Source organism: Giraffa tippelskirchi, chromosome 6 (assembly GCF_054371585.1).
Source record: "Giraffa tippelskirchi isolate mGirTip1 chromosome 6, T2T-mGirTip1v1.2.pri, whole genome shotgun sequence".
NCBI classification, from domain to species: domain Eukaryota; kingdom Metazoa; phylum Chordata; class Mammalia; order Artiodactyla; family Giraffidae; genus Giraffa; species Giraffa tippelskirchi.
This window is the reverse complement of record NC_137280.1, coordinates 82,085,317-82,204,829: the sequence shown is the minus strand read 5'-3', so window position 1 is coordinate 82,204,829 and position 119,513 is coordinate 82,085,317. Positions and strand designations below refer to the sequence as shown.

Sequence of the window (119,513 nt, the reverse complement as noted above, 5' to 3'; positions counted from 1 at the left end):
CTCATCTCACACGCTAGCAAACTAATGCTCAAAATTCTCCAATCCATGCTTCAACAGTATGTGAACCGTGAACTTCCAGATGTTCAAGCTGGATTCAGAAAAGGCAGAGGAACCAGAGATCAAATGGCAAACATCCGTTGGTTCATCGAAAAAGCAAGAGAGTTCCAGAAAAACATCTACTTTTGCTTTATTGACTATGCCAAAGCCTTTGACTGTGTGGATCACAACAAACTGTGGAAAATTCTTCAAGAGATGGGAATACCAGACCACCTGACCTGCCTCCTGAGAAATCTGTATGCAGGTCAAGAAGCAACTGTTAGAACTGGACATGGAACAACAGACTGGTTCCAAATAGGAAAAGGAGTACGTCAAGGCTGTATATTGTCACCCTACTTATTTAACTTATATGCAGAGTACATCATGAGAAACCCTGGGCTGGATGAAGCACAGGTTGGAATCAAGATTGCCGGGAGAAATATCAATAACCTCAGATATGCAGATGACACCACCCTTATGGTGGAAAGGAAAGAAGGACTAAAGTGCCTCTTGATGAAAGTGAAAGAGGAGAGTGAAAAAGTTGGCTTAAAACTCAATATTCAGAAAACTAAGTTCATTGCATCTGGTCCCATCACTTCATGGCAAATAGATGGGGAAACCATGGAAACAGTGACAGACTTTATTTTTTGGGCTCCAAAATCATTGCAGATGGTGACTGAAGCCATGAAATTAAAAGACGCTTGCTCCTTGGAAGAAAAGTTGTGACCAATATAGACAGCATTTTAAAAAGCAGAGAGATTACTTTGCCAACAAAGGTCCGTCTAGTCAAACCTATGGTTTTTCCAGTAGTCATGTACATGATGTGCGAGTTGGACTATAAAGAAAGCTGAGCACCGAAGAATTGATGCTTTTGAACTGTGGTGTTGGAGAAGACTCTTGAGAGTCCCTTGGACTGCAAGGAGATCCAACCAGTCCATCCTAAAGGAGATCAGTCCTGGGTGTTCATTGGAAGGACTGATGTTGAAGCTGAAACTCCAATACTTTGGACACCTGATGTGAAGAGCTGGCTCATTTGAAAAGACCCTGATGCTGGGAAAGATTGAAGGCAGGAGGAGAAGGGGACGACAGAGGATGAGATTGTTGGATGGCATCACCAACTCAATGGACATGAGTTTGGGTAAACTCTGGAAGTTGGTGATGGACAGGGAGGCCTGGTGTGCCAGTTTGTCCATAGGGTCACAAAGAGTCGGACACAACTGAGTGACTGAATTGAACTGAACTGAACCGCTTCAAATATTTTCTCGGGTCCTTTCTTTCTCTCTTCACCTTCTGGGACCCCTATAATGTGAATATTGGTGCATTTAATGTTGTCCCAGAGGTCTCTTAGGCTGTCTTAATTTTTTTTCATTCTTTTTTCTATATTCTGTTCTGTGACAGTGATTTCCTCCATTCTGTCCTCCAGGTCACTTTTCCATTCTTCTGACTCAGTTATTCTATTGATCCCTTCTACTGTATTGTTCATCTTAGTTTGTTTGTTCTTTGGTTCTTCTAGGTCTTTAGTAAACATTTCTTGCATCTCCTCCATTCTGTTTCTAAGATCCTGGGTCATCTTCACTATCACTATTCTGAATTCTTTTTCTGAAAGATTGCCTATCTCCACTTCATTTAGTTGTTTTTCTGGGATTTTGTGTTGGCCCTTCATCTGAGATATAACTCTCTGCTTTTCCATCCTGATTACTGTAATGTGGTTTTTTGTTCTAGCTGCTGTAGGATTGTGGTTCTCCTTGCTTCTGTCTGCCCACTGGTGAATGAAGCTAAGAGGCTTCTGTAAGCTTCTTGATGGGAGGGACAGGGTGTTAAAAATAAGTCTTTGCTCAGATTCATGTCCATTGAGTCAGTGATTTTATTTAACCATCTCATCCTCTGTCGCCCCCTTCTTCTTTTACCTTCAATCTTTCCCAGCGTCAGAGTCTTTTCCAGTAAGTTGGCTCTTTGCATCAGGTGGCCAAAGTATTGGAATTTCAGCTTCAGCATCAGTCCTTTCAATGAATGAATATTCAGGATTGATTCCCTTTAGGATTGACTGGTTTGATCTCCATGCAGTCCAAGGGACTCTCAAGAGTCTCCTCCAGCACCACAATTAGAAAGCATCAATTCTTTGACACACAGCTTTCTTAGATGATTTAACTATATACAGCTACCAATTTAAATCTAAAAATCAAGAACTGAAAATACTCCAGGAGACAATAAAAGACAGGGGAGCCTGGGCCTGCTGCAGTCCATGGAGTTGCAAAGAGTTGGACACAACTTAGTGACTGAAAAGCAACAACATTCAGCTACTAGTTGACCAAAAGTGCTAAAGTCATAAACATGCTTACTTTTTTAAATTCTTACATTAATATTTTCCTTTTTTTTGCTTTTACAAAAATAGACCTCAACATTAAAATATAGTGAAGTCGCTCAGTTGTGTCCGACTCTTTGCGACCCCACGGACTGTAAGCTACCACGCTCCTCCATCCATGGGATTTTCCAGGCAAGAGTACTGGAGTGGGTTGCCATTTCCTTCTCCAGAGGATCTTCCCAACCCGGGGATTGAACCCAGATCTCCCACATTGTAGGCAGTCGCTTTACCATCTGAGCCACCAGGGAAGCCCAACATTGCATCATATGAAAAAAAAAATAAGTATTGTTCTGGTGGGTAGAGCCTTGCTCAGTAAAGCTTTAATCCAGTTATCTGCTGATGGGTAGGTTTGCACTCCCTCCTTGTTTTTGGCCTGAGGTCGCCCAGCCCTGGGGTCTATGGGTTATATGGTAGGGTTAGTGGCAACCTCCAAGAGCACTTACACCAAGCAGCCTCTTTCAGGACTGCTGCTACCAGTGCATCCATCTCCACTGTTGAGCTGTGCCTCCACAGGAGGCCCTCCAATACTAGCAGGTAGTTTTGTTCAGTCTCCTGTGGGGTCACTGTTCCTTTACCCTGCATCTTAGTGGATGCAAGATTTTCTTGTGTCCTCCAAGACTGGAGTCTCTACCTCCCCCAGTCATATGGCATTCCTATAATCAAGTCCTGCTGGCCTTCAAAGTCATATTCCCTTGGGATTCCCGCTCCCTTTGTCAGAACCCCACGCTGGGAAGCCTGGCACAGGGTTCAGAACCTTAACAACACTGGGAGAACTTCTTTGGTATTATTGTTTTCTAGTTTGTGGGTCACCCATCTGGCAGGTATAGGATTTGATTTTATCATGATTGCACCCCTCCAACCATCTCACTGTGGTTTCTTCATCTTTGGATGGGCAACATCTTTTTTGGTGGGTCCAGCATCCTCCTGTCCATGGTCAACAGCTAGTTGCAGTTTTGGTGCTCTCACAGGAGGAGATGAGTGCATCTTCTACTCTCCCATCTTGAACCAGAACTTCTATTTCTTTTTCACTTCTTAAGGATAGTTTTCAGGGCACAGAATTCTAGGTTGGTGGGTTTGTTCTTAACACTCTAAATATTTCACTCCTCTCTCTTTTTGCTTGCATGGTTTCTGAAAATATGTTGGGTGTATTCTTTGTTCCTCTACAGGTGAGATATTTTTCACCATAAATGTTGCAGGGGGTAATCCTGAAGTGGCCATCCACTAGCATGTGGGGCCCTATGGCTTTTAACTACCATAAGAGATGTCTTAAATCTCTTACATTTCATCCCTAACTTGAACGGAGGGTACCTGTTTGCAGACTCGGTGACAGTGGTGACCTCACTTTTTAATGAGTCTGATTACTGGATCTGCAGTGAGATGCCGTAGAAAATTGATCTGGTTAATGTGACCATGTGGGGAAAACTGGAGAATTCCCTTCCTCCGGTCTTGCATGCCAAGCACCTGGCTCAAAATTTGCCCACTTCTTAATGAATCACAATTTTTATCATACCAAGTAACTTAGTCTTGATACTGTTTGGGTGCTATTGTTATATTGCATCCATGACACTTGGTTGCAGTGCTTCTCTACATACCTGGTTCCAGAGATATGGCAGAGGAGACCAAGATAGTAAGAGTCGTGCAGGGTTTATAGGGGTGGAGTGAGTGTATGGTCAAATCATTCAAGATGTCTGTTCTCTTGCTCTCTCTAATTCCTTGTTTGACCAGTACCTGCTTCACTCACATGACTATTCAATCCTCTTAATTATAGGGCTTAATCTGTAACTGTCTACATGCTTGTCCCCTGCCCAAATGCTGCTTTCCTTGGTAACTGATGAACCCACTTGACGCAGTTCCACCTAAAAATTGTAGCCTCCTTCTCTTCCACTAGTAAAGATTGCTGCTATCTGCTGTATACAGTGAGGTTTTGCTCCAGGACTTTTTGCTTCAGACTTATATGATTTCCTATTATGTAAAATGCTGATGTCTCTGTCAATGTTTCCAGGCTGTTTCTTCTGTCTCAAGGCTGGGCAGCTGCAAGACTTGCAGGCCTGCAGGGTGCAGTGCAGCAATATTATTAATCAAAGTTGTTTTAAATACCTGGTTTTATATTTCCAACATCCCTGACACATCTGGTTCTGATGCTTTTTCTCACTCTTCAAATTGTTTTTTTGCCTTTTGGCATGCCTCATATTTTAAAGTTGATAGCCAGAAATTATGTATGTACTGTAAAAGGCTGTATAGGGCCTATATAATGTGGGGTGAATTGTGGGTGAAGGAGAAGTATTCTGTAATCCTATAATTAGGTGTCAGTCTCAGTAAGCCTATGCCTTTTGTCTGTAAACTTCACAAGTAGTGTTCAATCTTTTTCTTTCACTATTTATGTGGGACAGGATGGCTAGGGTTTGCTAGAATTGGGTATTTTCTTTCTCCAACCTGGAAGACTAGGTCTGAGAAGAGTTAGGTATATCCCTTCCTCCAGATCCTTTTAGTCTCTGGTTGACTATTTTCCACTAAGGGCAGACCTTGTTTAGAAGAATGATTGCTCTGGTATATTTCGGAATGGATCTTTCCCACCACCCTCCTTGGAAGCATGAAAAGATTTCCTCCAGTATTTATTGAGGGAACTTTGTGGAGCTCTTGAGATAAATCTCACAAAATTTTGGCATCTCTTTTATAATTGGGTCTCCCTGGAGTTTTAAACTATCTCTACTGAGCCTCTGATGTCAATTACAGTTGTGGTTTTCCTACCCCAGTATTGGTTCCTGCAGAAGTTTCCACCAGTGAGTCTCTGCTCCAATAAATTATTTTCTGTAATTGCCTGTTGGTCTCTCAATCTGGTTGCCCTGTATTCTTACCTTTCTTCAACACTCTAGCAGAACTGTTGATTTTTATGTCTGTTCAGCTTTTTACTTGTTGTTAGGATGCAGGGGTGACTCCCAAGCTCTTTTCATGTAGAACTGAAAACCATATATCCAGGTGACTGTTTTTACAAATTCCCAATTTTCAGTTAACAACATAAAATCACAAGGGATATAAAGGAATAGGAAAACATGGACTTTCCAAAAGAAAAAAATAAACTGGCAGTGTTATCAGAGTGAATGTTGTGTGCCACCCCACCCCCCAAATGTATGTGTTGAAGCACTAATGCTCAATGTGAAGGTGATGGAGCATTTGGGCAATAATGAGGTGTATATGAGTTCATAAATTAGTGTCTTTATAAGAAAAAAAAGGGAGCTCAGAGGTCTCTCTTCACCGTATGAAAATGCAGTAAGAAGGTAACTGCCTGCAAATCACAAGGAGGGCCCTCATCAGTAACTGAATCTGCTGGCACCTTGACCTTGGACTTTCTAGCCTCCACAAATATGAGAAATATATGTTTTTTGTTTAAGCCACTCAGTCTATGGACTTTTGTTAGAATATCCTGAGCAGAATAAGACTGAAGAAACCAATCTAGAAGAAACAGACATCAGACAAAGGCTTTTAAAATGCAAGAGACACAGGTTCGATCCCTAGGTCAGGAAGATCCCCTGAAGAAAGAAATGGCAACCCACTCCAGTATTCTTGGGCTTCCCTGGTGATTCAGACAGTAAAGAATCCATGTGCAAAACGGGAGATCTGGATTCCATCCCTGGGTTGTGAAGTTTCCTGGAGAAAGTAATGGCTACCCACTCCAGTATTCTTGCCTGGAGAATTCCATGGACAGAGGAGCCTGGCGGGCTGCGATCCATGGGGTTATGATATGATAGAACGACTTTCACTTTTCACTTAGGAATACACTGGATCTTCATAACATTTGTACTTTTGGAATAAAATATTCATTGCCCTTAAAAAAAAAAAAACTGTCTTAAATATGCTAATGGAAAACATGGGTGAAAATTAAAGGACATAAGGAAAATGATATAATTCAAATAGAATATCAAATAGAAATTACATTATTTTAAATTTTATTTTTCATTTTAATATATTTTAAATAAATCTAATTTTAATTTATTTTTTCATTTTTTGAGTCATATAATTGATGTATAACATTATATTAGTCTCAGATATACAATATGATGATTTAATATTTGCTGTACACTGCAAAATGATCACCACAGTAAGTCTAGTTACCATCTGTCACCATACAAAGTTATGAAATGTCCTCAGTTTTTTGTTTTGTTTTGTTTTTTTAGCCCTGCCATGTGGTTTTTGGGATCTTAGTTTCCCAACCAAGGATCAAACTCAGGCCCTCAGAAGTGAAATCATGGAGTCTTAACCTCTGGACCCCCAGAGAATTCCCCATCCTCAGATTTTTAACAACTTTATTTTGTAAAACAATAGTTCCTTTTTGGTTATCCATTTTACATATAGCAGTGATTTGGGGTTTTGAAAATAACTGAATTGAAAAATTCTCTAGACGGTTTTAACACCATACTTCAGCAGGCAGAAGAAAGTATTAGTAAACGTGAAGATGGGACACTTGAAATTGAATCTGAGGTGCAAGAAGGGAAAAGAATGAAGTGGACAGAACCTGAAGGATTTAGGAAGTGGACCAGTATATGCATTATGGGAGTCTTAGAAGGACAAGAAAGAGACAGAGAGATTATTTGAAGAAATAATGGCTGAAAATATCCCCAATTCAGTGAAAGACATGAATTTGCAAATCCATGAAACTCAGGAAACTCCAAGTAGAACAAACACAAGTTGACCCAAATCAACATACATTATAATTACTGCATGTCAGAATCTTGAAAGCAGCAAGAGTGAAGAGATGTGTCAAACAAGAGAGATTGTCAATAAGATCATAAGCTAGAAATCTTGGAGGCCAGAAGGCAGGGATGAGATATTTAAAGTGCTGAAAGAAAAACTTAAAAAAAAACAAAACAAAAAAACCCTGCCTATTGAGATTTCTATATGCTGCAAAACAGTCCTTCAAAATTGGAAAAATCAAGACATTCCAAGATAAACAAAAGGTGACATAGTTCATCACAACCAGACTTGCTCTACAAGAAATGCTAGATGATCAGAGAAATTGATAGCTACAAATGGTTATATTCAAAAAGAAAAGAATGGGAATATAAAGGTCACAAATCAACAAACTAACTTTTCCTTTTAAGGAAAGCTCCTCTGTGCATGGGATTTTTCAGGCAAGAATACTGGAGTGAGTGGGTTACCGTTTCCTCCTCCAAGTGATTTTTCCCAATGTAGGAATGAAACCTGCATTGCAGGCAGATTCTTTACCATCCGAGCCATCTGGGAAGCCCCTTAATGAAAGCAGAACAATAAATCCACGGTTAACACAGATAGCACTAGTGGTAAATAATCTGCCTACCAATGCAGAAGACATAAGAGATGGAGGTTTGATCCCAGGGTTGGGAAGATACCCTGGAGGAGAGCATGGCAACTCACACCAGTATTCTTTCCTGGAGAATCCCATGGACAGAGGAGCCTGGTGGGCTATAGTCCATAGGGTCCAAAGAATTGGACATGACTGAAGCAACTGAGCATGCACAGACTGGAGATAAATGAAAGAGAATAGAAAAACAATAGAGAAAATAAATGCAGCCAAAAGTTGATTTTTTGAAAAGATCAACAAAATTGACAAACCTTTAGCTAGATTGATTATATAGAAAAAGAAGACACAAATTATTAAAATCAGAAATGAGAGTGGGGCCATTACTACTGACTTTACTGAAATAAAAAGGATTATAAGAAAGTACTATGAATAATTGTTCACCATTAAGTTGGATAACTTAGTGAAATGAACCAATCCTTAGAAAGATACAACTACCAAGACTGAATCATATAAGAATAAAAAATCTGAAGAGACCTGTAACTAAGAAGGATATTGAATTGGTAATCAAAAATCCCCAACAAAGAAAAGCCTTGGACCAAATGGACTCACTGGTGAATACTACTAGTAATAAAAAGGAATTAACACCAATCCTTCTCAAACTCTTAACAAATGAAAAGGAGGAATACTTCCAAGCTCATTTTATAAAGACAGCATCTCCCTGATACCAAAGCTAGACAAAGACACTATAAGAAAAGAAAGTTATAAGCCAATATCCCTTATGAGAATAGATGCATAACCTCAATAAAATAGTAGTAGACAAAATTCAGCAGCATATTAAGTGGATTAGACCATGACTGAGTGGGACTAATTTGCCAGGATGATTTGTTATATGAAAATCATTCACTGTACTACACTACATTAATAGAACAAGGTTAAAATTCCACATGATCATCACAATTGATAGAGATAAAACATTTAACAAAATTCAATACCATTCATGGTAAAAAAAGAAAGAAAGAAAGAAAGAAATGAAAAACAAATAGTGAACAAAGTAGAAATAGAAGAAAACTCCTGTGATGAAATAAAGACTGTAAATGAAAACCCCAGAGATAATATGCTCAATGGTGGGAGACTGAGAGTTTTTCTCCTGTGACTAGAAACAAGATGAGAATGCCCACTTTTGCCACGTCTATTCAACATAGTACTAAAATTCCTAGCCAGAGCAATTAGGTAAGAAAAAGAAATAAAGATCCCTAAATTGGAAAGCAAGAAGTAAACTTTTCTTTGTTCACAGATGAGACTATCTTAAACGTAGAAAAACCCTAATGATTCCACCAGAACTGTTAGAACTAACTTTAAAAGTTAAGCAGTGTTGCAGTGCACAAAAGCATGCAAAAATCAGTTGAATTTCTATACACTAACAATGCTGCTAAGTCGCTTCAGTCGTGTCCGACTTTGTGCGACCCCATAGACGGCAGCCCACCAGGATCCGCCGTCCCTGGGATTCTCCAGGCAAGAATACTGGAGTGGGTTGCCATTTCCTTCTCCAGTGCATGAAAGGGAAAAGTGAAAGTGAAGTCGCTCAGTCGTGTCCGACTCTTAGCGACTCCATGGGCTGCAGCCTACCAGGCCCCTCTGTCCATGGGATTTTCCAGGCAAGAGTACTGGAGTGGGGTGCCATTGCCTTCTTCAATACACTAACAATGAACAATCCACAAATAAAATTAGAAACCAATTTATGGACTTTCCTGATAGTCCAGTGGCTAAGACTCCATGCTCCCAATGCAGGAGGCCCAGGTTTTATCCGTGGTCTGGGAACTAGATCCCATATGCTAAAACAAAGACCCAGTACAGCCAAACAAATAGAATTTTAAAATACTCATTTATAATATGATAAAAAATGATAAACTAATTAGAAATAAATTTAGCCAAGGAGGACTAAACTCCAATGACTTTTAAAATGAAAACTACAAAATATTAGTGAAAGTAATTAGTTGTTCAGTCACTCAGCCCTGTCCAACTCTTTGCGTGACCCCATGGACTGCATGCAGCACACCAGCCTTCTCTGTCCTTCACTATCTCCTGGAGTTTGCTCAAACTCATATCCATTGAGTTGGTGATGCCATCCAACCATATCATCCTCTCTCATTCCCTTCTCCTCCTGCCTTCAATCTTTCCCAGGATCAGGGTCTTTTCCAATGAGTCAGTTCTTCACATCAGGTGACCAAAGTATTTATTGGAGCTTCAGCACCAGTGCTCCCAATGAATATTCAGGGTTGATTTCCTTTAAAGTTGACTGTTTTGATTTCCTTGCAGTCCAAGAGACTCTCAAGAGTCTTCTCCAGCACCACACTTCGAAACCATCAATTATTAAGCACTCAGCCTTCTTTATGGTCCAACTCTCACATCCATACATTTCTACTGGAAAACCCACAGCTTTGACTGGATGGACCTTTGTCGGCAAAGTAATGTCCCTGTTTTTAATATGCTGTCTAGGTTTGTCATAAGTTTCCTTCCAAGGAGCGTCTTTTTAATTTCATGGCTGCAGTCAGCATCTGCAGTGATTTTGGAGCCCAAGAAAATAAAGACTCTCGCTGTTTCCATTGTTTCCCCATCTATTTGCCATAAAGTCATGGGACCAGATGCCATGATCTTAGCTTTTTGAATGTTGAGTTTTAAGCCAGCTTTTTCACTCTCCTCTCTTATCTTCATCAAGAGGCTCTTTAATTCCTCTTATCTTTCTGCCATTAGGGTGGTGTCATCTGCATATGTGAAGTTGTTGATATTTCTCCTTGCAATCTTGATCCCAGCTTGAGCTTCATCCAACCTGGCATCTCGGATGATGTACTCTAAATAGAAATTAAATAAGCAGGGTGACAATATACATCCTTGACATACTCCTTTTCCAATTTTGAACCAATCTGTTGTTCCATTTCCAGTTCTAACTGTTGCTTCTTGACCTGCAAACAGGTTTCTCAGGAGGCAGGTAAGGTAGTCTGGTATTCCTATCTCTTTAAAGAATTTTCCACAGTTTGATGTGATCTACATAGTCAAAGGCTAAGTCCTGTTGGACGTGGTCACCATTAGCCCTACCATAGAGGTTATAGCCCTACCATAGAGCTGCTGGGTGGGCAATCCACAAACTGGAGGACAATAATACCAAAGAAGTTAACCTCCCTACTAGCATTTTAAGTGATTGGTTTATTACGTTTACCTTTACCAATGGTCTTTTTCCTTTCATAATTTTCATGTTTCTAGTTGTGCCCTTTCTTTTTCACTCAGAGGAATTTCTTTAACATTTTTTAAAGCTGGTTTGGTGGTGCTTTCTTTAAGCTTTTGTGTGTAAAACATTTGGCTTCTCTTTAAATCTGAATGAGAGCCTTGACAGGTAGAGCATTCTTAAGTTTCCCCCTTTCATCATTTTAATTATATTGTGCCTCTTCTTTTTGGCCTGCAGAATTTCTTCTCAGAAATCAGCTGACAGCTTTATGGGAGTTCCCTTGTATGTGACTTGTTTCTTTTTCCCTTGTTGCTTTTAATATTCTCTTTTTATTTAATATTTTGCCATTTTAATTACAGTGTGTCTTGGTGTGGTCCTCTTTGAGATGATCCTGCTTTGGATTTTCTGTATCTCCTGGACCAGATATCTGTTTCCTTTCCCAGGTTACAGAAGTTTTCAGCTATTATGTCTTGAAATATGCTCTTTACCCCCTTCACTTTCTCTCTTCTCCTTCTAGGACCTTTATCATGTGAATGTTAGTATGTTTGATGTTGTCTTAGAGGTCTCTTTAAACTGTCCTCATTTCTTTTTTATTTTCTCTGTTCAGTTTCAGTGATTTCCATTACCCTGTCTCCAAGCTTACTCATCTATTCCTCTGTATTGCCTGTTCTCCTGTTGATAACTTCAGTTATTGTATTTTTTCAGCTCTACTTGAATCTTTTTGTATCTTCCATGTCTTTTTAACTTCCGTGTTTATCCATTCTTCTCTTGAGTTCTTTGATCATGTTTACAATCATTACTGGCTTTTATCTTGTTAGTGGTGCCACTAGGGGTAAAGAACCCACCTGCCAATGCAGGAGATATAGAGAGGTGGGTTCTATCCCTGGGTCAGGAAGATCCCCTGGAGGTAGACGTGGCAACGGACATAGAATTCTTGCCTGGAGAATCCCATACAGAGTAGCCTAGCAGGCTATTGTCCATAGGGTCACAAAGACTTGAACATGACCAATAAAACTTAGCACAGAGCACACCTCCGTCACCTTTTCCCCTAATTTGCGGTTTATTTCTGTATGTTTGGTAGGTTGATACATTTCCCAACCACAGGGAAGTGGCCTATTGTAGGAGATGTCTTGTGCATGCAAACAGCTCACTCTCCTATCAATACAGCTAATGCTCTAGGGGTGCCCCCTATGAGGGCTGCATGAGTCCTTCTATTGTGGTGGGCAGATTATGTGGGTTCTCTGGTAGGTGTGATTGGCCTCTGCTCCAATTGGTTGCCAGGACTTGCCTTGTGTGGAGGTTGCTTGCCACTGGTTGGTGGGGTCGGGTCATGAAGCAGGTGGGTGTGGAACCCCAGGGAATTCCAGGGCTAGGGCTGACCCACTGGTGGACAGAGCTGGGTTCTGGAATGGTAGTTAGGGATGGATTCCTGTATCTAGCATTGGCTTGCTGGTGGGTGAGGCCAGTTCCTGACACAGTTGGCTGTGGCTTCTGGGTGCCTTAAAGCTAGTGCTGATCCACTGGTGAGCGGAGGTCTATCCAATATTGGCTGGATGAGAGGTCTAAGGTATCTAGGAGATGGTATTGGCCTGCTTGTGGACTAAACCCAGGGCCCAGTGGGTCCCCAGGCTAGTGCCAGCTCATTGGTGGGTAGAGCTAGGTCCTAGAGTCATTGGCTTCAGGTTCCTGGGGGTCTCAAAGCTGGTCTTAGCTGACTGGTTGGGTGGGGCTGGATTCTGCGCTACTGTTTGAGGGGTCCAAGGTGTTTTGGAGCTGTTGATGGCCTGCTGTGTGGGTAGATCCAGGGCTTAGGGGTTTCCAGGCCTCTTGTCAGCCTGCTGGTGAGCAGGAGCAGGGCACAGGAATACCAAGGTTGGTGCTGCCCTGCTAGAGGTTTGTCTGTGTCCTGACATGGTAAGCTGTGGATTGCAGTAGCCTTGGGCTTGTTTTCACCTGCTGGCTAACAGGGTTAGTGGCTTAGGAATTTCTTTTTTTAAACTTTTGGCCACACTTCATAGCATGCAGGATCTTAATTCCCTGACCAGAGATCAAACCTGTGTCCCTTGCAGTGGAAGCACAGGCTCTTAACCACTCCACCAGGGAAGTCCCAGTGGTTAGGGATTCTGGGGCTGGTGCCAACTCACCAGTGGGTGAAACTGGGTCCTGGGGCTGGTGCTGGCCTACTGATGGGAAGAGTTGGGTTCTGGGCTCTTTGTCTGCAGGAACCTGGAATCTCAGAGCTGGTGCTGGACTTCTGGTTTGTAGGGCCTAGACCCATAGTGTCCTGAGGTTAGTACTAGCTCAACCTTTGTTGAATTGGTTGGGACAGTTCTTCCATGGCAAGACAATGCCAATGACAAATGCTTAATGTAAAAGAGACCAATCCAGTCAAGAATGGCTGCAAAGGAGAGCTCTAGGCCATTTAGTGAATTACCCCTATGTGGGTGGGAGGTCTGAGGTCTCTGCCACACCCTTTCTAAGGACAATAAAGCCCCTCCCTGAGCTGACCACACAGACTTGGGAAAGTAAGTGTTTTCACAGAGGGGCAGAGGTCAGAATAGTCATAAACACATCCACTGAGTACCAGAAGAAAAGCTGAGGGGGAAACAAACACAGTAAAAGTTGTCTGGTGAACGCAGAGCTGGAATTTTGAATCTCTGGCTGTACTCCTCCCCTCTTGCCTGTATTGTTGTGATTCCTTTGTTACACATTCAGTTGTAGAAAATCTTTTCTGCTAAATTTCAATCTTTATCTTCAATAGTTGCTTGGTAATGACTTGTAATTTTGGTGTGCCTACGGGAGGAGTTGAGCTTAGGCTCTTCCTACTTTGCCATGTTGGCCAAACTTTTGCCAATAATTTTATTAGGATTGTTGTATCTGTGTTCATGAATAAAATTGGTCTATATTTTTCCTTTGTCACATTGTCTTGATAGGATTTTGATACCCAAATTTTGTAATCATAAAATTAATTGGGATATGCCCTCTTTTTCCATTCCTAGAAAAATTTTTGTTGGTCAGATTTATATTTTTTCCTTGTGTTTAGTTTACTGTTAAAGCTCTCTAGACCTGGGGTTTTCTTTACAGTAAAATTTTAAATTAAGGAATTTTTAAAAATTCATTATTCAGTCAGTTCAGTTTAGTTGCTCAGTTGTGTCTGACTCTTTGTGAAGCCATGGACTGCAGCACACCAGGATTCCCTGTCCATCACCAACTCCTGGAGCTTGCTCAAACTCATGTCCATTGAGTCAGTGATGCCATCCAGGCATCTCATCCTCTGTTGTCCCCTTCTACTCCTGCCTTCAATCTTCCCTAGGATCAGGGTCTTTTCCAATGAGTCAGTTCTTCACATCAGGTGGCCAAAGTATTGGAGTTTCAGCTTCAGCATCAGTCCTTCCAATGAATATTCAGGATTGATTTCCTTTAGGATTGACTGGTTGGATCTCCTTGCAGTCCAAGGGACTTTCAAGAGTCTTCTCCAACACCCCAGTTCAAAAGCATCAATTCTTCGGCACTCAGCTTTCTTTATGGTCCAGCTCTCACATCCTTACATGACTACTAGAAAAATGATAGCTTTGACCAGACGGACCTTTGTCAGCAAAGTAATGTCTCTGGTTTTTAATATGCTGTCTAGGTGGAGCTGCTGTTGGGCTTCCTTTGTAGCTCAGTTGGTAAAGAATTGGCCTGCAATGCAGGAGACCTGGGTTTGATCCCTGGATCAGGAAAATCCCCTGGAGATGGAAATGGCAACCCACTCCAGTATTCTTGCCTGGAAAAATCCCATGGACAGAGGAGCCTGGTGAGCTACAGTCCATGGGGTTGCAAGAGTCGGACATGACTTAGCTACTTAGACTAAACTAGACTATGTTGGTCATAGCTTTTCTTCCAAGGAGCAAGCTTCTTTTAATTTGATGGCTGTAGTCAGCATCTGCAGTGATTTAGGAGCCCTAGAAAATAAAGTCTGTCACTGTTTCCATTATTTCTCCTTTTATTTGCCATGACATGATGGGATTGGATGCCATGATGGAAAAAATTCATTTTTTTGGTAACAACTTTGATAAATTTTTAAAATAACTTGCCCATTTATAATAATTTTCACAATTTTAGTAAGTTGTTTATAGCCATCATTTTTTAAGGACTCCTGCTGCTGCTGCTGCTGCTGCTGCTGCTAAGTCGCTGCAGTCGTGTCCGACTCTGTGCGACCCCATAGACGGCAGCCCACCAGGCTCCCTCATCCCTGGGATTCTCCAGGCAAGAACACTGGAGTGGGTTGCCATTTCCTTCTCCAATGCATGAAAGTGAAAAGTGAAAGTGAAGTCGCCCAGTCGTGTCCGACTCTTCGCGACCCCATGGACTGCAGCCTACCAGGCTCCTCTGTCCATGGGATTTTCCAGGCAAGAGTACTGGAGTGGGTTGCCATTGCCTTCTCCGATTTTAAGGACTTAATGGTTTAATGATTTAATGGTTTTCCTTTCTGATTTCCTTTATTGATTAGTTGCTCTCTTTTTCTTTGGCCTTGTTTCCTATAAATTAATCAAATTTGTTATCCTTTCCAAGGCCCTATTTATAGTTCTATTTATTCTCTCAACGATGGGTTTGCTTCAGTAATTTCTAATTTTTTACTAGAATCATCTTCCTTTTTTCCCCTCAAAAGCAGAACACTATACAAGGAGACAAGACTGAGGGAACAGGGAGATTGAGACTGAGAAAGCATGAAGGCAATGAAGCATATACTATTTTGTTATTTACTTCTGTAGTCACTATGGGCTAAGTGCTACTGGGGACCCTCTAACATGTGGAATACACCTCAGAATTGTCCCCTCAGTGAAGGGAAACTATTTGTCTACTCCTACCCATTGCTTGCTACAGTCCATGGGGTCACAAAGAGTCAGACATGACTTAGTGAATAAGCACAGCACAGCACCTGTTGGGTGATGGTTGTCCCTTGGGCATTAACTCTCCTGCAGTACAGCAGTTGTAGTTTGGTTAGGTCTTGGGGGTTCATAAAGAGTCCTAAATTAGGAAAACTAAAAGATGCAGCAGATGTTTGAAGTGGAAAGACCATAAGATAGGTAGAAACTATCACAGCTGTAGCTGCAGTGAAAGATGGACCGATGAATTTAGAACTGGTCATGGATAGCGCCTGCTATTGTTACTGAAGCCAAGCTTGCTGTGCTCACCAACAGTAGGCCAATAAATGTGAGAGACATAGTGTTGAGGCAAGGAACATGACTTTATTCAGAAAGCTGACAGACTGAAAAGATGACAGACTAATGTTTCAAAATAACCATCTTATCAGGGTCTGGAGGCCAGGCTCTTTTATAGAACAGAAAAGGGGGGAGGTGAGGAAATAAAGTAAAAAGACCATTAATCTTTTTTTTTTTTTTAGTTTTTTTTTTTTTAATAAATTTATTTATTTTAGTTGGGGGCTAATTACTTTACAATATTGTAATAGTTTTTGCCATACATTGACATGAATCAGCCATGGGTTTACATGTGTTCCCCTTCCCGGACCCCCCACCCACCTCCCTCCCCATCCCATCCTTCTGGATCATCCCATTGCCCCGGCCCTGAGCCCTTGTCACATGCATCGAACATGGAATGGTGCTCTGTTTCACATATGACAATACACATGTAAAAAGACCATTAATCTTTAAATATCTCCTGGAATGGCCAGGTTTGGGCAGGGGATGTGTTAATTTCTTCCCTTCTGGAGCCATCCACACGTGGACAGGGTCCTAAACGAAGGCATTCTGGTTTAACATTCAGGCAGAGGGGCAGGGTTCCCTGAGGCAGTTATGTACACGGACAGTATCCTTGTAGTGAACAAAAGCAATGGGAAGCAAACATTAAAGAAAAAGAAACGGATCCAACATGGTGTCAAAATTGGCTCTTCCCTATAATAAACCCACCATTCTTCTGGGGTATCCTTGTCATGGTCTCCAGTATTAGGCTACCAGACCAGCTGTTCACACTGGGTATTGTGAGTGTTCTGAAGTTGGTCTTGGGTGCCAGACTACTTGGTTGACAAGCTGTCTGTCCTTTCTGACCCCAAAGTGGCCTTGGGTATTGAGCTGCTAAATTGATCAATTGTCCATCCCAGGCTTTTTGGGTTTCTTAGACTTGGTCTTGGGTGCCTGGATGTTGGGTTGAGAAGCTTCTGTTCCAAGCACCCCAGATATGATCTTGTCCACTGGGGTGCTGGGACCTGGACTTGGTTTCCAGTATCATGCTGCCAGGTTGGCTGGCTGTCCAGCCCATGCAACTGGGCCTCCAAAGTCAACCATCTGTGACAACTTGGCCTCCAGTGTCAAGCTGCTGCAACCAGCTGTGCATCCTATGGCATTTCTGACTTGGCTTCAGGCATCAGGCTTCCAGGTTGACCAACTGTCCATCCCAGAGCTCCTAGACTTAACCTTTGGAGTTGGGCTTCTGGGTCAACCTGATATTAGTCTAGGGTGTCCCAATTTCCCAGACTTGGCCTTGGTTGCTGGGATTTCAGGTTGACCACTTATTAGTCTTGGGGTATTATGAAACTTGGCATTGTCCACCAGGTCTTAGGGTTCGCCAGCTGTCAATCTCTGGCATCCTAGACTTGGCTTTGGGTGGCAAGAGTATTGAGTTGACTAGCTTACTCTCCAAGGCATCCAAGAATTGGCTACCAGCACTGAGTTACTGAATCCATCGGCTGTTCATCCCAAACATTCCAGCCTTTTTATATCTGTTTTCCAGTGTCAGGTTGCTGTGTCAACTAACTGTGTCCTAGGCATCTTGGTTGTCTCAGACTTGGCCATGAAGAGTGGGTCAACAAGCTATCTGTTCAGAGGATCCTGGATTTGGTTGCTCACTGGGCTGCCAGGTCAACCAGCTGTCCATCTGGGGGTTCCCAAACGTGGCATTTGGCATCTATCTGGCAGGTCAACCAACTGTCTATCCCTAGATGACTTGGCCTCTGGCACTGGCTGTCAGGTTGACCAACTGTCCCTCCAGGGATCCCAAACTTGGCCTCTAGCATTGGTCTGCCACATCATCCAACTATCTGACCCAAGGTGTCACAGACTTAGCCTCATACATCAGGCCTCTGGGTCTACAAGCTGTTAATTTGTGGCACCCCAGACATGGCCTGCTGGGTCAAACAGCTGTCTGTCCAGGGTTTCCCAGTCTTGGTCTTGAATGCCAGGGTGCTGGGGTGACCAACTGTTCATCTCAGGCATCCTTGACATGGCCTTTAGCATCAAGCTTGTGGGTTGAACATCTGTCCAACGTAGTGATGTCCATGCATCGCTGGCCTCAAACACTGAGCTGCCAAGTCAACCTGCTGTTTATTTGTAAGGTCCCAGCCTTGGCCAATATTTTGGTCACCTGATGTGAACAGCCATCTTATTGGAAAAGACTCTGATGCTGGGAAAGATTGAAGGAAGAAGAAGAGGGCATCAGAGGATGTGATGGTTGGATGGCATCACTGATGTCATGGACATGAACTTGGGCAAACTAGGAGATGGTGAGGGACAGGGAGTGCTGCAGTCCATGGAGTCATGAATAGTTTGACTTAACTGGGCAACTGAGCAACAACAAGCCTTGGCTTAGGGTGTTGACCTACTATGTTGACTAGCTGTCTATTACAAAGGTCCCTGATTTGATCTCCATGGTTGCAATGCTGGGTCAACCAACTGTCAGTCCAAGGTTTTCTGGACTATGCCTCAAGCACTGAGCTTCTGGGTTGACCAGCTGTCTGTTTGGGATGGCCCAGAGTTGGCTTTGGTTGCCAGACTGCCTGACCAACAAGTTGTTTATTTCAGGCATTCCAGATGTCCCAGATTTAGTCTTAAGGGTCCAGGTTGCAGAGTCAATCAGCTGTCCTTTTCAGACATCCCAGAATTTGCCTTGGGTGCTGGGGTGACCAAATATTCATCCTAGAAGAGCCAGGCTTGACCTTGGGGGGTGGTAGCCAAGTCAACTAGCTGTTCATTCAGGAACTTGGCACCAGGCTACTGAACTGTCCAATTATTCATCCCAGGTGTCCTGAGCTTGGCCTTGAGTTCCAAGCTTCCAGGTGAATCAAGTGTCCATTTCAGACTTTCCAGAATGACCTCTGGTGCCAGGCTGGCAGGCCCACCTTCTCTGACCCAGGTATCCCAAAATTGGTCTGAGGTACCACTCTGCCAAGTAACTAGCTGTCTTGTTGGGCATCCTGGATTTGGCCTCAAGTGTCAAGTTTCTGGATCAACTACATATGAATCCCAGGTATCCCGTGTCTAGTACTCAGACTTGGCCTAGTGTACTAGACTGTCAAGTAAACCAGCTGACAATCCTAGGAATCCCAGACTTGACATCAAGCACTGGGCTGCTGGGTTGACTTGTTATTCATCTTGAATGTCCCAAGTGTCTTGCAGGGTGCCAGACTTTGCCTTGGGCACTGACCTGCCAGGTCAAGCTATCACTGGTATCTCAGGTTTCCTGAACTTACCCTTGGACATTGTACTGTTGGTCAACCAGTGTCCTGGATTTGGCCTCTAGTGCCAGATTTTAGTTGATCTTCTGTATGTCTTGGGCCTCTCAGACTTGATCTTGGGTCCTGGATCATCCAGCTCTTTGTCCTAAGTGTTCTAGACTTGGCCTTGGGCACTGAGCTGCTGTGTCTACCACTTGTTTTCCCCAGGCCTCCCAGACTTGGATTTGGGTGTTAGTCTTCTGGTTTGAAGAGCTGTTCATCCTGGGCACCCCAAACTTAGCTTTGGCCACCAGGTTGCTGGGTTGGCCAGCCCTTCCCAGGGTGCCCCAGACTTGGTCTTTTGTGTCAGGCTGCCATGTCAACAACCTATCTATAGTCTTGGGCATCCTGAACTTGACCTCTAATACTAATGTGCCAGACCAGCTGTCCTTCACAGGAGTCCTGGAGTTGACCTTTTGTCTGACCCAATCATCCTAGACTTGGCCTCAAGAACCTGGCTACCAGCTCAGTCACCTGTCTTTCCAAAGTGTTTCAGCCTTGGCCTTGGCCTAGGATGTCTACCTTCTGGGTTGACTAGCTGTCTGTCCGAGGTATCAGTGACTTGTCCTCAGGTTCTGAGTTGCCATTTGATTAACTTCTGTAACAGTGGTCTCAGATTGACCCTGGCTGCCTGGAAATAAAGATGTTTCTTACAAGCTACTTGCAAGGTGCCTTCAGCACAGTGTTCTTCAATGAATTAAATAATACCCATTTTGTAATGCATGTGGTGAAATGTTTGAGACTTGAAATGGTTTTTAAACAGTCACTGAAACCTGCAATTGGTATAGTGTTCCATCAGTAAATGGAAGTGTTACCCATTCTATACTGCCTGTAGTGAAGTATTTAAGGGGCTTGAAATAAAGGTGTTTCTAGAAGCTACTTATAAGCTGTGTTCCAAACAGTGTTTTGTTAATGGAAGTGATATTCTGTAATGTGTGAAGTGTTTATAGAGACTTAAAATTGTTTCTAAACCTAACCTTGACCCTAATTCAAATCCCTAAACATAACCCTAACCCCCAATCCATCCCCAAATCTAAAACCTAATCCAAACTTTGACTCTTATCCTGATCCTAACCCTAGGCTCAAAGCCAAAATCTGACCCTGACCTTGACCTTTACCCTATTCTTAATTCTGACCCTAACCTACATCCTGACCCTGACCCACTAACCCAATTACAAACCCAAACCCAAGTACAAACACAAACGCAAATTTTAATCTCAGATCTCAATCTTGATCCAGATTTCAATACTGACCCTGACCTTAATGTCCTACACTTGATCCCTAATCCCAACCTCTTACCTCTTATGCCTAACTCTTATCCTGATATCCTTAGTCAACCACTCCCATGGGTTATGTTTTAAGAATGAAATTCCATAGAAATCTGGTGGATGCCTGTTCACCTTCTCCTTATTGGGCCATATTCCTTCAAGTATCCTTCCAATACACACATAGCGACTTCCAGGTGGGCACCATAGGTATGGGGCCCAGAGGAAGAGTAGACATCTGAAGGTGGTAAGAGGAAAAAGAGGTTGGGAGACGCTCTCTCATGGAGTAGGGACATTTAATCTCCTAGTAGCATGTCCACAGGCCCTCAGCATGGGGAGGGGGGAGTGATACCAGGCTGATAGGCAGAGGTCCCCCAGGGTTCTGGAACGGGACACCTATAGAACATCCTGGCGGAGAAGGCAATGGCAACCCACTCCAGTACTCTTTCCTGGAAAATCCCATGGACGGAGGAGCCTGGTAGGCTGCAGTCCATGGGGTCGCGAAGAGTCGGACACGACTGAGCAACTTCACTTTCACTTTTCACTTTCATGCACTGGAGAAGGAAATGGCAACCTACTCCAGTGTTCTTGCCTGGAGAATCCCAGGGACTGGGGAGCCTGGTGGGCTGCTGTCTATGGGGTCGCAGAGTCGGACATGACTGAAGTGACTTAGCAGCAGCAGCAGAGCATCCTGGACAGGACAGTGCCTGGGGTCTTGTGTCTACTGATACAGGCATCTGGGCAAAATCCCTTAGTGTGGAAGGGGCTACAGAAATCTTTAGTTTCCTCCTCTATAGGTTGGGTGCATGGACTGACCCCAAGTGTTCCACTTCCAAGAGAAGTTATCTTTTGGACTTGGTCCTCCATTGATGGCTTACTGTGCTGAGGACACTGGCAATCCTCCAAGTAGAATAGCTTCAGGGCATGGGTGACTGAGGACCAGATGTAATTCATAACACAGTTAACTCCAGAGACATGACCACCTTTGCTGGAGGCTTGGGGTCCTCATTTGGAAGTGGACCTAGGTTTATTGTCCAGGCTCAGTGAGGTCTCATGAGTGAACTGGACATCCGAGGCCAGAGGAAGGTAGGATTGAGGTCCTTCTCACCACTCCTGGAGTCTGCACGTCCCACTCCTCTTCCCCATGAAGGGCCCAGGAAACCACTGTCTGATGACATCCAAAATTGTTTTGTTCTCTGGTTTCTTGTCTGGATTATAGTTAGAGCACTGACTTCACCAGTGGGATGGGCTGTACCCACTGCACTCAACATAGCAACAGCACCAGGGATGGGACACCCAGGGTCATTCTGGGTAACCCCAACTTTGTTTCTGACTTTAGTTGAGTCTTCTCTACATTTTTCTTAGTCAATTTATCTAAATGTTTGTCAATTTTTTCATTTCTCCAGAGAAACAATTTTTAGTTTGTTGATTTTCTCCATTGTTATGTTGTTCTCTTATTATATTCATCTCTGCTCTTAGTTTTAGCCTTACTTTGCTCTTTCTCTGGTTCACAAAGGACATCTTCTGACTCCTGACAGTAGCCAGCCTCAGGATCACCCTCTCCAGAGTGAGTTAAAAACTTCCAGACTGAAGTGGCCCCGGTCAACCAGACACTGTGCTCCCAACCTGACAGCCCAAGCCACCTCCAGGCTTGTTTCACCACTGAACCTCTTTTCTGGCTGGGCAGTTCACAGGCTAACCTGGACTCCCATGGACTTTACTGCCTTAGGTGCATTCTGCTCTCTGGGAACCAGGCTAGTTAACTTTAGCTGAACACTGCCAATGGGCACAGTGCTCTGCCTGCTGCCAGATACTGCCCTCTGTACAGTGCCTTTCACAGGTACCACTCACTGCCAGCTGTGCCCACAGGCTCCCCAGAACTTCACTCACCCACTGGGTCAGACAACTGCAGTTCTCTCCTGTTTCACAGCACCTGCCTACGACCTTCCCAGGGATCCTGGTCCTACCTCCCACCACTTTCTCAGGCTAGATGGAATCTCAGAGATTCTATCATCAAGGCCAACTGAGAGGTGACAGTCTTACCCACTCCCCTCCCCCAGTAGAGGAGAGACCCCACTTCACATACCTTGCTCTTAATCTTCATCCCACTGATGTTGTCTGCTGCCACTGCAAGTGCCAAGCACCAAGGACTTATGAGACCACAGGAGAAGGGGTCAGTGGGAAGATTTCAGAGGAGGTGAGAGAGTAATTGCTTTTTTTGTATAAAAGGTGGGGAAAAAAAAGTTTACTATTATTGTAAATAGCCAAAGCTGCACCTGAATATTATACTAAAATCCCATTTCTACTATAGCTTAGGAGTTGTGATTCTGTTCTTTCATTTTTTGTATTTAAAAAGAGACAGACACTCTCACTCCTCATTCATTAAGTCTTGCAGGGCCATCAGTTTATTGTAAGTGGAAGAAGTATCAGTTATCCTTCTCTGAAGGACATGCCCACATCCATCTTTCACAGAGATGTTTGTTTCAGTATCATTAAACTGGACAAGGAGCTGAGAAAGCTGCTCAGAACTTGGGGGATTTGGAAGCTGAAGGTATTTTCACAGGCATAGCAACAACCACTGAAATGCGGACATCTTTAAAAATTAACTCTTGCCAGGATCATTTCCTACCCCAGGACAATGGCTGATTTCTACACTATGGAGGGAGAGCTTTCTGCTTCTGTTATTGAGGTATCTTTTGACCACCAATTAGGAAACTGTTGGTCAAACTCTGCAATTCTGTAAGCCCTAAGTGGAGAAACTTGTGAAAAAGAAAAAACATACAACATGGAAAAGAAAAAGGCAGAGGAAGATTATTAGCAAACAAACTGAGGGCAGGCAAGATTTTCCATCACCCCACTTTCCCAAGGTCAGTACTTCACATAAAATGGAATACTCCTCCGACCTCAGGATTCCTTTTCCTGCTTATTTCTTATCCAGGGAAAGATTTGTGATGTCATTCTACCAGCACTCCTGCTGCCTGTGTACAAGGATTCCCAGCATCCCTGCATAACTCTTTTAACGCAGAAATGTCCTAGATGGTCCCCAGTCCCATATCAGGTACACCATGGCCACTCTTCTCTGTGTGGGGCTTGGTTATGTCATGGAGATGTCAACCTTTCCTGTAGAAAGGGCTGAAAGTTGCAGCCTGATAGGCAGGGAGGAGGTATACCAACAGAACCAACAACCCATGGACAGCACAGACACAGCTCTACCAATTAAACACTAGACTGCTTCCAACCTGGATGGGAAACACACATTGCCCTGTTCTCACCTGAGTGCCCTCCTGAGGCTTCTCCCAGGATTGGAAACTAAAGGGTTAATGTCAGGCACAGTGAGGAAGCCCCTGGCATCCTACACAGCCTTCATACTATACTGTCACGTATTTTCAATAGCCTCCCCTGAATATATAGCTTTTAAAGGCAAGAAACAGATGAATTGTGGGGCAATTCTGACTTACCCTTTCCTTCCTGATGGTTCTGTCACTCAGACACACAGTAGGGCTCACCTCTGCCAGGCCCTAAATGATTTGTGCAAGTGACTGTTGAATACAAGTGGGAGTGCAAGACATAGGATGAGCAAGATAGAGCAAATGATGAACTATACATAATGACCATAACAGAGATGATTATTGATGAATCTGGATGGTGCAGAATTAATGTGCAAGGAAAGACTGCTAAATTGACAGAAATGTGCAGAGTAGTTGTTTTGCAGTGAGTGTGCAAGCATTGTTAAATGGCACACAGTGGCTGTGTAGGAGGGGAAGCTGGAAGAGTGAGGGGCATGAGGGGCAGTTGATAACTTGGCCCCAGTGTGTGTGCAGTCTTGCACAGTGTGTGTGCAATAAGACTTTATAGACTAGCACACAGTAGTGTGAGAATAGAAAATTTGATGATGAGCATGGGAGGAGTGATTGTTAAATGCTACAATAGTGTGCTAGAGTGAAAGTGGAATGCACACGCATAGACTGGTTGGTGAACTGCACATGGAGAGTATGCAGTGACTCCAGATGACAAATAGATGTGCAAAGTGACCTGGAAATGACAGTCACTGGCTTTTTAATTACACAGTGAGTGTGCAAGGAGATATTGGTGAATGTCAGAGTGGGCATGTAAGAACTGGGCACTGGATGAAGCAGAGTGACCAGTGAATATGTGAGGAGTGATTACAATGGTCCATTTTATGTGCCAGTGTGGTCAGGCCACGGTATAGTTATTTGGCTAAATGTCAGTGTCTGGATGTTGCTGTGAAGGCATTTTTAAAATGTGATTAACATTCAACTCAAGAGACTTTAAGCAGATTACCCTCCAAAATGTGGGTAGACCTCATCAAATCAGTTTAAGATCTTAACAGCAAAGGACCTAGGTTTCCCAAAGAAGCAATTCTGCCTCTAGATTGATCACAGAAGCCCTGCCTGAGTTTCCAGCCTCTACACTCAAGACTGCAGTATCAGCTCTTCCCTGGGTCTGCAGCCTATCATGAAGACTTCATACTCACTAGCCCTTAACACCTCTCTCTCTACATATATTCTATTGGTTCCATTTCTCTGGAGAATCCTGAAACTGTGACTACTGCATATAATATAGGTGTGCAACAAGTGGAAACTGGATGGTACAGACAAGGTGTGAAGAGTGCAATGATAAATTCTGGACAGGGCAGAATGAGTGCACAAAGAGTGGTTGTTGAATCAGACCCAGGTTCCAGCTGGCCTTTGGGCCCTACCTGGCCCGCAGGGAGACCTCAGACAAGGCATTCTCCCTCACTGGGTGTGCAGCTGCAAGGGTGGGCTCAGAGTCTCTGCAGGGGAAAGGTATTGCTATAGCAAGCAGGAGGGGGACAGACTTTGCCTTGCTCTATTGCCAGGGCCCAAAGAGCACCTTAATGATGTATCTATGACATCTGGGAGACCTGCATGTAGGATAGCACATGAGGCCTGGAGCTCTGACTATTAATAGATATCTCAGGATCCTGCTGGGGAGGACAGGGTCATAGGCCGGAAGACGGAAGGAACGCTCTATTTAAACAGTGATTCCAATGTGGGATGGAGACACAGACCTTGGGTCTTGGGTCTGCCTTGGGTCCCAGTCTCTAGCCTACACTAAGGGCCCTCTTCTAGTGGGAGATGTGTGGACTCATGCAGGCATGTGGTGCTACTGCAGAGGAGGCCCTGCACTGCTGAGGATGGGAGGCTGTCAGCATGGGTGCTAGCCTTTGCTGAGGGAAGGCCAGTTGGGGGGAAGAGGTGGGAAGAAGACCTGGCCACATGCCACCCCCACTCCTGAGTCCCCAGCACATTCCTAGCCTCCTTGCTCTGGGTCAAATGACCAACACTTCCCCATGCACCCCCTCACAAGATCCAGTTCCCAGTCCTGGCTGAGCCTCACAAGGACAAGGAGCCTGGACTTTCTGGACAGGCATCAGGGCTCCAGGGATACCAAAAGAGAGCCAGGACATACCAGACCCTTAAGAGTGGGAACTGTGCCTGGGACACTGAAGTGAGTTCAACGGGGAGATGACAGGTCCCTGGCCACACAGGAGGGTGGAGCTTTATTTCCAGAAGTATTTACAGAAGGGATCCTGGAGCAGGATGACCGCCTTCCACACTGGTGCCTCCAGCGTCCCCCAAAGACGTGCTTCACAGTCCTCAGAGCACGCACTAAAGGAATGTGGTGGCAGCTACAGCCTCTTCCAGCTGCCGCAGTAGTACCTCTGGCCGTGGTGAGAATGTACTAGTATCCACCCTCTGGAAGTCAGGGTGGACCACCACGGACTCCAGCACCTCAGCTATGCGGCCAATGTCAAATGCGGCCTGCTGGGGGCCCAACCCAGTGTCCTCGCCACCCTCTACCTGGCCAGGGCTCATCCCCTTCGCAAGGAGGAGAAGCCTCCTTTCGGCAATGATCTTCAGGAAGTGATAAAATTCTTCGAAATTAATCCCAGAGCAGGACTTCATGATGACCTGGGTCAGAAAGAAACAGCCAGTGAGCTGCTGCTCACTCATAGCTCTGGGAAAGCTCTGTTGACCCTATACCAAGTCTAGGCTACAAAGGGCCCTGACACACAGTCCAATCCTTGAGGACGTAGAGATACACCTGGGGGTCGGCCAATGATCAAATGGGTCTGAGTCCTGCAGCCTGGAAGCCCCACACCCTCACTCACATAGGTAGGCCTAGTTGCCACTGGACCCCTAAGACTGCAGCTCTGACCTCAAAGACCACACCTCTCTTTAGATTGCAGACTCCTGGGGTTTTTTCCACACCTTTCCCTGACTGAGGCCCTGGCCTAGTGAGCATATTCTTGCGCCGACTGTAGTCCTGGCCCAGGCAGGCCTCCTACCCACCTCCTACTCCTACATAGCTGTGGTGAGCCTCACTCACCCTGTGCCCCACTACAGCTCAGACTAGTTGTCCCACCTGGCAGTGGTGATGCCAGTCAGGCATGGTGTCCCTCCACTCAATGACCTCTTGCTGCACAGCACTGAGCTCCTGCTGCAGGAAGTGCCACATATTGGCCAGGTTACAGCCGTTGACCCAGTTGTGGTTGATGGAGATGGTGTCCTCCTGGAAGGGGCAGGGTACAGGCTGTCCTCATGATCCCACAGGGGGCACTATCCCCTCCCCCTGTCCTGAGATCTGCTCAGACTTCCTCAGCTGGGAAGATCCACTCCTATCTCCCAGTGGGAGCCAGCAGAGAAGAGGGAGCTGGGGCTGAGATCATCCTAATCCACAATTATTAACCCACAGTGGGGCTCCCCAAAGGCTGGGACAACTCCACGTGTGTGGATCCCTTGCCCACTGTCACCCAAGAAAGTAACATGTAAGGGAGACAAAGAGGCTCGGGGCTGTCAGCAGTGCTGCGTGCAGGAACCAACATGGCTACATGTAGCACCAGTCTTGCCCATGGCCTGCCCCATCCCATACCCAGGCTCTCCCAGAGGGACAGCCTGCCCACTCTGCGGGAACGCACTCAGGAAGGTGCTGAAGGCAAGGAGAGCTGCTGGGCAGGCCAAAGTACCCAGCTGAACAGGGGTCAGAGTCAGCCCAGCGTAGCACCACGGCCTGTTTCCCTGACCCATCCGGGCCACAGCTCATGGGGTGTGGAGTGCCAGCCTACCAGGTTGTGGACTTGGTGGTGCCACCCACTGGGCACAAACACCATCTCGCCTGCCTCCTGTGTGACCTCCAGTGGTGGGCTACAGTGATCTCGCATGGGGTGTATGCGGCTATCCAGAAGGGTGGGGGAGGTCACGTCGTAGGGCAGGCCACCATGGCAATCCCGCAGGGCTTCTTCTTGCCCTGGTGGGAAGAAGAACCACTTTTTTCTCCCGCAGATGTTGACGGACCAGCTGAAGGAGCGGAAAATGTCGGCATGGAACGGCGACCTGCGCAAGAGCTCTTGTTGGTGCCATGAGGCTCGGACGTGGGCTATGCTTCTTCTGAACAGACTGGCCAGGCTCAGAGGCCTCACTGGTCCCCAGCTCTCACACCTGGCCTGGGAGCCAGATGGGAGGGCCAAACATCCCCAACCCCAGAACATCACAAAGGAGGTGCAGGAGCTATTTCCATTTGGCTAACAGGGATCTCTGAGAGGCTTTGGGCAAGAGCCAACAGACCAACAAGAAAGTTCAGGAGAGTGACCGGGGACAGGGGTGTAGGACAGTAGATGGGAGCAGACAGGCAGTTACCAAGTGCCGGTGGGCCCCATGTAAACGAAGCGGTAGTCATCCACGTCTAGGGCATCCCAGTACTCGTTGAGCCAGTCAGATGAGAAGTATATGGGCAGGGTGAACACGCCTTCTGCCGCGAAGTCCCTTTAGAAAGTGGCATGAAGCTGCAGCAGAAGTGGCTATAAGCCAACCTCCCAGCACCCGCATCCTGAGTGCATGAAACATCATGAGAGTTTTGAAATTATGTGAATGACCCTGACCTGCCTTCTGGAGTCAGCACCAACCACCAGGAGTGGGGCCACCTCAGACCATCCAGCCATAGCCCAGCCACCAGATGACTACAGCCCCAAGTGACCCTAGCTGATCCCTGCCCAAATGACTGAACCAGAGATGTAAGCAGATAAAATGGCTTTGGAGGTGCTATGAGACAACCTAGACAACTTGTGCAGGCAGGGACCTAGATGTTTAGCACCCCTTCCACACCCATTCCAAGAGTTCAGCCTCTGGCTGGGCTGGGGTTATAAATGCATCATTTGCATCATGATGGCTTCCCGAATTTGGGAGCTTCCACTTTTTTACCCATACCAGTGACCCTGACTGTCAAGCAGATTCAAGCCATAAGCCCAGACATGAGGACAGCCCAGGTACACCAAGGTCCTTTTTGCCTTGTCTCTCAACCCCTCACTCTCCTGGTTCACCCCTACAACCCAACCAATGGGATCCCAAATAGAGGAACATTCTAAACCAGCCCAAGGGAGAGTGCACATCTATCTACGCAGTCGTACAACACTGTCGGTCAGAGGCCATGCTAGGGTGCAGCCTTAGTAGTACCAAACCACTGGTAGTTTCCCTAACACCATGCAGATTCCTCTGCTGCCATGCCTTTGTACACTAACAGACACCTGCTTACCCTCCAAAACCCTGCTCAGTTATTATCTCCCCTGTGGCTACCCCTGCCTACCTCATGCAGGTCTTCCCCTGCCCTTTTTATTTTTGGGTTGCCCAGGAAAATGCAAGACATTCTGTCAAAACTGAATTTCAAATAAACAATGAACAAGTTTCTAGGATAAGTATGTAAAAAACACTCATTGCTTATCTGAAGCACAATTCACAGGATATGAGCGTCTGAGTCTATGAGTCCATGTGGGCTGCTGGAATATGAATCCCTGAGACCAAGGCCAGAGTTTGGTTGCATCTTAGCTTCTGTCTGCCAGGTAAGAAACTGTGTGGCAGGTAGTACCAAGGCAAGCTGTGAGCAGGATGCTGCTGATGCCTTTCATGTACTCTTGGATTGCTCTTGGAAATCACAAGGGCCTGAATTCATTTTTTTTTTTTTTTGGAGTCTTAATTCCTACAGCAGTGAAACAAGAACTCGATTGTTCACTCATTTATTAAATGGGCACCTACCTACTCTGTGCCAAGGCCCTGTGCCAGAGAGTAGGGGTCTGGGTAGGACTGCTTCTCTGCTTGAGAAAAGAATAACCCTGGCAGGGGAAATGGCTACAAAACCCGAGGACCACCTCACAGAGTGGGAACACCACAGAAGGGGTGGGGTTGCCCACATGAGCGAGATGTTTCTCAGGACAATATCCTCCGAGCTCTCCAGCTGGAAGAAGTGTGTGGTGGGTGGGGACAGACCTTGGAAGGCCTCATTAAACAGTTGCCATTGCTTGTTAGTGATGGAGATTTTTAAACAGGAGGGACACAGTCCTGCTGGAAAGCTCATTTGGACTTTAGTGAGCCCAGCAGTGGGGTGCAGGACCTGAGGCAGGGCAGTCTGGAGACTGGCAGCAACCAAGGTGAATGATAAGAGGCCTGACTTGCAGAAGTAGGTTTGGACATGGGAGGCTGGTCCCAGGGGTGCCTGAGAGGACAGGCAAAGGCTGGGTGCTGCCAGTTAGATGGAGGTGAAGCTGACAAGGAAGGTTCTGGGCAAAACTGACAACGAAGAGGTGGGTAACCACAGCCATATGCGCCTCTGCCAGGCCCACATTCTTCACAGCAGCCAAGCCTGTGATGGCATAGTGAAATGGCCATGACTGGAGAGAATGACACTTTCAACCAGGTTGAAGAGATCACGTTAAATTCCTAAATGGGTTAAAGCCCAGTTCCTCTGTGTGCAGCCAGGGCTCACTCAGAACTGAGAAGTAGTGCTGTGGCCAGTATTCCAGGCCCCTTTACCTGCACAGATGCCAGTCTTTGAGATATAAACAGCCCCGTGAAGAGGAGTAGTTTCCCTGAATGTACTCTTTCCAGTAGCTGATGTAGTCTCTGAGGGGCATGTGTTCTTTGGGGTTGGAGTTGTATTCCTGGACCCCACAGTTTGCAACAGGTACAACCACGTCTCCTGAAAGGAAAGGGTCAGGCACAAGACTTTTCTTAGAGTCCTCCAGCCTGTCCATCCTCCCTGACCCTGTCCGCCCTCCAATTCACTGCTACACCGTCTCCAGTGAATTCTTCTCATGCCCTGCCTCCCTCAAGCCCTCTGTGTCTCTCCTCATTTGCGCCCTCATAGTCTGACTTAGGTCAGAGTCTAGTCCTGTGCTTGCACTCCAAGGTGTTCCTGCCCAGTCCTTACCATAGTTCTGAAGTAGATAATCGAAGTTGGGCTTTCCGCTGGGTGTCACCCAGAGCCTCCTGCTGCCCCAGTCCTCGGTGAAGGCGCTGGAAAAAACACAGGGCAAGTTGGGGAGCAGGTAGCCCTTGAAAAAGTCGGCGTAGGAAAAGGAGTCCGGCTTCTCGATGAAGTCCACGCGGTCCAATTTCGGACAAACCCTGCTGGGGAGACGCCCCTCGAGGCTTCTGAAGTGGCTCTCGGCGAACACGCGCGTCTCCCTGTCCATCCCGGGCCAGGGTCTGCGTCCGTGGGGTGCAGGGTAACCTGGGCCGGGAGTCTGCCGCGGGGGGACGGGGAGTCTGGAGGGCTGCTGGGAACGGGGCGGGGCTCGGGGGATGTCGGAGGAGCAGCGGGGACAGAGGGGCTGGTGCAGACGGCGGAACCAGCGGTGAGGCCTCCCGGCCGCGGACCAGCGAAGAGCGGAAGCTTAGAATGCCACTCGCGCATTCCCACGTCTCTGCTCTTTCAACTGGGAGGAGAAAAAGGAAGTGTTTGCTAAAACTGCTTCCGGAGTAAACGCTCTGGGCGTCCGTGGCTCACAGCCCACAGCCGGCCAGAGAGAAACCGGCGAGGTTCAGACAGCCAAGCCCGCGGTCGTCCCAGAGCAATCAAGCGGAACCAAGAGTCTGCACTCGGAGTTCCTGCCCGAGCCTGAAACACGAAGAGCCAGGCCCTGCGCGCATGCTCTCTTCATGCTGCGGCCCGCACCCGGTACTGGAACGGCCTGCAGCGGCTTCGACCCATCTTCGGGTACCCCAGGGCTGCAAAGGTTGTCGAACGGTGCCGGCCCCGAGGCTTGCCGTTTTCTCGTCTTCCCAGCGACTCAGGTAAGCGGTGTCTCCAGTCTGCAACTGGGCTTGTGCCCTTACGGCGTGATCCCTCCAAACGTTACCAGCGAGGTAAGGACTCCTCTTCTTTCCTTCCTCAACTTTCAAGGACTGCGGAAGGTTGATGGGATGTGGGCAGAGCTAACGAAGAGGTACAAGGGCCAAAGGTGGGATCTGAAAGATGCTGGGGGTCTTTAAGGGATGCTGGGGACCTGGAGGAGATGGAGAGGCCCTGGCTGGGGAGATGGTGGAGGCCTAGGGAGATGATGGAGACTTGGAAGGAATGCTGTAATTAGCCGGTGATGGTGGGACCTGGTGGAGACGCTGGAGGTTAGCGGGGTGCTAAGGGCCTAGGGCGATGCTGGGAACATGGAGGGGATCTGTAGACCAGGATAGGATGATGGGACCTGGAGGGGGTGGTGGGAACCTGGAGGGGATGCTGGGGGAATAGGGAGGGTCTGAAGTGAAGGCGTGGGGGTTCAAGTGTGGAGATACAAGGCTGTGCACACCAGCAGACCTGAAATGAGGGACAAAAAAGGGGAACTTGAGTGGGGATGACACGTCAGGGTCTCAGCATGTTGGAGAAATACATGTCCTTCCAACTCAAATCTACCCGTATCAGTATGGAAGAGAAGAAAACAGTTTCATTACTGTGTGAGCAGATTACATACATTTAAGGCATCTGCAAGAGAGTAGAGTTGGGCAGAACTTCACACATTTCACACACAGAAAGCAGAGAAAGAATTGTGAAGACCTCTCTCATCGCCTTGAGGAAAACATAGATGCACCTGTGTAGTCTGTGCCTGACAAGAGACTCCTGCCTGGGTTCTGGAGGTTCCTGTTTATTTACAGCTCTGAGTCAGCAGGTGGTGACTGTACCCTGTAAAATCTGAACACTGAGTTTGTTTCATTCCTGACCAAAAGAAACACTCAAAGGGTAGAGAAGGGGCAACTTCTTCCCCTTTATTGAACAGTGAAGATGTAATCTTGTTTATCCTTATAGGTGGCATAAGGGAGACTCTGGGAATATTAGGGCTCTGAGCTTTGGCGAGGGGTTTGGGGGGTGGAGACTCTTTCCAAGGGATTTAAAGCTTATGCAGGAGAACAGCAAGGACCAGAAGTGGGGAAAGGCAGAGGGCAGGGCTAGGGACAAAGTGAGTTAGGGAGAGTCTGAAGTCCAGGTAGAGGAGGGGTCTAAAGTGGGAGCTGAGAACATGGGTAAGATGGGACAGGTGGTGGAGAGTTTGTGGCAAGCAGAGCAGTGTGAGAGGTTGTGTGATTCTGTGTGCACTGTGCTCTTTTCCCAGTCTGTCTTATTGTACCTCACATGGTCAAGCTGTGGAATTCTTCATTGGGCCAGTGTTGAGCAGAAAGTTAGAATGCCCTGGGAAGTTAAAATGGAGAAAAAGAGTCACCCTTAATTCCATCCAGAGATGAGCATTTTTTCGTTTCTTGATATAGAGTTATCCTTCCAGGCAAGTACTCATTCATTCTTTTTTTTCTCTATGTCCCTCTCTGTACAGACACACAAACACACAGAGTCTTTCTTTCTATTTTACGTGTAAGTGAATTTACATATGTAAGCTTTTGCTGCTTTTAATTTTTTTTCTTTTTGCTTTTAACTTTTTAAAAAAGATTTAACAGTTGTCAATTTCTTGCCACAGATTGACTGGATGTTCCTTAATTACTTGATTTTAGTTGTGGTAAGTGCAGATCATGGAAGGCAAATAGGAAAAGTATGGGAAGAAGAATGTTCATAATTGTCTAAAGATTTCAGAAATATGGTTCAAAGTTTGCCTTGTAAGGGAAATATGAAGTTCAGATAGACATTGCCTGGGAAGAATTCCAGAATTCCAGCTTCTGAAGCTCTGTGGTTGTGACTAAGTTTTATAAGTAAGGGGATGCTTTAGGGCAGCAGGTCCCCATGCTTCCCAGGATTGTTGGGGCAACTGAACCAGTAGCTCAGGGTAGGAGAGAATGTCTCCTTTCTTGAGCATTTGCCCTGGGCCAGGCATTTTGTCCTGTATTTTCTCTAGTTCGTATGAGGGCTCTCTAGTGTTGACCCTATTACCATCATTGTATGCATGAGGCTCTGACATAGCTATTGAGAACAGGATTGGGACTGGAACACAGGTCTGTGTTCCTCCAAGGCCCCTAGACAACAGCCCTGGTATCACCTGGGCACTGGTGGGGAATGCACATTCCTTGCCCCACCCAGACCTGAATCAGATCTGGGAGCATGGCATGCCTTATCACATCCCAGTGACACACCCCACAGAGGGCCAGAGGAAAAATGGCAGGAGGGGAGTTTAAAAGTTAGCATTTGTAGGAAATGCAGTGGGAATAACATAAAATCCTAGTTCTCGGCTCTGTGAAGTTAGGAAGATGGTGCATGCCTTGTGAATAGGCTATGTTATTGCAATGAAACACCCCAAACCTCCCAGGTTGAAAGTGGGAGCCTCTGAGGAGCAGGAGGTGAAGGTAATGGAAAAGACTGACCGCTGGTGCCTGGAGACACTGCTCCCACTGTTCTGACTCTAATCCTTCTTATGGTCAGGAGTTATTGGAAGGTGTGTAAAATGTTGCTTGGTCTGTTACATTGGAAATTAACTAAAAATAGGGTGTTTACTTGATACTGAGTCTACTCCAGGACACAGGTCTGATGGAAGTGCTAAAAGGGATCCATTATACTAACTGCAGTGTGTTATAAGTTCAGTCCCTGTGACCACTCATTTCTTCCCCAAGAGCACCACTGTGTGGATTAGTCTCAGACACTCTTGAGGTACCTTGCCATGACCTCCCCTCCCTAATTCAACTGTATCCGTAGGGTCAGCAGGTGTGTTGTGTTTTCACTGGGGGTGTGGGTTCCAGGTTATGGCAGGCAAGGACCAAATAAGGACTCCAGGAACTTAGCTTAGAATGGTGACCTAATTTAGCATATGGAAAGAAGAAAACTGTCCACAGTGGACACAACTGATGTTTTCGCATCATATGATTTGTAGTTCACTCATCCCATATTTACTGGGTTCCTGTGATGCATCAGTATTGTCCCCAAGGCACCCTCCTTGTAGTGTTTGCCTTCTCCAGTGTTTTGACCCAGTTGGTCAACATGTAAACACATTCACAGGCTGTTTGGAATTATTGTGAGTGCTGTGGTTGGTGAAGTGGCAAGGATGCCACTGGAACAGAGACCTGGATTGTGAGGTAGAGCTGGCCATTCAGAGTCCTAAGAGCAGCAGGTGGGGAGCCCTGAGGAACAGAGCAGAGAGAGAGGCTCTCTCTACTGGGCTGGGTGGTGTGGCTGTAGTTACTAAAGCCTGCCTGACTTAGCTGGTGACTTTGGACCTTACTCAAGGTGCACGGGGAAGGGTTTCAGCAGAAGAGTGACATTTTCTCATTTTGTTTCATGGTTGTCACATGGCTACTGGATAGACAGTGAGTGGTGGGGGCAGAGTGAAACAAGGAGGTCATTTGGGAAGTTGTCTAGAAGAGTAGTGACAGCATTGCCTAGTAGTTTGGCTGTGGGGGTGGCGAATGCAGAGGGCAGGTGTGAAATACAGCTGCCAGGACTTGCTGATGAATTGAGAGGGATAAGGAAGAGGGAATCTACGAGAACTCACCTGGCACTGCCTTCACTGAAATGCAGGAGCAGATGGAGGGGCTTGATAAGTTGGAAATGTCTATTAGATGGTCAAGTGGAAATACCCAGGCAGTACTCAAGTCTCAAGAGAGTCTGGGCTGGACAGGGAAGTTTGCCAGGCAACAGCTGGAAGGTATATTTAATGCCATGAAGCTGTGTTGACTCACTTAAGAACAGAGTATTGATTAAGAGGACCAAGGTTGTGAACTGGTGATTCCAGCATTTAGCAGTCAGGTAGAAGAGGAAGAACCAGCAGAGCAGACTGAAAACAGGCTCCAGGGAGTGGGAGACCAGGGGAACATGGTATCCAAGAATCCAAGACATGATATCTCTCAGGAGGTGGGCGGGTGTGGTGGACAGAGGTTAGAACAGATGTGTGCCTTAGATTTGGCCACCTGAAGGCCTGGGCTGAGAAGTGTCCGTGAGCAGTCGGGACAGGAGCCTGTCTGGAGGGGGAGATTCCTGGCTGGTGGCCAAGCACAGGGACGCATTTGGAGTCTCTTGGAGGAACAGCAAGTGGACTGTGGGGATTGTCTCTGGCTACTTATAGTCTGCAACAGCAGAATAGTTTAACAGAGACCATATGCCCACAAAGCCTAAAATATTTACTACTTGGCCCTTAGTGGGGGAAAAAAGCGTGCCCTCTCCTAGTGGTGAAGGGACAGAGAAGTTATTGCTGCTGGAGGGGGAGGAGGTTGGGATCAAGAGAACTAGAACCTGGTGTTTGAGGGAGTGGGGACACTGCTTCCCACAAACTGTGCATGGAGGGAGGAAAGGCAGACACCCAGGGACAGGTGTGGTATCCGAGTCCTCAGCTGAGGGAAAGGGAGGGTGTATGGGGGGTCATTCTAATGCACACGGGAATTTTGTTCCTTTGGCTCTTCCACTTAATCGTCATTTATTTTGGTCTCATTGGAAGGCTGCCATGGAAATCTGTTGTAGGAAAAGTTGTGGCCACAGGTTTCTCCTTTTGCTTTTTCCTTGGTATTCGTCAAACCTAAGTACTTTTCTCATATTTCTTCTATATACTAAAGGAAAGAGACGTGTTTTTGTTCTTCTCTTGAATTTTCTTTCCTCTTTTCTCTCTTTTTGAATTTTAGAATAGTTTAGAGCTGCTATTGTCCTTGGGTCTTTTAGTGATTTTAATGGTTAACAGAGACCCAAAAGGTGAAATAACTTTTCCACAGTCATAAAGTTTGTGATGGAGCTGGCATTGGAACTACAGCATGGTTCCTTGGATGCTGCAATGCCAGACTCAATAATTCTTTGGGGAATTTGTGCATAATCTCAGTGTTCAAGGAATACCTCCCAGAGTGCATACTCAGGAATGACAGCTCAGGTCAGGTAATTTGTTAATATAAATTCAGCTTTCGTCTTAAATCAAACTCTTAAGTATGGGGAACAGCAGTAAACAAGATATGGCCCCTCATCAACTCTCTTGGGGTTTATGGCAGGCACAGAGTGACCAAGTGGCAGGAGGCTTTTTTCAGTCAGAAGGACCAGGGTTCTGCCAGTTTCAGAGCTGCGAGCCTGACCAGAGCTGTGAGCACACTAGTGACTGAGGCCAGAGGCACCTTGTCTTGGACGTGGAAACACTGAAAAACATGGTTAAATTGTTGGGGTTAGTTGTCCCCTGATTCTCAGAGTAAAAATCTTTTCTCTTATTCACATCTGAATGACTGCCCAGCGGCCTCATGGCAAGACCGTGCCAGCAGACAGTGCAGGTGGCTTGCCAGGGTCCTCACAACTTATGAAGGACGGCAGATGTGTCAGTCATAACAAGCTGAAGGTCTGCACCTCCCTTGCTTCCCTGTGAGAGGCCCCAGTCAAGCGATGCTCTAGTCTGTTTTATGTCTGTTTCGGAGTGCTTGGATGAGTGTCCTTTCTGGGGAGAAACATCCGATGAAGACCCTTTGGCTTTACAGCTCCTTTTGTCCAGTGTGAGCCACTGTTTAAGAGGAAGGGCGCCCTCCCAGCTGCTCTGCCCCTGCATTGTGCTTCTGCACAAGCCCAGCGTGTGCCGGGAGGACCTGAGAGGGAGCTCACAGATAAAGCCCACAGAGAAGACACATCGGGCTCTGGTGCAGAAGGTCAGGAGTTTCAAACAGCTGAGGAGATCTTCGTTAGCTTTCCAGTGACATAAGAGCATGGATTTCCTGGATCATTTGAGAGTCCTGCCGAATTGGGAGTATGAGGTTGTTTGTTTGTTCAGTGTGTTTTTAGTGTTGGTCTGGCATTCATCATCATGTTGGCTAAGAAGATGGATTCTTGGGTTCATGTCTCCTTAAATATGTAGATCCTAAGGCTATTGCTTTCTCAGAATTGACACTCAGAGAAAACACTTGAAGATGCTCATAGCCCTGAAAGTATTAGCCAAGCCATCAGTGGACTTTTAATTTTTTTTTAACTTATGTATTTATTTATTTTTGGCTAAACTGAATCTTCATTTCTGTGTGTGGCTTTCCCTAGTTGTGATGGGGGGGCTACTCTTTGTTATGGTGCACAGACTTCTCATTGCAGTGGCCTCTCTTGCTGCAGAGCATGGGCTCCAGGCAGACTGTAGTTGTGGTACATAGGCTTAGTTGCTCGTGGCATGTGGGATCGTCCCAGACCAGGGATCGAACCTGTGTCCCCTGCATTGGCAGGCGGATTCTTAACTACTGGACCTCCAGGGAAGTCCTATCAGTGGACTTCTAGAGCTTTTGCCATGATAGGACTGTGCTCATTCATTTGTTGAATGAAGTGAATTGGAGATGATCTCTGTGGTCTCTCTAGCCCTGATACCTTTATATTTATTACTTCCAGGTGCCATGTCTTATTTTGTATTGATGACAAAATTCTCATCCTCAGTATGGCAGCTTTCTTCTAGGCTTGCCCTAATTGCAGGTATTAGTAATTAGTAGAGCTAGTAAACTGGACTGCTTTGTAGTTGTAACAGGGCTTGATTGGCACATATGCATATCTGGGAAGTCTGGGCCAGCCCTTGCTGTTGTGATTAAGAGAAGTTCTAGAATATTTGGAAAGTGCTTCAATTTGATTAACATAGTTAAGTTTATTTCTCTTGTAATGGAATCAAGTTGTTTTGACGCCTTAATTTTGTGTATGCTGTGCACATCCTTCTCTCTTTTCTTTTCTTCTCTTCTTTTTCACTGTCATGTGTGTTTCTCTGTTCGGGTGCTGTCTGCAGCCAGCTCTAATCAGATGGTGAAAACTAATGAGACCAAATGACAGATTCTGAGTATTGTGATGTTTTAGCGGCCATTAAAGAAATGGGATCAAGAGAAAACTGTAGGCTGTTCACACCTAGTAGATGAACTGAATTAGTTCTGTAGATACTTTGTAGTATTCATAATTACACTTATAGCATATATTAGGTGCCAAGCACTCTTCTAAGCACCCCTCACATATCGGTTCAGTTAAGTCTTACCACTGTAGTGTGAGATAGGTACAGTTACCTCCATGTACAGATCAGGAAGTGGATGCAGAAGGGCTGAGTCACACACGGAAGGGGTCATACACAGATGAGTGGGAACACGGGCCATTATTTGTATGAGAGGTTTGTGTTGCAGTCTTCCCAGATGTACTGCTACCCAAGCCAGTGATTTCAAATGTTTTTGAAATTGTAATACCCAGCTGAAATTTAGTTTTGGTACATCTCTCATATATATACATTTATTATTAATTTTTAATAAAATTTTATTTTATTAGTATATATTTGTAAATCCTTCATTGAAGTGTTAATACAGAAAAATAAGCAAATCGTAAGAACAGAAATAGAGGAAAACAATAGAATGGGAAAGACTAGAGATCTCTTCAAGAAAATTAGAGATACCAAAGGAACATTTCATGCAAAGATGGACTCAGTAAAGGACAGAAATGGTAGAGACCTAACAAGCAGAAGATATTAAGAAGAGGTGGCAAGAATACACAGAAGAATTGTACAAAAAAGATCTTCATGACCCAGATAATCATGATGGTGTGATCACTCACCTAGAGCCAGACATCCTGGAATGTGAAGTCAAGTGGGCCTTAGGAAGCATCACTACGAACAAAGCTAGTGGAGGTGATGGAATTCCAGTTGAGCTATTTCAAATCCTAAAAGATGACGCTGTGAAAGTGCTGCACTAAATATGCCAGCAAATATGGAAAACTCAGCAGTGGCCACAGGATTGGAAAAGGTCAGTTTTTATTCCAATCCCAAAGAAAGGCAATGCCAAAGAATGCTCAAACTACCGCACAATTGCACTCATCTCACACACTAGTAAAGTAATGCTTAAAATTCTCCAAGCCAGGCTTCAGCAACACGTGAACTGTGAACTTCCAGATGTTCAAGCTGGTTTTAGAAAAGGCAGAGGAACCAGAGATCAAATTGCCAACATCCGATGGATCATTGAAAAAGCAAGCGAGTACCAGAAAAGCATCTATTTCTGCTTTATTGACTATGCCAATGCCTTTGACTGTGTGGATCCCAGTAAACTGTGGAAAATTCTTCAAGAGATGGAAATACCAGACCACCTGACCTGCCTCTTGAGAAACCTGTATGCAGGTCAGGAAGCAACAGTCAGAACTGGACATGGAACAACAGACTGGTTCCAAATAGGAAATGGAGTACATCAAAGCTGTATATTGTCACCCTGCTTATTTAACTTATATGCAGAGTACATCATGAGAAAGCTGGGCTGGAGGAAGCACAAGCTGGAATCAAGATTGCCGGGAGAAATATCAATAACCTCAGATATGCAGATGACACCACCCTTATGGCAGAAAGTGAAGAAGAACTAAAAAGCCTCTTGATGAAAGTGAAAGAGGAGAGTGAAAAAGTTGGCTTAAAGCTAACCATTCAGAAAACTAAGATCATGGCATCTGGTCCCATCACTTCGTGGGAAATAGGTAGGGAAACAGTGGAAACAGTGTCAGACTTTATTTTTTTGGGCTCCAAAGTCAGTGCAAATGGTGATTGCAGCAATTAAATTAAAAGACACTTCTTGGAAGGAAAGTTATGACCAACCTAGACAGCATATTAAAAAGCAGAGACATTACTCTGCCAACAAAGGTCCGTCTAGTCAAGGCTATGGTTTTTCCAGTGGTCATGTATGGATGTGAGAGTTGGACTAGAAAGAAAGCTGAGGGCTGAAGAATTGATGCTTTTGAACTGTGGTGTTGTAGAAGACTCTTGAGAGTCCCTTGGACTGCAAGGAGATCCAGCCACTCCATCCTAAAGGAGATCAGTCTTGGGTGTTCATTGGAAGGACTGATGTTGAAGCTGAAACTCCAGTACTTTGGCCACCTGATGTGAAGAGCTGACTCATTGGAAAAGACCCTGATGCAGGGAAAGATTGAGGGCAGGAGGAGGAGGGGAAGACAGAGGATGAGATGGTTGGATGGCATCACCGACTTGATGGACATAGGTTTGGGTGGACTCAGGGAATTGGTGATGGACAGGGAGGCCTGGCGTGCTGTGGTTCATGGGGTCGCAAAGAGTCGGACACGACTGAGCGACTGAACCAAAGAACAGAAAAAACACAAATCTTGAATTATCACAAAATGAATACACCCAGGGCAAGAAACAGAACATTACCAGTACCACAGAGTCCTCCTCAAGGCCCCCCTTCTCCCCAGTTATAACTGCAATTCTGACTCCTGTTTTTGAGCTTTTTGTGTACTTATTTTTAAAATGAATTCAAGTCTGGGGAAAGTCTTGCTTCCCTTAAGTCAGATAGAAACATCTTAGGGTGTTATGAGTTGATAGAGTTGATTTGTGGAGTTTACTTCCTAAATACTTAGTTTTGATAGAGATTTTGGTATGAAGAACCTGTACCCCAAAGTAGAATGATCTTGTGGTGCACATCACTGCCGGGAATCATGAAGGGTCTGAGACTTTATTATAGGTTTAAGAGTGAGCCTGCCTTAGTTTTGCTGATGTGGAAGAAGACAGGAGGCCCTTGGTCAGAGAGAAAGGGCCTGTTGTGTGTAGCACAGCAGGATTCATGTGTACATCTGCCCCCTTTGCCCCTTAACTTTTAAGGCCCAAGTGGATGCTGCACATCCCATGGGTTTGTGTCATAACTTATGAGGGGACTGCTAGCAAACCTGTCTAACTCTTGCCTCGAAGGGGACGCTAACTTATTATCCTGGTCAGGAAACAGATCTCTTGGCCAGGAGGAAGACGCTGTCCACAGTCACAAGGAAGGTATTCTTGGACAGTTTTCATGACATAAAATATTATATCAGTTTTTGATATAATATGTGGAGAAACAGCGTGAAGAATTACCTCTTAGTCATGTCCACACCTTGCATGGAGAGTATTAAGCAGTAGGGTGAGGCCAGCCTGAGCACTGACCACAAATATACTGAGGGTCACAGCTGGACAGGCCCCATAAACCACGAGTACCTGTGCACTCATTTAGTCACAAAGTATTTCCTGAGTTAGGATTGCGAATAAAATACGATCATTGCCCTTTGAGAGCTTGCAGTCAAATAACAAGTGGTCATCCTACTGTTTAACATGTACAGGAAGTGTGCATAAGTTCTCTACGGCCCCACAAGGTAGAGAGGGGGGGAGGGGCCGAGGGTGGGCAAGGCCTCTCTTACTCTGGAAAGAAGATTTCAGTAGCAGCAGGTGGTGTTTTGGAGTACCAAAGGCAGGGAACCAATTAGATGCCACTGTAGTCCGATTATGGAGAAGGAAATGGCAACCCACTCCAGTATTCTTGCCTGGAGAATCCCAAGGACAGAGGAGCCTGGTGGGCTGCCGTCTATGGGATCTCACAGAGTCGGACACGACTGAAGTGGCTTAGCATAGTCCGATTAAGACTTCTTTACATCTCTTTTTATGCCCATAACCTATGAGCTTTGAGTTTTTTGTTTTCTCACATTAATTCCCTTCATAGTTGATGATGCTCTTCCTAATCTCAGGTCGCTTTATTCCTTTATAACTAGGACCCTCAATTCAGCGCAAGTTCTTCAGGTGCAGCTCCTCCCTTTCTTGCTGTCCAGCCTTGTGTTGTTTGATGTGGCATGTAGTACAATAATTACTCTGAAGGGTCTTGAGTCTTTAGAATATAACTCAGTGAGGAAGTTTATAAAATTCCAGTGGACTCTTAAGCTCTGTGAGCCAAGGAAGTTGTTGTTTCTTTTCTACTTGCAGCCCAGCATAGTATGTTAGGGGACTTAAAACTTGTGGTTTGACCCTGTACAAAGTCTTCATCCTTTCTTGGCCTTATATTCTTTATCTGTATGATGAGAGGGTTGGATGATGTTCCTCAAGGGCTGTTTCAGATCTGTCATTCATGACTTTTAAATGCTTTGATAATGAACTCCCTGTTGGTCCAGTGGGTAGGACTTTGCACTCTCACTGCTGAGGGCCTGAGTTCTGTCCCTGCTTGGAAAACTGAGATCCCACAAGCTGTGTTGTGTGTCCAAAAAAAGAAAAAAATGTATTGATAAGGAATTCCCTGCTGGTCCAGTGGGTGGGACTCTGTACTCTCAGTGCTGAGGGCTTGAGTTCAGTCCCTGGTTGGAGAACTAAGATCCCACAAGCTGTGCAGCATGTCCAAAAAAAGAAAAAAATGCACTGGTAAATGCAAACTGTAGATATGAATAGTATACCTTTGTTACATATAACGATATAAAACTATGTATAAATATGTACATAGAATTATATGGAACTCTATAAAATTGGTTGGGATTACACAAATGAAAAAGTTTGTAGGATTATTTTCTGTATGAAACTAAGTAAACTTGTAAAAATTTCAAAAGAAGAGTGTTAGTTTAAAAACTTGTAGAATGTATAGTGGTAGGAGTCGTCACAGCCAGAGTGGTGTTCTTGTGAAGAATCCTTGGATGGTCATTTCCAGTGATTTTCTTCTCTCGGTCACATCTAGCTGTGGATGAGCAATGGTGCTGTGGTGCAGAGCTCCTGGGGACCTTGGTGCTTTGGGACAAGTACAAGTCTGGCCCCAGCCCTTACTTCTCTTCTGAGTAGGGTGCAGTCTTCATCCTGCCTATCACAGATGGTGTAAGAGTCCTTGTAGGTGAGGGCCTGGCCACGTCTAGAGTCTCCTGTGTGCTTAGGATCCAGATCATGCCCTCAGTGTCAGTGGCCTGGTGTCTCTAGTCCAACTGTCCAAGTCCTGTTTTAGGCTTGTCCACCCACTAATGTGTGCCCTTTCCTTCAGAGGCAGAGTGACCTTGGCCGTGGTGCAAACCGACCTAGGATCCAGATGAGCAGAGACATCTGCATCCAAACCTGGCCATGCTCCTATTATTTAGAACTTGAAAAGCGATGGGTCCCTGGAAGACTTTCATTAACTTCTCTCTCACTAAAATTTATGACTGATGAAACTAGAGAAATTCTTGTCAACTTTCCCCTTTCTAGTATAATTGAGATCAAGAAAGAAGCTTCTCATTTTATCTTCAGTTCCATTACCATCCTGGAAAGGGACCACAACAAGCACTGGTTCAGTTCCTTGCAGCCTAGTCGAAATGCCGTTTTCAGCGTCATCGAGCATTTCTGGAGAGAGCTGCTGTTGTCCCAGTCAGGAGATGCCGCTGAGGCATCCTCCTCCATGACCAAGGGGAAGGAGCTGACTTGTCTCATGGCCTGTACCCAGAAGCGTCTGGAAGACACAGCCAGAGTCCTCCACCATCAGGGCGAGCAACTTGACAGTATCTCCAGAGGCCTGGACAAGATGGAATCTGACCTGGATGTGGCTGACAGGTAAGCAAACACTGTAATCCTAAGTTGACCTTTGAATGGCTGTGGTATGGTATCTTTTCCATCATCTTCTATTTATTTCACATTCAGCTTTTGAAGACACAAGCTGTACTCCTGTTCTGGACACTCGCACTGAGCTGACTGCTATGGGCACGCAAATAAATGAGGGCCAGCGTTCACTGAGTGTGCAGCGTGTACCGAATACAGGTTTAAGTGTTTATGGGGATTACCTCACTCAGTCACCAGACAAGCCAAGAAGAGCATGTTGTTCCTCATTTTGTCTGTGGGGAAACTGAGGCTGAGAAGCCAAGTAATTTGTTCAAGGTCACATATATGAAGTTTGTTAGCATAGTTTATCTTAATTTCTGTTTCATACCTGTATAGCAGCAAGGTTTGAGCTAAAGCATTTTGGCTTCAGAAACTGCCATCTTAGCCACTGCCCCAAACCACTCAAACTTTCAGTCTTGGGGACCATCTCATCCTCCTTAAAAATTGAATATCCAAAGAGCTTTTGTTTATGTGGGTTGTATATACCAATATGTACCATATTTTTAAAAAACTAAAGCATTAAATAACTATTGACTCAAAAAGTACAATGATAAATCCATGTCCTCAGTTTAGTTCAGTTGCTCAGTCATGTCTGACTCTTTGCAACCCCATGGACTGCAGCATGCCAGGCTTCTAGTAACATAAATAACATTTTTTTAATGAAAAATAACTTTTACAAAGCAAAATGTGTAGTGAGAGGAGTGTCACTGTTTAAGATTTTTTGCACCTCTCTTTAAAGTAAAGCTTAGTATAAAACAGCTGAATTCTCACGCTTGCTTCTGCAATCAGTCTGCTGTGATATCACAAGTCTCTGGAAATACCACTCTACACTTGTGATAGAATGAGAGTAAAAAGCTACATAGCATTGTGGTATTGTATGAAGTAATTTTGACCTCCTAGACTCCTTGGGAGGGTCTCAAAGACCACACTTTGAGAAGTGCTGTGCTAACTATATGACATATAAAATATGTCATGAATCTTTGAGTCTAGTAGGAGTAACCTCTCCCTCCCTGATGTCTGAAATGGTTGACTGAGAGCTCAGAATGCGGTGACAGTCTCATGATGAACCCTGATTGTGGGTCCTCCATCTCTCAGACCAGGGGTGCATGACTGCTGTTTGTGAGACCCTTGCTTCTGAGTGACCACACTCTGGAGTCACCACCTGTTGCTATTTCTAAGCACTATGTGGTAAAGGGCTTTGTGCTAGAGCTACAGGGAACTGGGCCCTGCTTCTTCTTCTTAAGAGGATTTGCTTGTGGTGAATGAGATGTAACATCATCAGACCTCTGTGAGCTTTCCTCATGGGAACAAGGCTAGACATTTTCCCACTCTTCTGGCAGTTTAGGAGTTGTACGAATGAGTTGTAACAGAAGTGATGGTGGTCACTTGCAGGCCTAGACTCTAAAAGCTCTCCTACCCAGTCTCTTAAGACTGTCTTCCCCTTTATCTGCTGGAATCCTCCAGGACTTGAAGGCGCTAAGACAGGAACATTAGTTAGATAGAGTTTAGGGCCCCAGATGGCCTCCCAGAGCAGAACCCTGATCTGAGCCCTCAGTTGGACTGCTGTGTGAACAAGCGATAGTCCTTTACTAGGGCTAGGCCCTAAAGATTCTGGGAGTTGTTTGTTGCAGCAGGCAACCCTCGTAGACTAACAAAACAATCCTGTAGGAAATATAGACACCTATTAAATAGCTTCAACATATAACAGAACATTGAGATCAGAGATTTAGAAGAATGTTCATCTACACCGGAAATCAAACAAATGTACACTAAAGGAAATCTAGGTTTTAATGATGAGGTTAATAACAACTAAAAGTAAGAATTTTGTTGTTCTTCTGTTGCTAAGTAGTGTCTGACTCTTTGCAACCCCATGGACTGTAGCAGGCTAGGCTCCTCTGTCCTCCACTATCTCCCAGAGATTGCTTAAATTCATGTCCATTGAGTTGGTGATGCTATCTGTCTATCTCATCCTCTGCCACCCCATTCTCCTATTGCCTTCCATCTTTCCCAGTATTAGGGTCTTTTCCAATGACTCGGCTCTTTGCATCAGGTAGCCAAAGTATTGGAGCTTCAGCTTCAGCAGCAGTCCTTCCGGTGAATATTCAGGGTTGATTTCCTTTAGGATTGACTGGTTTGATCTCCTTTCAGTCCAAGGGACTCACAAGAGTCTTCTACAGCACCACAATTCTCATGCATCAATTCTTCAGCACTTCCCTGGTGGCTCAGAAGGTAAAAATCTGCCTGCAATGTGGGAAACCCAGGTTTGATCCCTGGAGAAGGGAATGGCTACCCACTCTGGTATTCATGCCTGGAGAATTCCATGGACAGAAGATCTTGGCAGGCTACAGTCCATGGGATTGCAAAGAGTCAGACATGGCTGAGCAATTGACACTTTCTCACTTAGCCTTCTTTGGGCTTCCTAGGTGGCACTAATGGTAAAGAACCAACCTGCCAATGTAGGAGACATAATAAACATGTGTTCAATCCCTGAGTCGGGAAGATTCACTGGAGAAGGGCATGGCAACCCACTCCAGTATTCCTGCCTGGAAAAGCCCATGGACAGAGGAGCCTGATAGGCTATAGTCCATAGGATCGCAAACAGTCGGACACAACTGAAGCAACTTAGCACACACATGGGCAACCTTCTTTATGGTCCAGTTCTCACATCTGTACATAACTACTGGAAAAAAATCATAGCTTGACTATGTGGACCTTTGTTGGCAAAGTGATGTCTCTGCTTTTTAATATGCTATCTAGGTTTGTCATAGCTTTCCTTCTAAGGAGGAAGCACCTTTTAACTTCACAGCTGCAGTCACCATCCGCAGTGATTCTGGAGCCCAAGAAAGTAAAATCTGACACTGCTTCCACTTTTTCCTCTTCTCTTTGCCATGAAGTAATGGGACAGGCTGTGATAATATAGTTTTTTGAATGTTGAATTTCAAGCCAGCTTTTCACTCTTCCTCTTTCACCGTCATCAAGAGGCTTTTTAGAACCTCTTTGCTTTCTGCCATTAGAGTGGTATCATCTCTGTATGTGAGGTTGTTGATATTTCTCCCAGCAATCTTGATTCCAGCTTGTAATTTATCCAGCCTGGCATTTCACATGATGTACTCTGCATATAAATTAAAAAAACAGAGTGACACAGTACAGCCTTGTCATACTCCTCTTCCAATTTTGAACCAGTCCATTGTCTATGTCTGTGTTATCTCTTGACCTGCATATAGGTTTCTCAGGAGACAGGTAAAGTGGTCTGGTAGGCCCATCTCTTTGAAAATTTTCCACAGTTTGTTGTGATCCACACAGTCAAAGGATTTAGTGTAGTCAATGAAGCAGAAGTAGATGCTCTTCTGGAACTCCCTTGCTTTCTCCATGATCCAGCAAATGTTGGCAATTTGATCTCTGGTTCCTCTGCCTCTTCAAAACCCAGCTTGTACCCTTCTTTGGGATTGGAAAGAAAACTGATCTTTTCCAGTGCTATGGCCACTGCTGAGTTTTCTAAATTTGCTGACATACCGAGTGCAGCACTTTAACAGCATCATCTTTTGGGGTTTTACATAACTCCATCAGCTCTACTAGTTTTGTTCATAGTAATGCTTCCTAAGACCCACTTGACTTCACACTCCAGGATGTCCAGCTCTAGGTGAGTGACCATACCATCGTGATTATCTGGGTCATTAAGAACTTTCTTGTGTAGTTCTTCTGTGTATTGTTGCCACTTCTTCTTACTCTCTTCTGTTTCTGTTAGGTCCTTACTGTTTTTGTCCTTTATCGTGCCCATTCTTGCATGAAATGTTCCCTTGTTATCGCCCCTTTTCCTGAAGAGATCTCTAGTCTTTCAATTCTATTGTTTTCCTATGTTTCTTTGCATTGTTCATTTAAGAAGGGCTTCTTATCTCTCCTTGCTATTTTCTGGAACTCTGAATTCATTGGGTATGTCTTTCTCTTTCTTGTTTCTCTTCTTTCCTCAGCTATTTATAAAGCCTCTTCAGATTACCACTTTGTCTTCTTATATTTGTTTTTCTTGGGGATGGTTTTGGTCACTACCTCCTGTACAGTGTTCCAAATCACCATCCATAATTTTCTGGCACTCTTTCTACAGGATCTAATCCCTGTTTGTCACCTCAACTGTGTAATCATAAAGGATTTGATTTAGGTCATCCTGGAATGACCTAGTGGTATCCCCTACTTTCTTCCATTTAAGCCTGAATTTTGCCATAAGGAGCTCATGATCTAAGCCACAGTCAGCTCCAGGTCTTGTTTTTATTGATTGTATGGAGCTTCTCCATCTTTGGCTGCAAAGAAGATAATCAGAATGACAATTGGTATAATACTTTTGGAGAACAATTGGGTGGTTTGTAAATCTTCTTTTGGCAAAAGACAAAGTGAAAGGATGACCCTGAGGCTGGAAGAAAGTACCTGTGATACCTACCCATATCCCAACAAAAGATTAACATCCAGTTAGTTAAAGGCCAAATGAGAAAAAGACAGTTCAGCAGAAAAGTTAGTAAAGGTCGTTGATTGGATTTTAGACTAACAGAGATCCGAAAATATTGTGGTTGATAAAAGCTAGATGTTTAATATAATGGTCCAAAGGAAAGTAGGTATCCCAAGCAGGTATAAACCTCTGCTTTATGCCATCACTTGGGGCTGCATGTTGGCTAGAACGTCCTCCTATCTTATCACATGGCACCGTTACTACATCAGAAGTTGGTGGCATTGATCATTCCCAGCCAGTGGGAACCAGGAACAGAGAGGGAGCCCAGGGTGTACAGCCATGTCTTTAAGAAGATGACCCCAAAATCACACTTAGCAATTCTGCTCGTATCCTACTGGCAGGACTTGATCTCATAACTACACTTATGAACAAAGAAGCTGGGTAGTTGTGAGAGGTTACTCAGATATTTCACTATCAAAGGAAAAACAGGAGAATGGATAAGAGGAATCATGAGTAGTCTCTGCTACAGTGTCTCACAATTGAGAAATCCCAAAAGACCAGTGATGGCTACTCCATTTCTTCTAAGGGATTCTTGCCCACAGTAGTAGATATAATGGTCATCTGAGTTAAATTCACCCATTCCAGTCCATCTTAGTTCGCTGATTCCTAGAATGTCGACGTTCACTCTTGCCATCTCCTGTTTGACCACTTCCAGTTTGCCTTGATTCATGGACCTAACATTCCAGGTTCCTATGCAATATTGCTCTTTACAGCATCGGACTTTGCGTTTATCACCTGTCACATCCACAATTGGGTATCGTTTTTGCTTTGGCTCCATCCCATCATTCTTTCTGGAGTTATTTCTCCACTGATCTCCATTAGCATATTGGGCACCTACTGACCTGGGGAGTTCATCTTTCAGTGTCCTATCCTTTTGCCTTTTCATACTGTTCATGGGGTTCTCAAGGCAAGAATACTGAAGTGGTTTGCCATGCCCTTCTCCAGTGGACCACAGTCTGTCAGACCTCTCCACCATGACCCATCCGTCTTGGGTGGCCCCACACGGCATGGCTTAGTTTCATTGAGATAGACAAGGCTGTGGACCATGTGATCAGATTAGCTAGTTTTCTGTAATTTTAGTTTTAGTGTGTCTATCCTCTGATGCCCTCTCGCAACACTTACCCTCTTACTTGGGTTTCTCTTACCTTGGGCCTTGGGTAATTCCTCTCACCGCCACCGCCGCTTCCGGCCCCAGCCCCCGGCCCGGCCTAGGCCCTGTCGGCCACCTTCCCCGGCCCCCGGCCTGGCCTAGCCCCTCTCGGCTGCTGCCCCCAGCCCTCGGCCCCTGGCCCAGCCTAGCCCCTGTCGGCCGCCGCCCCCGGCTCCCAGGCCCCGGCCCGGCCTAGGCTCTCTCGGCCGCCGCCCCCAGCTCCCAGCCCCCGGCCCGGCCTAGCTCCTCTCGGCCACGCTTCTGCGCCGAGCCGTCACAGCCGCCTCGCTTCTGCGCCGAGCCGTCGCAGCCGCCTCGCTTCTGGCCATACTGTTGGCAATGCTGGTGTTGCTGCTCCCGCTGCTGTGTTTCTGTGCCCAGCTCAACCTCCGTGGGGGCTTTGAATGCTGCAGCCGGGGGCTCGGCACGGACGGGAACGTTGAGGCGTAGCCATGTTCACACTCTCGGTCCCGGCGCTCCAAAAACTCGGCAGCCTCCAGCAGGCGCTGCACGTTGATCATCCGCACCTGCTCCATTGACTATGCCAAAGCCTTTGACTGTGTGGATCACAATAAACTGTGGAAAATTCTGAAAGAGATGGGAATACCAGACCATCTGACCTGTCCCTTGAGAAACCTGTATGCAGGTCAGGAAGCAACAGTTAGAACTGGACATGGAACAACAGACTGGTTCCAAGTAGGAAAAGGAGTCCGTCAAGGCTGTATATTGTCACCCTGCTTATTTAACTTATATGCAGAGTACATCATGAGAAATGCTGGGCTGGAAGAAACACAAGCTGGAGTCAAGATTGCCGGGAGAAATATCAATAACCTCAGATATGCAGATGACATCACCCTTATGGCAGAGAGTGAAGAAGAACTGAAGAGCCTCTTGATGAAGGTGAAGGAGGAGAGTGAAAAAGTTGGCTTAAAGTTCAACGTTCAGAAAACTAAGATCATGGCATCTGGTCCCATCACTCCATGGGAAATAGATGGGGAAACAGTGTCACACTTTACTTTTTTGGGCTCCAGAATCACTGCTGATGGTGACTGCAGCCATGAAATTAAAAGACGCTTATTCCTTGGAAGGAAGGTTATGGCCAACCTAGATAGCATATTTAAAAGCAGAGACATTACTTTGCCAACAAAAGTCCGTCTAGTCAAGGCTATGGTTTTTCCAGTGGTCATGTGAGAGTTGGACGGTGAAGAAAGCTGAGCGCTGCAGAATTGATGCTTTTGAACTGTGGTGTTGGAGAAGACTCTTGAGAGTCCCTTGGACTGCAAGGAGATCCAATCAATCCATCCTAAAAGAGATCAATCCTGGGTGTTCATTGGAAGGTCTGATGTTGAAGCTGAAACTCCAATACTTTGGCCACCTCATGCGAAGAGTTGACTCATTGGAAAAGACCCTGATGCTGGGTAGGATTGGGGGCGGGAGGAGAAGGGGACGACAGAGGATGAGATGGTTGGATGGCATCACCGACTCGATGAACATGGGTTTGGATAGGCTCCGGGAGTTGGTGATGGACACGGAGGCCTGGCGTGCTGCAATTCATGGGGTCGCAGAGAGTCGGACACGACTGAGCGACTGAACTGAACTGAAAAGACCAGTGAAAAGGGAGTTCAGCATCTCTAGTAATAAGGAAAGGTAAATTAAACCAACAGGTATATTAGTGGGTAATACCAGCTGTTAGTTCAGATGTGGGGTGATAATAACTCTGATGTTTCTGTCAAGAATGTAAATTGGTTCAGCCACTTAGGAGAGTAATTGTCAATACCTAGTGAAGCCAGAGGTGCACAGACCCCATAACTGACCTTTCCCTTTCAGATGTGTAATCTGGGAAATGTTGGCTCTCGTGCACAGCATGTGCAGACATGAACTTTCATAAGTAGTGAGCAATTACAATCAATTGTTTCTCAACAGGATTGGGTATATAAGCTATGTTTTAGTCACAAAATAGACTAATTTTTCATATTAACTGTTATATATTAGATATCAACTTGAATAAATCCCAAAGCACTGTTTAAAAAACAAAGCAAGTTGCAAAGAGATGTGTACAGCAGGATACCGTTTATATGATTTTTTAACATGCAAAATAATACTGTAGGAAAAATATAGAATTAAAATATGAATATCTGAACAGGAAGTGTGCATGCAGGCACCATACTGTGTAGCTCTGTGGTGATTTATCCAGAGAGCAGCTGACTGGTGTTTAACTAGAGTGGTGGTCTTGTGGTTCCTGATTCTTCTTGGCATGGGTCCTTTCAAGCTGATTGTGGTAGACCCTCAGTGAGCCTATTATTTCCTGTATTATTTCTTTGAATTTTTTTTTACCTCAGTTTTTTAAATGTGTTTCTTTTGGAACTCCCCTTTTTTTGTTATCTGACTTCTTGAACTCTGAACTGATCTTCTAATATTGTTCTCATTTTTCTTTTTCCTCATTCTTTTGTTCTGCTTTTTTTTTTTTTCAGATTTTAAACTTTTTTATTTTGTGTTGGGGTATGTGTGTGCTAAGTTGCTCAGTCATGTCCAACTCTTTGTGACGCCATTGACTAGCCTCCCAGGCTCCTCTGTCCATGGGATTCTCTAGGCATAAATACTAGAGTGGGTTGCCATTTCTTTCTCCAGGGGATCTTCCCAACCCAGGGATCGAATCAGTGTCTCTCATATCTCCTGCACTGGCAGGCAGGTTCTTTACCACTACTGCCACCTGGGAAGCCCTATTGGGGTATAGCCAATTTAACAATGTTGTGGTAGTTTCAAGTGAACAGCAGAGGGACTCAGCCATACATATACATGTATCCATTGTCCCCTAAACCCCTCCCATCCAGGCTGACATATAACATTCAGTACAGTTCCATGTGTTATACAGTAGGTCTCTGTTGGTTATCCATTTTGAATATAGCAGTGTGTACATAACGTTCCCAAACTCCCTAACTACCCCTTCCCCCGGCAACCATAAGTTCCTTTTCTAAGTCTGTGAGTCTCTCTCTGTTTTATAAGTAAGCTCATTTGTGTCATTTCTTTTTTATTGTTGTTGTTTAGTCACCAAGCTGTGTCCAGCTCTTTGCAACCCCATGACCTGCAGCACACCAGGCTTCCCTGTCTTTTACCATCTTGCAGAGTTTGCTCAAGGTCACGTCCATTGAGACAGTGATGCCATCCAACCAACTCATCATCTGTCGTCCCCTTCTCCTCTTAACCTCAGTCTTTCCTGGCATCAGGGTCTTTTCCAATGAGTTGGTTCTTCTAATCAAGTGGCCAAAGTATTGGAGCTTCAGCTTCAGCATCAGTCCTTCTAATGAAGGACTTGTCTTTTTTGATTGCACATATAAGGATGTCATACAATATTTCTCCTTCTCTGACTTACTTCACTCAGTATGACCCTCTCTAGGTCCATTCATGATACTGCTAATGGCATTATTTCATTATTTTTAATGGCTGAGTAATATTCCATTGTATGTATGTACCACATCTTCTTTATCCATTCCTCTGTTGGTGGACATTTAGGTTGCTTCCAAGTCTTGGCTGTTGTAAACAGTTCTGCAATGAACATTGGAGTGTATGTATCCTTTTGAGTCATGTTTTCTCTGGATATATATGCCCAGGAGTGAGATTGCAGGGTCATGCTGCTGCTGCTAAGTTGCTTCAGTCATGTCCGTCTCTGTGCGACCCCATAGACGGCAGCCCACCAGGCTCCCCCATCCCTGGGATTCTCCAGGCAAGAACACTGGAGTGGGCTGCCATTTCCTTCTCCAATGCATGAAAGTGAAAAGTGAAAGTGAAGTCGTTCAGTCATGTCCGACTTATAGCGACCCCATGGACTGCAGCCCACCAGGCTCCTCCATCCATGGGATTTTCCAGGCAAGAGTACTGGAGTGGGGTGCCATTGCCTTCTCCGAATACGGTAGCTCTATTTTTAGTTTTTTAAGAAAGCTTCATGCTGTTTTCCATGGCGGCTGTACCAATTTATATTCCCACCAACAGGATAGGTATTTACATTCCCACTTCACTCTCCAGCATTCATTGTTTGTGGATTTTTGGATGATAGCCATTCTGACTGGTGTGAGGAGATATCTCATTGTAGTTTTGATTTGCATTTCTCTAATAACTAGTGATGTTGAAAATCTTTTCATGTGCCTTTTGGCCATCTGTGTGTCCTCTTTGGAGAAATGTCTATTCAGGTGTTCTGCCCATTTTTTGACTGGGGTGTTTGTTTTGATGCTATTAAGCATCATAAGCTCTTTGTAAATTTTGGAGACTAATCGCCCATCAGTCACATCATTTGCAAATCTGTGGGTTGTCTTTTCATTTTGTTTATTGTTTCCTTTGCCATGCAAAACTTTTGAGTTTAATTAGGTCCCATTTGTTTATTTTTGTTTTTATTTCCATTATTCTGAGAGATAGATTGGAAAAGATGTTCCCGTGATTTATGTCAGAGAGTGTTCTGCCTATGTTTTCCTCTAGGAGTTTCAGTGTCTGGTCTCACATTTAGGTATTTATCCATTTTGAGCTTATTTTTGTGTATGGAGTTAAAGAATGATCTAATTTTATTTTTTTTACTTGTGGCTGTGCAGTTTTCCCAGCACCATTTGTTGAAGAGACTGTCTTTCCAGTGTTGCATAGCCTTGCCTCCTTTGTCATAGGTTAATTGATCGTAGGTGCCTGGGCGTATTTGGGGGTTTTCTGTCCTGTTCCATTGATAAATATTTCAGTATTTCTATTTTTCTGTCAGTACCATATTGTTCTGATGACTGTAGCTTTGTAATGTAGTCTGAAGTCAGGGAGCCTGCTTCCTCCAGCTCTGTTTCTCTTTTTCAGGATTGCTTTGGCTATTTGGGATCTTCTGTGTCTCCATTAAATTTTGAGATTTTTTGTTCTAGTTCTTTGAAAAATGCCATAGATAATTTGATAGGGATTGCATTGAATCTGTAGATTGCCTTGGGTAATATAGTCATTTTGACAATGTTGATTTTTCCAATCCACAAACATGGTATTTCTTTCCATCTGTTTATGTCCTCTTTGATTTCTTTCATCAGCATCTTATGGTTTTTGGAGTATAGGTCTTTTGTCTCCTTAGGTAGATTTATTCCTAGGTATTTTATTCTTTTTGTTGTGATAGTAAATGGAATTGCTTCTTGAATTCCTCTCCCGACTCTTTCATTGTTAGTGTATAGAAATGCAACAGATTTCAGTGTATTGATTTTGTAACCTGCAGCTTTACCAGATTCATTGATGAGCTCTGGTAGTTTTCTGGTAGCATCTTTAGGATCTGCTATGTATAGTATCTGGAGAAGGCAATGGCACCCCACTCCAGTACTCTTGCCTGGAAAATCCCATGGACGGAGGAGCCTGGTGGGCTGCAGTCCATGGGGTCGCTGAGAGTCGGACACGACTGAGCGACTTCACTTCACTTTTCCCTTTCATGCACTGGAGAAGGAAATGGCAACCCACTCCAGTATTCTTGCCTGGAGAATCCCAGGGATGGCGGATCCTGGTGGGCTGCCGTCTCTGGGGTCGCACAGAGTCGGACATGACTGAAGCGACTTAGCAGCAGCAGCAGCAGCATGTATAGTATCATGTCATCTGCAGTGGTACTTTAACTTCTTCTTTTCTCATTTGGATTCCATTTACTTCTTTTTCTTCTCTGATTGCTGGAGCTAAGACTTCCAAAACTATGTTGAATAAAAGTCACCAGAATGGACATCTTCATCTTGTTCCTGATCTTAGAGGGAATGCTTTCAGCTTTTGACCATCGGGTGTGATGCTGGCTGTAGGTTTGTCATATATGGTCTTCATTATGTTGAGGTATGTATCCTCTATTCCCACTCTTTGGAGAGTTTTTGTTGTCATAAAAGGGTTCTGAATTTTATCAACAGCTTTTTCTGAATCTATTGAGATGATTATATTGTTTTTATCCTTCAGTTTGTTGATTTGGTGTTTCACATTGATTGATTTGTGGATGTTGAAAAATCCTTGCATCCCTGGAATGAATCCCTCTTGTTCATGGTATGTGATCTTTTTAATGTATGGTTGGATACACATTGCTAGTATGTTGTTGAGAATTTTTGCATCTATGTTTGTCAGTGATATTGGCCTGTAGTTTTCTTTTTTTGTGTGGTATCTTTGTTTGCTTTTGGTTAGAGTGATAGTGCTCTCATAAAATGAGTTTGGAAGCTTTCCTTCTTGTACAACTTTTTCGAACCATTTCAGAATAATAGGTATTAACTCTTCTCTAAATGTTTGATAGGAGAAGGCAATGGCACCCCACTCCAGTACTCTTGCCTGGAAAATCCCATGGACGGAGGAACCTGGTAGGCTACAGTCCATGGGGTCGCTAAGAGTCGGACACGACTGAGCGACTTCACTTTCACTTTTCCCTTTCATGCACTGGAGAAAGAAATGGCAACCCACTCCAGTATTCTTGCCTGGAGAATCCTAGGGACGGCGGAGCCTGGTGAGCTGCCGTCTTTGGGGTCGCACAGAGTCGGACATGACTGAAGCGACTTAGCATAGCATAGCATAGCATAAATGTTTAATAAAATTCACCTGTGAAGCCGTCAGGTCCTGGTCTTTTGTTTGTTGAAAGTGCAAGTGAAAATCACTCATTTGTGTCCGACTGTTTGCGACCCCAGGGACTGTATAAGTCCATGGAATTCTCCAGGCCGGAATACTGGAGTGGGTAGCGTTTCCCTTCTCCAGGGGATCTTCCCAGCCCAGGGATTGAACCCAGGTTTCCTGTATTACAGGCGGATTCTTTACCAGCTGAGCCACAGGGAAGCCCAAGAGGTTTTTAATCACAGTTTCAATTTCAGTGCTTGTGATTGGTCTGTTTATTATATGTTCTATTTCTTCCTGGTTCAGTGTAAGGAGACTACCTTTCTAAGCATTTGTCCATTTCTTCCAGGTTGTCCATTTTATTTGCAAACAATTGTTCATAGTATTCTCTTATGATCCTTGGTATTTCTGTGAAGTCAGTTGTAACTTCTTTTTCATTTCTAATTTTATTGATTTGAGTCTTCCTTTTTTTCTTGGTGAGTCTTACTTAGGGTTTATCAATTTTGTTTATCATTTTAAAGAACCAGCTTTTAGTTTCATTGATCTTTGCCATGTTTTTTGTCTCCATTTCATTTATTTCTGCTCTGATCTTTATGATTCCCTTCCTTCTACTAACTGTAGGTTTTGTTTGTTCTTTCTCTAGTTGCTTTAGGTGTGAGGTTATTTGAAATTTTTCTTATTTCTTGAGGTAAGATTGTATTGCTATAAACTTTCCTCCTAGAACTGCTTTTGTTGCATCCCATACATTTTGGACTGTTGTGCTTTTGTTTTCATTTGTCTCAGTGTGTGTGTGTGTTTAATCACTCAGTCGTGTCTGACTCTTTGTGACTCCATGGACTGTAGCCTGCCAGACTCCTTTGTGTAATTCTTTAGGCAAGAATACTGGAGTGGGTAGCCATTTTCTTCTCCGGGGGATCTTTCCAACCTAGGGATCGAACACTGGTCTCCTGCATCACAGGCACATTCTTTACCATCTGAGACACCAGGGAAGCCCTTCACTTTCTCTAGGTATTTTGTTATTTCCTCTTTGATTTCTTCAGTGATCCAGTGGTTGTTGAGTAGCATATTGTTTAGCCACCATGTGTTTGTGGTTTTTAGAGTTTTGTGTTTTTTTCTTATAATTTATTTCTAATCACATAGTGTTGTGATCAGAAAGATGCTTGATATAATTTAGATTTTCTTAAATTTACCAAGGCTCACCTTGTGGCCCAGGGTGTTGTCGGTCCTGGAGAATATTCCATGTGCATTTGAGAAGAATGCATAGTCTGCTGCTTTTGGGTGAAATGCTCTATAAGTATCAGTTAAGTCCAGCTCATCTAAAGTGTCATTTAAGGCTCGTGTTTCCTTATTGATTTTCTGTCTGGATCATCTGTCCATTGATGAAAGTGGGGTATTAAAGTCCTCCACTGTTATTGTGTTACTGTTGATTTCTTCGTTTATATTTGTTAGTATTTGCCTTACATTCTGAGGTGCTGCTACTGCTGGGTGCATATATATTTATAGTTGTTATATCTTTTTCTTAGGTTGACTCTTGATCCTTATGTAGTGTCCTTCTTTGTCTCTTACAACAGTCTTTGCTTTAAAGTCTATTTTGTCTGATATGAGTATTGCTACTCCAGCTTTCTTATGAATTCATTTGAGTGGAATACCTTCTCCTGTCCCCATACCTTCTCCTGTCCCCTAGTGTCCCTAGGTCTGAGATAGGTCTTTTGTAGACAACTATATATATGGGTTGGAGAAGGCAATGGCACCCCACTCCAGTACTCTTGCCTGGAAAACCCCATGGACAGAGGAGCCTGGTAGGCTACAGTCCATGGGGTCGCTAAGAGTTGGACACGACTGAGCGACTTCACTTCCACTTTTCCCTTTCATGCACTGGAGAAGGAAATGGCAACCCATTCCAGTATTCTTGCCTGGAGAATCCCAGGGACGGCGGAGCCTGGTGGGCTGCCGTCTGTGGGGTCTCACAGAGTCGGACACGACTGAAGTGACTTAGCAGCATATATATGGGTCTTGTTTTTGTATTCACTCAGCCAGTCTGTGTCTTTTGGTTGGTGCATTTAATTCACTTACATTTAAGGTAATTATTGATATATGTGATCCTATTACCATTTTCTTAATTGTTTGGGGTTTATTTTTTGAAGATCTTTTCTTTCTCTTTGTTTCTGGAGTAGGGAAGTTCCTTTAACATTTGTTGTAAACCTGGTTCATTGGTGCTGACTTCTCCTAACTCGAGCTTGTCTGGAAAGCTTTTGATTTCTCTGTTAGAGCTGATCAAGAGTCTTGCTGGGCAGAGTGTTCTTAGTTGTAGTATCTTCCCTTTCATCACTTGGAATACATCATGCCACTCCCTTCTGGCTTGTGGAGTTTCTTTTAAGAAATCAGCTTATAACTGTATGGGATTTCTCTTCTGTGTTATGTTGTCTTTTTCCCCTTGTTGCTTTTAATATTTTATCTTTGTCTTTAATTTTGGTCAGTTTGGTTACTATGTGTCTTGGTGGGTTCCTCCTTGGGTTTATTCTTCCTGGGACTCTCTGTGCTTCCTGGACTTGGTTAACTATTTCCTTTCCCATCTTCAGGAAGTTTTCAGCTATTATTGTCTTCATATGTTTTCTTGGGTCCTTTCTCTCTCTCTTCTTCTTCTGGGACCCCTGTAATGTGAACATTGGTGTGTTTAATATTGTCCCAGAGGTCTCTTAAGCTGCCTTCATTTCTTTTCATTCTTTTTTTCTGTATTCTGTTTTGGGGCAGTGATTTCCAGCATTTTGTCTTCCAGATCTATCCTTTCGTTTGCCTTAGTTATTCTTAGTGTATTGTATATCTCTGTTTGTTCTTTAGTTCTTCTTTGGTAAACATTTCTTGCATCTTGTCAGTCTTTACCTCCATTCTTTTTCCAAGATCCTGGATTATCTTCACTATCATTATTCTGGATTCTTTTTCTGGAAGGTTGCCTATTTCTACTTCATTTAGTTGTTTTTCTGGTAATTTATCTTTTTCCTTTATCTGAGACATAATCCTATTTCTTTTCACTTTGGTTAGCTTTCTGTGATTGTGGTTTCTGGAGGCTATGGGATTGTAGTTCTTGCTTCTTCTGTCTGCCCTCTGGTGAATGAGGATGAGTCTTGTGCAAGCTTTTAGATGGGAGGACTGGCTGTGGGGAAAACTGGGTCTTGCTCTGGTGACAAGGCCATGCTGTGCTCTGTAAATCTTTAATCCAGTTGTCTGCTGATGGATGGAACTGCACTCCCTCCCTTTTAGTTGTTTGGCCTGAGGTGACCCGGCGTTGGAGTCTACAGATTCTAAGGTAGGGCTAATAGCTACCTGTGAGAGGACTTACACCAACACGTACCTCCCAGGACTGCTGCTGCCAGTGCCCCTGTTCCCGCGGCAGGCACTGTGGACCCGTGCCTCCACAGGAGACTCTCAGACACTCACAGCTAGATCTGGCTCAGTCTCTTGTGGGGTCACTGCTCCATCCCCCTGGATCTTGGTACACTCAAGGTTGTATTTGTGCCCTCCCAAGAGTGGAGTCTGTTTGCCCCAGTCTTGTGGAAGTCTGTCTCCTTTGTCCTTGGACATAGGGTATCTTTTTTTGGTGGATTCCAGTATCCTCCTGTTGATGGTTGTTCAACAGCTAGTTGTGATTTTGATGTCCTCACAGGAGCAAATGAGCACATTTCCTTCTACTCTTCCATCTTGAAGCGGTCTCTATTCTGCTTTTGTTTCTTGAATTTTATCTTCCTACCTTTTATTTCTGTTATCATATTTTTAATTTCCAGGAATTAATTTTTGTTTTCCAAGTGTTTCTTTTGAATGGCAGCCTGTTATTACTTCATGGATGCCCTATTCTCTTTTCTTGGGTTGTTATGGATAGGCTTGTCTTATTTTTTTGTTTGGGAAGGCCTGGAGTGTACAGTGAAATTTTTGGTTCTGCTGAAAGGAGCGTGGTCACAGTGTTGGAGAGCAGTACTTTGTGGTCTGAGAATGTCGGGTCCATCTTTCCATGACAGTCCTAGATTTATGCAGTTAGAGTGTCTTCAACCATTGCAGAAGGAAATGGCAACCCACTCCAGTATTCATGCCTGGAGAATCCCATGGACAGAGGAACCTGGCGGGCTACAGTCCATGGGGTTGCAAAGAGTCAGACACGACTGAGCTCACAGGACAGTGCCTTCAACAGTCTTTCCAAAATATGGTCCCTTCCCTTTCTCTCCCCCACCACCCCCGCCACCTTTCTCTGCCCCTCTCTGCCTCCCTTTCTATCTCCCTGTTCCCCTTCCTCTTTCATTCTGTTTGTACTGAGGGAAGATGAGTTTTTGGAATTCTACAGATTTTGAAATACAATCTGATTAGATTTAAAGTGACCTTATTTCAAATGGTATAGAAGGCACTGATGATGTGGCAGTGATGATACATAAAATATCGTCATGGGATGCTCATAATCAAATATTTGTAAAAGGCTCTGAGTGACCGTGCATTTGACACCTAATAACTTTTTTTTCCTAATAACATTTGTGACACACTAATAGGTAATGAGATTGGCTGGCTGTTCTAACTCCACTGGACAAAGTATGGAAGGGATGAGTTCAGGGTGTCCCATAGTGACCTGAACACTTCTATATCTGCCCTGAGAGAAAACCTTAGCTCCCATAGCTGCACAACTGAGATTTCTGAAAGTCAGATCCAGAGTGTCATCCTGTGAGTGATTGAATCGTAATGTAAATTGAAACCCCAACTTTGCATGATGTCTGTTGTTAAACCAAGGGTATTAATAGTAATGAAATGGGATCCTGAAAATTAGAATGTGGACACATGGAAAGATCCTGATGAAACTGAAATAATAGAACCCCTAAATTCTGATGAGTCTTCTTTGCCAGTAAAAGCAGCCCTTCCATCCCTATCTGAGGTGATTAACCACACTTTGCTTGAGGAATCTGTAATGGCCTCCCCTGAGATAATTGCTTTTCAGGACAATGCAGATTCTCCTCAAGACCTACCCTCACCATCCCTCTTTGCTTCTAGGTATATTGTTAGGCTTAAGTCTCAGCAGATCCCAAAAGATGAAGCCGAAAGTATGACCTACAAAAAGAGGTGCATGACGCTTTGAAAGAACTACATGATTTTTCTAGTTTTTACAGACAGAGATCTTAAGAATATATGTGGGGATGGATATCTTGGGTATGGGTCAGTGGTGAGAGGAATATGAAGTTGGATGAGAGGAATATGAAGCTGGATGTGCCCGAGTTTACTGAAATGGGGGCTTGCTAAACAGAGATCTTGGATTTGTTGCTGCAGCTCGAGAAGTTAGAAAGGCTCTATTGGTTGGTTGGATGAGATGTGGACCGAAAGGCAGCCTACACTAAATGAAGTTTGGAATGCCAGAACTGCCTTGGTATACTCCAGAGGAAGCATCTCAGAGGACGTATAGAAAGTATACTCAGAAGAAGACTGAGGAAGATTGGAATGGTAGAGTAGATATATTATGTGAGATCTCCTCATCTACCCCGACAGGGTTCAAGAAGACACACTTTTCACCTTGACTGTGGGAAATAAATTTTTAAGAGGAGTCCCAGCATCCTTGAAGAGCTGTGTGGTTGCTCTTCTCTGCAGGCCAGAAATTACAGTGGGAACTGCTGCCACCGAACAGGGATCCTTAAATGAGCAGGGATAATTGGATTTTGGGGTGGCAGGGCTAAGTGGTAGCACTTAAATCACCAAAGACAAGTAGGGGTGGTTACCATAATGGACAGCAGAGTCAAAACAAGCAATCAGAGAATAATCTGATTCCCAGAGACCTGGGAATCAATTGGCCAATTGATCATGTGCCCCTAGAAGAGAAATAGTTGGGTGGTTGACTCAATTCTTACTCGATCTGTTAAGCAGAAGAGTTGTAGGTGATGTGAACAACATCTAAATTGAATTTTAAAAAAAAGTCATAGCTTCTTAATTGAGTTCTAGACTTGAACCACCTTGAATGATGGGGAAGGTGGGTCCGTCCCCTTGTGGAAGGATCTCTGCTGCTGCTGCTGCTAAGTCGCTTCAGTCGTGTCCGACTCTGCGTGACCCCATAGACGGCAGCCCAACAGGCTCCCCCGTCCCTGGGATTCTCCAGGCAAGAACACTGGAGTGGGTTGCCATTTCCTTCTCCAATGCATGAAAGTGAAAAGTGAAAGTGAAGTCGCTCAGTCGTCTCCGACGCCTAGCGACCCCATGGACTGCAGCCCACCAGGCTCCTCCATCCATGGGGTTTTCCAGGCAAGAGTACTGGAGTGGGGTTTCATTGCCTTCTCCGGGAAGGATCTCAGTACGCTATCAAATTTTGTACTGTTCATCTTTATCCCAGCCTTCCCCCAGAGAGACCTATGACATTTTACCAGGGTGACCGTGCACTGGAGAAAAGGAAATAATCAGATTTTCAGGGACTGCTAGACACTTGGAGAAGGAAATGACAACCCACTTCAGTACTCTTTCCTAGAGAATTCCATGGACAGAGGAGCCTGTAGTCTGTGGGGTCTCAAAGAGTCGGACATGACTGAGAGACCAAGCACTTTCACACTAGACACTAGCTCTGAACTAAAACTGATTCTCGGAGACCCGAAACATCGCTGTGGCTCATCTAGGGGCTTTTGGAGGTCAGGTAATCAGTGGAGTTTTAGCTCAGGTTTATCTCACAGTGAGATGACCCCTGACCCATTCTGTGGTAATTTTTCCTAGTTCTGAAGTATGTAATTGGAATAGACATATTCAGGAACTGGCAGAATCCCTGCACTGGTTCCATGACCTGTGGAATGAGAGATACTCTGGTGGGAAAGACCTAAGTAAAAACCAGTAGAACTGCTTCTACCTAGAAAATTAGTAAACCAAAAGCAATTTCGCTTTCCTGGAGGGATTATAGAGATGAGTACCACCGTCAAGAACTTGGATAGTAAGTCCTACCCCATCTCCATTCAGCTCACTTATTTGACTATGGAAAAGAAGTATGGGTCTTGCAGGACATCTTAAACTTAACCAGGTAGTGACTATAATTACAGTTGGCATTCCAGATGTAGTTTTACTGCTTGAGCAAATTAACAAGCATATCCTCTTGTGCCTGGTATGCAGCATCTGATCTGGAAAGTGTTTTTTTTTTTCCATCCCTGTTAGTAAAGACCACCAGAAGCAGTTTTTATCAGCTGACACGGCCAGCAGTACACCTTCACTATCCTACTTCAAGGGTATACCAACTTTTCAGCCCTGTGTCATGATTTAGTTCACAAAGGTCTTGATACCTTTCTCTTCCACAAGATGACATGATATTAATGCTGATTGTACTTACTGAGTAAGAAGTAGCAACTACTCTAGACTCATAAGACATTTGCATATCAGAGGATGGGAAGTCTGACAGAAATTCAAAGGCCTTCTACTTCAGTGACATTTTTAGAAATCCCATGGTATATGCCTCATTGAAGTATCTCCTCTATGGTGAAGGGTAGGTTGTTGCATCTGACTCTTCCTACAACCAAAAAGGAGGCACAGTGCTTCTTAGCATTTTTGAAGTGACATATTCCTCATTTGGACGTCTTACTCTGGCACATTTACCAAGTGACTGACTGAGAAGCTGCTGGTTTTGAGTAGGACCTAGAACAAGAGAAGGCTCTGAAACAGGTCCAGACTGCCACAGAGCTGCTCTGCCACTTGGGTCGTATGATCCATTGGTGTATGATGTATAAGTGGAAGACAGGTGTGCTCTTTGGAGCCTTTTGCAAACCTTTATAGGGAATTTCTGTACATACCTTTAGGATTTTGGAGCAAAGCCCTGCTATCCTCTGCAGATAACTACTTTCCTTTTGAGAATCAGCTCTTGGCCTGCTACTGGGCATTAGTAGAGACAGAACACAACCACAGGCCACCAAGCTACTATACAAGTTCAACTGCCCATCTTGAGTGGTTGTTATCTGACTTACCATTCATGAAGCTGGGCATACTTAGCAGTACCCCATCATCAAATGTATCCCACAAAAAGTGGGGTACAAAAAATTGGGCTCAAGTAGGCCCTGAAGGCACAGGTTAAGGTGCATGAGGGATTGGCCCACATGCATGCTCCCCAACCCTTTTCTGTTACACTGCCTTCTGTTTCCCAGCCATTTATAGTTCATCCCCTACTTGGGGAGTGCCCTGCGATTAGTTGACTGAGGAGGAAACACTGGGGCCTGGTTGCAAGATATGTAGGCACCACCCAGAAGTGGATAGTACTAGCATGACAGTTTCTCTCTGGGACATCCTAAAGGACAGTGGTGAAGGGAAATCCTCCCAGTGGACAGAACCACAAGCAGTTCTTCTGGTTCATTTGTGTTGGGAAATGCAGTCTTGTGTATGCAGTCTTTTTACCCCTACTTTGCCTCTTAAGAATGGGCCTTGGGGCTAGAACACTTTATCATCAAGAGGTAAAAAAAACCCCACAACCTATGCCATACTTTTGGGGGAATAACTTTCCTTGTTACAATCTCTACCAGTGATCTTTTATTCTGCTTAAGCCTGTAGATTAGTGGTTCTCAAGCACACCCAGTCTTTTAAGTTTTTCAGACTCCGTGGGGGAAGGGGAAGGTTCCTTCCACTATAGTACTGAGGGGTGTGCATGAGCCAGTTGCTCCATTGGCTGCTGGAGGGACCTGCTGGCCATGAAGGACCTATGCCCATTATTGGAACTGATCTTGCTCCGTCTCTTCTCTATGTAAATAAAGCTCAATAAGGCGTTGCTCCATCCAGTGCTTAACTGTGTTATGTTTCATGCTGACTGCAATACCACAGTGCTGTGGGGAGGTGTTTGGAGTCCTCTTCTGGGGTTAGTGACTGATAAGCAGTATTCTGGTCAACAGTTTGCTTGGAAGAAGGGATGGCCAGAGGCTGAACTGTGTACTAATTGGTTGTGGCAAAGTGGTTTGGCTGGAGGTTCAGGGACTGGAAGAAACATGATTGGAAACTTGATGATGAGGAGGTCTGGGGTAGAATTGTATGAGTAGGTCTTTCTGAATGGGCAGAAAGGTGAAGATATGTCCCACGTGAATGGTCACCAAAGCGTCTCCTCAGCAGAAGAGAATTATAGTAACCAAACGGATAGGAAGACCCATTCTCTGGACACCAGTCAGCCTGTTTCTCCAATCCATCCTGTTATTGCCCAGTGGGCCCATGAATACAACGGCCATGGCAACGGGGTGGAGGAGGCTATGTTTGGGCACTGAAGCATGAACTCCACTTATCAAGGCCAGCTTGGCGATTGCCACTGCCATGCAATCCAATAGCAGCAGAGATCAACACTGAGTCTCCAATATGGCATCTTTCTCCAGGGTGTTCAGTCAGCTACTTGGTGGGTTGATTACAGTGGACTGTTACTTATTGTGAATTCTTTGTATATGGCGAGTCACTCTTGCTGTTTTAAATTTTTGTGTTTGTCTTTAAGTTTCAGCAATTTGATCATAATGTGTTTCTGTTTTATTCTCCATGGATTTTGTTGAGCTTCCTGGATGTGTCTATTCATAGTTTTCACCAGATTTGAGAACTTTCAAATCAAATATATTTCTGCTTCTTTTCTGTCCATCTGGAATTCCTGTAATGCATGTGTTGATTTGCCTGATGGTGTCCCATAGTTCCTTTAGGTTCTGTTCATTTTTCTTCTTTTTTTCTTTCTGCTCCTCAGACTAGAAAATTTCAAATGTTTGACATTCAAATTTGCTTATCCTTTATTCTCCCTGCTCAGATCTGCTGTTGACTTCCTGTAGTTTTTTATTTCAGTTACTGTTACTTTTCAGCTCTAAAATTTGTTTGGTTTCTTTTCATAATTTCTATCTTTTTATTGAGATTCTTTGCTCATATATTGTTGTTCTGATTTCTTTCAGTTCTTTGTCCATAATTTCCTTTAGCTCTTTGAACATATATAAGACAGTTAGTGTAATGTCTTTGATAATTCAAATGTCTGGGCTTTCTTTATTTTCTGTGAATGGGCCATATTTTCCTCTTTCTTTGTATATTTTGTAATTTTCTCTGTAGAACTACACATTCTGAAGATTATGTTTTGGTAACTCTTGTGGACTGAATGTATGTGTCCCTGAAATTCGTGTATTAAGTCTAAACCACCAGTGTGATGGTGTTAGGAGGTGGGGCCTTTGGAAGGTGAAGTTTAGATGAGGTCATGAGGGTGTAGCCTCCATGATGGGATTAGTGTCTTGGAGAGAAAGTGACTGAAAGCCAGGGAAAGAGCTCTGAGCAAAAACCACATCTGTTGTAACGCTGATCTTGGACTTTTTAGCCTCCAAAACTGTAAGAAATAAATATTTGTGGCTTAAGCTACCAGTCTGTTGCAGCTCAAGCTGACTGATAACACTCTGGAAATCTAATTCTCCTATACCTCAGGGGTTGGTAGTTTTTGCTTGTTGAGGGTCGGAACTGACCTTTTTTGACTACTCCAGACTATTTTTGCAAAGCGTGTATTCCTTGTTAAGTATGGCCACTGAAGCTCCCAAGAAAGAAAAAATAAATAGGTCTTGTTTCTTTAAATTCCCTCCTGACTGGGGAGCACTTTAGCCCATGGTGGTAGAGATCTCTGTGCCAGCCTCTCAGCAATTGAAAGCCCCAGTCAAAACTCAGCAATCCCAGTTTTTGGAGGAAAGGTCATTATTGCCCACCCTGGCTCCAACAGGCCACACTAGGAATACTTGCTGCTGTTCACAGCTGCAAGCTATGGTTTTGTGGGGTGAGAGATGGTAGCTGCTACTGCTTGAAAGCAGAAGTTGCTTGAAATTTACTGTCTCTTCATCAACTTCCTGCTGGATGCTGCATATGTTCTCCTTGACCCAGAGTTCCAAGGTAGTTGCTTCAGACAGTTCTGCCAGTTTATTTGTTTTGCTGGAGGGACAGATTCCTGCAGCTTCCTATTCCACCATCTTCCCTGCACTCACTAACTATATGGCTTTTATGAATAGATGATGCCTTTCATGTGACCATTTCATTCTGGAGGAAATTTCATTGTTTTTCTGTATTTAACAGTTTTCAAAGTAATGATTTTATTCTTTATCATCATCAAAAAACGTTCAGTTGTAATTTTTAATATCATTTTGAATTCCTGGATCTAAAAGTATTTGATGAGTTTCAATCCATTGCAGTTAGTATACTACTGAACTTTAAGCTGTTCCCTCTTTAAGCATGTTGTGACATTTTTAATCCAATAATTTAGCAGGGAGTAATATCTAGGATTATAAACCTTAAATTATGTAATCTCAGGTATTCATGGACAGCTCCTGTCACCTTTTATTACCTTTTAAATATAACTGTTGGGTGAATGGTTTGCAGACAAATCCCAGGTAAAGCCCACAGTATAGAGCAGAAGCAAGGGGAGGCACAGAAGGTCAGAATCACTGGACAAAGTCTCGTCAGTGCAGTTGGCCTCCAGAGGCTTTTTTTACAGCTGCCTCTTGGGAGGGAGTTAAGAGCCCTGGTTCCCTAATACTCATTCAACAGCCATGCCATTCTTCAATCAGATCTTTACCACTTCCTCACATTCTGTGGTAATATAAGGATTACATAATGAATTTTTAGAATTCATTATGTTTTCATTGGGTTCTATGAGTAAGTAGTATTGTCTCAGTCTTCATATGTTGGAATATGCCTTTATTTTGCTGACACTCTGAATGGTAATTTGGCTCTTCACAATTAGGCCAGATTTAGCTCAACATTTTGAAGATGTTTTTCCATTGTCCTCTTTGCATGTTATTGCTAAAGAGAATTTATTGTTCTTTTGTGGCTAATGTTTTTTTCTCCCTATTCTAAATATTCTAATGTTTTACTGCTGTTTGTCTGTGTAGATGTTTTAGAACAGGTTTCTAACTTATGTACCATAAAATTCACTCACTTTATGTGAACAATTCAGTGATTTTTAGTTTCTTTACAGAGTTAAACGAATGTCACTAGAGTCCAGTTTTAGGACACTTCTGTCACCCTCACAGTTGGCTCAAGCCCAGTTGCTGTCACTCTCTGTTCTTCCCGTAGCCCAGGTCACCACTAATCTGCTCTCTGTGTATTGGATGGATTTGGCTTTCTGGAGAGCTAATATATGCCTGGTTCCTTTCAGCTAGCATTATGGTTTTTGAGATTCATTCATGTTGTAGGATGTACTTTATTACTTTGTATTTCTGAGTAATACTCTGTTTTGTAGATCTATCACATTTTGTTTACCCATTGACTAGTTTTTAGTCTTTTGCGGGGGAGGGTACCACATGGCTTGTGGAATCTCAAGTCCCCAGACTAAACCTGGCCATGGCAGTGAAAGCACCAAGTCCTAACCACTAGACTACCATGGAACTCCCTACCCAATGATACACATGTTGTTTCTACCTTGTGGTTATTATTAATAATGTTGCTATGGATACTCATGTACAAGTGTTTGTATAGGTACATATTTTTATTTCCCTTGGGAGGGAACAATTTCCCTGGGTCTTTAACATTTTTAGAAGCTGAGAAATTGTTTTCCAAAATAGTTGCACCATTTTGCATTCCTGCCAGTAATGTATAAGAGTTCCATTTTCTCCGCATCCTCACTGATACTTGTTATTGCCTTTTTTAAAATTATAGCCATCCTAGTGGGTGTGAAGTGATATCTCATTGTGGTATTCATTTATTCATTTCCTCACAATAGTGAGCATCTTTTCATGTGCTTTTTATTCATATATATATATTGTTTTCAAGTCCTTTGACCATTTGTTATTGTTATTCTAGAGTTATAAGAATTCTTTATATATTCTGGATATAAGTCCCTTTATCAAATATATGATTTACAAATATTTTCTCCCATTCTGTGGATTTTCATTTCACTTTCTTGATTGTTTTTTGAAATATGAAAATTTTTGATTTTGATGAAGTGTGATGTATCTATTTTTTTCTTAATACTGCTTCACTATTGGCATCATATCAAAAAATCTCTTGTCTAATCCAGGTTGCAAAGATTTACTCTTGTACTTTCCTCTAAGAGTTTTTATAGTTTTAGCTCTTACATTTATCTTATATATGATTAACTTGGAGTTCATTTTTGCAAATGGCATGAGAAATGGGACCAGTTTCTTTTTTTTTGCCTATGGATGTCCAGTTGTATCAGCAACATTTGTTGAAAAGACTTTTTTCCCTGTTGAATTGTCTTGTCACCCTTGTTGATAATCAATTGCCCATAAATGTCAAGGTTTTTTTCTGAACTCTGAATTCTATTTCATTCATATATATAACTTTATACCAGCACTACACCATCTTCATTTCTATAGCTTTGTAGTAAGTTTTGCAATGAGGTAATAGGAGTCTAATTTTGTTCTCCTTTTTCAAGATTGTTGGCTATTCTGGGTCCCTTGCATTTTCATGTGAATTTTAGGATCAGCTAGCCAGTTTCTACACAAAAGCCAATTGGGCTTTTGATAGAAATTGGGTTGAATGTGTCATTTTGGGAGAGTTTTGCCATCTTAACAGTGTAATAATTGACGACTATTAAATTACTTAAGCCTGTTTTATTTTTCAGGTTGTTTGTTCCCGCTCTTGTTCAATTTTTTTTCTTTATTATTTCTTGCTAGGGGTTTAATTTTTAAAATTACTTCAAAGATGTTTTGTAATTTTTCTGTTTTCCTTTTCATTGTTTCCTACTTTTCCTTCTACTTTCTCTGTGTATAATTTGTAACTTTTTGAGGTAGAGGCTTCGACCACTGATTTTAATCCTTCCTAAGAAGTTTTCATGATCTCCTGATTTCAAAATTCAGGCTTAAGTTGAAGAAAATAGGGGAAAACCACTAGGCCATTCAGGTCTGGCCTAAATCAAATCCCTTATGATTATACAGTGGAGGTGACGAATAGATTCAGGGGTTAGATCTGGTAGACAGAGTGCCTGAAGAACTATGGGTGGAGGTTCCTAGCATTGTACAGGACGTGTTGATCAAAACCATCCCAATGAAAAAGAAATGCAAGCAGGCAAAGTGGTGGTCTGAGGAGGCTTTACAAATAGCTGAGAAAAGAAGAGAGGTGAAAGGCAAGGGAGAACGGGAAAGATACACCCAACTGAATGCAGAGTTCCAGAGAATATGAAGGAGATATAAGAAAGCCTTCTTAAGTAAACAATGCAGAGAAATAGAGGAAAACAATAGAATGGGAAAGACTAGAGATCTCTTCCAAAAAGTTGACGATATCAGGGAGCATTTTGTGCAGAGATGGATAGACATGATAAAGGACAGAAACATCAAAGACCTAACAAAAACAGAGGAGACAGAAAAATTATACAAAATTGGTCTTAATGACCTGGATAACCATGGTATGATCACTCACCTAGAGCCAGACATCCTGGAGTTTTACATAAAGTCCAGTGGATCTTAGGAGGCATCACTACGAACAAAGCTAGTGGGAGTGGTGGAATTCCAGCTGAATTATTTAAAATCCTAAAAGACAATGCTGTTAAAGTGCTATCTGTACTCAATATGTCAGCAAATTTGGAAAACTCAGCAATGGCCACAGGACTAGAAAAGGTCAGTTTTTATTCCAGTCTCAAAAAAGGGCAACAGCAAAGAATGTTCAAACCATACAGTTGTGCTCATCTCACATGCTAGCAAGGTCATGCTCAAAATCCTTCAAGCTAGCCTTCAACAGTATATGACCTGGGAACTTCCAGATGTATAAGCTGGATTTAGAAAAGGCAGAGGAACCAGAGATCAAATTACCAACATTTGTTGGATCATAGAGAAAGCAAGGGAATTCCAGGCAAACTTCTGCTTCTGCTTCATTGATGATGCTAAAGCCTTTGACTGTGTGGAGGACAACAAACTGTGGAAAACTCTTAAAGAGATGAGAATACCAGGCCACCTTACCTGTCTCCTGAGAAACCTATATGCAGATCAAAAAACAATAGTCAGAACTGGACATGGAACAATAGACTGGTTCGAAATTGGGAGAGGAGTATGTCAAGGCTGTATATTGTCACCCGGCTTATTTAACTTAGATGCAGAGTACATCGTGCAAAATGCCAGGCTGGGATAAATCACAAGCTGGAACCAAGATTGCTGAGAGAATTAGCAACAACCCCAGATAGGCAGATGATACCATTCTAATGGCAGAAAGTGAAGAGGAACTAAAGAGCCTCTTGATGAGGGTGAAAGAGGAGAGTGAAACAGCTGGCTTAAAACTCAACATTCAAAAAACTAAGATCATGCCATCTGATCCCATCACTTCATGGCACATAGAAGGGGAAAAAGTGGAAACAGTGACAGATTTTCTTTCCTTGGGCTCTAAAATCACTGCAGACCATGACTGCAGCCATGAAATTAAAAGATACTTGTTCCTTGAGAGGACAGCTGTGACAAACCTAGAGAGTGAAAAGCAGAGACATCACTTTGCCAACAAAAGTCTGTATAGTCAAAGCTATGGTTTTTCCAGTAGACATCCTTGGATGTGAGAGTTGGATCATAAAGAAGGCTGAGCACCAAAGAACTGATCGTTTTTAAATGTGGAGCTGGAGAAGACTCTTGTGAGTCCCTTGGACTGCAAGGAGATCAAGTAGTCAATCCTAAAGGAAATCAACCCTGAATATTCGTTGGAAGGACTGATGCTGAAGCTTAAGCTCCAGTATTTTGGCCACCTAATGGGAAGAGTCGACTCATTGGAAAAGACCCTACTGCTCGAAAAGATTGTGGTCAGGAGGAGAAGGGGGCAGCAGAGGAAGAGATGGTTGGGTAGCATCACCGACTCAATGAACATGAGTTTGAGCAAACTCCAGGAGATAGTGAAGGACAGAGAAGCCTGGTGGTGTGCTGCAGTCCATGGGGTCTCAAAAAGCTGGACATGACTGAGCAACTGAATAACAAGAGGTTTTCAAATATATGCATTGAGAGGTATGAATTTCCCTCTCATGACTGCTTTGTTTGCATTCCACTATATTTTTGTATATCATGTTTTTAGTTTCATTCACTTCAAATATTTTAGTTTCCTGGTAGGTGGTGTCTGGTCCCAGTACAGTTGACTTTTGGGCCTACCAGCCTTGGGCTCCTGTCTGCAAGAGCTGGTGAGTCCCAATACTAGTGCTGGCTTGCTAGTATGTGAAGCAAGGACCTTGAAACTCCCAGGGCTGGAGCCTGCCTGATTATGATCGGAACCTGTTCCCATATAGTTGCCTGTAGGGCCCGGGGTCCCAGAGCTGATTCTTATCCATTGGTGGGTGATGCCAGGTTCTTGTGTGGCTGGCTACAGCTCTGTTGGTCCAGGACTGGGGTCTCTGCCTGCTGGCTGTCAGGGTCATGGCTGTGCAGTGTGGGAGGTCCCAGGACTGTTGGCCACCTGCTAGTGGGTGGAACCATGTTCCAGTGCCGATAGTCTAGACTCCAAAGAAGTGCATCCACTGATGCACTTGCCAGCATCAATATCCTCATGATAGAACCTAAATAGCTTCCATAAATGGCTGCCACCAGCATCTGTGCCCCCAGGGGGAGTTCTGGTGGCCTCCTACCTCCCTGGCAGGCTTCTCCAAGTGTAACAGGTAGGTCTGATCTAGACTCCGTTGAAATTACTCCCTCTTTGCCAGGTCTCTGAGCATGTGATACTTTGTGTCATTTAAGAGAAGCATTTCTCTTTTCCTAGAGCCCTCTAGCTTTCTCTTACACAAGACTCGCTGACCTTCCAAGTCAGTTGTTATGGAGCTTATCTTCCAGTGTAATACCCCTGGGTTGGGGAGCCAAGTATGGAGCTTGGACCCCTTACTTCTTGGGGAGAACCTCTGCAGTTGTGATTGCCCACCCTTTTGTATGTCATCTACCTGGGGATGTGGGTTTTAACTATGCTGCAACTCCACTGCTCCTACCCATCTCATTGTAGTTCCTTCTTGATATCCTTAGTTTTGGGAAATCTTTTCTGCTAGTCTTCAGGTCCTTCTCATTGATAGCTCCTCTGTAAGTAGTCATAATTTTGGTTTACCTGTGGGAGGAAGTAAAGGTGTTCATTCTGTGCCATCTTGACCACTCCATTATATAATATATTCTTTTTGTTGTTATTGTTTATGTTCTGAATATACTTCAAAGAGTGCATTCAGCATTTGGAGGTATCAGTTGAGATGGTTGAATAGTATTGTTCAAAATTTCTATTTTCTTACTAATTACCTTTGTCTTCTTGCTGTATCAGTTATGGAGAGAAATTTCTTAAAACCTGCGACTACTTTTAGTTTTGTCAGTTTTTGCTTAATGAATTTTGAAGTTCGGTTTTTAGATGCATGCATATTTACTGCCATTAAGTCTTTTTTTTTTAGATTGACTCTTTTATTATTATGCATTGTCCCTCTTTTCCCAGTAACATTTTTTGTCTTAAAGTTTATTTTTGGCATGTTATTTTTTCATTTTACTTTTCCAGTCCCTTTACTTTCAGTCTGTCGTGTGTTTTTATATTTCATGTTGCTTCTTGTCAACAAGATATAACTGTGTTTTATTTAGACTGACCATGTGCCTTTTAGTTAGAGAATTTAGTCCACTTACGTTTGGTATGATTACTAATAGGGTTGTGATAATTCTACTATCTTGTTATTTGTTTCCTGTTTATTTGATTTGCTCTTTTGTTCCTTTGCTTTTCCTTTCTTGCTTCCAGTTTTCCTTTCTTACTGACTTTTTAGATATATCTCTTGATGTATTAGTGGTTAAATTAGAGCTATGTTGTCCAATATGATAGCCACTAGCCACATTAAAATTAAGTTTAAAATTCAGTTCATCATTGCATTAGCTATATTTCAGGTGCCCAGTAGCCACGTGTCTCCATTACTGGATTAGGTAATATAGATTACTGCAGAAAGTTCTATTAGATAGCTCTCTAAAGGTTATGATCAGGATTTATTTTGGTCAAAACTACCCCCGGTCAAGTGTGAAAACAGCAGTATTCTAGTCAGAAGATGTTCTTGTTGTGTCTCTACTCCTGGTTATCTTTGTATCTGTAGACAAATGTCCCACTGCTCTTAGCCTCAGTTTTCTTTTTTAAAACATGAAGATAATAATTCCTGCTTTTGCTGCTGCTTGGAGTGCTTGTGGAAAAGAAAGCTATAAAATGGTAACATTCTTTATAAAGGTCAAAGCAATTTTCCAAAAAAAAATTAACAACTGATTGTCTACTTTCTGTGTTTTGTTTGCTTTTTTAGGTTGCTGACTGAGCTGGAGTCTCCTTCTTGGTGGCCCTTTGGCGCCAAGCTTTGGAAGATGCCATCAGAAACAAAGCCCAAGTGGGACACCCCAATGGCTAACTCCAAAGCTTTTGGAAAAGAAGGGATAGTGATCCAAGTTCCTGCTGTTATTTCCCAAAGAACAGAATCTCATGTTAAACCGGGAAGGCTCACTGTCCGTGTTTCTGGGTTGGAAATCTACAACTCAGATTCTTTGCTCATGCACAGATTCGAAAGAGAAGATGTAGATGACATCAAGGTTCACACACCTTATGAAATTAGCATCCGCCAGCGGTTCATTGGGAAGCCAGATATAACTTATCGTTTGATATCTGCCAAGATGCCAGAGGTTATCCCCATTTTGGAAGTACAGTTCAGCAAGAAGATCGAGTTATTAGAAGTTGCCATGATGCTCAGAAGCACTAGAACCTCTTCCCTAGCAGAGAAGGGCTATTCAGTCTGGCACGCAGGTGAGTGATCATCAAAACAGTCTGTGCACAAAACCTGTAAAGTCACAGTCAAACTCAGCACACCCATGGTGCATACTTACCATGATGCATCACATATGGCAACTGCTAGTTTCAGCTCACTAGCAGCTGCCCCTTTGCTTGTAAATAAAAATATTTTCAGACCATTTTTCTTAGTATTTACCCTCTGAATATCAGATCACTCAGTTTATCATTTCCTTTGGAGCTGTGGTTTCCAAGTAGGTCAGAAAGATTTTGGTGACACTTCCGAAAGAAGGAAAGCTCCCAAGTTAGATGTTTTCACCTCTTTCCTCTGATTTGAGAACCAACACTTTAGGGTCTTAACTAGCATCATCTCCACCTGCTCTGGTGTGTCTCCACCCAGACCCTGCATCACTCTTGGTTTTCTTGGCACTTAGTTGAGGTCTTCCAAGCTCACCTTCCAGATGTGTGTTTGGATATCAGAATTTTTGATAACTATGCAGCATAATTTTTGTGTGATTTTTAGCGTCTACAAAGATCATGAAACCTTTGCTTTTCTTGGCAGTGTGGCTGCAGAATCCTCTTGCAGGTCTGTGTTGGGTGTGGAGGGTGTAGCTGAGTCTGGCCCCAGGGTCCAGTGTGGGTGGCAGGACATATGGATGTGAGGGTGTCCAGTGGTATCTTGATGGTATTTTTAGTTTTTTGATTGTGAGATGAAATAATCAGACGCCTTTTAGTTGCTTTCTGGTCTCGCAGATTTTTCTCTGTGGGTTGCTCGTTCTGTTTGTTTTCGTTTTTCTACTAGGCTTTTTTCTCTCTGATACAATTATAGGGGTTCATTATTCATTCTAGATATTCATCCCTCGTTGATTTAGAAGCTACAAATACTTCTCCCAGACTGTCAGCCTCCATTACAGAAACTTCTAATTTTGCTGTGGTCAGATCCACCACTTTTCCCCTTAAGTTTATTTTTGAGCCCTGCTTAAGAAATCCCAAAGTCATAAAATATTCTTCTGTTTTCTAATACTAACATTACAGTTGACATTACTTCCTTGTTATAGTGGTTTTTCTAATAAGTAATAATCTTTGCTGATTAACTTCAGTTGTTAGAGTTTGTTTGTAACAGGTATGTTTGCTACTATTCCAGTTCCTTTCATTTCCTTTCCCTCTTAAGTAATTGATTTCAGTATGTAATCTGTTTACATAAAAGGGCCAAAGAGGGTAGACTATACCGGCCAGCATCAGATCCTGACCCGAAGGACCCTTCAGGAAAGGCCATCTGCAAGCTCAGTCTGGTTAGCTCCTCTGATAACCTAAGTCTCTGAGTCCTCATCACTACTGTTTTCCTCTGGGGGAGCCTCAGCAGTGAGAAGGAGGGCCTGGCTGGTGGGGCCAGATGCAGAGCACTGTGGGCTACTGGTTTTAACAGTGCTGTTGAAGAATCCGTCTATACCAGGCATGATGCCAGGTACCTATAGTCCTGAAAACCATCCTTCTTCTCATGGAGCTCTACCACATTCGATTCGTGGGTCTTGTTAGGGATGGTGGTTTCAGAGAGAGAACATGGCACAGAATGTTACAAATGAGATGGCAGATGGGAGCATGTCTTGTGTGGCACAGAAAGTCATACTGTACAAGTGAGAAGAGTGCAAGCTTGCTGGGCCTCACTGTCATGGAGGGCAGACCCCGAGGAAGATGGGATGATAAGCTCTGACTCTAGGCATACAGGTGGCAGGTGGGGCTAGAGAGGAGCAGGGAGTGAGTGCCAGGGACTCTGCAGCTGTGATCAGACTGTAGGAAGCTAAGCGAGTACAGATTTGCAGGGCCGCCCATCTGGAAGGGGAAAATGGACCTCTTGCTCACAAACTGAGGCTGCTGAGCAGAGGCTGAATGTCTTTCTTCTCAGGGAAGCTGCAGATATTATACCTTTAAGGTTTTTCAGCTGATTGAACCAGGCCCACCAGATTGTATAGGATAGACCCCCTCCCCTAAAGTTAACTGATTGAGAGCTTCACCACATCTACAAACACCTTCCCAGCAACAGTTAGATTAGGGTTGGGTTGAGTAACTGGGGACTGTGGCCTCACCCACCCCAGTAACGGATTGTATATATATGGGATGAGCTGAGCCACGTCCACCGTGACAGATTGGTTTTCATTTCAGTGCTGACTTTAGCTTCTGGGTGGGGTCCCTGCAGTGTGTCTGAGTCTGGACTGAGCGTGAAGTGCCATCCTCCCCTTGTGAAGCTGCCTTGCCCAGGCAGGGCAGGTGTACCTTACAGCTGTGGATTTGGAGGGGTGCAGCTGGTGAGTTTTGTTTGGAAGAAGCCGGCATGCTGAGTTCAGTAAGCAAGAGGATATCTCGTTTGCTTGGAACTTCACAGTGGTCCTGTCAAGCCCAGGAATGAGAACCTACTTCTCACTGTTACCTTTCTTGTTGTATCTGTCAGCACCTCTGTTTTTACTTTTCTGTATGGGAAACAGCAGAAACAGTGGAGATAGAAACCATGACTGTGACATCTCAGAAACGTATTTCTCTCCTCAGTTAGCTAGTTTAGTAAAATGTGTGGCCAGAAGGTGGCGATCTAGTAATAGTGGACCAGTGTTTGTTAAGAACCAGAGTCCAGAAGAACTTTCCAGAGACCTTTGTTGTAATGTATAGTGTAGACAGATTGAGGGCCCCAGTGGCCAGGCTGGGACTGGGGGAGGAGGAGAGTCTCCTGGGCTTGAAGGGCTGGAAATGATGCAGGTGGGAAGATTCCACCTTAAGAAGGAGCAGTTGCAAATTGCTGTTTGCCTGCACAGTGTCTTTAAAGTAATCTTTTAAATTTTAGAATAGTTTCAGACTTAAGGAAAAGTTGTGAGGATAGTACAGAGAGTACCCGTATCTCCTACACCCAGTTTCCCCTATTCTTGTCATCTTGCATTAGTATTGTTCATTGTCACAACTAATGAACCTATCTATATCGATACATCTTTACTCACTAATTCCATCTTTTATCCAGATTTCCTTAAGTTTTACTGTTCCAGAATCCTATCCAGGATCCCACATGATATTTTGGTGTCTCATCTCCTTGGACTCATCTTGACTATTACGAATTCTCAGACTCCCCTTGTTTTGATGATCTTGACAGTGGTCAGGTTTTGTAGCCTTTTCCCAAGCTGGACCTTGTTCCATGTTGTCTCATGATCCACTGGGGTGATGGGTTTGGGGAGGAAAACTACAGAGCTCTTATCAAAAGAGCAAGGTCCGTGCATAGCATTTTTAAAGAGTTTTTTGGTACTGAGTTTTGTTTTCACTGTTTGCTAACAGTTGCCTTCTGAGAGGGGTCTTCACTGACCATCTAATTTAAGGAGACTGGTTTCCCATTCACTGACCCTGTAGAAATCTTGCTTAGCACCTGCATCTCTGTAAAATGGTAGATAAATTCTGAGGCATTGAAGTCTCTGCACAAGGTCATTAATGTAGGACTGTCTTTTGAAGCATTGAAGTTCTGACCCTGGGACACAGCACCATGCTTAGCGCCAACAGACGCCGTGTGGTCACTAGGACACGAGCACTTCCCTGACTTCAAACAGGCCCCATGTGGTTGTTAGGACATGGTGATCCCTGACTATCGACAGACCCTCGGAGAGCTGCTTGACCCTCAACCCCTTGATCCCTTCCGAGGACCCACAGGTCCAAGCTGTATACCATGTAATTTTGTAAATTTGCAAAGTAAGTTTTTTAAAAATTGTAATTAGTTGAGACTACTATCTCTCTCCATTTCAGCTTTCTCTCCCTTATATACCTCCTGTTAACACTGAGAACATGGGGCATTTTGTGTTTTTTTTCTGAAAGGGCTTCCCACTCCAGTTATATAAGCTGCTGGATAGAGTAGGCATTTTCCTGTGTCATCAGTGGGGTATTTGGGGCCCAAGGATAGGGAGAAGGATTTGCTCATGACTAGACAGACTTGAAGCAGTTTTTCTGCTTGCAGGTCAGGCCCTGGTGGTCTTTGCTCTGAACTTGAGGTGAGGTGACCAGTCTGTGTCTGATGCACAAAGGTGACTTTTGCGTCCCAGCACTGTCCCTGCCAGTCCAGTCCTTGCTCAGGGCTCCCTTTGATGCCTCCTTGTTCTTAGAAAGTGGAATCATCTGTAAGTTCTCACGTAGCTGAACAATTTGTGCTTATTTTGTTTAATTATTAATGCTATTGATTTCTGAGACAAAACCATCTTATACTGCATCAAATTAATTTTTTTCAGAAGATAGTTCAAAGCATTAAAGTAACTGACTTAGCAACCCAGGTCTCAGCACACATTTCTGAGGGTGGCCGAGTTTTGTACTAGGCAGGATCCTGGTGATGCCACAGCTCATTGTGAGAAACATCTCTGATTAGCATATTCCAGGAAGAAAAGTCTTCAGTTGTGATTTTCTGATTGTTCAATCCCATTTGTTAAAAATTTAAAAATAATAATGTTTCTGCCTGTAATACAGCTATGGCTGTTTAAATGGAAACCAGAGTGACAGTGAAGGAGCACAGTGCTGGGCACAAGCGCACAAGTGTGAATTAGACGTGGGCCTTGCTCCTGGAGAAGCTAGTTGGGGAGATCCTAGTTCCAAAAATGCTGAAAGAGATAAATAGCAGTGCAGTACCAACCAAGCAAGTTACTGTCACTGTATAAACTGAATGGTACCAGGTGTATAAACTGAATGGTACCAGGACAGATGAGGGAAGATTGCTATAATGAAAGGGCTGAGTAGAAAACATGTCTCCAGACTTGGGCTAGGGGACATCTGTCTGCATGACATGTACAGTGGGGTGCATGGTGGGCAGAGCCAGTATGCTGGGTCAGGGTGCCAGGGTGGCAGGAACAGAAGTCTACAGGGTCAGGGAGCAGACTAGGGAGAAGGGTATAGGCTGACTGAGGAGTTCACTTTCACCCATTAGGCCAGAGAACCACTGTTAACATAGACAAATGAAGTGCACTTGATAACATTTTAAGGTCAGGTACATTAGTTAGCTTTTCCTTTAGGCTGATAATAATTGGTAGAACAACGCCGTCTGTTGTCTAGTTTAGCTCTGATGGTTCTGTTGCTAATGTGTTAGAAAAGTGCTTTTTATTAGGTAACATCTTAGTGACATTTAGGTCTTGTAAGACCAACCAACAGTGAGTTGTATGCTATGGAAAGTTCTCTATTTAATAAGCCCTTAGGATGATGGAGTAGTGGCACTTTATCTAAAGAATAGAAAAGCACACCCAAGTGCATGGTATGTCCTGGGGTTTTTGTGTTGTGACTCCCAAGGTGTATGTGATGGTGTAGCAGTTCTATGTAGGCTGCACTTCGCACAGGTGTGCACAGTTACAAGGCAAGCAGTCTCTCACAGGGCCTCCTTCCCGGAGGAGACAGGTTTGGGGAGTGCTCAGGTCTGCACTGTAGAGCCCCTGCTCTTTCCTCCGTGCAGGTTTGCTTTGTACCAACTGGTTCCTGAGCTCACTCTCTCTGACCGAGACTCTTCCTCTCTAGTATCTCAAGAAACGTGCTCTCATCCTCATGTCTTCTCTGTTCAGTTAGGAAATTTCAGGGAGTGTTAGTTTGTAAGAAACTTTTTAAGTAATAAGAATAAGGGGATGTTTGTGTATCTGTTGGAGGTGGCTCTTCTCTCCCCTGGGAGGAGGGACTTGTGCAGTTAGCATATCCTAGAGTTACCAGCTGTATTCCTACTCTTCAGGCCCAGCAAGAACTTGACCCCAAGATGAATTTCCTTTCCTAACAATGCACTTATCAGCTGCTCTAGGCCACTCTGCCAGAAGGCAGCGCTGCTTACTGCTCTGAGGGTCCTTGGAAGGAAGTGGGAGTGTCCCATCTCTGCCCTCCCATTCTGCTGAAGCAGAGCAAGCTGCTCAAAGGAGTTGGTCCTGGAATCCAGATGCTGGTTCTCAGACCAATATGCTTTCATCTCTCCAGCATCCTAATAAATAAACCAGAGAAGGAAATGGTAACCCACTCCAGTGTTCTTGCCTGGGAAATCCCATGGACAGAGGAGCCTTGTGGGCTACAAGGTCCATGGGGTCACAAAAGAGTTGGACACAACTTAGCAATTAAATAATATCCACTCCTGGATAAAAGATCTTTCTTCTCAAAGCCAGTTATAGAACAAGATCCCTAGTATTTACCGTGTTGTACACTCCGATCAGTGTTGGGTAACGAAGCAGCCCTGGGTTGGGACAGAAGGCAAGGCTCAGGCAGGTCCCACATTCAGTCAGCTCAGCAGAGGCTCAGCCAAGTGAGTTCACCACACTTACTGCTCTGGCAAGCACAGAGGCTCTACACCCATAGATGACTGTGAAAACACTCTGTCAACCTAAAGAGCTCTGACGGCCTTAAACACTACTTTTTCTAAAGTTCTGAATGCCCTTGTGTTGTTCACACCTTCTGGAAGATGCCACTCTGTTTGACTTTACATTTCAGCATCTGAACTGATGGACCAAGCCATGCACTGTGAGCCCTCCTCAGGGAGCCAGGAAGGGAGGCCACTTCAGCTACAGACAAGCGAGCCAGTAATTTCTGAGGAAGACACCCAGGAACTGGGACAGGTAACATGCATTCATGGTGTTATATCCTCCCCTGCAGGCAACTTACTTCTCTTTCTTGCCTAATAACAACTTTCCACTGATTTATGCTTGCCTCTCACCTATACAGAAATGTTGGGATATCCACTTGATTTTCTCAGCTCCCTGTGGCTTGAAAAAGAGTAAAGGCATTGCCCATTCTGATTCCTTGCATTTTGTGGCATGCAGATACACATAGCATTCCTGTGCACACACAGTAGTCTTGCCTCTTGTATGTGTGTGTGTGCACACATATGCTCTGTACATGTACATGTATGTGTGTGTGGTGTATGCACTGTGTGCATACATGTGCAGCACCTGTGTGTGGGCCATCTGTGTGTGCACTACCTGGGCATGTGTAGTTGAGGGCACTTGCCCTCAAGTGTTGAACACTGGTTCTTGAGAAGGCTTGCCACTGTTTGTCCAGGAAATTGAAATGTAAACAATATTTGAGAGAAATACTTTTCAATATACCTTCCTTTGTTAATGCTGGACAACACAGGGGCCTTTTTTTTCTCCTTTTTAAATAATTATGTAGCAAATACCTAGACATTGTGTCATTTCATTCATAAATATTTCAGTAGCTTTAAAAGAACTGTTTTAAAAAATCAGCACAATACTGTACTCACCTTAAAAAAGTAAAAGGTAGATTCCTTGGTGTCATCAGACGTCAAGCCAGTGCTCAGGTTTCCCTTAGTTCCGTCATTTAGAAAAATGTGTCACATGTTTGTTCCGATCAGGATCCTCATAAGGCCCCTGTGTTGCATTTAGTGAAGTGCCTTCAATTCACATCTTTCCTCTGTCATCTCTTCTTCTTCCTTTGCAGTTTATTTGATGAAAAAGCTGAATTGTTTCTCTATCAAAATTTTGCAACTTGCAAGATATTACTTACTTGGTTTCCCCACCTCCCAGCAGGTGGTGAGCTGTCTACTTTCTGCCTTGGTACTCCTGTAGGTCAGTTTGTAGATCTAGAGGCTCCATCAAATTCAGGCTCCATTTTAGAGAGACTATTTTGTTGGTGGCACCCCACAAATTTCATCAAAGCATATAAGAGACTGTATGTCTTTTAAACCTGTTTTTAAATAATTTTATACTATGTGTCTACATAGGCATAGACTCCTTTAAGCTCAGCTTTTTCCTTTTGGGGGAAAAAGTGTTTATCTTTTACTATGGGGTATTTTAAACATACATCATTTGTCACTTGTTCCTTCTGATCTAACTTAATCACTTTTAGTAACGATACATAGACATGCTGCTTTCTAGCTGCAACTAGCAAATTTTGCAGCTTACTAATCCCTTCTTTTGATAGGCTTATTGACTCCAGACCACTGCAGATCTTGTCTGTCTTGGGACTTGAGAAAGCTTTGCTCTGTGAAGGCAAACTTAACCTGTTCTCGTGAAAGTGAATGACAGTACATATAGGCCTCACACTGGTGGGATCTGGGTCCCTTCTCTCACCTTCCAACGAAGATGTCTATGGCTGGGATGAGCTCTTCTGTGTCCCACAGTTGTGTTGAGAGTGGAACAAGAACGTGGCTTTTTCAGGGGAAATGTAAGAATCTTACCTGTTAATTCTACTGGTTGCCATGCAGTTTGAGAGGGTCCTTCCAATTTCAGATAAACAACCTCTACTATCATGTCCAGTGTGCTCGTCCCCTAAAAGCTAGCTAGACAGAATGGGAGAGATCAGGATGAATGCACCAACAGCTAAGAGTAGAATAAGATTCCTCAGTAACCACTGAGATCACCATTCTTCCCCATGAAAGCTTGTGTCTGTGCGGTTGGTCCTGACTGTCATCAACAAGTCTCAGTGAGCCCTGTGGCGTCCGTGCTGGGAATAGCAGATGCCATGGTCATGAATCAGGATGCTGGCTTTGGGGCAGAGGACGTGGTGATCCCTGAGCGGTTGGGCTGGCAGGACCTACCCACAGGAGGGGCAGGACTTTGTGCTAGTTAGCTGTCTCATTCTCCTTCCCTGCAGGGAGAACGTAGTTTCATACGAGGTTGTCTTTTTGAGGTAAAACACATGTTTCATATTTAGAGAAGAATTTTGAGCTGTGTAGTTGAAGCTCAGGCATAGGTAGGAATGAGTTAAATTTCTAGGGAAAATGAAAATGCAAGAAAATCTCCCTCCATTCATCTGTGGTTTCTGCTGCAGATGCTATTAAAGTCATTACGTGAAAATGGATTTTGGTGACTTAGACTGCAGTTGGGGTGCTGGAGAGAAGACTCGCCGTAATTTCCTCAGGGAACAGCCATGCTCAGTGCAGTGTGCCAGCTCCCTCTGTGCTGGGCCTCTGCTGCAGGCATGTGGGCTACAATTGGGCCCCATCTGCTGCGTAGCTGTGGCTGTCCACCATCCGCTGTGGGAGGGCACGTGGTGGAGGAGGCTGGGAGAGGAATCAGAGTCCCTCAGATGGGTTTGGCAGAATCCCGTGAATCATTTCCAATGTCTGATGTGCTAACCTTTCCTGCCTCAGAACTCCTGCTCTTTTGTTACTAAATCTGTGGCTCCCATGTATTTGATACCACATTTGGAAGTGATAAGACAAAAACGGCATGGTTCTGTCCTCAGGACATTGCAATTTTATATAAAGTTTCTTCCTAACTTCTTAATCTCCACTTCTGTGTCTTGTGCTTGCTCTTTTTTCACGCTTCCTCCATCTTTCACCAAAGAAGGAATCAGAGTGGAAAGCTGACTTGGGCCTGGTCCTACGGTTTATCAGGCTCGTCAACATCCCGGCCGCAGACTTGCACTGCATGCTTCCATCATTCCCAGTGAGAAGTGCTGCACAGAGTGGGTTCATGGCAAGATTTTAGGTCACAGTTTTGAACTTTCTGTTTGATTATATTTGGGCATTTAGCCTGCCTACTGTATGTGGTATCTTTATAAACAATAAGTGCAAAACACAAAAATTAACAATTGAGGTGATTCATTCAGTTCAGTCAGAAAGTTGGTTTACTGGAAAACGTAGCTCGTCAGCTGGCATGAGGAGAAGAGTTTATTGAAAAGGCGGTCCTGTGGATGCCTGTGCTGGGGAGATGAGTGAGGGCCAGGCCTTTTGTCTCTGCGTTAATTAGCTGAGCCAAGTTCCACATGCATCTGCACTGGTAATTCACTGGATCGTTCCTGAGATAATCAAGGCCAGAAAGGATGTCGTGGCTCTCTCCTTGCTAACTATCTTAAGAAATTAATGTCCTTTTTTCTCTCTCTCTCTTTCTATATGGTGTGTGTGTGTCTATTTATATTCTTTTTCACATTGTTTTCCATTATGGTTTATTACAAGATAATCTTATTTTCTTTTTCTTTTTTCTTTCTTTTTTGTAGAAATTATAAAATACATTTCATCTTCAGTAACTCCACCATTCTGGTCTTTTTCTTTGTACTTTTTTCCCAGTTATTTAAATTTGTTCCAATTCATGTCTCCTTTCCTAGTCAGGAAAAAAAAGAATCTTTCATTTCTTGCATAACTGATCTTTAGCCTAAAATAAATGTCGGAATTAGTGGGATTGTATAGCACTGGCTTCAGTGTATTACTTATTTATTTGGAGAAGACAACACATCTGGGTTTCCTTGAATAATTGTCAGGACAAAGTCATGAGATAATGAGTGAGGAGTGATAATTCATGATGCTTCTCATCAGCTGTGGCAGTAGACTAACCCACAACTCAGAAATGCACATTCTAGAACTGATACTTCTTAGGATGAAGGTGGGAATGGCTAAAGTGGTAGGCCTTCAAAAGTAGAAAGGCAGTGGTAATACATTCCACCAGCTATAGGACCACTGGCCAGTGCTGGGAGGGCATGCCAACACCTTTGTTGGAGTGGGCTCTGTGGAGGGGTCTGGGGATGGGGAGCTGGACATGTCCACTCAAAGGAGTCTGGATTTTGTTCTATATGTAGTTTGGAATCATTGAAGATGTTTAAATAAGGAGAGATGAGATGATTTCAGATTTTTACTCATTCTCCTCAGGTTCTCTTGTTATTGTCCTCTGCTGTCTTCTGAATCTTTTTCAGACAGTTCATTTCATTTGTTAATTATGGGGTACAGTTAGAAGGTTAGTATTTTTATTTATGGCTTTGATACCAGTCTGAATATTAGAAATGAAGTAGGCTGTTTATTTAAATGTATGTTACTCTTAATTGTGAATTACTAATAAATGTTTCTGACATCATATCGCATGTCATTTCTAAATGTTAGACCATTAGCAGAGCCTTGATATCCAGGAAAAGGCACCTAGTAACTTTTGTTGTCCACATACAGGGGACATTTCAGTGAAAGGGCATATGGCCTGGGATGAGCCCTGGCTTAGGAACCTGGCATCCTGGCGCTGGCTCCAGCCCTGCCTGTTGTCTCTAGTCCTCGGAAGGCTGCCTCGCTCCCCTGGCCTCAGTCTCCACTTCTGAAAAGCAAAGGCAGTGACTTGTATACCTACCATCTAATGCAGAATCTGCCCCAATGAAAGGAAAGCTGAGTTACAGAAAAATGCCATGCCTTACTTATTCATTTCTGGTTTTCCTGTCTGGTCTGTTGGTTAGCTGGGTCACTGGTAACCATGAGCACTGCTCTGGCAGACAGACGACACGTGGTGCCCCCACCCCCTAGCCCAGCCCTGCTTGCTGTGGTTTCACATGCCTCCCACTGGTGCCCTCTGTAATTGCCTGGGACAACCAGCTCTTCTCCATAGCAGCCTTCAGGATTCCCATTATGTTGGATATGGTCACCGTTCTAGCAGAGGCCCTTGTTGTCTGCGACAGTGACTGTTCAGAATGAGAGGGCCAGTCCAGGTGTGTGGCTGTGTGTCCTCTGCAGTTGACAGAGAAAGCTATGTGGGTGCACTGGACCTCCTTCACATAGAGGCTGTGGTGTAAACCTGAGCTGCATGGAGGAGGCACCTGTCCTTCAGGTCCAGATACTCACGCAGATGAATCTTGGGGATGTATTCTGTACTTTCTACTACCCCTGGGAACTGTGGATAGGGAAGAAGCTAAGGAACTCTAAGATTTTGTGATTCCAGAATGTACCAGCATCTCAGTGAACAAAGTCTAGGGCAGCTGCTTGGTGGTACAGAAAGTAGAATGCCGAGGGGCAAGAAACAGATGCTCAGGCATTTTGTTTTGGAGGATGACTTGTTCACCCTTCAGAACATTTTCCTGTGTTCTTGGTCAGCTTTTGAATGAACCTCAAGTCTTAAAATCAAGTGTTTGATTATATTGTTATTGAGTACCTGGCTGTGGAAGGTTATGTATATTATAACCATGTTTTTTATTGTGGTAGAATATGTAGAATAAAATCTTGTCATTTTAACTATTAAAAAAATTTTTTTCCTCTATTTTAACTATATAAATAGTATTAATTACATTCAAAAATGTTTTGCAACCATCACCACTGATGGTTTTATTTCCAGAGCTCTCTATTCACCCCAACAGAATCTGTTATAGTGAAACAGTAACTCCACATTTCACCTCTTTCCAGTTCCTGGTAATGTCTAATCTTCTCTCTGTCTCTATGAATTTGCCTATTCTAGGACCCTCCCATGGGCTTTCCAAGTGGTGCAGTGGTAAAGAATCCACTTGCCAATGCAGGAGATGCGGGTTCAATCCCTGGATCAGGAAGATCCCTTGGAGTAGGAAATGGCAAGCCACTCCATATTTTTCTTGCCTGGGAAGTCCCATGAGAGAGGAGCCTGGCAGGTCGCAGAGTCGGACGTGACTGAGCCACTGAGCGCAGCACAGGAGCCTCCTCTACGTGTTATAATCCTTTTGTTTCTGGCTTTCACTTAGCTTGATGTTTTCAAGGCTGATCCATCTTGTAGCATGAATCAGTACTTCTTTCCTTTTTATAGGTGAATAATATTCTCTTGTATGGATAAAATATACCTTGTTTATCTGTTCATCACTGATGGGCACTTAGATTATTTCCAGCTTTTGACCATTGTGAATACTGCTGCCATGCACATTCATGCACAAGTATCTGAGTCTCTGCTTTCGTTCTTTTGTAGATATACTTTAGAGTAGAATTGCTTAGTTGTAGAATAAGTTTATGTTTAGCTTTTTAATTAGCTGCCATATTATTTCCTTGTCGGGGTTATTTTCTTAATTTCTTTTTCAGATTCTTCATTGCTGCTGTATAGAAACACAACTGATTTTTGTGTGTTGATCCTATGACTTTGCTAAACTTGTTAATTAGTTCTTCTAGCTTTCTTGTGCATTCTTTGAGATATTCTATGTACAGCATCATGTCATATGAAAATGGGGCTTCCCAAGCGGTGCAGTGGTAAAGAATCTGCCTGTCAAGGCAAGAGATGCAAGAAATGTGGATTGGGAATATCCCCCGGAGTAGAAAATGGCGACCCACTCCAGTATTCTTGCCGTAAAGTTCCATGGACAAAGGAGCCTGGCGGGCTACAGTCCATGGGGTTACAGAGAGTCGGACACAAATGAGCACTAGCACAGGTTACTATTACATGTAAAAATAAAGATAGTTTTACTTTTTCCTTTTCAGTGTGGATGCCTTCTATTTCTTTTTCTTGCCTACTTGCTCTGTCTAGGACTTCCAGTGCATAGCAGTACTGTATAGCAGTGGTGAAAGTAGGCATTCTTGTCTTTTCCTAACTTGCAGACGCTTTCAGTCCTTCCCTGTTGGGTTTCCTATTAGCTGAATTTTTCATAAGTGTCTTTTTAAAAAATGTTTTTTTAAGTTTTTACTTTATTACAGGCTCTTCTATTTCTAATCATTACATATGTTCTCGATATTTCATTTATCTCCTATATTGTACTCCATTTGTATTTCATTATGATTCCATCTGTCATATCTTCATGTCATATCTACTATTTTTAAAAATTTTTATTTCATATTGAAGCATAATTATCAGTGTTGTTTGTCTTAAGTGTATGGCAAAGTGATTGTTATACATGTATCTATTCTTTTTCAAATTTGCTACCTATTAACATTATTACAGAATACTGAGCAGAATTCACTGTGCTATATAGTAGGCCCTTGTTGATTATCTGTTTTTAAATACAGTAGTGTGTACATGTCAGTCCCAAACTTCCAATCTATTTCTTCCCCCCGACCCTTCTCCCCTGGTAACCACAAGTTCATTGTCTTAAGTCTGTGTGCTTGTTTCTGTTTTGTTTATAAGTTCATTTGTATCATTTTGAGGGGGGTTCTACATGTAATTTTCCACATGGAAAATTCTTAAAGAGATGGGAATACCAGACCACCTTACATGCCTCCTGCAAAACCTGTATGCAGTTCAAGAAACAACAATTAGAATTGGAAATGGAACAACGGACTGGTTCAAAATAGGGAAATGAATACATCAAGGCTGTATATTGTCACCCTACTTATTTAACTTATATGCAGAGTGCGTCATGAGAAATGCTGGACTGGATAAAGCACAATCTGGAGTCAAGATTGCTGGGAGAAATATCTATAACCTCATATATGCAGATGACACTACCCTTAATGACAGAAAGCAGAGAGGAACTAAAGAGCCTCTTGATGAAGGTGAAAGAAGGGAGTGAAAAAGCTGGCCTAAAACTCAACATTCAGAAAACGAAGATCATGGCATCTGGTCCCATCACTTCATGGCAAATAGTGGAAACAGTGACAGACTTTATTTTCTTGGGATCCAAAATCACTGCAGATGCTGACTGCAGCCATGAAATTAAAAGACACTTGCTCCTTGGAAGAAAAGCTATGACAAACCTAGACAGCATATTAAAAAGCAGAGGCATTATTTTGCCGAAAAGGCCCATATAGTCAAAGCTGTGGGTTTTCCAGTAATGTATGAATGTGAGAGTTGGACCATAAAGAAGGCTAAGTGCTGAAGAATTGATGCTTTTAAACTGTGGTGTCAGAGAAGACTGTTGAGAGTCCTTTGGACTGCAAGGACATCAAGCTAGTCAATCCTAAAGGGAATCAATCCTGAATATTCATTAGAAGGACTGATGCTAAAGCTGAAACTCCAATACTTTGGCCATCTGATGCAAAAAGCTGACTCATTAGAGAAACCCTGATGCTGGGAAAGATTGAAGGCAGGAAGAGAAGGGAATGACAGAGGATGAGTTGGTTGGATGGCATCACTGAGTCAATGGACATGAGTTTGAGCAAGCTTAAGGAGATGGTAAAGGACAGGGAAGCCTGGCATGCTGCAGTCCATGGGGTTGCAGAGAGTCAGACATGACTGAGTGACTGAACAACAGCAACCACATATAAGCAATATCATATGAAATATCAAAGAAAGATATTTGTCTTTCTTTGTCTGACTTGACTGAGTATGATAATCTCCAGGTTCATTCATGTTGCTGCAAATGGCATTATTTCATTCTTTTCAATGGCTGAGTAATATTCCAGTGTGTGTGTGTGTGTGTGTGTGTGTGTGTGTATACATATATATATATATTTGTATGTTCCACATCTTCTTTATTCAGTTCTCTGTCAGTGGACATTTAGGTTGCTTCTGTGTCCTGGCTATTGTAAATAGTGTTGCAGTGAACATTGGGGTACATGTATCTTTTATTTATTTTTAATTGGAGGATAATTGCTTTACAGTGTTGTTTGGTTTCTGCCATACAAAAACATGAATCAGGCACAAGTATACATATATCCCCTTCCTCTTGCGCCTCCCTCCTGCCACCCTGTCCCAGGCCCCCAGCCTACTCGGTAGTCACAGAACACTGGACTGAACTCCCTGTGTTGCACAGCAACTTCCTACTAGTAGTCTGTTTTACGCATGGTAATGTATATTTTTCAATGCTACTCTCAATTCATCCAACTCTTTCCTTCCCCTGCTGTGGCCACACATCCATTCTCTACATCTGCATATCTATTCCTGCCCTATAGATAGGTTCATCAGTACCATTTTCCTAGATTCCATATATATGTGTCAATATACAATATTTGTCTTTTTCTGACTTACTTCACTTTGTATAACAGGCTCTAAGTTCATCCACCTCAGTTCAGCTGATCAAATTCATTCCTTTTAATAGCTGAGTAATACTCTATTACATATATGTAGAACTTTAAAAAAACCAACTTTATTTTTATTGGGGTATAGCCAGTTAACAATGTGATAGTTTCAGGTGATCAGTGAAGGGATCGGACATACATGTGCATGTATCCATTCTCCCTCAAACTGCCCTCCCATCCAGGCTGCCACATAATATTGAGCAGAGTTCTATGTACTATACAGTAGGTCCTTGCTGTACCTCTATTTTAAATATGGCAGTGTGTTACCACAACGGCTTTCTCTGTCAGTGAACGTCTAGGTTGCTCTCATGTCCTGGCTGTTGTAAATAGTGCTATAATGAGCGTTGGGGTACACGTGTCTTTCTGAATTGTGGTTTTCTCAGGGTATATGCCCAGTAGTGGGATTGCTGGGTCATATGGATGCTCACTCTTGCCACTGTTATTCAACATAGTTTTAGAAGGTCTGGCTATGGCAGTCAGAGAAGAAAAAGAAATAAAAGGAATCCAGATTGGAAAAGAAGAAGTAAAACTCTTACTGTTTTCAGATGACATTATACTATACATAGAAAACCCTAAAGATACCACCAGAAAATTACTAGAGCTAATCAGTGAATTTAGTAAAGTCACAAGATATAAAATTAACACATAGAAATGCCTTGTGTTCCTATATACTAACAGTGAAAAATCAGAAAGAAATTAAGGAAACAATCCTGCAATACCACTGCAGTAAAAGAATAAAATACCTAGCAATAAACCTACCTAAGGAGACAGAAGACCTGTATGCAGAAACCTGCAAGACACTAATGAAAGAAGTGAAAGACCACACAAACAGATGGAGAGATAACATCATGTTCTTGGATTAGCGGAGTCAATATTGTCAAAATGACTATACTTTCCAAAGCAAGCTGCAGATTCAATGCTATCCCTATCAGATTACCAATGGCATTTTTCACAGAGCTAGAACTAACAATTTTAGAATTGTATTTTTTAGAGTTTTGATTTTTCTCCAGGTATGTGCTCAGGAGTGGGATTGCTGGCTCATATAGTATCTCTGTTTTTAGTTTTATAAGAAACCTCCAAACTGTGCTCCATAATGTCTATACCAGTTTACATCCCCACCAACAGGGAAGGGGGGGCTTCCTCAGTGGCTCAGTGGTAAAGAATCCGCCTGCCTCATAGAATTAGTTTGGAAGTATTTCCTTCTTTTTTTTTTTTTTTTTTTCCTTTTGAAGTGTTTCTTCCTCTGCAGGTTTTTGGAATAGTTTCAGAAGGATAGGTTATGGTTCTTTTATCATAGAAGGAAGTTCTCTTTTAGTCCTGCTTTGCTAAGGTTTTTATCATGAAAGGATGTTGGGTTTTGTCATTGCTGTTTCTCCATCAATTGAGTTGCTTATATATGTTTTTTCTGTTTGTTCTAATAATATGGTATATTGCATGAATTGATTTTCTAAGTCTGAACCACCCTTGCATTCTGAGATAAATTCTGCTTGGGTTCAGTTTGCTACTATTTTAGCATGTTGTGGTTTTATTTTCATTTGTCTTAGAGAGTTTACTGATTTCCCTGTTTGACCCATTGGTTGTTTAAGAGTGTTGTATTTCTACATATTTGTGAGTTCTTTTTATTTTTCCAGATTTCTAGTTTCATTCCACTGTGAGCGTACTTTCTATTACTTCAGTCTTAAGTTTGAGGCTTATTTTGAGGCCTACCATGTGGTCTGTCCTGGAGGATGTTCTGTGTGCACCTGAGGAGACTGTGGGTTCCACTGATTCGAGTGAAGTATGCTTTGTACATCTGTTGGGTGCAGATGGTGTTCAAGTCTTTTGTTTCCTTATTGATTTTCTATTGTGATATCTCATCCATTACCAGCATCTTTTTTAACTTTTAAAAATAGGTAACTAGTGTTAGGTGGTTTTTGGTTCAGGCTGGAAAGTTGGTTTTATGCAGTATTTAAATGTAAAATTGGACTGAATACATGGACACAGTATTGGGGAAGCTTCATGGCCTTGGGCAGCATATGTCTGTCCATCCCATCTGTAGCATAGGGCTGGGGACTAATGGTTGGAAACACAGCTTCTCATGGCCAATGAGTGCCTTTGCCAAGTGAGCCGTGTGGCCTTCAGCAGGCTGCACATTTCCCAGGAAAAGTGCTACTATCACGTTTTACAAAACAGGGTCCCTACTTGAGGTTTGCTGGGTTTGAAGTGAAGGTGAGGCCGGTACTATATGGAGCAGAATTCTGTTCTAAACAAATTTACCAGTGGGGCCCCAGATGTTTGTGACCCAGTCAGCTCTGAAGAGCTTCCAAATTAATGCATTTTCTCTTTATTTCATATCCTGAGAAGTCTCCACTGAGGCATTTACTTCCTAATGTAAGATGAACCTTCAGTTTATTGAGCATTTCACTTGGTAGGGATACCATTCTTCTCTTAGAAACGTGGTTCTCATCGTGGGAAGCCCTGTTTACAGTCTGATAGCAGCTTGGTTCCCAGGACTTCTCTGTAGTCCTGGGAGGTGCTTTGCTTGCCCAGCCCATGAGCTAGAGGGGCTGTCTTTGCTGTGGGCCACTGCGGGTGTTTGTAACTGCGCTCTTCAGCAGACTTCAAGTGAGGGCTAGCAGATCCCTGAAGACTCAGCTCTCAAAGTCTTGTTGTACAGACACAGCGCTGGTGCGTAAGGCAGGTTTACGCTCAGCTCCTCCACTCTCTGTGCTGAGAAGGAGTTGTGGAGAGGGGTGCTTCTTAAAAGAGAACCCTTTCCTGCCCCTGTGCATCACAGATCACCCTCAGGACCTCAGGGAATGCAGCAGAGAGGACAGGGTGGGGTACAGGGGTGGCCTGTGAGTGCTGAATGTGACAGATTGTAGCCTAGAATATTCTTTACTGCCTCTAGAGCTTTGGTTGAGAGGGAGCCAATTTTTCCCTCTTTGCCTTCTCTACAGCATGTTAATAGTCCCAAATGGTAGAACTGCAGACAGCTTGATTTATCCCAGCTCTATTCTTAAATGGTTGCTAGTTTCTTACTGCAAGAAAATTCAGTTTTCAGTGGGTCAGTTTAATAACAAGATCAAGGCAGACGGTCTAGCTAATATTAAACTGACTTTGTTTTGTTGTTCAGTCACTAAGCATTTCTGACTTCTTTGTTGTGACACCCCCTCACCCCCATGGACTGTAGGCCACCAGGCTCCTCTGTGTATGGGTTCTCAGGCAAGAACAGTGGAGTGGGTTGCCATTTCCTTCTCCTACTCATTTTAGGTACTTAAATATACTTATAGTCTAAATCCTGGAGTTTTATTGTGAGGTAGAACAAAACACTTCCTTTTTTCAGACTGTAAGTGAGGCAACAGCTAGCATGTTGTAGACTTTGTAGAAACATTAAGGCCATGTCCTTACACAGTGAGAGCACAAGCCTACATGTTCCAGGACCCTCTTGGAGGCTCTGCTTACAGCAGAGCTCGGGGCCTCGGGTTCCCAGGCTTTCACACCTTGATAGCTGGCACGAGGCATACATCTGTTTTGGTCAGGGAACCTCTACTGGGTGAGCCATTTTTCCATAATGTATTTTCTTTTTTTATAAACAGAGTGAAAATGGTTGGGAAGCTAAAGGGTCTCTGTGTCTGCTCTTCTGTCGACCCAGATGGTGTCTGTGCCACCCTTGTGAGGTCTGTGACGTTGCAGAGACAGAGGTCGCCGAAGCATGTGGCCAAGCAGAAGGCCTTCCTCTTCTAGAGAAGACAGAAGCCTCTGCTCTGTCCTGGGGGCCATGTGCTGCCTCCCACTTCCTGCCTGAGTCATCTCGGCTCTCCCACTTCCTGGTTGCTGAGGCTCACGAGTGAGGCCAGCATCCTGCCTATGGGGAACCAAGCCTCCTGCTCTGGCTTTGTTGAGTGCCTGTGACCCCTGAGCTCAAGAGCATTGAGCGTTTCTGTGGTTTTTTTCCAAGATGCTGCTCCCAGAGATACTGGCATACATGTTATTTTGTCTTAACTTGTACTAATGTGCACTATATATTTCCTAGGAATTTATCAAAGTTTTTCCTAAAACTCAATGTATTATTAATCACATAATTTCTGTGTAGGTACAAATGTAGCTGGATGATGGCTGGCTGCTGGGTTTATTTATTACTGGAGCAGAGATGTGGGGAAGAGTCCATTTTGACCCTGGTCTTTGAGTCAGAGCCCAGTGAAGGTTCATCTGAGAGCCCCGTTGATATTCCAGAGGCTGGCAACATCATGCATTGATGACTAGACAGCTTGTCATCCTGGGCCACAGAAGTAACAACTGTTTTTAAGGTTTGGCCAGACTTCATATTCTCCATTCTTTCCATCCCATGTTATATGGAATGCACACGATGCCATTTAATTACTTCAATCCCTTTCTTAAAGGAAAAAGACACTGAACCAATATTCCAGGGGTACTAGTAGTTTGAAGGTTTACTCAGTAATTTTCTTTGCAGGCTTAGTAGCTGTAAAGATCTCACTTGTATTTTTGCAGTATTAATTAATTTCAAGTGCAGTTTTGGCAGACCAACCAAGGGTCTCAACAGGCTGCATAGAACGAGTGCTATTTTTAAGACCATCTCAGTGAAACTTTTTCCAAATGAAATTCAACATGAACCAGCTTTTATTTGGACTCATATACTCAGTAAAATGCTCAACTTTTGTAGGCATGTCAGCTGTTCCTGTTCACAAAATAAGTTGTATGTGCCTTTTACTACTGTGTTTATTAAGCATAGACTCAAGAATATAGGTGTTCTTGCTTTTGCCACTGTTTCATTTTGGAAGAGAGGCAGTTGATTCATCCTCTAGAGAAAGATGGCCATGGAGGTGTAGGACACACAGGATCCTCACACAGAGTGGTCCTTGGTGAGAGTGCTGTTGCATGGCGATATGGTCCTGTGTTACCTGGCGCAGTAGCCACTGGCCACATGTGGCTGCCGAGCACTTAAAAAGCAGCTGGTCCAAGTTCTCGCAAGTAGCTTGTGAGAACTTCATATAAAAAAAGAACATAAAATCTCTCATTAATGTTTATTGATTTCATGTTTAAATGGAGGGCTTCTCAGGTGGTGATAGTGGTAAACAATCCACCTGCCAATTGCAGGAGATGCCAAGGACATGGGTTCGATCTCTGGGTTGGGAAGATCCCTTGGAGAAGGAAATGGTAATCCACTCCAGTATTCTTGCCCTGAAAATTCCATGGACAGTAAAGTCTGGTTGCCTACGGTCCTTGGGATTGCAGAGTTGGACACAACTGAGCACCCACTCACATGTTTAAATGCTAATGTTTTGGGTTGTTTGGTTTAAATAAAATATGTTATTAAATTAATTATACTATTTACTTTTTATTAGAAAATTTGAAATTTCAAGTATGGCTCTCCCTAACTGGATATCTTTCCATAGTCGCTCAGGGCTCTAAGAGCTGGCACGGGTTCTAGGATATGTGAATCGACTGCCTATCCCTAGTGAGAGCCCTATTGCCATTTTTTAAGGGTCTTACGTAGTTTCTTTCAGTGTCCCAGTGATACGATCTCTGAGTCATGGCCGTGACATCTCGTGTCCATGCAACAGTTGTCAGGGCCACAGTATGAGCTAGACCCCAGGAACTCGAGCAAGTCACCCACCCTTGTCAGCTTCATCTGTGAAACAGTTAGATTGAGGATTCACAAAGGATAGTTAGGGCACATTGCAGGGGTCCCCTAAATTCTATGCTTATTTCAGATAACTGGGGAATGAGAACACAGAAAACAAAACCATACATATATACACATACATACATATAGATCGTATATCTATGTGGCTTCCCCAGTGGCTCAGCAGTAAAGAATCTGCCTGCAATGCTAGTTCAGTCCCTCAGTCAGGAAGATCCCTCCTTGGAGGAGGAATGGCCACCCACTCCAATATTCTTGCCTGAAAAATCCCATGGACAGAGGAGCCTGGCAGGCTACAGTCCAAAGGATTGCAAAGAGTCAGACCCGGCTGAGGTCACACGCATATGTGTGTATACACTCTAATCCCCAGTTTTCCTTTCCTCTGAGAGTGTTTGGATGTTGGGATGAGAAAGCAGTATTATCAGCAGTGCTTGTCTGATTTGGGTTTTGGAGGACTTTTATCACCTCCTCTGAGTTCTGTTTCCTGGTTTTCTGTGTGCACTGTTAATATCAGAACAGAACAGAACAGTTGCCTGTCTGCACTGAAGGGAACGTGTGGCACCCCTGCTGAAAGCCCATCTCCTGCCATCAGTGCAGTTTAGAACCTGGTAGTCCGGAAAAACAGTTCAACTGAAAATAAACTTGACCATATTTTGATGTGATTGACAAGGATGTAGAGGTTGCAAAGAGAGTCACAGGGTCTGTGTGGCCTAATCACTCAATGTAGGACACCTCAAAGGTGTCAAATAGGATGCAGGTGTGTAACAAAGGGGACATTTTGTGCAAGTTTCTGTAGAATGGCCTTATTATCACACTAAAATAGAGGTAATAAGGAAGGAATAGTTGACAGAGAGAACAGCATGGAAGGACCTGCCTAACATAGTGGTGAGTGGTGACTTTTTTATTATGCTGTCTGGGCCTCAGCCATATGAGATCATAGAAATGAGAGATGGAAAAGACCTCCTGTATTAGGTCATCTAGCCTATCCCCTCCAGAGCTGACTGACCCCACAGTATACTTTCCAGAGCTCTGTCCAGTTTTTCAAGTGACTCAACTGATGGAGTTTCCACCAGCTCCCAGAGGGTGCAAAAAGGTAGTGTCTGAGACTGCTAGCTTGGGTCAGGATTTATTCTTCTTTCTCATGACGAAGATCCCTGTGATGATGCTTTGTTTGAAGAGAGATGGGGTAAATCCTGCCTCTGTCACTAACTTGCGTATAAGTGCGGATGACCTCAGCGGGCCTCATCTCCACATCCCCCCCCAAAAAGCAGGGGTGTGTTGCTGGGCTCCTTCAGTCTGAGCATTCTAAGACTTGGCGGCGGCACCTTACATAGCACTTTATAGTTTTCACAGCTTGTTCACATTTGTGATCTCATTTGAGCCCCACCATCCTTAGGGAAGGAGTTGATCTTATTATCCTCCTGACCACCTCCCTGCCTATTCTGTTTCTTGTTAATCAGACAGAGTTCTCCCAGGCAGTGGGTGGTGGGCCAGGTGGTCAGGCATTCCTTTTTGATTCGTTTGACCTCACAGGTACAACTATGTCTTCTGAGACACCACGTGGGTGCAGTTTACTCTCCTTGAGGTATGGCCTCCTTTCCCAGGCAGTAGCACTGCTCGGGATTATCCCAGGCCACCTATGGAACCCAGAGCTTTCTTGCCTATGTCTCTGGGTGGGACCTTTTGGGGGCAGTGGATTTCAGTCTGGAGTGTGATCTATTATCAGTAGGATTGCATTTGGGGTCCTCTGGTGCTCACCCGGGCTAGTCATCGTCAAATCCATCCTCATGTGATAAAGGACTTTGAATGGATCCATAGGCAGGTTGATCCATTGGGAGTTAGTAAACTGGGCACCAAGAGCTCTTCTTAATTCAGGTTGTGCAGTTCCTTCCTCTTCCTGAACCTTTCTCTAAAAGAACAGTATTAATATTTATTGCAAGTATTGGTCATTAAGATTTCTCTCAAAATCACTTCTTTTTGTGGTCAAAGACATTAAATTTTTAAACCCCGGTTCAGTAGGTATATAATTAAAGTACATTTCACAGTGCAACTAGTCTCAAATAGAGTTGTAATACAGTGTTGCTCTCAACTAGTTTATAAAACTATATGAAGTATGACATGAGTCCCAGAAATGGGGGCAAGGAGCTACCATTCAGCCTGGTCAACTCCCTTGGTCTGGGAGTTGGAGCAGCTCTCCACACTGTGGACACCATCCTTCCCTGTGGCATCACTGTGTGTTCATGGCATTTCTGTGTGTCCTCCATGTGTCTGCGCTCACTGGGGCCTCCTTTGCCTCCCTAGAGAATGCGCTTACAGGACTGTCTCCCAGCATTTCTGAGTAGGCCCATAGGGTTATGTTGTGTACCTGTTTCATTACCTCTGGTTATTTCTGCTGTTTTTTTCTGCCTTTTGTATTTGTGTGTGAAATATATCAAACATACAGACAAAAAATAGGGGTTGCCTTTCTTTTTAAACTTTGTTTTTCCAGCTTCAGTCTGCAGTTAGGCACTTGGATGCAGAAAGGTAAATGCAACAGTGATTAGGTGAGAGCTGGAACTCAGATCTGAGTTGTAGTCTCCAGATTCCTGGTTCTGCCCCTTGCCACTACTGTTTGCAGGAATTCCATGTGGATGTGTTAACATTCTCAGCAAGGCGGTCAGCATCAAAATCATGGGTTGGAAAGAGCAGTGCCTCAGGGATGTATGTCCTGGGGCTGTGTGGTCAGTCTCCTTGTTTCTGGCCTGCAGCAGGGCCAGAGAGCAGATGCATCATCTCCCAACAGCTCTACCTCGCTGAAGGTCTGTGCCAGAAAGTGGCAGTGCTGAGACCCAAAGCCAGGGTCAGAGCTGGAGGCTTTGGGTCTGTGCTCAGAGTGTTCGTTATCCCCATTAATTTACACATTTTCTGAAGTATTATGAAAATAATGGAAAGATTATCTATTTTTGAGAGTGTGAGAAAAGGCAGCCCCTCCTATCATTTGTGCTTCTCTTGCAGATCCTCAGGAAGCTCAGAGGCCTTGCATTGGACACCGAGGCAGAGCTGCAGAGGCAGGATGAGGCCTTGGACGGCATCACAGCAGCCGTGGACCGGACAGCCTTAACCACTGACAAGCATAACCGACGAATGAAGAAACTCACTTAGGAGAATGCAAAAGCATAGAGATGACTGCTCTTGATGAGACTCACTTCTGCATACGTTGTTCTCAGACCCTGCATGCTTCCTTTGAGATGAAGACCCCGGGAAGTCATTCCAAGTGCCCTGTCCCGGGAGGTGCACAGCTGCCTCAGGATGAAAGGCTGCCGAGAAAGCTGCTTGGGGTGATTGTAGCTGCCACCAAGGGATTCCCTTGTAGGGAGCTGAAAGTGCACGGGAGGAGTTCTGCCTACAAGTACAGTGAGCTGCCTACCCGCAAGGCCCTCTCAGGCTGCTTGGGGAGTAGGGAGCACACACACATTCAAACACAGGCTGAGCCCTATGAGGTGGCCACGACAGCAAGCTGTCTTCATTCTGAGGGTGAGCTGGACCCAGGACTCAGGGACCACTTTGCATGGCCACAGTCCCAGGTCTCCAGTGGCACAACTAGCTGTATTTTCATCCTTTCTCCATTCTTGATAACCATAAAAAGGATGATTTATGTCTCTATGAAAGAAATCTACTTATTTCTAACCCTCTGCCTGTTTGAACACTGCAGGCGTTTTTCCTTTGTCAGGAAAATCTCTTTTCCAGAATCACATTCAGTCCTGAGCCTGCCTCTCCTGCATGGCCTGCTCAGCACAGACCCCATTGCCTTCACGTTGCTCCATTTTTCTCTGATGGACAGGTCAGTTTCTTTTTGGTTATACTGTAAGTTCTAACAGAAGCTAAGAGTACACCCGGTACACCTTGAGATCATTCTGTAGACACCTGAAATATTCTTTTACTCAGTTTTTAGTCAAACATGAAAATAGTACAGATTGCACCTCTTTTAAATAGTGTTAATTTTTGCTTTTCTGCCCCATTTCTATCCAGAAACAGAAATGCTGGTTTTAGAATGTTGTTTGAAGCTGTACATTGATGCCTTTCTGCTCGGTGTGGGGTGCCTTAGTGTGTTCCCAGACGGTAAAGAATCCACCTGCACTGCGGGAGACCTGGACTCAACCCCTGGGTCGGGAAGATCCCCTGGAGGAGAGAATCCCCACGGACAGAGGAGCCTGACGGACTATAGTCCATGGGGTCTCGAAGAGTCAGACGCAACTGAGTGACTCAGCACAGCACGGCACAGTGTGTGCCTGCGAGAGCCCCTCGTGGGCAGAAGAGGGGAAAGTAGAGAAATGGGTGACATCCTCCCATTCTCACAACAAGCCACGTCCAGGCTGCTTTGAAATAACATCCCAAGGAACCTTCACAGAGAAGCTCACTTAGACCTTGTACGGATGTTACTTTGAAGTGCCATCGCTGCAACCCTCCTGGGATGGTGCCTGCAAGCCCTGTGCTGCCATGTTGCACTACTCCACTTGCATTCTAAGTCCTAGGTGGTTTTAAGAATTAATTCACAGATACAGTGTTAGTTTTCTGGGGTTGCCCTAACAAAGTACCACAAACAGGAGGCTTACAGCAGTAGGAATGCATGTTTGGAGGCCACAAATTCAGGATTGAGGTGTGGGCAGTCTGTGATCCTTCTGGTGTCTCTAGGAGAGGATCATTTGTGCCATTTGAAGTCACTGGTGCCTCCAGGTATCCCCGGGCTTGTGGCCACATCACCTAGATCTCTGCCTCCATTGTCATGTGGCCATCTTCCCATGTTTCTGTGTCTCAAATCTCCCTGTCCTTTCTCTTATGAAGGTCCATCCTAATCCAAGGGCATCTCAACTCAAGATCTTTTTACCTTGATGATGTCTACAGAGACCCCATTTCCACATTAGGTCTGAGGTTCCCAGTGGGCATGGATTTTGGGTCACCTAAGGATGCCCAGCCTTGTGATAGCTGATCCATTCCAAAAAGACATGGAAAGTAGCATTTCTAGAAAGTAATGGTCATAAGGATCTTTCAGTTCTTTTCTTTATTCAGTTTGGTAAATTATATTCCTAGTCTCGTTTGTCTTACTTGGTTTGTACTTACTAACCTCCAAAATGAGAAGTGGGCCTGTTCTCTCATGGTTTCTCATACTAATGCAGGCGTGTGAAGAGTTGCTCTTGACCTTTCCTGTGCACCAAGTGATGGATGAGCTCAGAGTTCATGCCTGTTCCATGAGGTCTGAGCCCCATGCCGCCCTTTCTTGTGCATGATACCAGGAGGAGAGGGAGGACAGAGCTGATGTGAAGGCATGTCAACAAGGACAGTTATTGAGAGTTCATGCCTAGAGGCAGCCGCAGCTTGTTCACATCCCTGTGGAACTTGGAGGAACACTTGAGGAAAGGCAGCCTGTGCTCTGGGCATGGGCTTCCCAGGTGGCACTAGCGGTAAAGAACCCACCTGCCAGTGCAGGAGACTTAGGAGAGACAGGTTGGATCCCTTAGTTGGGAAGATCCCCTGGAGGAGGGCATGGCAACCCACTGCAGTATTCTTGCCTGGAGAATCCCGTGGATAGAGGAGGTTGTCGGGCTCTAGTCCATGGGGTTGCATAGAGTTGGATATGACTGAAGCAATTTAGCATGTGTGCCCTGGGCACGGTCAAGTACATGTGGGCAGGCTGCACCCAAATACCATAGCTTCTCATGGCAGCCCTTGAAGAGTGTGTCCCCTGGGGTAGAAAATGTGGTTCTCACCATGGCCACGCACTGGGCTCATGCCTGGGACTCAGAAAATACAGACATACATGCACACAACACACACTGACCCCAGGCCTGGAGTCAGAACATCTGAGGGTGCATGCATTACCCAGATGTCTCTAATGAGCAGGTGACTTACTGCCATCAGACCTGCTCTCTCTGCATCTAGCTCTGGAGAGCCCTGAGTAGCTGAAATGAACACGAATCTCTGCCACTCATGATGCTGTTCTTAATACTGGTGGGCACTGGTCAAAGGTCCCCAGCTCAGTCTCCAGCAGACAGCCAGCCTCTGCTTATCCTAAAAATATATAACTCCTCTGGCATCAGGGCCGTAGACACCTCGGCTGCTAACTGGCCTCTGGAAAGCAGGGGCCAGGACTCTGCTGGTGATACCCTGCCATGAACAAACCCTGAGTTCTGTGGGCCTCACCCTCTCCTTATCCATCACCAGATACTCTGAGCATGAAGGTGTGTGGTACAGAAGACATTGTACTGTTAGAGGACTACTCTCTGGACCCTTTCTCGCCCATGAATAGCTAAATTGATGTGGAGGCTTAGAGTGTTTAAAAAAAAAAAAAAGGCCATCAAAGACCATTTTACGCTATTTTTTTTAAACCTTGACCCCAGAACTAACTTTTTAACCTTAACACCTTCCCGTAGCAGAAAATCCGTCTGCCAAATCGTTAGTCACCAAGGCTGAAGCAGAATTGCCAAGAACTCTATGAAACCAGGCACTGACTCCCACAACACACTTATCCCAGGGGAATAATTCCTATCCCAGGGGAAGAGTACCCCAGGGGAACTAATTCCACCTCCCACTGCTCCCTCAAATCATGGTGCACTGGCTCTGCCTCCGTGTTTTCGACATGGGAAGGACACGAGAGGGACAGCTGTTGAGAGGCAGTAGAAGCAGTAGCAGGGAAGCAGACAAGCAGGCCAGCTGGCAATCTCTCCTGCCATTCGCAGGCGGCCTAGGTGGTAAGTGTTGTGGTGGCTTGCCCGAGTGGGTCCTACCAGGTGAGTAGACCCTCGAGAGTGGCAGAAAAGGTGTACTGAGCCCGTTGTCATCACCACTGGCATTTGGATCAGGACCTGTTGTGTCTCCTATTTTGTTTTTTATTTTCCTGATGAGGAGTTTGTCCTCTAACACTGACTTTGGGTTTGTGTGTGGGGGTCAACCTCACACATGTGAGGAACAAAATCTATTTTCCCTTTAACCTCTGACTGAGGGAATGGATTTTGTTAAGTTTGTTGTCACCCCATAAGGTGTTTGCACTTCTTAAAACACATAATTCTTTAAGTTCAGTTTTACACTCTATAAAGGTGGGCAGAATAGAGACCCACATCTAATGCAGCTGTGAGACCAATACTGAGCTGAAATGAAACTGCTTTGACATTTCATCAAAAATGGCTGATTCTTTTGTTTGTTTAGGGCAGAGGTCAGCAGACTTTTTCAGTAAAAGGCCAGGTAAAAAATACTTCATCTTTCAAGCCATGTGGTATCTGTTGAAATGTCTCAGGTCTACTGTTAAATGAAGGCAGCCTGGGCTTAGGAACAAATGGTCAAGCTATGTTCCATTAAAACTACCTGTGAGGTTAGAATTTCATACATTTCATGTGTTCCAAAATGTTATTCTTGTTTTGATTTTCTTTCAGCCATTTGAACATTTAGACACGTCCCTAGCTTGCAAGCCATAGGAGAATAGACGGCAGGGCTTTGTACTCACCTGCCCAGATGGGCGTGTTCCTTTGAAGTTTCACATCAGACTCTTTGAGCATTGTCTGGAGGGCATCTTACTTCCCTCCTTAGCCGCAAACGCAAGCATGGCTTGAGCCCTTCATATGGCACTGCTGCTGGTGGCCAACAGAGTCTAGGATTGCGGCTGGGAGGGTTTTGGGCATTTTTGCCATAAAAGGTAAAAAGGCAAAAATGACATAATGAAACATGACAAACTAATGACAGAACCTTTTAAAGATTTTATTTTGGAAAAATGAAAATGCTAAAAATATTTGAATAGCATTAAAATGTGTGTAAATTCATGGTTATAGTTGTATTTGGGTATAACTTAGAGAAAGTGATGATACTTCCTTTTTCACAGTTGATCATTTAAGGACTCAGGATCTAATGTCAGTTGTAAGTTCTTTACGATATAAAAAAATCCGAAATCTCTTGACATTTTTCTGGAAGTAAAATGAACAGATGAAGGATGCTATTATCAATATATTGTGTATAATTGGTAGTACATACCTGGACTATATTTAAATGTTCCATCACATGTCCAGTCCTTATATTAATATTTAACTAAATCATCTAAGCCAGATTCTGTGCCAAATACCAAAATTCTAGCTACATCATGTACTCTGCTATCAAATAATGTCACCATTTTTAAGAAACTTATGCTCATGAGGAATCACATAACCATGTATTTGGGGTTGGAGGGAATAGGAGGTCCTTGATTCTTCTTTCCCTCCAGCTTCTAGTATTGCATCATTTGGTTAAGAAAGCATTAGAGAACAAGCTGCTGTATCTAAATTAGCTAAAGAATCAATAATTAATGCTCTGCAAGACTGTAGTAAATTATCTTTTATGAAGCAGTTGCCTTACAACCAATTGTGCGACCAAATTGCTCACAGCAAAGTTGCTTACAGCAAAAGTACCAGTCACAAGCTGGGAGACACCCACCACCTTGTTGCCTGACTCGACTCAGCTGTTCAGAGCTTCAAAGCCTGCATTGATGGCACTGGTCAGTCCCATTCCTTTATAAGGCAGAAATGGGGGACAGTAGAGATAGAATGAGATGGGCAATGGCAGGTAATGCTTTCCACAAGTAATCTCTGGAGGCCCCCAAACAGCACACACACAAATTTTAGGAGAGAAAAATATAGAAGTCAATCCTAGAGACATTTTCAAATAACACAGGAAACTTGACTACAGGCAGTCAGTTGGGTTGGGGAGCTTTGGTTTTGGGTTTGATGAAATGCCCTCTTGGAGGAAGTTGTATTGATTGGGATGTCAGCTGTGGCATGAAACCATGCTGCAAGCTTCTAAGGCCCCACTGGCCTCACCTGTGAGGAGCCCCCTCCCTTCTCACTGCTCCTGATTTAATTATTAGTTATGGGTTTGAATAGAACTTGCAAATTGTAATCAGTTTTCGCATTTGCAACTGATTTCCACAGCCACATAGTATCTCAAGCTTTTGGCACCCATCTGGAAACAGAACAGCAGTGGGTTTGCCCAGGAGGTAATTTTCCCTGATTCATTTTTTTTTTTTTTAATAAATTTATTTATTTTAGTTGGGGGCTAATTACTTTACAATATTGTAATAGTTTTTGCCATACATTGACATGAATCAGCCATGGGTTTACATGTGTTCCCCTTCCTGGACCCCCCACCCACCTCCCTCCCCATCCCATCCCTCTGGGTCATCCCATTGCCCCGGGCCTGAGCCCTTGTCTCATGCATCGAACATGGAATGGTGTTCTGTTTCACATATGATAATATACATGTTTCAATGCTATTGTCCCAGAATGTCCCACCCTCACCTTCTCCCTCAGAGTCCATAAAATTGTTCTATGCATCTGTGTCTCTTATTCTGTCTCGCATATAGGGTTATCGTTACCATCTTTCAAATTCCATATATATGCATTAGTATACTGTATTGTTGTTTTTCTTTCTGGCTTACTTCACTCTGTATAATGGGCTCCAGTTTCATCCATCTCAGTAGAACCGATTCAAATGTATTTTTTTTAATGGCTGAGTAATATTCCATTGTGTATATGTACCACAGCTTCCTTATCCCTGATTCATTTTTGAAAGTAAAAAGCCACAGGGTTGGTCCTTCAGCTAGTCTGAAGATGAGGGTGGTCCTGCTTCCCAGAAGGACTGCTCAGTCTCATCCCTCAGCCTCCTCAGTGAGAAACAGACCGGCAGGGGCACCAATTCAAAGACAGCAGGAGCTGCTTGTCAACCCAGGAGCCACTCAAGGCCCTTGTGCAGTGTCCAGGTGAGGAGATGCTGGCTTCAAGAGTGGGGAGCTATGAGCATGGCCATGTCAGGCTGTGTTCTTTGAGCCTGACTCGCGTCCTGGGCCCTCGCTGGGCAGGCAGCCATATGCAGGCCGTCCCACCGTGAGGCACTACTGTCCTGGGCTGCAGTAGTGCCACACTGTCCACTGTGTTCCCCCACCAGGTCTGAGGCAGCGCTGGCTCCTCAGCAACCTCTGTCCCTGGGGAGGGAAGTGTGAGCCAGCGAATGGTAACCCACTTCCCCCATCTATCCCTTCTGGAGGTTGGAGGGTTGGGTAGGTCTAGGGCATGTTCCCTAGAATGAGTAAACGGCAGAGTGCAGAAACCCAGCTATCCGTAAAGGAGAATCAGGCCCTCCCAGATGTGCAAACAGCCCAAACCTGCTGCCCATGCCTCTTCCTCCATACTCAGGTGGCTTCCACCATGCAGCGGCCATTCTGTTCCCACGTCTGGTCTGTGGAGCTGGTGCTGGGATTAATGAGGCTGGACCCTCTTTTAGAGGCTCGGGGCAGATGCCCTGGAAAGGATTGGGGTGCAGGCACTGGGTTCTCATACCATGGAAGGTGAGGACAAGCAGAGAATGCACAGCCTTGTGAAGTCCCTTACATGTAGTTGTTTGGGCCTTCTGCTGCATTTTCCAGTGGAAGTGCTGCTCTAGAGGGCAGGTTGTTTCCTAATGTGATGGCAGCATTGAGATACACAGTTTGGGAATGGAGATTAGGAATGAAGATGATGGAAGTGCATCAGAAGGCGAGACCAGGGATCCCATTCCTAAGTGCCCAGTAAGTGGTTCATCTGTGAATCAGACACACACGTCTGCTCAAGCCTGCTGGCCTTGCTGAGTGCTCACAGAAGTTCCTCAGAGGGGACCTCTGTTTATCTTTCTTACAAGTGAGGAAACAAATACCTAACACCCACCCAGGGTCTTTAGTCAAGACTGCTGAGATCCTGACTGCCCAACAGGAGTGAACCCACAGGAAGAACAGTTTGGAGAGAAGGAAGTGTCTCAGGTCGTGGGGTGTGGTCTGAATGAACCAGGGTTACTTACAGATCCAAACCCACCCATGTTATGCCCCATGTCAGAAAATTGGTTTCTTTTTGCAAGCAGTAGCTGCTTGCTAAACTTAAGAGACCACCTCTCTTCCCAACTGGCTTATTCATGTAGAACATTGCTTCAGCACAGGAGGGTCACAGAGGGGGTTGAAGCAATAGCTGGGGAGGTAACAAGATGCCTTCTCGGTCACTCACTCCTGTCAGCTTAACCCAAAATGAGATGCCTAAACCTGCAGTCTCACTTGTCTGTGTGCTTGTTGGAGTGTGGGGTCATAAGAAAAGACACCATTGCATCTTGTTCAAGCCCACTCTGACCTCTGGATCCTGTGAAGTAAGCACTCTGCCCTCTTGGCATCATAAACTAGCCCCAGGCTGCTCACAGATCCACCCACTCCTGTTGCTCAGCTCTCCCTTGTCACACTGCCCAGCACAGGAACATCATCATGGGTGGGGTGTCCATGTTACTCTGCTCTCACAGTCCACAGACCTCAGCATGGGTGGGGTCTCCTCATCACCCGGCCCTTCACTCAACAGACCTCACAGCATGGAATAGGATCTCCCCATTACCTGGCCTGTCTGCACACTGTACAAAAGAGTAGATGGAGGTGTATGGTCTTCTGGGGCTGCTGTAACAAAATACCACAAACTGGGTAGTTTGAAACAACAGAATTTAAGCTCTCTCAATTCTAGAGTTCAGAATTCTGAAATGAAGGTGTCAGCAGAGCCCTGGTCTCCTCAGAGGCTCTAGGGGAGAAACTTTGCCTCACCACTTTCTGAAGCCACATTTCTCCATTTCACTGCATCTTCCCATTACATCTTCCTCTTCTGTGTGTCTGCCTCAAAATTCCCAGTGCTTCTTTCTTAAAAGAACACTTGTCAGTGGATTTAGCATCCACTAAAAAATCCCATATGATCTGGTCATCTCAAGATTTGTAATCTAACTGCATATGTAGAGACACTTTTTCCAAATAGGTCATATTTACAGGTTCCTGGAATTAGGACTTGGACATATCTTTTGAGGGCAATAGTTCAGCCTATTATAATCTGTCCTGTTTCTCCTAAATTCACACTCATCCCACATAGAAAATATATTCGTCCATCCCAACATCTGCAAAAGTCTGAACCCATTACATAACAGCTCTTCACCCAAAATCTCATCTAAATATCATCAGCTCTGATCTCATCATCTGAATCATTTACATCTAGTATTGGTGAGACACTTGGTATGGTCCATCCTGGGGCAAAATTTCTCTCCATCTCTGTGAAACCAGAAAACAGATTATCTGCTTCTAAATACAGTAGTGGGACAGGCATATGATAAGTGATAGGCTGTTCATACTCCAAAAGAGGGGTAGGGGATATGAAAGTTAGGAAGGGTCAGCAGAGTTCCTGTTTCCTGTCTAGTATGAGAGGAGCTGGGAAGTCACTGCTCCATCCTAACAAGTTAAAAGCTGAACAAACTGAAAAGCAACAACCCTTCTTATATCTATTAAAGAAATGAGTTCACAGGGCAAGCTTCCTAATTCATTCTATGAAGCCAGCATTTCCTTAATAATTAGAAACCAGATAAAAGTATTGGAAGGTACCAATACATGCAAAAATCCTCAACAAAATGTTAGCAAACCAAATCACCAATGCATAAAATGATTATACACAATGACCAAGTGGGATTTATCCCATGTTTGCAAGGCTGGTTCAACATTTTAAAAAATCAATATAATCCACCACATCAACAGATGAAGAAAAATCACATGATCATATCAATAGATATAGAAAAAGCATATGATAAATCCTATACTCATTCATGATAAACAATCTTCCAACAAACTAGGAACAGAAGGGAATTTTCTCAACTTCATAAGGAACATCTACAAAAAAAATCTAAAGCAAATACTACACATAATAGTGAGAAAATTGAAGTTTTTCTGCTAAGATCAGGAACAAGGCAAAAGTGTTCCTTCTCACAATTCCTGTTCAACATTGTTCTGAAAGTTAATGTAATGAAACTGAAAAAGGAAATAAAAAGTATAGTGGTTGGAAAGTAAAAATAAAACTTTTTTTGCTTGCAGAGGTTATGATTTTCTATATAGAAAATCAGAATTGACCAAAAAAACTGCTGAAACTAATAAACAATTATAGCAAAGTTGCAGGATACAGTGTTAATATGCAAAAGTCAATCACTTTGCTAGATACCATTGATGAACATGTGGAATTTGAAGTTAACAATGTCATTTACTTTAGCACACCCCCCCCAAATATAATACTTAGGTAGAAATCTAACAAAATATATATAAGAGCTCTATGAGAGAAATTACAATATACTAATGAAAGAAATTAAAGAAGAGCTAAATAGACTCTATGTTCATGGATAGGAAGAGTCATTATTGTCAGGATATCAGTATTTTCCAACTTAATCTATAAATTCGATGCAATTCCAATCAAAATCCCAGTAAGTCATTCTCTGGGTATCAGCAAACTGATTCTACAGTTTATCTGGAGAATCAAAAGACTAAGAATAGGCAATTCAGTACTGAATGAGAAGAACAGAGTCTGAGGACTGACTGCAAGATGACTGTAATGCGATAGTAATCGAGACAGTGTGGTATTGTTGAAAAAATAGACAAATCAATGAAATAGTAGATGGCCTGGAAGTAGATTCACCTGAATATAGTAAATGAATCTTTGACAAAGGAGCAAAGGCAACACAATGTAGCAAATATACTCTTCAACAAATGGTGCTGGAACAACTGGACATCCACATGAAAAATAAAATCTAGACACAGACTTTGTTCACAAAAATTTAACCCAAAATGGGTCACAGGCTTAAATGCAAAACACGAAACTATAGTTAGAAGGTAACATAGGAGAAAACCTAGATCTTAGGAAAGATACAACACCAAAGTCATGATCCATGAAAGGAAGAATTGATAAGTTGAGTTTCATTACAATTTAAATCTTCTGCTCTGTGAAAGATCCTGCCAAGAGAATGAGGAATCAAGCCACAGACTGAGGAAAAAATATTTGCAAAAAACATACCTGATAAAGACTGTAATCCAAAGGACAAACGAACAAATAAACTGTGGTACATCTAGACAATGAAATGTTACTCAGCATTAAAAAGAAATGAGCTATGAAGTATGAAGTGACATGGAAAAAGCTTAAATGTATATTAACTAACTGAAAGAAAATTTGAGAATATACATACTATATAATTCCAACTATATAATGTTCTGGAAAAGGCAGGAGCATGGAGGCAGTAAAAAGATCAATGGTTCCCAGGGATTGGGGATGGGAGGGAGAATGGGATGGATAGGCAGAGCACAGAGGATTTTTAGAGCAGTGAAACTACTTTGTATGATACTGCTAAAAAATAAGGTTATGTTTGTCAAAACCCATCGAATGTATAATACCAAGAGGGAACCCTCATGTAAACTTTGGACTTTGAATGATAGTGATGTGTCAGTGTAGGCTTATTGATTATCATGTATGTGCCCCTCTGTTGTGGGATTTTGGTAGTAGGAGACACTGTGGATGTGAGAGTAGGGATTACTTTCTCTATACCTTGCACTCAGTTTTGCTATGAACCTAAAACCACTCTAAGAAAGAAAGACTACTGGGGAAAAAATAAGGGAAAGAGGGAAGGAGATAAAGTAAGGCAAGAAAGCAATCTCTGGTCCCAAGCAGTACTAAAGTCCAGCAAGAATAATCCTCTGTGGTTCAAGGCTTTGTCCTCTGGGCCCAACACACTCTTCCTTTTTCTTGAAGGGTAGAACACGTCAACAGCTCAGTAGCTCTATCAGCCTGTTTCCTGCCTGTAGAATTTTAGGAGTCCAACAGCCCTTTTTCATTTCATCCTTTTCAGTCCCAGCTGGCAGTGTTTCTGCTGATTAACGTTCTCAAAAAATTTGTGGGTCTTCTGTGTTTGTCATGGGGGATCCACACCATAGACAAGAAGATTGTCCATTAGATCTTTCCTGGGTAACCCCATCTCTATTCCTTGCTTCTGCTGAGATGGTTGAGTCACACCCTTAATCTCTTCAGCCACACTTGGCTTTCTCACCAGTGGACACCTTCCTAACCATGAATCTTCTAATTTTAGCCTCTTTTGCTATCTGAACAGGCTGAGAGTTTCCCAAATCATCAGATGCTCGTCATTTCTGTTTAACAGTCTCTTCCACCATTTATCTTTTCCTTCTCAAGTCTTACTATAAACAGCAAGGAGGTACCAGGCTACACCTTCAAAACTTTGCTTAGAAATCTCATGTTCGTTTACAAGTTCTGCTTTTCACCCAACAGTAGAACACAGTTCAGCTGAGTTCTCTCCCACTTTATAATAAGTTTCCTCCAGTTTCCAATAACATGTTACTCATTTCCTTCTGAGCACTCACTGGCAGAGTTTTTAACATCCATATTTCTACCAATAGTCTATTCAAGGCAGTTTAGGCTTTTTCTATCACGTGTCTCTAAACTTTTCAAGGCATTACCTAATTCTAAAGCCACTTCCATATTTTTAGGTATTTGTTGCAGTGGCGTACCACTCCCAAGTAATAGAATCTGTATTTGTTTCCCCGGGCTGCCATAACAAAGTGCTACAAACTGGGTGGCTTGAAACAACAGGAATTTCCTCTCACAGTTTTGGAGGCCAGAATTCTGAAATCAGGGTGTTAGCCAGGCTGCATCCTCATCTGGGCTCATCAGGGGCTCTTCCAGGCTCATCCAGGTTGTTTGCAGAATTCGTCTTCTTGCAGCAGTGAGACCGAGGTCTTTGTTTCCTTTCTAGCTCTCAGTTGGGCTGCTCTGAGCCCCTAGAGGTGACCCATGTTCCTTGCCCCATGGCTGCCTCCATCTTCATACTAGCAGAAGCAGGCCAAATCCTTTTCATGCTGTGAACCTAGGACTCTTCCTCTGCAACCAGGTAGAGAAAAATACTTTTAAAGGAAGTCATGTAATTGGGTCAGGCCCACATGGATATCTTCCTATCTTAAGGTCCCCTGATCCTATCTACAAAATTTCTATGCAACAACACCTTATTAGTGTTTGATCAAATAACTGGGAGAGGCTGTGTGTACACAAGGGCAGGGATGTTGAGGGTGTCTTAGGATCTACCCCTGTCTGTTTCCTGCATCCAGGAAAGCGGTGGTCCAGCCCTCATTCCTTACCCACAGGGAGTTGATGCATCAACTCACAGTGCTGGTTCTCCTTGCTGTCTGCCTGAAGGACTTCTGTGAGTTACTTCCCACCTCTGAAGATTCATTTCTGCATCTATAACATATGGATTCTAAAGGCCCACTGTTAAACCAGCCAGAGCCCCTAGCCCAAGCCATTACCTCCTATCTGCTTATCTGTGAGACTCTCCCACCCCTGGGGGCTGTGAGATGTCCTCACAGTGGCTTCAGGAGCTAGGAGACAGTAAACAAAGGGCTTTGTGAAGCCACTCCTTTTCCAGGAGGTCTTTAGTGCTGAGGTCCTGGGAGAAGTCCCCTTTCCATCACACATTTGAGGAGACAGAAGGAGTATGATGAAGCCAATCATGAGGGCTATAGCTATGGGGAGGAAACGCCCTCGCCCTCTCAGCCTGGTGACCAGGTGCCCTTGTCATCTCAAAAGGAACCACTTGCTGTGGTTCCAGCAGGCCGTTTTCAAGGTGACAGCCAGACCAGAACCTGCAGTGGGCCAGGGAGGTACAGCAGGGGACTTAAAATGCAAATGGTCAGCTGGACACCAGCCCCATCTATGGAAATGTTCCTATTTGTTCCCTATGTTCAGCATGTTTTTAGTTTAATGGTTTCTATTGTGGTGCAGTGTACAGCAGTAAAGTCAGGAGAGACAGGAAGTAATAGTGGACCCAGGATCCCCATAGAGTGAGTAGGGCGCTGTCCAGTTACCAGTGACCAGTGGAGTAAGCATCTGAGAGGGGACATCATGGTTTGCTACTGTTTGTGGGTGCAGCTTGCTCCATCAGCAGGGCAGTGTAAAGGGAGAAGACAGCAGGAAGAGTGGTGAGGCCTCAATGGAGCTCACTATGCTCATGTAGGGTCCCTTGACTCTCTGCACACTATAGGTGTATGGGTGAGACAGGCAGGCCAATGCTGGCCAAGTGTTTTTGATGCTGCCCAGTTGGAGAGCAAATTCAGAGCACCTTGCCCTCTGGGGCTGGGTCTGTTTCGAAAGCAGGATCCCCTGAGTTTAGTTCCTTCCCACTAGGGACATTAAGCATTTCTGACATGTTCCCATCACTAGAGGTGTTCCAGAAGCCAGGGCACTCCTGACAGTGCTAGAGATTGCCTCACTTTTTTTTTTTTTCTGAGAAATGGCCATAGGGACCTGTACATCATGTAACGTCATGTAATGCTGTGGTTCAACAACACATCTTACTACCTGCTTGTTACAAGAAGGTGTTTGTTGTTCAGTTGCTGTGTCCAACTCTTTGCGACCCCATGGACTAGCACACTAGGCTTCCCTGTCCTCCACTATCTCCTGGAGTTTGTTCAAATTCATGTCCATTGAGTTGGTGATGCTATTTGGTAACCTAAATTCCCATCAACTGAGGAATGGATAAAGAAGATGTGGTACATATATAAAATGGAATATTCAGTTCAGTTCAGTTCAGTCTCTCAATCGTGTCCGAATCTTTGCAACCCCATGAACTGCAGCACTCCAGGCCTCCCTGTCCATCACCAGCTCCTGGAGTTCACCCAAACCCATGTCCATTGAGTCAGTGATGCCATCCAACCATCTCATCTTCTGTCTTCCCCTTCTCCTGCTGCCTTCAATCTTTTCCAGCATCAAGGTTTTTTCCATTGAGTCAGCCCTTCGCATCAGGTGGCCAAAGTACTGGAGTTTCAGCTTCAACATCAGTCCTTCCAATGAACACCCAGGGCCGATCTCCTTTAGGATAGGCTGGTTGGATCTCCTTGCAGTCCAAGGAACTCTCAAGAGTCTTCTCCAACACCACAGTTCAAAAGCGTCAATTCTTCGGTGCTCAGCTTTCTTTATGGTCCAACTCTCACATCCATACATGACTACTGGAAAAACCATAGCCTTGACTAGACGGACCTGTGTTGACAAAGTAATGTCTCTACTTTTTAATATGCTGTCTAGCTTGGTTATAACTTTCCTTCCAAGAAGTAAGCATCTTTTAATTTCATGGCTGCAATCACCATCTATTACTCAGCCATAAAACAGAACAAAATTGTGTTCTCTGCAGAGATGTGAATGGACCTAGAGACTATCACACAGAGTGAAGTAAGTCAGAAGGAGAAAGACAAATATCATATATTAATGCATATATGTAAAATCTAGAAAAATGGTATTTTTGTTGTTCAGTCACTAAGTCATGTCTGACTCTTTGTGACACAATGGACTGTAGCATGCCAGGCTCCTCTGAGCTTCACCCTCTCCCGGAGTTTGCTTGAACTCATGTCCTTTGAGTCGGTGATGTCATCCAGCCATCCCATCTTCTGTTACCCTCTTCTCCTCCTGCCCTCAATCTTTCCCAGCATCAGAGTCTTTTCCAATCAGTCAAGAGGGTCCCTGACTCAAATTGCTCATGTTTAAACCTGAGACAAGTCTGGCCCTCCTGGCTGGTCCTGAGATCATCACTTTGTTCAACAAAAACCCTTTGGCTTCTGGGAGGGAAGAGAGGCTCTCCCATCCATTGAGAGAGGGGCCGAGGCCAAAATGGGGCAGAGATCATCTGATGGCACCCAGGGCACTAGGAAGCTCCCTCTGAATGATACAGAATGGAGAGAACAAGCTGGGGTGTCTGAAGTTCTGTGTGTAACAAGGACTCAGTGCTGTTGACAGATCTTGTGATGAATCGACTGATTGCACAGAGCAAAGCTAACCTGTCCAGTGCCTGGGAGACTTTGGAAATTGCCATGAAGCGTGTCTCTGGGAGACAGAGATGGAGATTGTCAAGCCCTCAGGACTACAGTCTTCCCTCTCCTCTTTGCACTAGGACTACAGGAACTCCATGTGGGGGGACAGGAGATAGGGCAGGTAGCTTGCAGCATGTTGGCATTCAGGGTGAGCCCCAAGCAGGCCCAGAGGTGATACTGGAGCCCTCATTAGGATCTGGGTGTATTAGCTATACCCACCTGCAGCTGGGCTTCTCCACTCTTCCAGTGGGGCCTCCCAGGGGTCAAGTGGGCACCATTTGCACCCATAAGGGTGTGCCTGGCACACAGTTCATACCAAACCCCATTTAGAGTCCTGGCTACATGAAGTTCAGATGGATGGGATAGGGGAGAGCTTCTGAAGGGTATGCCACTGGGAGAGGTTACTTTTTATTGCCCCACGCCTTAAGCCTTCAGCTTGAGTGTGTCTACGAGCAGGGGAGTGGTGAGCATGGAATTGTAGGAGTGAGGAGGCAGAAAGCAGAAGGCCTGGGATAGGGTCTGGGGAGAGGGCAGGGTAGGCGTTCCTAAGGCCCCTTCTTATAAAGAAGACCCATTGCCTGGGACAAGCTCAGTCACAGGAGGATGTGGAAGGACTCCACACTTGGCCCCCACCTCTGACCAGTCTCTTATTTTAGAAAGAGGGCCAGATATTTTGTGCGTTTGCATGACTGAAGTTGCTGTGCGCCTGGCATGACTAAATTGCAGACTCTCACTGAAAGCAGATGTTTATCTCCAGATGCCATCCCAGCGAGCACATGGCCTGAATAAATAAATAAATTACTCTGCAATTTCAGAAGAAAGCATGCCTGTCAGTTTTGGCTTTCAGTAATTTTCAAGGGAGAAAGTTCCAAAACAAAAATCTGCTTAAATTTGGAAATGATACCTCCTTCAAAGCTTAATTCTTTCCTTATGTTCAGAGTCTGATAAAAATTAGGTACAGTCTGAGGCCTATTTTAATACAGTCCTGCTATCTGTATAGTGCTAAAGGATCCAGAGGAAAATTTTGTGCGGGGAGTATTAATATTTTGCTCATTCATGTGTTGAGCTCTATCACCTCTGCGTATGCGCTTGCCTGGGCCCCGCTGGTCTCCAGACCACCGGGAAGGTGTGAGAGTGAGCTTACAGCTACAGCGAGGCAGAAGGGACCAAGCAGTAGGGCCGGGGCGATGAATGGTCAGATGGCAGGGGATTTGGACATGGGCAGAGGGAGGGCATCCAAGTGGAGGGGACAGGTGATGGAGGGGGCAGCATGTAGAGCTGAGGTGGCATCTCCCAGCAGCTGGAGTCTGCAGGTGTGGAAGGTGGGAAGGGAGGATCCAACAAACTCCCTTTCTTTAGGAGGGAGGTCTTTGGTAAGGAGCAGGGTAGGGGGAGCAAAGGATCCGCACCCTCCAGGCATCAAGCTTAGGCAGGGAGACAGGGTGAAACCCTGACGGTGTCCTGGAAAGAGTAACTGAGGTGATACAGTGGTACCTGTGCACACTGTGGAGCCCTCCAGACAAACATGTCTGCATGGAGGCTGCCCACAGCCTGGGCAGACATCAGCTGACCATAGGAAGCCCCCAGAGGGTCCCACCTTCTGACAAGCCCCGTGGCCTCCTCAGTCTCTGACCTCCAGCTCCTCAGGCCTTGGTCACCAGGATTTGCATAGGATACTGACCAGGAGCCCTGCTCGGCATTGGCTTCTTTTCCTCCTCGTTCCAGAGCTGGGTTTGGTTTGGGGATGCATGCCTAGGGCTGTCCAAGCACGCAGTGGGAACAGCCTTGTGAGGTAGAAGAGGGAGGGCTAGCCTGGCTCCAGGGCAGGGGAGCCAGTGGGAAAGAGTGCTCTGACCTGTAGCTCACCAAGCTACCTTGGTACTGTTGCTGTCAGTGTTCCCGATGCTGGGTGAAGACACATCACAGGACAAGTGGTGTGGACATGTGAGTGTGTGTGTGTGTGTGGAGTGTGTGTGTGTACACACCACAGGACAAGTGGTGTGGATACGTGAGCGTGTGTGTATGTGTGTGGGGGGTGTGTGTACACACCACAGGAAAAGTGGTGTGGATACATGAGTGTGTGTGTGTGTGTGTGGGGTGTGTGTACACACCACAGGACAGGTGGTGTGGATACATGAGTGTGTGTGTGTGGGGGGGGTGTACACTCCATAGGACAAGTGGTGTGGATACATGAGCGTGTGTGTGTGTGTGTGTGTGTGTGTGTGGAGTGTGTGTGTACACACCACAGGACAAGTGGTATGGATACATGAGCGTGTGTGTGTGGAGTGTGTGTGTACACTCCACAGGACAAGTGGTGTGGATACATGAACGTGTGTATGTGTGTACAGTGTGGAGTCAGGTGTGTGCAATGGAGGGTGTGTTCGTGGATTTGGAGGTGTGTGTGCAAGGGTATGTGTGTGAGTTTAGGTGTGTATGAGTGTATATGCGTGAAAGGGAAAGTCACTCAGGCATGTCCAACTCTTTGAGACCCCATGAACTATACCGTCCATGGAATTCTCCAGGCAAGAATACTGGAGTGGGTAGCCTTTCCCTTCTCCAGGGGATCTTCCCAACCCAGGGATCGAACCCAGGTCTCCCATATTGTGGGTGGATTCTTTACCAGCTGAGCCACAAGGGAAGCCCAAGAATACTGGAGTAGGTAGCCTATCCCTTCTCCAGCAGATCTTCTCGACCCAGGAATTGAACCAGGGTTTCCTGCACTGCAGGCAGATCTTTACCAACTGAACTATCAGGGAAGCCCTACATGTGCATGGGTGTATGTATATGTGTGTGTATGTGTATGTACATGGGTGTATGTATATGTGTGTGCAAGAGTTTGGGTGTGTGTGTGTGCATGTGAATGAATGTATACATTAGTATGTACATGGGTTTGGGTGTGCGGTATATGTGCATATGAAGGGGGTGGGGTGTGAGTGTGTGCACATGGGTGTGTGAGAGAGTCCCAGGGGGTTGGGAGCCTGGCCCAGGCTGCCCTATGCCAGGACAAGGAGTTCTGCCTCCCAATAGCTGAGGTCAGCCATGTCCCATTCTGTCGTCAGGCAGCACCTCCTCAAGAAGTTGTGCAGCCCTGGGCAGGGATAGATCTGGGGCTGTCTACTCCAAATTTTCTCCTCTACCACCCACAGGACATTAGTCGCAACATCTGAATTAGGAAATGTGAGTATTCTCAGCCAGGGCAGTAAAGGGAATGGTGCTCGTTTGGGTGGTGTGCCCAAGACGCTTAGCAGCACCCCTCTCAGCTGCACATGATGTCTCTCAGGGAGATGGAAACCTGTGCCTGGGCAGAAGTGCTGCTGTCTGAGGGACTGGACTTTGGTCTCCACGTGTGTGGTCAAGTCTTGCTCCTCGCCCACTCCAGACCCATCATATGGTGCACGTGCTCTGGGTGAGCTCCGGCTTCCCATCCAGGTGTGTGGTCCTTCCATCTGACGCTGGAGCCTTCCTTTTGGTGGCAGCCAGGTTGTGCTGGCGCTAGTAAGCATCATTCTCTTTTTCATCCTCTGTGATTCCCCGTGCAACAGTTAACTAGTACCACCTCAGCACGGAGTGCAACAGTGAATCCTTGGACTGCGTCACTCCAGCCAAGGGGCCCACCCGTGTGAGTCCTAGGTCCCAGCGTCCTGTCCCTGTGAAAGATCAGCAGTCTGTGCCCTGGACACTAGACACTAGACAGTCTTGCCTTCACCAGGCCTGGGGCCACCATAGGAACTTTTTACTCTTCTCCCAGTCTTCTGCTTCAGTCAAAGACCCTGCACCTTTCACACGCCTGGGAGAAGCTTCCCAGCATGTGGGACTTTGCCATGAACACTCAGATGGCACACTGTCATCCTGGGACCTGAGGAGCCCTGGTGAATGCAAGGTCCACATAGTCCCCCTGGAGGGGCACAGTGGTAAAGAAATCATTAGCCAGAATGACTTCACAGAATTCAAACCTCCCACCTGTGTTTCTCAAGCAAGACACACCCTTTGTGGGGCATACTAGTTTCCTGAGCTCTCCCAACTCCACCCCAGCTGTTTCCTCCCTGCATGGGGGAGGGACTGTGTACTCATCAGAGCACCCCAAGGGTTAGATAGGAAGGGTGCAGGGTGTGCACCCACGGGGCTCCCTTCGGTCCATCTGCGGCTGGCCCAAGACGGGGTCTTCGAGAGGCCCAAGGCCCCCCGTGATACCAGGAGTCCTGTTCTCAACGCACCACCCAGGGAAATGGGGCAAGCGGTGAGCTCTGGACTCTGGAAAGACTGAGGAGGCTAGGTCAGATGTGGGATTTCTCCTGGAAGGACAGGAGTCGTGGCACCCCAAATTTTCTGCAGGTAGAGTGAACTGGCCACAGGCGGCCCAGGGCCTCGCCGTGGTGAAAGTCAAAACATACAGTCTTATCCTGAGAAGGAGCATAGGGCAGACAGCCTCTGAGTCCACCCTCTGTATCATCCTATCCTCCTGCACCCCGAGGCGGCTGCCACTCCGAACTGCTCAGGCTTTGAGAAGCAGGGATGGGAGAAGGGAACTTTCAATGAGGCAGTTACACTATCTCACCTAGGCCCAGGCTCCGGTCAAGATGGTGACCCCTACAGGTGGGCTTACA

At 44.3% G+C, this 119,513-nt stretch overlaps 2 protein-coding genes and 2 long non-coding RNA genes across 17 annotated transcripts; 1 reads left to right on the top strand and 3 right to left on the bottom strand.

Moving 5' to 3' along the window:
* Nucleotides 1-6,384: 6,384 nt before the first annotated feature.
* On the bottom strand, nt 6,385-15,026 carry LOC145509299 (uncharacterized). Its single transcript, XR_014055992.1, has 2 exons — nt 9,750-15,026; nt 6,385-9,179 (listed from the first exon to the last, which is right to left on the bottom strand). It is a non-coding gene; the product is annotated as an uncharacterized LOC145509299 (long non-coding RNA).
* An 11,131-nt stretch (nt 15,027-26,157) lies between these two features.
* On the bottom strand, nt 26,158-31,394 carry JMJD4 (jumonji domain containing 4). 3 transcript variants are annotated; one of them, XM_081497892.1, is made up of 6 exons: nt 30,889-31,394; nt 30,492-30,657; nt 28,329-28,454; nt 27,758-28,025; nt 27,058-27,204; nt 26,158-26,603 (listed from the first exon to the last, which is right to left on the bottom strand). In XM_081497892.1, the coding sequence occupies exons 1-6, from the start codon at nt 31,151-31,153 to the stop codon at nt 26,301-26,303; spliced, it is 1,275 nt and encodes a 424-aa protein (XP_081354018.1). In that variant the 5' UTR covers nt 31,154-31,394; the 3' UTR covers nt 26,158-26,300. The 3 variants fall into 3 exon arrangements, with proteins under 3 accessions (XP_081354018.1, XP_081354019.1, XP_081354020.1); XM_081497893.1 differs by having other exon boundaries at nt 27,106-27,204; XM_081497894.1 differs by lacking the exon at nt 27,058-27,204.
* On the top strand, nt 31,297-105,528 carry SNAP47 (synaptosome associated protein 47). Of its 12 annotated transcripts, XR_014055989.1 has the most exons (7): nt 31,625-31,754; nt 33,062-33,229; nt 43,572-44,113; nt 74,516-75,006; nt 81,442-81,566; nt 99,198-99,520; nt 100,212-105,528. XR_014055989.1 is itself a non-coding variant. In XM_081497890.1 (6 exons), exons 3-6 carry the CDS (start codon nt 43,962-43,964, stop codon nt 99,342-99,344), a joined length of 915 nt encoding a protein of 304 aa, XP_081354016.1. In that variant the 5' UTR covers nt 31,625-31,754; nt 33,062-33,229; nt 43,772-43,961; the 3' UTR covers nt 99,345-105,528. The 12 variants fall into 12 exon arrangements, 10 of the variants coding, with proteins under 10 accessions (XP_081354010.1, XP_081354015.1, XP_081354016.1 ...); XR_014055988.1 differs by lacking the exon at nt 33,062-33,229 and having other exon boundaries at nt 99,198-99,716; XM_081497890.1 differs by having other exon boundaries at nt 43,772-44,113; nt 99,198-105,528.
* Nucleotides 105,529-110,062: 4,534 nt separating this feature from the next.
* On the bottom strand, nt 110,063-112,394 carry LOC145509295 (uncharacterized). The gene is made up of 2 exons (XR_014055990.1): nt 112,216-112,394; nt 110,063-111,934 (listed from the first exon to the last, which is right to left on the bottom strand). It is a non-coding gene; the product is annotated as an uncharacterized LOC145509295 (long non-coding RNA).
* Between the last annotated feature and the right edge of the window lie 7,119 nt (nt 112,395-119,513).

What these genes read in the sequence shown, in the direction of transcription:
- SNAP47 (XM_081497882.1), top strand. Translation starts at nt 33,188, where the DNA reads ATGAGCATTTTTTCGTTTCTTGATATAGAGTTATCCTTCCAG. An exon ending in ATATAGAGTTATCCTTCCAG is followed by an intron (nt 33,230 to 43,571) that starts GCAAGTACTCAT and finishes CCTTTCCTTCAG; the next exon opens with AGGCAGAGTGACCTTGGCCG. An exon ending in ACACCCAGGAACTGGGACAG is followed by an intron (nt 81,567 to 99,197) that starts GTAACATGCATT and finishes CTTCTCTTGCAG; the next exon opens with ATCCTCAGGAAGCTCAGAGG.
- JMJD4 (XM_081497892.1), bottom strand. Translation starts at nt 31,153, where the DNA reads ATGGACAGGGAGACGCGCGTGTTCGCCGAGAGCCACTTCAGAAGCCTC. An exon ending in AAAGACTGGCATCTGTGCAG is followed by an intron (nt 28,455 to 30,491) that starts GTAAAGGGGCCT and finishes CACTTTCTAAAG; the next exon opens with GGACTTCGCGGCAGAAGGCG. An exon ending in ACTGGCATCACCACTGCCAG is followed by an intron (nt 26,604 to 27,057) that starts GTGGGACAACTA and finishes TTTCTGACCCAG; the next exon opens with GTCATCATGAAGTCCTGCTC.